The 135,004-nt window shown below is 54.3% G+C and overlaps 10 protein-coding genes across 25 annotated transcripts; 4 read left to right on the top strand and 6 right to left on the bottom strand.

The window, feature by feature from the left end:
* The first annotated feature begins 4,374 nt into the window (after positions 1 to 4,374).
* Positions 4,375 to 36,625, top strand: Lrrc4b (leucine rich repeat containing 4B). Of its 2 annotated transcripts, none has more exons than XM_041657417.1 (3): positions 4,375 to 4,525; positions 19,262 to 19,599; positions 34,304 to 36,625. In XM_041657417.1, the coding sequence occupies exons 2-3, from the start codon at positions 19,297 to 19,299 to the stop codon at positions 36,128 to 36,130; spliced, it is 2,130 nt and encodes a 709-aa protein (XP_041513351.1). In that variant the 5' UTR covers positions 4,375 to 4,525; positions 19,262 to 19,296; the 3' UTR covers positions 36,131 to 36,625. The 2 variants fall into 2 exon arrangements, with proteins under 2 accessions (XP_041513351.1, XP_041513342.1); XM_041657408.1 differs by lacking the exon at positions 4,375 to 4,525 and adding an exon at positions 16,744 to 17,239.
* Positions 36,626 to 38,281: 1,656 nt separating this feature from the next.
* Aspdh (aspartate dehydrogenase domain containing) lies at positions 38,282 to 40,952 on the top strand. Of its 3 annotated transcripts, XM_041659858.1 has the most exons (7): positions 38,290 to 38,824; positions 39,344 to 39,488; positions 39,652 to 39,736; positions 39,834 to 39,983; positions 40,057 to 40,277; positions 40,354 to 40,508; positions 40,804 to 40,947. In XM_041659858.1, the coding sequence occupies exons 1-7, from the start codon at positions 38,749 to 38,751 to the stop codon at positions 40,845 to 40,847; spliced, it is 876 nt and encodes a 291-aa protein (XP_041515792.1). In that variant the 5' UTR covers positions 38,290 to 38,748; the 3' UTR covers positions 40,848 to 40,947. The 3 variants fall into 3 exon arrangements, with proteins under 3 accessions (XP_041515799.1, XP_041515783.1, XP_041515792.1); XM_041659865.1 differs by lacking the exon at positions 40,354 to 40,508 and having other exon boundaries at positions 38,282 to 38,824; positions 40,804 to 40,952; XM_041659849.1 differs by lacking the exon at positions 40,804 to 40,947 and having other exon boundaries at positions 38,286 to 38,824; positions 40,354 to 40,774.
* Positions 40,953 to 41,160: 208 nt separating this feature from the next.
* On the top strand, positions 41,161 to 44,627 carry Josd2 (Josephin domain containing 2). Of its 6 annotated transcripts, none has more exons than XM_041659906.1 (6): positions 41,161 to 41,316; positions 41,461 to 41,569; positions 41,924 to 42,083; positions 43,394 to 43,519; positions 44,093 to 44,287; positions 44,393 to 44,627. In XM_041659906.1, the coding sequence occupies exons 3-6, from the start codon at positions 41,938 to 41,940 to the stop codon at positions 44,490 to 44,492; spliced, it is 567 nt and encodes a 188-aa protein (XP_041515840.1). In that variant the 5' UTR covers positions 41,161 to 41,316; positions 41,461 to 41,569; positions 41,924 to 41,937; the 3' UTR covers positions 44,493 to 44,627. The 6 variants fall into 6 exon arrangements, with proteins under 6 accessions (XP_041515840.1, XP_041515830.1, XP_041515850.1 ...); XM_041659916.1 differs by having other exon boundaries at positions 41,184 to 41,316; positions 41,512 to 41,569; XM_041659878.1 differs by having other exon boundaries at positions 41,200 to 41,348.
* Positions 44,628 to 49,394: 4,767 nt separating this feature from the next.
* LOC121463666 (cilia- and flagella-associated protein 251-like) lies at positions 49,395 to 51,856 on the bottom strand. The gene is given in 6 exon segments (XM_041676039.1): positions 49,395 to 49,448; positions 49,553 to 49,597; positions 49,910 to 50,020; positions 51,168 to 51,191; positions 51,659 to 51,679; positions 51,746 to 51,856. Coding segments are annotated over 6 exon segments (366 nt in total).
* Positions 51,857 to 65,834: 13,978 nt separating this feature from the next.
* Emc10 (ER membrane protein complex subunit 10) lies at positions 65,835 to 73,266 on the bottom strand. Of its 2 annotated transcripts, XM_041648107.1 has the most exons (8): positions 73,067 to 73,266; positions 71,583 to 71,655; positions 69,471 to 69,580; positions 68,791 to 68,895; positions 68,256 to 68,437; positions 68,067 to 68,160; positions 66,769 to 66,855; positions 65,835 to 66,587 (listed from the first exon to the last, which is right to left on the bottom strand). In XM_041648107.1, the coding sequence occupies exons 1-7, from the start codon at positions 73,178 to 73,180 to the stop codon at positions 66,769 to 66,771; spliced, it is 765 nt and encodes a 254-aa protein (XP_041504041.1). In that variant the 5' UTR covers positions 73,181 to 73,266; the 3' UTR covers positions 65,835 to 66,587. The 2 variants fall into 2 exon arrangements, with proteins under 2 accessions (XP_041504041.1, XP_041504035.1); XM_041648101.1 differs by lacking the exon at positions 66,769 to 66,855 and having other exon boundaries at positions 73,067 to 73,260.
* Positions 73,267 to 73,434: 168 nt separating this feature from the next.
* On the top strand, positions 73,435 to 77,582 carry Fam71e1 (family with sequence similarity 71 member E1). Of its 2 annotated transcripts, XM_041648090.1 has the most exons (5): positions 73,481 to 73,523; positions 73,707 to 73,825; positions 74,292 to 74,422; positions 76,686 to 76,974; positions 77,526 to 77,582. In XM_041648090.1, exons 1-5 carry the CDS (start codon positions 73,481 to 73,483, stop codon positions 77,580 to 77,582), a joined length of 639 nt encoding a protein of 212 aa, XP_041504024.1. The 2 variants fall into 2 exon arrangements, with proteins under 2 accessions (XP_041504020.1, XP_041504024.1); XM_041648086.1 differs by having other exon boundaries at positions 73,435 to 73,825.
* A 711-nt stretch (positions 77,583 to 78,293) lies between these two features.
* Positions 78,294 to 102,872, bottom strand: Mybpc2 (myosin binding protein C2). The gene is made up of 28 exons (XM_041648073.1): positions 102,807 to 102,872; positions 101,244 to 101,333; positions 100,494 to 100,583; positions 100,205 to 100,353; positions 99,852 to 99,969; positions 98,930 to 98,978; positions 98,725 to 98,784; positions 94,298 to 94,491; positions 93,477 to 93,609; positions 93,260 to 93,384; positions 93,066 to 93,171; positions 92,127 to 92,299; positions 90,859 to 91,024; positions 89,234 to 89,340; positions 88,884 to 88,913; positions 88,609 to 88,748; positions 86,476 to 86,635; positions 86,280 to 86,384; positions 85,338 to 85,526; positions 84,591 to 84,725; positions 83,508 to 83,675; positions 83,295 to 83,383; positions 82,687 to 82,882; positions 82,167 to 82,306; positions 81,696 to 81,855; positions 81,462 to 81,598; positions 80,049 to 80,235; positions 78,294 to 78,432 (listed from the first exon to the last, which is right to left on the bottom strand). Exons 1-28 carry the CDS (start codon positions 102,823 to 102,825, stop codon positions 78,422 to 78,424), a joined length of 3,426 nt encoding a protein of 1,141 aa, XP_041504007.1. The 5' UTR covers positions 102,826 to 102,872; the 3' UTR covers positions 78,294 to 78,421.
* Positions 102,873 to 105,712: 2,840 nt separating this feature from the next.
* On the bottom strand, positions 105,713 to 109,830 carry Spib (Spi-B transcription factor). 3 transcript variants are annotated; one of them, XM_041657141.1, is made up of 6 exons: positions 109,805 to 109,830; positions 109,046 to 109,073; positions 107,827 to 107,902; positions 107,348 to 107,577; positions 106,917 to 107,049; positions 105,713 to 106,341 (listed from the first exon to the last, which is right to left on the bottom strand). In XM_041657141.1, exons 1-6 carry the CDS (start codon positions 109,825 to 109,827, stop codon positions 106,043 to 106,045), a joined length of 789 nt encoding a protein of 262 aa, XP_041513075.1. In that variant the 5' UTR covers positions 109,828 to 109,830; the 3' UTR covers positions 105,713 to 106,042. The 3 variants fall into 3 exon arrangements, with proteins under 3 accessions (XP_041513075.1, XP_041513093.1, XP_041513083.1); XM_041657159.1 differs by having other exon boundaries at positions 107,827 to 107,899; positions 109,805 to 109,827; XM_041657149.1 differs by lacking the exon at positions 109,805 to 109,830 and having other exon boundaries at positions 107,827 to 107,899; positions 109,046 to 109,126.
* Positions 109,831 to 110,555: 725 nt separating this feature from the next.
* Pold1 (DNA polymerase delta 1, catalytic subunit) lies at positions 110,556 to 127,930 on the bottom strand. 2 transcript variants are annotated; one of them, XM_041650529.1, is made up of 27 exons: positions 127,860 to 127,930; positions 121,574 to 121,752; positions 121,307 to 121,420; positions 120,400 to 120,546; positions 120,196 to 120,321; positions 119,959 to 120,127; positions 119,799 to 119,880; positions 119,590 to 119,719; positions 119,198 to 119,364; positions 118,888 to 118,992; positions 117,580 to 117,720; positions 117,356 to 117,466; positions 117,035 to 117,226; positions 116,846 to 116,934; positions 116,560 to 116,676; positions 116,202 to 116,315; positions 115,814 to 115,961; positions 113,859 to 113,954; positions 113,633 to 113,770; positions 112,707 to 112,882; positions 112,311 to 112,463; positions 112,131 to 112,233; positions 111,676 to 111,808; positions 111,489 to 111,602; positions 111,171 to 111,223; positions 111,001 to 111,098; positions 110,556 to 110,692 (listed from the first exon to the last, which is right to left on the bottom strand). In XM_041650529.1, exons 2-27 carry the CDS (start codon positions 121,749 to 121,751, stop codon positions 110,587 to 110,589), a joined length of 3,300 nt encoding a protein of 1,099 aa, XP_041506463.1. In that variant the 5' UTR covers position 121,752; positions 127,860 to 127,930; the 3' UTR covers positions 110,556 to 110,586. The 2 variants fall into 2 exon arrangements, with proteins under 2 accessions (XP_041506463.1, XP_041506470.1); XM_041650536.1 differs by lacking the exon at positions 127,860 to 127,930 and adding an exon at positions 127,667 to 127,804.
* Positions 127,931 to 128,857: 927 nt separating this feature from the next.
* Nr1h2 (nuclear receptor subfamily 1 group H member 2) lies at positions 128,858 to 134,442 on the bottom strand. Of its 3 annotated transcripts, none has more exons than XM_041649467.1 (10): positions 134,317 to 134,442; positions 134,073 to 134,202; positions 133,003 to 133,060; positions 132,818 to 132,931; positions 132,325 to 132,615; positions 131,976 to 132,232; positions 131,716 to 131,895; positions 130,981 to 131,080; positions 129,598 to 129,806; positions 128,858 to 129,348 (listed from the first exon to the last, which is right to left on the bottom strand). In XM_041649467.1, exons 3-10 carry the CDS (start codon positions 133,040 to 133,042, stop codon positions 129,202 to 129,204), a joined length of 1,338 nt encoding a protein of 445 aa, XP_041505401.1. In that variant the 5' UTR covers positions 133,043 to 133,060; positions 134,073 to 134,202; positions 134,317 to 134,442; the 3' UTR covers positions 128,858 to 129,201. The 3 variants fall into 3 exon arrangements, with proteins under 3 accessions (XP_041505401.1, XP_041505412.1, XP_041505420.1); XM_041649478.1 differs by having other exon boundaries at positions 132,325 to 132,606; XM_041649486.1 differs by lacking the exons at positions 133,003 to 133,060; positions 134,073 to 134,202; positions 134,317 to 134,442 and having other exon boundaries at positions 132,325 to 132,713.
* Positions 134,443 to 135,004: the final 562 nt, after the last annotated feature.

Genomic DNA, 135,004 nt, shown 5'->3' with positions numbered 1-135,004 from the left:
TGAGGGCTGGCATTACGAGCTGACTTGCCCTAGTTGTGTTTTCGTTTGTGTGCATGCACGTATACATGTTTGTGCATGCATATGAGTGTGCACAAATGCATACTTGTATGTTTATGGACAGATGTGTTTATGTGCATATGTGTAGTGCACGTGTATGTGCAGGCACGTATACGGGCAGGTGTTTATGTGCATGTATATGTATGTACACGTGTATTTCAGATGTGTGTGTGCATGTATGTGAAGATAGATATGTGTATGTACAGGTAGGTGTGTGCACAGGCTTGTGTACGTGTATGCATATGCAGGTGCATGTATGTCTATGTAGGTGTGGGTATTTGTACATATATTCACAGGTGTGTATATGTGTGTGTACAGGCTTGTGTATGTATAGTTGTGTGTATGTGCATGTGGAAACCAGAAGTCATTGTCAAATATCTTTCTCAGTTGCTCTTTGTTTTAAATTTTTAAATTTTATATATGAGTGTTTTGCCTGTATGTACATACATGCACCACATAAGTGCCTAGTGCCCTCAGAGGCCAGAGAGAGCATTAAATGTCTTGAGACTGCCGGACAGTGGTGGTGCACACCTTTAATCCCAGTACTCGGGAGGCAGAGGCAGGCGGATCTCTGTGAGTTTGAGGCCAGTCTGGTCTACAGAGCAAGTTCCAGGACAGGCTCCAAAGCTACAGAGAAACCATGTTTCGAGAAACAAACAGAAAAAATCTCTTGAGTCTGAGTTAGAGACAGTTATGAACTGCCATGTGAGTGCTGGGAACGGAGTCCTCTAGCAGAGCGCGGTTACCGCCTCTCCACTTGCTGTGAGCCAGGGTTACTTGCTGAACCGGCTGCCGCCAGCCCTGAGGATCTTCCCCTCATCCTGCTCAGTGCTGGGACTGCTGTGCACCCACTACCACAGTGTCTTTTCCATGGCCTGGGAGCGAATGCAGGAACGCAGGCACTGAGTTCTCTGGAAGCCCCCAGCCTGGTGTTTTGAGATAGTGTATATCTTCAAGCCTTTGTGGTCTGGAGGATCACTGCCACTGTCTCCTACTACACAGCTGTTGTAATGGTTCAGGAACAAAAGTACCTGACAGACAACGAGGGTGTGGGGTTCTCGTGGTTTCCAAGGGTTTCAGTGAGTCCCAGGGGGAGCTGGGGTTGGGGACTTGCACCCTGGAGGGGGGCAGGCTAATGCTGAGGGATTTCAGTGCACCATGGGGGTGCTGATCTTGAGGGTCTTCCACGTTTCCCGAGAGGATACCTACACTGAGGCGGGAGGCTGAAGCTTGAAGCTAGTCACATGGCAGGGACTGAGAAACAGAGAGCCAGACCTTCAAAGGCCAACCCCAGTGACCCACTTCTGCTGGCCATCAAAATAGTTCCACCAGCTGGGGACCCAGTGTTCAAAGCATGAGCCTTGGGGTGGGGGGGGAAACTTCTCAAACCCAACCGTAAGACTCACCTGACATAGGTTCTCTATGTCCGACGCCATCCCGAAGCCATTGGTGAAGGGATGAGGCCATGACTCACCTGACATAGGTTCTCTATGTCCGACGCCATCCCGAAGCCACTGGACTCACCTGACATAGGTTCTCTGTGTCTGACGCCATTGGTGAAGGGCTGAGGCTATGACTCACCTGACACAGGTTTTCTATATCAGACGCCATCCCGAAGACACTGAACTCACCTGACATAGGTTCTCTATGTCCGACGCCATCCCGAAGACACTGGTGAAGGGATGAGGCTATGACTCTCCTGACATAGGCTCTCTATGTCCGACGCCATTGGTGAAGGGATGAGGCTATGACTCACCGGTAGAGCATATGCCCAGAACGCTTGCCACCCTAGGCTCCATGCCCAGCAACAGGCATGGCGACACATGGCTGTCATTCAGCATTCGGAAAGTGGAAGCAGGAGGATCAGAAATTCAAGGCCATCCTCCTTTACTTGTGAGTTTGAGGCTACTGTGGGCTACAGGAGACCATTTCAAGGTTGCCACTAATCAAGACTAGTCTTGGCTGAAGGTTAGCCCAGGCATCAGTGTGGAGCTGAGGTGGGACCGGGTGGCATTGAAGCCGATGTCACATTTGCGAAGTCTAGACTCTGTCCAAGTTGCTCTGCTCGTCCTGCCCTTTCTTGTCTCCAGCCTTTGCCTTTCAGAAAGACACCCCCGCCATTGCTGTCATCTGATGGCCCCTTCCTGCCTGCTCCTACTTCCTCCTCAGCATCCAGGCCTGGATGTGGTCACCTCCTCAGCCTGTGGGTCTCCTCAGCTTTGCTCCCCCACCAACTTCTTCCTCCTTGCTGCTCTCCTCATGGCTTGTGAACCTTCTATAAGAGGCCTTGAGTTGCCTTGTTTCCTAGAGGGTGAGCTGCCCAGGCTCAGGGGCTTGCCCATGCCTCCTCTAGCAATGAGAGCCACTCTCCTCTATCCAGACAGGCAAGCCTGAGATTCCAGAACCTTCCAGAAGCTTCCCTGGGAACTCTGGCTTGGGCCCGGGACCCTCTTGCACTTCAGCCTCCACAAGCCCACATTCCTGGCAGTTGACCTTAAACCAGAAAGCCCTGTTCCCCAGCAGACAGGTGTGAGTCTGTGGAGTCAACGGGAACCCTGGGTCTCACCAAGCATCCCTCATCCAGGCTCCTAACCAGATGTCGGCACTGCCAGGCACCAGGTAGGCTCTGGTTCTGACTGAGCCATTCTCTCTTTGTTTTTTTCGTGTGCCCCCCAGTACCCACCCCAGCTGTTTCTAAGGCATTCACCCATGACCTCCCCCTCTGTGAGCTCTAGGTTTGGGCTCTCAGCAAATGTCTGTGGGGCCCCTTCCTTCCAACTCCAAGGGCTGGCCTTGAGCCCCCTGCTGCTTGCTCCAAAGGCAGCAACAACCTCCTGTTTGCTCAGACTCCCTGAGGGTTTGGAGAAGGACCCTGGCCTGAGAGAAGGGATCTTCATTTTCTCCTGCCTTCCCTGTCCTAAGTTAGTAGCCAGGTTTTTCCCCCACTTGGAGATGAGAATCAAGGATAGGGAAAACCTGCCTACCTTTAACACTGGGGGGAGGGGGGGGAGGTATCTGGTTGGCAATGAAGAAACTATCTCTTCTCAGTCCTCCTGGGTCCCTCTGCCTCAAGCCCCTTCCTCAATGCCCAGCCTTTGGGGAGGGGGCGGGGGAGCAGGGGGCAGGTGAGAACATCACTGACAGTGAAGAGTGGCGTCCTTGTGACCTCTCCCAGGCATCCTGCCCCACCCCCTCTACCCTAGGCTGGCACCAGCTTCACACCTCTCTGTGTGTCCCAGCACCCTCTGCCTGCACCTGGGAGGTGAGAGTGTGGAGGGGGCTGGGCTTCGCCTCTACTCTGCAGGCGCCCTGGCCACTGCGGAGGTCTGGGGCAGGGGCTCAGAACCAGCATTCTCCCTCGTGGTCGCCTGGCCCAATACAGGCCCCCTCCCTCGTCCCTAAAAAAAAAAAAAAAACTCCCTCCAAAGCCCTTCCTAGAATAAAGACTGAGCTGAGTCTCCATCCTTCTCATCAGATGAGGAGTTCAAGAAACGCTCCGCCTTGTCCTGGCTTCCCAATGCCTCGCCAGCTCCAGTGCCTCCTCCAGGCCTCTGCGCCACCCACCCGCTGCTCCTGCCTCAGTTCTCTCCTGGAAACCTTGTCAGGCCACTTCCTTCTGGCTCGGTGACAGCATCAACCCTCAGCCTTCCGACTTCGTCCCGACCCTCTCCCAACACTTCTTTGGCTTTCCTTCTGCCCCCACCCCATTCCTTCCCGGCCTCCCCACCCCCAAACACCGCGTCTCCTCCACTGCTCTCCATATTTCCCGCCTCCCTCTTCCCCACCCCACCCCCGCAGCGCCCATCAGGTCCCCTCCATCCCATCCATTCCTTGGAGGTCTTGGAGTTCTTCAAGTTCGAGCCCCAGCTCCCTTCTCCCTCCACCACACCGCTGCTTCCCTTCCCTCTTCCCCTAGAACCCCTTCTCTTCTCCACTCCCCTTTCTCTCCCTTCTCCTTCCTCCTTCCCTCTCCTCCTCCCTCCCTTCTTCCTTTGCTCCCTCCCCCCCCCCTTCTCGGCTCTGGCTCCCCTTCCCTCCATCCTCCCTCTCCCCTCTCCCTCCCCGTGCCCCCTCCCCCTTCCTCGCCGCCTCTTCTGCCCTCCCTCCCCAGCTTCCCCGGCCACTCTCCCCTCGGCGCCCTCCCTTCTCCTCCCTCCTCCTCCCGCTCCCCACCAGCATCAGTATTCCGCTCGCGTCCACGGGACTCTCTGCTGCTCTCGGCGGCTGCCGCACCGTCCGAGCGGGGGCCGGGCCGGGCCGGGGCCTGGGGGGGTGGGTGGGGGGAGCGGCGGGGCCGCGGCGGAGGCGGGCGGCGGCCAGGCTGGCAGGCGGCGAGCGCGGAGCGCGGGCGGGCTGCGGGCCGGGCGGGGGCGGAGCCGCGACCCCGAGGACGCCCCCGGCCCAGGCCCCGCGCCCCGAGCGGACCCCGCGGGGCATGCCGCCCCTCGCCGGGAGCCCGGAGCCCGCGGTGAGTCGGAGCGCAGCGCGCAGCGCACGGGGTCGAGGCAAGACAGGGGGCCGGGATGGATAGGGACGCGGATCCAGGATGGGGCCGGATGGGATGGAGACGCAGACCCGGGATGCGGGCCGGACCTGGACCGGCGCCCCAGGCTGGGCGACCGCAGCTGGCTGCCCGGCTGCGGCCCGGGGCGGGAGTCTGCTCCCCCACGCCCTCCTCCCCGCCGCCGGGGGGCGTGCGGGCGATGGGGAGGGGGAGAGGCGGGCACGGGGTTTCCTTGGTGACCGTGCCTGGCAGGAGCGGTTGCCGTGGCAACCGGGGAGAACCGGGGAGTTTGGGAAGTGAACATGGGAAAGCCAAGAGGGGGTGATTGGAGAGAGAGGCAGCCTCAGATCCCACTCCCCATCAACGATCCTCCTCTCTCTGACTACACGTCTGCCCCTCCCTCCGCTCAGGAACCCCTTTTCCTTGACCGGCACCGGTCCTCAAATCTGCGGTCCTCGCACACGTCTCCCTGGGACCCTTGCTTGCTCGGCGCTATTCTCTCTCTCGAGGGGACCTCCCCAGTCACTGCTGGCTTCCATCACACCTGTTCTTCCGAGGCCTTCTAACTTCCCCTTATCCGGCCCATCTCCGACCCTCTATCCCCGGCGTCCCTCCACCCTCCTTCCTGGAGACCCAGCTGGGCCTGTGCTCTTCTAGGCCCCATTCTTCTCCTTGCCATAAGCCCCTAACCTTGCTGGCTGGCTCCTCAAACCAGATCTTTTGGAAGCCCCATTCTGTGACCCTTCTTCCCCCAAAAGTCTGTCTTCCGGTCTCCTCACAGGCAGGGTACTCAGATCCCACCCACCGCTAGACCTCATATTCTCTCTCTCCAGAACCCTCTCCTTCCTTCAAGCTGTCAATCCTAGGCCAAAGGCTCAGGCTCGGTCCAGGATCCCTCCCTGGTCTCTGTGCTCAGTTTCCCCGGACTCACCTCTTGGTCCAGGGGACCAACCAGCCTCCCCGCTAGATTCTGAGTCCCTCAACGTTCTTGAGCACCCTTTCCTCTCTAGGAACTCCCACCTCTGGACCTTCCTGGCCCTGCAGCTTCGGGTGACTTTCCCTAGGCTGGGGAATCCTCCCAGGGAGCACCCCAGCTGGGCAGTAGAGGAGCTTGGGTGCCCCTCGCCCCCTCCCCAGCTGGGAGCTGCTGCCGCGCCTCCCTCCACACCACCACCCATTGCTATGCGCCTCACATCCCAAGTCCAGCCGCGCAGCGCCAGACAGGAACTCTGGGCTACAGTGGCAGCTGGTAGTAGCCGATCCAGGCAGCGGTCCGCACCCCTCCCCACGGCTCCTCCCCGCCAAGACCTTGGCCTGCTGGGTCTCCCTCCTTGCTCTCCTTGGAGCATCTATTCCGTGCTCACGGCTGCATTTCTCGGCTTCCTCTTCCCCTTCCCACCTGCCGCCTCCTCTCTCTGGGCCTTCTCTGATTCCTTCTGGTCCTCAGCCACCTGATTATTCAAATACACACAGAAGAGGGAAACCAAAAAGAGACTGTTGGGAGACATTCCAAAGGGAGTATAGAGACAGAGAGTCAGAGTGAGGAATGACTTCCATACAGACACACATACAAGAGTTTATTGCACGGAATCTCTCTCTCTCTCTCTCTCTCTCTCTTTCTCACACACACACACATACACACACACACACACACATGCACACATGCGCTCGCACACACACACACACACACACACACACACCACAAAGGGTTAATTTCCCTTATGGGAAAATTCATTTGGGAGATGGAAAGGGATACAGATTCCCACTGAGCCAGCACAGAGACCCAGAACCACGGACTCAGGGAGACTGAGACCCATGAACCCCTCTGCTAGAACTAGAGAGCATTCTGCCACCCAGAAGCAGAGAGAAGTCCAAATCAGCCCAGAGGAAAGTGTGCAGTCACCACACACACACCAGGAAAGACGTCCCTACATTTGGAAACCTGTTCTCACAGAGCCCTGGAGGGAAGGACAAAGGCAGAGGCCCTCCTGTGCACATGCTCCTCTCAGAGACAGAGAAGGAGGCCCTGAAGCTGGCCCCACCCACAGCAACTGTAGAGATGAGTAACCCCACTGTCCACCACTGTGGCAGTGGGGTGCAATTGAAGGGAGGGTGTCACTGCTAGAGGGACACCAGGGCCAGGGAGCCGGCAGCAGGTGCCCCTCAAAACCCCAGAAGCCAGGAGGGAGCTCTGCCAAGATCTGTCACCCTAGAGGACAGTGGAAGTGAGACCTCAGGCTCCAAGGGCCCTAACAGCTGGCAGGCAGAGCGCAGGCGCAACATCAGAGTCCATGTGGAAGCTGCTCTGTGTGGCCTCTTGCATGGATGCCCTGGCTCAGGCTTGGACTCTGCTTTCCAGCCAGGGCCTCCTCCCTCAGCATCAGTGGCCTCCCCATCTTCTCAGTGACCACCCCGTCTTCTCAGCTAGGTTTTAGGCATCACCTTGCCTCCATCTGTCTGCGCTTTCCAGGGGCTGGCACCTTCCTGGATACCTGCCAGCCTTTTCTGGTGCCAGTTCTGGGAGGTCCAGCCCCCATTTCTGCTTCCTTTCCCGGGGTCTCCCAAGTCCCTGACTTGTCCCTGGGCCTGGCCAGGAGGGTGGTGCACCTATGACAAGCTAGGCAGGACTGTGTAGTGAGACTCTATCCCCAAACAACAGGTGCTTAAAGAGCAAGAGAGGGAAGTGCTGGGGCAGGGAAAGAAGCTGTCACCTCCTGTGCCAAGGACAGGACGAGTCCCTTAACTGGACAAGAGCCCACGTGCAGGTTCCCAAGGTTGGGATCTTCCTGGAGCCTGCAAGAAGCTACCATGTTGTTTATGATCTCCCTTCCTCCACTGACTGTCAATAGGGCACCAGCCGCACACCCAGCGGTCCCGTTCCCTATGTCAGCTCACGCCAGTGGCAAGTGAGGCTTCCCTGGGGCAAAGGATAACTGTATCTTTGAGTGGGATTGGAGAACAGGAGCTCTGGGGACACAGGAAGATTGTCACTTGGTCTCACCACCAGGTCAGGAGGCAGATGCTGGGCCCTTTGCTGGGGTGGCCATGGCCAGCCTGTATTAGTTCACCCATGTTCTCTCTGGAGCCTTATAGGGAACATATGCTTAGGTTGAAGCTTCAGGATTCTCCCTCCCTGCTGAGAAGAACCTTTTTGCCTTCATTTCCTGGTCCTGAGGCTATGGTGGTTTTGCCAGACAGAGGATGGCAAAAGAGTTAACTACAGTGGCAGGATGCCCCTTGTTGCCTGGAAACACACACTAGGCTGTTGTCATGGTAGGTGGGGATGAAAGGGCTGCAAAGACCTAGAGATGGGCAAGGAGGGCTGTGGTATAGAACAGGCAGGAGCCCATCCCAGAGCTGTGAGGAGCTGGAGCAGCGGCAAGGTCCTAGCTTTGTGAGCTTAGTCCCAGAGGGAGTTCTTGTCTAGACTCTGCGGGGAAAGTGGGAAGCTCCATGGGGGCGCTGGGGGAGGAGCAGAAGGAAGCTGGCCTGCTCTTGCCTGACTAGGACATGAGCCTGGTGTAGTCATAGCAGCATTCGGGGGCGCCTCCAGAGCTAGCCCTGTGCCAAGATTCATGGGGATTCCCTCCACTTCTTGTAGTAACCCAAGAAGGGAGACACTGCCATCACGTCAAATCTGACAGGAGAAACTGGAGCCCATACATATGAGGTGCCTTCTCCCAGTGGCCTCCCCTACCTGCAGACTGCCATGTCAGCTGCAACCATTGCTTTACACAGCAGATCGGAGGCCCAGAGTTGGGAAAGTCGTGGACATTTGGAGTTCTAAAAAGACATTAAGAATCTTACCCTATTTAATCCCAGCACTCGGGAGGCAGAGGTAGGCGGATCTCTGTGAGTTCGAGACCAGCCTGGTCTACAGAGCTAGTTCCAGGACAGGCTCCAAAAGCCACAGAGAAACCCTGTCTCGAAAAACCAAAAAAAAAAAAAAAAAAAAAAGAATCTTACCCTGGCCTGGTGGCACTGACCGGTCATCTCAGCCACTTGGGAGGCTGAGGGGGGAGGATGACAAATTCAAAGCTAGTCTAGACCACTTAACAAGACCCTGTCTCAAGATAACAAAAAAGGGGAGGGGCTGAATGGACGGTGCACCCTTTAATCCCAGCACTTGGGAAACAGAGGCAGGCAGATCTCTGAGTTTGAGGACAGCCTGGCTGCATAAGAGAAATTCAGTCTCCAAAACTAAAACAAAAACAAAACAAATATATCCCCATCTTTGAGCTGGAGAGCTGGTTCAGTGGTTAAGAGCATGTCTTGTGTTTGCAAAGGACCTAGATTTGATTCCCAGCACTCACGTTGAGGCTTACCACCTCCTTGGGCACCAAGCATGAGTGTAGTACACAGACATACATGTGGGCAAAACAAAATAGTAAAAATTAATCCAGAAAAAATTAAAAAGAGGACTGGGGCATAGCTCAGTGGTAAAACGTTCTGAGGGCATGGCCTCATGGTAGAGCCCCTGCCTAGAATCCCCCAGTGAGGGGCTGGGGTGTGACTCAGTGGTAAGAGCATCTACCTAGAATCTCCCAGTGGGGGCATGACTCAACAGTGGAATACCTGTCTAGAATCTACCAGTGAGTGAAGCTGGGGGTGTGGCTTAGTGGTAAAATGCTTGCCTATAGGCAAGAAGCCCTGAGGTCAATTCTTAGTGCTTAGTATTTTTTTAAGAGTCACGTGTGTATGTTTTGTCTGCATGTATGTCCACACTCCTATCTGGTGCCTAAGGAGTCAAAAAAGGGCATTAGATCTCAGGAACTGATTTACAGATGGGTGGGAGCTGCCATGGGGGTGCTGGGAACTGAACCTGGGTCCATTTCAAAAGCAGCAATTACTCTTAACCACCGAGCCCATGTCTCCAGCCCCCTTAATACTTTATTATTTTTAACAATTACATATATTTAGCTATTGGGATTGTGCATGCAGAGGTCAGAAGACAGCTGGTGTGTGTCTTTTCTTTCCTTTCACTCCATGGGCTCCAGGATGGAGCTCAGTTCCTCAGGTATGGCTAAGCCTGCTAGGCCACCTCACCAGCCCCAATCCTCAATGCTTAAAACAACAGCAGGAAGGTCCCATAACTTGGGGCTTTCTGTCTCTCTTGCTTGCTCATGCCCATAAACCCCGAGAGGGCTGGATGCTCGGGCTGATTGTGGTGGCAGAGGTTTGAGCTTTGACAGTCTGTGTGTTGGGGGTCTCTTGTAAGAAGGAGACCCAGACTGTGTTCCAGGGGATCCACTCTCCAACAAATGGAGTTCTGCTCATTTGGAAATAATGGAATTACCTACGGGCCAAGGCCCGAGTCGTGGAATGAGGGAAAGCTGTCTTTCTCCCCAGCGAGAGTCTTCACTTTTCCAAGAGTCTAAGGCAGGGAGATTGTCATGAGCTTAAGGTCAGCCTGGGTCACGTAGTAAGACCTAAATAAAGATAGATATGAATGGTGCGTTTGAATGAAGCCATCATCGAGGGTCTGCACTGCACCTGTCGTCTTGAATGTCCACCAAACAGTGTCATCTTTGTAGACTGTCAGGGAGGGATCACTAAGTCTGGGCTCCATCCGGCTCCTACACACCCCCTCTCCCTCCCAGGACACAGTCTAAGAGATGGAGGAAGGTGTTTACTTACAAACAGGTCTTATCAGGAGGCCACTGAAGAAATAGGATGTCCCCTGTGAACAGGTAAGGCCTTGGTCCACCCCTTTCCAAGGATACATGGTGGCAGGTTAAGTTCAAACACAGCCTACACTGAGCCACAGCCTCCCATTGTCCTGGACAGGGGGTGGGGGCTTCATTCTTCCTCTCACAGGCGTGGATAGTAAGGGGTGTGGGATACTGATGGCCTCTGGCTGCCATTTTAGGAAACACAGAACCCTCATCCTTGGAGCCTGCATGGAGGAGCCCCAGGCAGTTGGGATACTCATGTGTGTGTGGAAAAGTCTGCTGTGGCTCTCATGACTTTAGGACTTTCCTGACTGTCACTGGTCTGTCCTTCTCTTTGAGACAAGTTTGACTCAAACCCGGCAGTCCTCTTGCCCCTGTCTGACAAACGTTGATGACAGGATATGGAGCAGCCCAGCAAGCTGCTAGGCACAGCACTCCACAGAAAATACGAGCGCATAACCCAGAAACAGGCCCAGTAGCCTTCTCTAGAGACTGTCCAGGCCACCTGCTCAGGCCTCAGCAATAGCCATGCTTTCAGTGGCCTTTCCTGCCAAGCTTCAGGTGTAATCATTTCCTCTCTATCAAAGGAAGAAGGGTCTGGAAGTCTTGATCCGCTTGTGTGTGGGTGTCCACATACATACTGGCCACACCACCAGGCTTCAGAATGACAGCAAACTGGGCTGTTGTGGCTCTCCCTACAGGAGACCATGTCCCACCATGGTCGGACACATCAAGCCATCTTTCCTGCTACCACATGTGGCCACTGACATTTAAATCCTCCTCAGTTGGATGACAAACTCAGGCCGGGTGTGGTAGCATACGCCCATCATCATGGCACACAGAAGGCTGAGGCAGGAGAATTTCAAACTGAAGCTCAGCCTGCAGTCACAGTGGCCAGCTGTGGTTGGTGGCCCCTGGGTTCCATCATGGAGCTGGGACATTTCTGTTACCCCAGAACTCTGTGGGACAGGGCTGTGATAGGATTTTTATAAAATTTTTATACGTTGCTCTGCTCCGTAGGTGGTAGGTCCCTGCCTTGCTGCTGAGTCCCCATCCCTAACCTCTAGCTCTCTGTCACAGGGAACTGCTCGTTCACGCCCAGGAGAGGCAATAAGGGAGAGACAGCAAGGCCAGATTGATGGCAGCCCAGGGCAAGAGCCTGCCACATTATTTTCTTTTTGCTATTATTTTGAGGCAGGGTCTCAAGCAATCCACACTGGCTTTACACACCCTGTAGAGCTGAGAATGACCTTGAACTCCTGACCCTCGAGCCTCCCCTTCCCAAGCTAGGGTGAGAGGCAGGTGCCACCCTCCCTGTGTGGTTTATTCAGACGGAACAGACTGGCTCCTGACCGCTAGGTAAGCGTCCTCCAACCGAGCCACACCCCCAGTCTGTTTGTTTGTTGTTTCTTATTTACAAAGGGTTGAGACAGGATCTTGCTGTACAACCAAGATTGGCCTGGAACTCAGAGAAATCCTCCTGCCTCCACCTCCTGAGAGCTAAGGTCAGGTTTGAACCAACAAACTCAGGCTTCATCTTCCTTTTCCGAGTCTCTTGCCTCTGCTGGGCTGTGTGTCCCAACTGCGCGGTGCAGCAACGGCTGGGCCTAGGGTTATGTCTCTACCCTTGTGCAGCTGCATGCCCTGTGCATCTCCCTGATGGTTCTCCCATTCCTCGCCTCTACTGCCTCAGCTCTAGACACAGCCCCCTCTTCCCCTTGCCTCAGCTCTGACTTCTAGGCAGAAGAGATGTCCCCCAGGGCTCAGTTACCTGTCCCTTCCTGTAACGGTTCCCAGTAACCTGCTTGGGATGAAGGAAGCCAGCACCCCCACCTCCTTCATTACCTCTGCACCGAGCTGGGCTCCACAGACCAGAGAGTAGTGTGTGAACAACACGCACACACTGTGTCCCTCTGCATGCCTGGGTCCTTCACCTGACATGCCCTCCTTCCATCACTGCCTCCTGGCTTGTGCCCTGGGTCTCCAGGCTTCTGCTGGGACAGCCCTACCTGACTGGAGGAGACTCCTGCACACTCTTGACACCACTGGCTCATACTTTTGTGTGAGTCAGTGTGGTGTACCTCTGCCCTGTGTGCTCAGTGGTGTGAACCCAGATGCCAGCATGAGAGGAGAGGTCAGAGATCTGCTCCCTGTCACCTTCTCATAGGAGTCAGACAGATGCAAGACCAGGAAATTGCTACGTATAGAGGCTTGGCGACATGTCACCAGAATAGACAGCAGAGTTGGAGCAGATCATAGCCCAAGGCTGGGAGAAGGCAGGGCAAAGCCAGGCCCACTGCCATGACTATCTGAGGGGAAGACAGCTCCTGCTGCAGACCAGCCATCACTGTGTGATGGGGACACTAGCTGTGCTGGGGACACCTGAGTGGCCCTGGGCTCCCAGCACCAATGCTCAGGGCTGTGTGGAGAGCCCTGGGGACAGGGACATGCAGTGGCTGAGAGGGACAGGTCTGCGTTTATTTCCTCCTGCCCTGAGCCCATGCCTCTGCCCCGCCCCAGCCTTGCTTATTACTGCTGTCTAGGAAGACTTGTTCCGCTGTCCCAGCTCTGCCACCTCTCCGCCCACCTGTCCTTTAGCTCTGGCTCCACCCCTCTCGCTACCGTGCAGCAGTTTCCTCTCGTCTTCACCTAACTCGGGCACCAGAGTGTGCCTCCCTTTTCTCCTCACCCCGACTCTCCTGGGCCCCCCAGTTCCGATCTGCCATCTGCCTGAATCCTCTCAGGCACTGTGCCCAAGACATGTCCCTGAGCTGGGCTGGGCGGCAGCGGTGTCGAGGGCTTAGCACCTTGTTTGAGCACCTGACTCTAGGAATCTCTAGTCTCTGTCCTCGGCCCCACTCCATCCTGCTCAGCTGTCTGACTTCTCTGTTCCTCAGGATCTGCCCATTCAAGGCCTGGCCAGGGCATGGTCCCTAGTCACAGTCCCGTCTGGCTGTAGCCAGTGTCTCAGACCCTCTGAGATCTGTAAGTGGGACCATGGCTGACCCCCACAGGCTGTGCTGGGCACCCCGGAACTAAAAAGGATGGAGAGGGCTGTAGCTGGCTACTGGTGGACTCCTTGGCTGGCTTACACCCCAGTGACCTCTGGGGGACCTGCCACTGTGGTCTCTGGAGTCCCATGACTCCCCGAGGATCATGGGCTTCTCAGTAAGCCAGCCCAGCCAAGTAGGTGGACTCTGGGACAACCTGGATGCTGTGTGTGTGTGTGTGTGTGTGTGTGTGTGTGTGTGTGTGTGTGTGAGAGAGAGAGAGAGAGAGAGAGCGCCAGAGAGAGAGAGAGAGAGCGCCAGAGAGAGAGAGAGAGAGAGCGCCTGTGAAAGCCAGAGGTCAGCAGCTTTGGTGTTCCTCAGATCCGCACTGTGGATTTAGTTTTTTATAGTTTTGGTTTGGTTTTTGGTTTTCCTTTTTTTTTTTTTTTTTTTTTTTTTAGCATTTGTTTGTCATTGTGTGCGTGTGCACATGCGGTCAGAGGACAGCTTGCGGGAGTCTCCCCCTCCATCAAGCTCAGATCCCCAGGCAGGCTGCAGGCCGCAGGTAGCTTTACCCACTAAGCCACCTCATCAACCCCATGCACCTTGTTTTAAAGCAAGGTCTTCCATTGGCCCGGAGCTCAGCTATTTGGCTAGACTGGCTGACTGCAAGCCCAAGGATCCTGGCTACACCCACTCAGTCCTGGGGTGACAAACACATCACCAAGTCTAACTTCTTTACATGGCTTCTGGAGATGGAACTCAACAAGCACGTTACCCATGGAACTTTCATCCCAGATATATGTGTGTGTGTGTGTGTGTGTGTGTGTGTGTGCGCGCGCGCGCGTGTGTGTGTCCCTGTGTGTGCACGGGCACGCGCATTGGCAGTACTTGAAATGGAACCTTGGACTTTTTGCAGACTAGGCAGGAGCTCTACCACTGAGCCACACCCCCAGCCCATCACTGGTGTATTCTAGACAGGTGCTTTGCTGCTGAGCTACACCCCCAGCCCTCTTTTTTTCCCTTTAAAGCAGAATCTCATTAAGTTGCCCAGGCTGGCCTTGAACTTGCCATTCTCCTACTTGGCCTCTGCAGAGCTAGGATAACAAGCCTGTGTCTCTATGCCTAGCTTCTTTTTTAACTCTACAGTCAACGTTGAGCCAGTGTCTAGATCCATCCGGGCCTCAGTTTCTCTGTTTATGAATGGGGATGCCAGCAGTTCTGAGAGGGCTGCTACCCAGAGAACAGCTTTTTCCTCAAGAAGCACTGCAGAAAGGTGTGGTGTCTGTGCTGGTAATGTATCCTGGGGGTGCTGCTGTGTGTGGTGAGCCTGTGCCTGGAACTAGCTCAGGTACACACTCAGAAAAAGCAGCTGGCCTGTGTTCCAGCTGCTCTAGTGTGGTCAGCAAGGAGCTCCACGGGCAGGCTCTGGTTCCGAGCAAGGACGAGACTCCCCTGTTACAAGTTGTTTGGAGAATAATAATCGCACAGAAATGTAGTGGGATCTAGCAAACCAGGTGGCACTGTGGCAAGGAGGGAAGGAAAAGACATGGGACACAGGTGTTCAGCCAAAGGCAGTGACCTCCTGCGGACAGGTGGAGACCTCAGGTGGGAGCAATCTTACAGTGTACCTGGACTGGTTGGCAGGTGTTATCTGTGACAAGAAGCAGAGATATAACCCAGAAAGTGTGCACAGCCGAATGTCCACAGCAACGTGTCCATCCCTTCTCTCACCTGGCACTTGCTGAGCGTACCAGGCTCCATCACAGGTCTCAAAACCAGAGACCAAAGCAGATGTGGCCACCACTCTCGGTGAATGTGTTTTCCAGTAGGTGTGGTCGGAGAGGTCAGGTGGCAGCTTACAGAGGGAGGAAGAAAAGGTACTGGGCATCGTCTGCTGAGAATGCGACATCACAGAGGGTGCAGGCACGGGGAAGAGCAACCACAGAGCCGCCCCGACCCCCAGGCTGGTGCTCAGCCCTCCTAGCGAGGAGTGGGTGCTTCACCTTTGTCTGTATGAGAGCCCTAAGCAGCACGGGGTGGGATCTGGCTGCTATGTTGACAGGGTCCCTCTGGCCACCTGTGGAGCCAGACACAGTGTAGAGGACAACAGAAGTCCAGGAAGATCGAGGTGGTGGTCAGCTCAGGAGCTAGCTGCGCGTGAGCTCTCTAGTGTGGAGACAGGAGCGCCTATGATCGGTACTCTTCCCACCTCCAGCCACACCTGTATTAGCATCCTCACAGTGGAGGACAGCAGAACTCAGAAACTGAGGCCAGATGGAAGAAAAGGCAGATTCGGGGATCCAACCCAGAGCCCCTGCCCCTTCCCAGAGCTCTAAGTGGCACTACTTCCACTTGCTGAGCCTTGTACCCATGCATAAACATTTGTTGGCATCTGATTCGGTGCCTGGCACATAGTGCGGGCTTCAGAAACAGGTTTAGGATAGAGGGTGGGGAAATGCAGGGGTGATAGACAGGCAGAGAGACAAAGAGATAGATGGGTGGATGGATGGGTGGATGGATGGACGGACGGATGGACAGATGATGGGAAATAGATGAATACGTGCATATAAGGATGGTTAGAGAGATATAAATGCATGGATGAACAAATAAATGGATAAGAATGGAGAGATAGCTAAAGGGATGGATGAATGGATATAGAGATAAGTGAATTTACAGATGGATGATGGATGGACAAAGAGAGGAACAGACAGGTGGATGGAAGGACAGATGAGTAGAGTGTGGGTGTGTGGATTGGATGGATGGATCCACAGATGAGGGAGTGGGTGGGTGGGTGGTACGTGGTTGGGCAGATGAATGTAGTGTGGAGAGTGGAAGGAAGAATGGATAGATGAAGAGATGCATGAAGTGGATAAGCAGTAGCTTCCCAGCCTGTTCTGCAGAGGGCACCCGGAGGTGGCTGTCAGGCTGTAGATGAGGTGGGGTAGATGAGGAGCACCAGGGGTAGCTTTCTTTGTGGCAAGAATGAGTGCTGGCCCCAAGTGAAAGACAGGGTGATGGTAATATGGGCCTAAGTTGACTGGCATAGATTGGGTAATATATTGAAACGGGGTCAAATCAGAGACTGTATGAGGAAGTGGGGGTCCTAGAGCAGACGTATGGGTGCCTAGACCCAGGATGGACCCTGAGGATGCAGGAGTCCATGTGGCCCAGCCTGGTTCTGCAGCTGAGGCTGCTGTGTATGTGTGCCACGAGGCTCTAGCTTGGCACAGTCCAAAGCCCTCTCCCCTGGCAGCACAGCCGCCAACCTTCCTCCCCCCGCTTCCCCCGACCTTCCCTGACTGCCCAGAACCAACGGGTTAATTAGATAACGGAGCCTTTGATTAGTGGGGGAGGGGGAGGCCACCCCCTGGCTGAGCTAGCCGGGAGGGGGGGAGTTGAGTGAGGGTGGAGGGAAAGAGTGAGGGAGCGCCCTCCCCGCTGGAAGGAGAGAAAGAAGGAGGGAGGGGGCGGGGAGAGAGCGAGCTGGGCTCTGCACTGCCGTGTGACTAGAAATCGTAATCGCAGAGAAAGGGAGAGAAGCAGAGCTGGGAGAGGGACAGGACAGACAGACTGTAGGAACCTGACCGAGCCAGGCTCCCCGCAATGACAGGGTGACGGGGCAGTGGAGGAGGAGGATAGATAGACGAGGGGTCTGGTGGTCCTCAGGGAGGCAAGACAGAGTTGGGGAGCTGGGGAGAGGGGCCGAGGCTGGGTCTGCGAGTGGAGAGAAAGGAAGCTGGTGTGGGGAGTGGACTAGGTGGGGGGTACAGGACCGGAGGAGGCAAGGGCTTGCTAGTGTGGTGGTCAAGAGAAGAAGGCCAGGCTCCCCTAGAGGGTGGGAAGGGCGACAGACGAGGGGGGGGTGCAGGGAGACCCAAAAAGCCCCTGCGCCCCCCCCAGCACAAGCTCAACGGGAAGCAATAGGAAGCTGGGGTGGCCTCGGGGTAACTGCAGACATGCGGAGGGGGGGCCTGGGGCACAGAGAGAAGGCCTTCGGAAGCCAAGCCACCAGGGTGAGTGTCCCTCAGTGTGTTTGCTCTAGGAGCAGGGAGACAAGGGCAAGGAGGTGGTGGCAGGAGAGGCGGGAGGAGAAGGAGGGAGCTGCTGCAGAAGTCTCGGTGGGGGAGGAGACCCGGGTGCTGGCCTGGGGGATGGTGGGCTCAGTGAGCACCGCAGCAGCTCCTAGGCTTAGAGGGTAGGGGCTGGTCATAGCAGTCTCAGGAAGTGGGGACAGTAGACCCGGGGTGGACTGAGGAGAAAGCTCACTGACCACACGTGTGGGAACAAAGACCCCACAGCCCCTGCTGAGACAGGCCAGTGCAGGCAGGGCCTGGTAACCGGCCCTGAGGCAGGGGGGCCCTGTGTCTGTACCGGGCTATCTCAGCTTAGTCTCTCTGTCCATCTCTCCATCAGTCTCTCTTTTTGTCTAATTCTGTTTCAGCTCTCTGTCACGGTCTCTCTCTGCCTATCTCTGTCCCGGTTTTTGCCTGTCTTTTTGTCTGTCTCTCTCTATCTCTCGTTGTCTCTCTGTCTCCATCTCTGTCTCCATTTCCTGCCCTCACACACTTGCTCAAACACACAGCGGCACACACATTTCTATCTGGGTTAAAATCTTGGAAGCTGCAGGAATGTGTGTGTGTGTGTGTGTGTGTGTGTGTGTGTGTGTGTACGTGCGCTTGCGCGTGCTCATGCACACCTGCAGCTGGGGGGGGCAGCCCTGTGTCCATGGATTGGAGAGGCCATGTGCGAGGGTGTGTCTGTCCCTGCTGTTTGTGTGAGTGGGTGGATATCGTGTTTATGGGGACCCCCTTCCAGTCTCATGGGACTATGTGTGTGAGCACTCAGGGACACTGTGTGGAGGGGGACATTGGAAGGCAGAGGCAAACCCCCCTCTGCCACCCAGTGGGCCTTGAGATGGCCTGGCACACAACCTAGCAGCTTCCGCCTTCCACAGGCAGGAGTGGCTGATGCATTGAAAGGGCGCCTGCTGTGCTGGCTGCAGGTGCCATCCTTCCTGCGCGCCATTTGGTTAGCCTGCCTCCTTCCCCCCTGAGGCTAGGGAAAGCAGGGGACTGGCTGGATGGGGGCAGTGACAACTGACACACATGGAGGTCCCTACTGCCCCTTCCCACTTGGTCAGCTCCCTCGGCCTCCATCCTGCGACAGTTGCTGGCACAGATCCCGCCATAGGCTGTTCCCTCGGAGCACCTGCAATCTTAAGACTGCCCGTGGTCTCCAACTGTGCTGCCACAGGGTCCACCTCCTCCTAGAACCCAGACACCTCCTGACCTCTCTCTAAGTCTAGGATAGGACAGGGCCCGAAAGGAGTGACGGATGGTCCAGGGTGGGAAGGAGGGAATCTAGCGCTGGGCCCTGGGACTGGTGCTGTCATACCTGGGAGGAGACATTAGGAGAGGGGCAGAGAGGTGGGAGGCTGCCTCCCAGGGGTGTGCCTGGGTGTGATGGGAGTCCGTCAGCTTTGTGCTTCACCCTGGCAGAGCTTTTGCCTCTGTCTGTCTGTCCCTCCATCCCTAGATACTTACCTGTCTAATTTAAATCAATGCAAAGACAATTTAAAAAAAAATAAGCTTTGGGGATGGGGCCAAGGGCTTGGACATTGGGAATGTGCTCTTCCATTCAGCTACATGTCGTCTTTTTGGTTTGAACAAGGTCTTACAGTGGTGCCCAGGCTGGCCTTAGATGTACTCTCTAGCTCAGGCTAGTCTGGAACTTTCAGTGTTCCTGCCTTGCCTCCTGAGCCCCTGAGAAAGCAGCCCTGCACCCCCAGGCTTGGCACCATCTAAGTTTCAGTCTAGCTGACTTTGCCATTTACTGACCAAGTGACCTTGGGTGCAAATGTTCTCTGCCGGCCTCAGTTATTCTGTCTGCAGAATGGCCCAGGAGAAGATGGGCCCAGCACAGACAGACCAGGTCCCTGTATCTTTGGTTCTGGGCAGGGGTGGGGGCTTCTGGCAGAGTTTCGAGCAACCTGAGTCCCTGACACTTAATGGCCAACATCTTCTCTCCTCCCACAGCCCCCCAGCGTGCCCTCGGAGTATGAACATTGAGAATGGCGCAAGCCCACACCCGTGGTTCCCTGTGTCCCCTGCTGCCGCCTGGTAGGATGTCCTGGCCCCACGGGGCTCTCCTGCTCCTGTGGCTCTTTTCCCCACCCCTGGGAGCCGGTGGGGGCGGTGTGGCCGTGACCGCAGCTGCTGGAGGAGGGTCCCCACCAGCCACCTCCTGCCCAGCAGCCTGCTCCTGCAGCAACCAGGCCAGCAGGGTGATCTGCACACGGAGGGAGCTGGCCGAGGTGCCTGCCAGCATCCCTGTCAACACCCGCTACCTGAACCTGCAAGAGAACAGCATCCAGGTGAGTCCGCCTCCATCGCTGGTTGGACCGTGGGTCAGAGTACAAAAGGCATAAGCCTCTGCCTCTCTCTAGCTCCCTCTCAACCTGGAGTTCCTGGCGCCTGCGCACCAGCTCCTCGCGTCGTCGCCCGGCCCACCTTTGCGATGTACTTCCACGCAGGCTGTGTGCATCTTCCTGGGGTGCCTGCCACGCCCTCACTCCACAGGACAGGGTGCCTTGAGGTGGCCGGGAGAGGTCCTGGTGACCCTCGCACTTTTTGGCCTGAGACGGGCACTCCCAGCAAGCCTCAGTGCCTTATCTAGAAAGTGGGGCCTGGGGAGCTAGCTGATTGAATGATGGGGACCAAGGGGCCGAGACTGGCACTGACATAGTAGTTAGTAGGGGCTGCAAGTGACTTTAGCTGTCTTTGTTTGGTGCACAGCCTGCCCCTTGCGGTGGGGCTGGTGCTGTGCTGGTAACCAAGCCGGCTGTTGGGAGCTGCCTCCCACCTCGGGTTGAGGTGGAGCTGTCCTGAGTGCTGCAGGATGCTCAGCAGTGCCCTGGCCACTGTTTCCAAATGTCTGCAGCTGTTATTAGACACCAGGCTCACCCGAGTGAGGACTTTGTTGCTGGTTGTTTCTTGGATTTTGTTTTTCTCTTATTATTGGTTTGTTTGCTTGCTTGCTTGCTTGCTTGCTGAGATAAGGTCGGGGTCTCACTCTGTATCTCCAACTGGTTTGAAACTTTCCATAGCTCAGGCTGACCTTGAGCCCGCTCTGTAGGCCAGAGTGTCCCCAACTTGCAGTGACACTCTTGCTCCAGCCTCCTGTGCGCTAGAAGAGAGGAGGCCCCTCACAGAAGGTCCCAGACAGTCCATCTTCAGCAGAGGGGTCTCCTGGAGAGCCAGACTCTGGGAAGAATGGAAACCCCGGGGGAGGGCTGCTGGGGCCAGGCCCTTTCTGAGTGGCTGGGAAGCAAGGATGGGTGAACCAAAGAAACTTGAGAGCCAGCGCCACCACTGCTCTTGGGGCTGTCACTCTCTTCTCCAAGTCCACCTCACGAGCAGTTAGAGGGATGCAGTTAGACATCAAGGAAGCAAACTGGCAGAAATGATTGACATCTGTGTCTGCATCCCTCTGACTGCTGGGCTGTCTATGCCCCTCACTAGGGCAGACCTCCTGCCACAGAATGGACATCATCAAAGGATGAAACATCGCAATAGAAATCAGAACACTCTCCTCTGTCACCAGTTAGGGGTTCTGCATTCCACTGTCTACTGGTCTGCCTTAAAAGCTGAGATCCAAAGCAGAAAGGCCCATGGGCCTAGCCGCTCTCAGGGGCCAGCCTTCCAGGGCTGAAATGTAAAGCCGGCTGGGCATGGCGCTGTGCACCTATGGTGCCGGGTGAAAGCCAGCCTGAACCACATAGTGAGTTCCAGGCCAGCCTGGCCCACGGAGAGACTGTGTGTCAAATCCAACCAACGAACCAGCATACAACAAAAGAAAAAAGTAACGATTTTAATTATCCATATTTTTAAAAAAATCATCACATCCCACCACCCAGATATAAATAACTCCTGTTTACATTTGTTTTCATACCTTTCTGGGCTTATGTAAATGTGTCTTTTAATTATTTATTACAGAATGAATACAAATTAATTTTCTAGTTTTCCTAATGAGAAAATACACTTAGATAAACATACAGAGACAAAAGCTACTCGCAGTCCCACAGGCTCAGAGAGCTCTCCTTCCTGTCTGGAGTTCCCAAGCCGACATCCCCAGCGCATACTCAGGGTCCTGCCTGTCTAACAGGGGGTCATCTGCTTCCGTGTGTGTGTGTGTGTGTGTGTGTGTGTGTGTGTGTGTGTGTGCCATTGTTTTTCTGAAGCGGGCTCTCTCTGAACTGGAGGGCACAGATCACTCAGCTCAGGGATCCTCCAGCCCTCCTCCAAGCGCTGGGGTGCAGATGTGCACCCGATGCCTGTCTTCTCTGCTGACGCTGGAGCTCCAACAATGGTCCTCCCGCCTGTGCATCTCCAACAATGGTCCTCCCGCCTGTGCATCTCCAATAACGGTCCTTCCGCCTGTGCATCAAGCTCTTTCCCCCCACCGTGGCCTCCACCAGCTTTCTTTTCAGAAGTGAGAGCCACAGTGTTTTACAATGCCTCGAGGTTGGGTTTTTCTCAGACCTGTCATTGCTGGGCTTTTGTTTTGCAGTATTGGTAAGGGACCAGGGTCTCCAACATTCTAGGCAGGTGCTCTACCACTGGGCCACACCCCAGCCCTCTTTTCACTTTTGATTGTGAGACAGGTTTTCACTCAGTTTGCCCAGGCTGGCCTTGAACCTACTCTCTAACCTAGGCACACCGCAAGACTTTCATCCTCCTCTTGCTTATTTGAGAACCTAAGATGTCAGGCCTGTGCCACTAGATTTGGCTTGGTTTACGGTTTTTGAAAATCTCATTATGTATCACAAGCTGGCCTTGAACTCCATCTCCAAGGTGCTGAAACTAAATGCATGGACCAACAGGCCTGGTATCTAGTGTGGTCTGAAAGCATAGCATTCCTGTCATCAAGAAGAGACTAGTAAAGGGCTGTGTTCCCAAGTGCTGGGATTCTGTACACTCACGATAAACACCAGTGGAGGGGCTAGGGAGGTGGGCAGTATGGCTCCATCTGAGGCTTGCTTGCCTTGCTCCTGGATACCAGCATGGTGACAGCAAGTGCTAAAGAAAAAAGACTATGCATCTCTCAGTTGTAAGTGGAGATGTCCATGCCACATCTGCCCGCTGCCCCAGACTCTGTATGTGCCTGCTGGGTCACAGTGCAGGATCAGAGAAGCACTGCCCAGAGGTGCTATCTGATCACATACCTGGCCCTGTGCACACAGGCATGCACACACACACACACACACACACACACACTCACCATCCGCAAGGACCGCACACACAGTTGCCTGGTGACCGGCTTGTCACCTGCCGTCACCACTCCCAGGCACACTCCGCCATTCCCTGCCGCATCTCCAGCACCTAGAGCAGAGCAGCAGGCACTCAGCAGATATGAGGCAGATGGGGCCCCGACCCAGAGCACTGCCCTCCACTAAATAGGGCCCCTGTCCCCCCACAGCATCCTCCTGTGAAAACAAACCCCACTGGGCACTGGAGGGACTCCAAGGGTACTGACAGCATTCTCTAAAATCTGAACTCCGTGGTTGTATGTAGGTGGCGGGGAAAGCCTCTGCCACAGGGCAGAGACAGTGAGTGGCTCTTCTCACTTGATTTGATTTGATTTACGTTGGTTGGTTTGCGGTGCTGAGGGTGGAATCCAGAGCATTTTATTTTTCTTAAATCAGCAGTTTCTCACTGGTATCCAGTTGTCCAGTTGGGCTGGACTTCACCACCTAACAGAACTCTCAGTCCCAGAGTTACTCTGGCCCAGTGACAGATCACCAGGCCCTGGAACAGTTGGAGTGTGGGAAGCAGAGGTTGGACAGCCACCCCTCCATCCCCTCCTCTTCTCTGGAAGCTGCTCCACCAGGCTGGGCTGCTCCACCGGGCTGGGCTGCTCCACTTGGATGGGCTGCTCCACCGGGCTGGGCTGCTCCACCTGGATGGGCTGCTCCACCTGGATGGGCTGCTCCACCTGGATGGGCTGGGCTGCTCCACCTGGATGGGCTGCTCCACCGGTCTGGGCTGCTCCATCTGGCTGGGCTGCTCCTCTGGGCTGGGCTGCAGCATTCTTCCTCCCTTCCCCCATCCCCATCTCCCTCCTGCCCCACAACCACCCTCATATAATCATGGTAGTCTCTGCCTTTCTACTGATACATGTGTCTGTGCGTCTGCATACATGTGTGTCTCTGTGTATGCATGCACGTGTGTCTTTGTGTATGCATGCATGTGTGTCTCTATGTATGCATGCATATGTCTATATGTATGCATGTACGTGTGTCTGTGTGTCTGCATGCGTCTGTGTGTCTGCATGCACATGTGTCTGTGTATGCATGCGTCTGTGTCTGCATGCGTCTTGTGTCTGCATGCACATGTGTCTGTGTATGCATGCATGTGTCTGTGTGTATGCATGCATGTGTCTGTGTGTCTGCATGCGTGTCTCTGTGTATGCATGTGTGTCTCTGTGTATGCATGCATGTGTCTGTGTGTATGCATGCACATGTGTCTCTGTGTATGCATGCATGCATCTGTGTGTCTTCATGTGCCTCTGTGTATGTGTGTATGTGTTTAATTTATGCAAACACAACTACTGTGGAACTGGTTCTTTGTCCCCATGTCCCCTCAGCCATGTGTGTCTCCTTCATCACCCTAATGCTTCAGAACTGCCCTTGGTGGCCCACGTACCCACTCCTGTGCTACAAAAATCACACTTGGGGAAGGGGACTTTTGTGGAAGTTGTAGGTCTTTTTCTTCTTTTCTCATTTTGTGTGTGTGTGTGTGTGTGTGTGCATGTTGGTGTGTGTATGTTCAGAATTCCACCCTGGCTGTTATCCACTGGGAGCTGTCCACCTCATTTTTGACACAGGATCTCTCATGGGCCTGGAACTCATCAAATTAGCTAGGTTAGCTACCCAGCTAGCCCCAGGGATGCGCCTGTCTCCATCTCTCTATCCTGGGATCACAAGCATGAGCCACACACCCAGTTCTTCCTGTGAGTGCTGGGCTTTGAGCATAGTCCCCGTGTATGCATGCACTGTCCCCAGGCTCTGCAGAGAGAGCGCCATGGAGAGGGAATTGCTGGTCTTAGGCCCTGTGCAGCTGTCCCTCCCCCAGCCACCACGGGAGGGCAGAGAAGGTTCAAAGACTTCCCCTTTGAACATGGCCTAGCAAAAACCCGGGGAGGGAGTTACCCCATGATCCCACCTTGGCTATTGTGTGGCTTCAACTGGGGGGATTTCACACACTCTCTGTAGATTCTGCATAGGTGTTTTTAATGAGGTCTTAAAGACGTTTGTGAGACACTTCCAAATGCCCCATATATGACACCAAATGTTTAGCAAGGTATGGGGCTACACAGCTGACAGCCCAGCATTCAGAAGGCTGAGGCAGGAGGATTGCCAGGCTAATGTGGGCTACATAGCGAGACTCCATCTCAAGCAATACTACTGAGTTTTCGAAAAATACAAGGAGGAATTCCAAATGATCCCCTAGGGTTAACATTTTTTTTTTCGAGACAGGGTTTCTCCATAGCTTTTGGGTCCTGTCCTGGAACTAGCTCTTGTAGACCAAGCTGGCCACAAACTCACAGAGATCCGCCTGCCTCTGCCTCCCGAGTGCTGGGATTAAAGGAGTGCGCCACCACCCCCTGGAGGCTAGAGTTAACATTTTAAAACTTCACAGGGCATGGGACTGGAGACATGGTCCAGCTGTCAGGAGCACTTGTTGCTCTTGCAGTGGACCCGGGTTCAGTTCCTAGCACCCACATAGTGTCTGACAACCTCTCAACTTTGATGTCCTTTTCTGACCTCTGAGGGCATCAGGCATACACATGGTACAAATACATATATGCAAGCAAAATACACACATGCATACAAATTTTTATAGTTTATTTCATTTATTTTATGTCCATTGGTGTTTTGCCTACATTCACATCTGTGTGAGGGTGTTGGACCCCCTAGAACTGAAATTATAGATAGTTGTGAGCTGCTATGTAGGTGCCAGGAATTAAACTCAGGTCCAGAAGAACAGCCTGGGCTTTTAACTGCTGAGTCATCTCTCCAGCACCCATAAAAAAAGTTTTAATTAAAATTTTTTGTTTGTTTGTTTTTGTTTTTTGTTTTTATGAGACAGGGTTTCTCTGTAGATTTGGAGCCTGTCCTGGAACTAGCTCTTGTAGACCAGACTGGCCTCGAACTCACAGAGATCCGCCTGCCTCTGCCTCCTGAGTGCTGGGATTAAAGTTGTGCACCACCACCGCTTGACTTTTAGTTAAAAATTTTTAAAGGATTGTTCTTACAGAGTACCCAGGTTCAAGACCCAGCACCCACAGAGTAGTTCACAACCACATGAAACTCCAGTTCCAGGGGGATTTGATGTCATCTCCTTGCCTTTGTGGGCACTGGACATGTGGTATACATACATACATGCAGGCAAAACACCATACACCTAAAAATAAATAAATCTTTTGTTTTTTTCAAGACAGGGTTTCTCTGTATAGCACTGGCTGTCCTGGAACTCCCTTGTAGACCAGGCTGGACTCGAACTCACAATATGCCTGTGTCTGCCTCCCAAGTGCTGGGATTAAAGGCGTGTGCCATCACCGCCCAGCTATACATAAATCTTTTAGAGAAACATTTCACAAGGAACACACAAAAACACTACCCATGCCTCTCTCTCGAGGTTGCTCTTTGTGAGAATTTAACTTCTCCAATGGTGTTTTCTAAATATTTGTTCATGGAAAGCCTTCAATACTTTCTGCAACCAGAAAGTACGTGGAAGGAGCAGATGCCGAGCCCAGCGTCACTCAAGAGGCTGGGCAGGGGAACTAGGTGTAGATAAGGGAGGCAGAGGCTACATCTGCGGCTGGGTGGGTACCCCTTCCCATAGCTGCCTGAGGAGCCTGGGGAAGGGCCACACACCTGTCCCTTCATTGAGCTATTTGCTGGGTTAGGAGTTTTCTTCTCCTCCATCTTCTTTTTCTTACTTGAGGTGAGATGTCACTTATCTCAGGCTGGATTGCAGAAGATAGCCTTGAACTCCTGATCCTCCTGCCTCCACCTCCCAAAGACTGGATGACGGGAAAGTGTACCACACCTGATTTATGTGGTGCTGAGGATGGACTCGGGGTTTGTGCATGCTCTGGCTCTGTGAACACTCCACCAATCAACTGAGCTACCCTGATGAGTGTGTGTGTGTGTGTGTGTGTGTGAGAGAGAGAGAGAGAGAGAGAGAGAGAGAGAGAGAGAGAGATCCTGTTCCTATGTGTGCTCAAGCATGTGTGGAGGACAGAGGACAGCTTCAGATACCATTTCTCAGGTAGCAACCATGCCCTGTGAGGAGGTCTCTCGCTGGCTTGGTGCTCAGCTGTCAGGGTGAGCTCCTGGGATCCCCAGCCTGTCATGACAGACAGCTGCCACTGGTGACACCTGGCTTTTGATGTGGGTTCTGGGAGTGCGACTCTGGACTCCTGCTAACTGGGCAAATGCTCTATTAACTGTGTCTTCCCCAGGCCGAGGTTTGTGTGTATGCTTTGTTTGTTGGTGTGTGTGTGTGTGTGTGTGAGGGTGGGTGGAGAGAGAGAGAGAGAGAGAGAGGAGAGAGAGAGGGGCTTATTTACCATTTTTGTACATGCAATGAGGATATTAACAATTCGTTGGCAATTTGGAAACACATTTTCGAGAGGGGTTGCATCGTGTGTGTGTGTGTGTGTGTGTGTGTGTGTGTGTGTGTGTGTGTTCAAGCATATGACTCTGCAGTGCACAGTGGAGGTGGAGGTCAGAGGACACACTGGAGCTGGAGCTCCCTTCCACTCTGTCTGGGGCTGGTCTCTGTCGCTAACCACTGAGTGTGTGGTGGTCTGAGCTCTTCTTTGTTCAGCTTTTTGTGGGTTCTGGGAGTCTGAACTTGGGTCCTCAAACTTGCACCGTGTGTATTGCTGGAGGGAAGGGATGAGACAGTCCTTTTATAGCCAAGGCTGAACTGCAACTTTCCATAATCCTTTTGCATTCTGGGACTACAACCAGGAGACAGCATGCCCTGACCCTCTAAACACTGTGACTGAGAGGTCCAGACATGGGCACCTTCTTCCTCCTGAGGTACTCTTCCTCCCACAGCTCCTCCGCCCCTCAGTTCCCATGTGCTCTGTGTCCAGGGACATACAGGGGCCACTCACAGCCTTGGGCACAGTATGGAAACTGCCAGACCTCAAAGTGAGGATAACAGGTCCCTTTGTCAGAGCTACTGAGAAGTTTGGGGGCTTGGCTCAGTTGGTAGAACATTCGCCTAGAACGTGGCACTGCTCATCACCCGCATGGCGCAACACAAGGCCATGGTGGCCCACACCTCTGTCCCATCACCCTCCTGCAGCTGTCACGCTGAACATGTAGAATTGTGTCCTGAGCACCCGAAGGCCTCTGCGCCTCAGGGTCACCTCCTCCTCACTTGGGTGGATTTAGGCTCCACCTCCATGGGTGAAGTACAGGCTGGGAGTCATCTGTGCCAGCATGCTTCCTCATGACCCTGGAGAGGAAGGGAGGAGGGACACACCCCCTGCAGGTCCTTCCTTAGGTCAGCCAGAGCACACTGAGACATCGAGGTGATCGGGAAGGAGAATCAGGGCTCAGCTTTCTCAGCATGTTCCCCCGCACTCAAGAGTCCATGGCAGGAGGGAAGGAGCCTGTTCTGGCCTGGGGGGACTTAGTGGCCAATCATGTACCAACACATGGCCTCAGCCATGTAATAGCCTCCAAAGAAGTCCCTGAGGAAAAAGAAGGCACCTTATCAAAGGACAAGGATAAACACAGAAGCCGCCATCAAAACACCTGGGGTGTTTTGTCTTTTTGATGCATGTATGTATTGTGGGGGTGTTTGTGTATGTATAGGTGTGGGTTTGTGATGTGGGTATATGTGTGTGCGTGCACGCTGTTGTGTATGTGTGTGTCTGCTGTGTGTGTGGTGTGGTATGTGTACATGTGTGTGTGCTGTGTGTGTCGTGTATGTATATGTGTGGTGTGTATGTGGCATTGTGCATGTATGTGTGTGTGCTATATGTGTATGTGTGGGTATATGGTGTGTGTGTGTGGTGTGTATGTATGTGTATGGTGTGGTATGTTGTATGTGGGAGGATGTGGTATTTTGTATGTGTGTGTAATATGTTGTGTATGTGTGGTATGTTTGTGGTTTGTGTGTATGTGTGTGTTCTATGTGGTATGTTCTATTGTGGTGTGCGTTTGTGTTGTATTATATGTGTGTTGTAGCATATGTGTGTGTGTATGTATGGAGGCAGAGGTTGGCATCAAGTGTCTTCCTTGTCCCTCTCACCTTTTTACCTGAAGTTCACCTGTTTGGCTACACTGACTGGCCATTCCGCCTCATTCGGCCTGCTAAAGAAGTGTACCAATGCATCCATATTCTTAGGTGGGGTCTGGAGATCAAACTCAGGACAGCAAGCTTGCAAGGCCAACACTTACCTGAGTATCTCCAATCCAGTATTTTTTAAGAGTTTAAAACAAAAAATTGTGTAAAAAAAAAAAAACAAAACAAAACCAACCATAACCCTCATACGCTTGCTCAACGTTTCCCCGCTTCATTACATTCAGGACGTATGAAAACAATTTATCATAATAGCATTAGGATGAGCGTCCACTTAATCATTTTCCTACCACAGTTAAATTTTTAATAAAGGATCTCCTGACAGTTTGTTTCCTTAAAAGCCCCAGCAGAACACAGTGCGATTCACTCAGCTCCAGTACTGGTTACAGACTGCCAGACATGCGCAGTGCCCTAAGGTGGCCAGGCTGCAGGGCGGGCTGGAGCCAGACTCCCTAGCTTGAGTGCCCACTCAGTCCTCAGCCCTGGCAAGGAGCCAGGCAAGGATCACACGTGTTGCTAAAGGACTGTGAATGGCTGTGGCTAGCTGGGGTCTGTCAGGAATTGTCACACAGCTGATCGGGTGATGAAGGTGTCATGAGGCTACTGTCATGGCCATTCTTTGTCAACTTGACAGCGCCTGTAATGAACTAAAACCCAAATGGCTGGGCACAGCATGAGGAATTTTTTTTTTTTCAAAATAAATCATTTGAGCCAGGCATGGTAGGTAGCTCACACCTTTAACCCCAGCACTCAGGAGTCAGAGGCAGGCGGATCTCTCCACAGTTCCAGCATAACGGGTGATTAGATACCACAGGCTCTGCAAGGTCAGGACTGTGTCTGTCCTGTTTACATCCATCCCCAGGGAAGGCCCAGAGTGACACAAACCTCTCAGACATCCATAAGTCAGTCAGCATGGTGCTGCTTGCCTGGTTTCCGAGGCAGCAAGAGCTGTATGGCAACCCCATCTTAAGATGAAAGTGTGGCAGGCAGAGGGAGGCTGGTGCTGCGGTTCAGTTGGTAGAGTGCTGGCCTACCATACGTGAGGTTTGCTTTTCCTGGGGCAATTCTGGTTCCCAGAGGAAGCAAGACAACTGACTCCACTCTTTAGACCCTTGCTTCCCTTCCTGCGACAGCATCAAGCATGGGAGGGGCTGGGATACGGCCGACCAGACCTATGTGACAGCCGGAAATCTGCAGCCTGAGAGCCATCACACACAGTAAACACGCATGCGCGTGCGCACACAGAGACTAAGGCAGAGGCCTTTGAAGCCAGCCTGGACTACATGATGAGACGCTGTCTGCCTCAGAAAAAAAAAGAAAGAAAAAAAAGAAAAAGAGGGTCTTAGTCAGTGTTCTGTTGCTATGAGAGACACCACAGCCGCAGCAGCTCTTACAACGGAAAGCATTTAATTGGGGCTGGCTTACAGTTTAGAGGTTTCATCCCTTATCATCATGGCAGGGAGCATGGTGACATGCAGGAGAAGTGGTTGAAAGTTCTACATCACAATCAGCAGGAAGAGAGGAGACAACACTGGCCCTGATCTGAGCATTTGAAACCCCAAAGCCCCCCCAAAGTGACACACTTCCTCCAACAAGACCACAAGTGGCACTCCCTGTGGCCTACGGACCCAGTCCTGTTCAACCACCTGAGTGTTTTAGGTAACCATGGAGAGGAGAGGCAGCCTGAATTCTAAAGGTAAATGGGATGAGAAGCCATCCACCTGCAGGAGGTGGGGAAAGGATGGGTGCAGACATCAGATAGCATCGTACGAGGGATTCCTGTGAGCTCATGGTTATGAGAGAACAAATAAGCTGAGCTTTCTACCGAGGCAGGGACTGCAGGGTGGGACTGGGACTGAGTGAAGCCCTGAGTTCAGTCCCCAGCCCTGTGTCAACGAGGTGTGGCAGCACTCTGTTAGAATCCCAGCACGTGGAAGGTGGAGACAGGAGGATCAGGAGCTCGAGGTCTTTCTTTGCTACCCAGTAACTCACACTCCTGCCTCAGCCTCCCAAGTGCTGGGATGGCAGGCATCAGCACACTCGAATTTGGTCCCAGGGGACTTCACACACCTCGGTGCTGCCTAGCCAGGGTCCGTATTGATGACATTTCTTATTTTTAATCTCAGAATATCTGAAAAATGCAACTTAAGGGAAGAAGGGCTTATTCTGGCTCACAGTTCTCGGTGGTGCTGTCCAGCATGTCAATGAAGGCATGGCGGCAGGAGTGTTACCTCTTCACACTGCAGCCAGTCCACAGGTGCTCAGCTCAGTTTCTCCACTGTATTCAGTCAAGAGCCCCTAGCCCATAGGATGGTGTCCCCCACTTTCATGAACCCAGTCTAGAAACCCCTCATGGGTGTACCCAGAGTCTTGTCTCCTGGGTGACCCTAGCTAGATTTTATTAAACTGACTATGGTACCCATCATGGGGGCCTTACTCCCCGGGTCCATCTGCCCTCAGACCCAGCTCAGCAACCCAGGCATTGCACCGAATGCTCTAAGTGCAGAACTCATGGTCCAGACAGGGTCGTAGCATATCAAACCAGAGGCAGCCAATATAATGGAGCTAGTAAAAACTCCTTGGGATGAGTGGAACCATCTGGGGTAGGTGAGCAAGTGGATACGAAATGGTTTTCCTGGGAATTACACAAAGCAGAGAGAGAGAGCATCTCAGGAGGGATACAGAAACCCAGACAGAGTATGACCAGCAGATGGCAGTGTGTGTGTGTGTGTGTGTGTGTGTGTGTGTGTGTGTATGTGTGCGCGCACACATGCATGCATACTTTATGCACACCGAAGTCACTAAGGTCAGAACTGCACCTTGGATAATTCTGGCCACTTATTTGAAGGGAAGGTGCTAGGGAAGAAGCAGAGGCTGAAACACAGGACAAGCATCCATCATGATTTGCTGAGTCGAAAACTCAGAACCAAGTATTCCTGTGGCTGCAGTCGCTGTTTTATCTGGCCACTGAACATGGAACTCCACATATGACAGGCAAGGGCTCTACCACTGAACCACACGCCCAGCCCCACTGGGGGACCCTGAGGAGGCTCACCAACACTGGGCCACACCTGCAGCCCCTCACTGAACTAAACATGTATTATTGGGTCCAAGCTTTCTCATTTCCTGGTCTTTGGACCCACACTGTCTGGAACACCCAGATGTGGCCTTTACACGTCTCCCAACATTTCTCAGTCCCATCAATGGGGACTGGTGATCCCAGCACACACCTGTATTTCTAATCATCTACAATTTTGTACACATAGAAAAGGAGATTGAGGGTTGGAGAGATGGCTTCACACTCACACGCACTTGCCGCTCCTGCAGAGAGCCGGGTTCAGTCCCAGCATCTAGTTCCAAAGGACCCGATGCCCTCTTCTGGCCTCTGTGGGTACCACACACATGGTGCACATACACACATACAGATAAACACCCCTACACACAAAATAAATATCTCTCAAAGAAAGAAGAAGGGGATGAATGGATGTGTGTTGAATGGCTAACATGACTGTTCTCAGACTTTCCTTTCCTTGCTGTTTCTCCTCAAGAGGAGTACAGGTGACTCTCATCAATAAGAAAGAAAGGCTTGTGAATGCTTGTTCTGTTTGTGGTTCTGACTTGGTACCAGCCAGGCTTGGTTCCAGGGAGCATTCCCTGAGGAGCCTCTTCCCTCCACAGCCCCTCTCTCTGTCCCTCACACTTGAGGTCTCAGTCCAGGTTCTGACCACTGAACCTACTGCAGTGAGTGGGGGTTCCTGGGTTTCCTTCTTAAGGGCTACAGTGCAGGCGGGGTTAAGACTTAGTCTCACTGCATAGCTCAGGGTGACTTAAACTCACAATAACCCTCCTGCCTCAGACTCCTGTGTGCTAGAATTAATTATATGCATGAGTCACCAAGCTCAGCTCTTTCCCCTTTCGTCTCTCCCCTAAAACCACAGCATTTCTATGAACTGTGCTCAGGAAATGCAGTGTGGCATAGTGGCAGAGCACCTCCTTAACACAGTGAGGAGATGGAGGTGTGGCTCTGTGATCAGATGAACTGGAGAGCCCTCCAGGCCCTGGGTTCCCCAGCACCGCGAAAGAGAGGGTGCCCCAGACAGGAGTTCTCAGAAGGGATGATTTCAGACTCATTCTGCTGCAGAGGGAAGCTCTGCTCTCATAAGCCAGAGCCACACAGCCACGTGGGCACCTTCCACCCATGGAGGATACAGCCAGGACATCCTCCAGAGCAGGCAACCCTAATCTGGGCATGGAAGGGTTGGGGAACTGACCAGGAGAGGAACCGGGCTAGCACTTGGAGGCCAAGGAGGAGTGAGTAGTTCTGGGGAGCTAGAACGTGTGATAAAGAGAACATAGAGGGGAAGGAAGGTGATGGCAATGGAGGATGCTGTGCTTGAAGCCAGCACCATGGCTCTTACAGGGATCCTGTTAGGCTAGGATGCAGGGTGCCTGCCTAGCATGCAGTAAGCCCAGGGTTCCAGCCCCAGCACTGCATAATGCAAATGCTGGTGAATGCCTGTAATCTCTACATGAGGTAAGGGAAGGCAGGAGGATTTGGAATTCATGTTATCACACCCCGTGATATCTTGATATCAAGGCCAACCTAGGCTACATGAGACCGTCTCATTTTTTTTTTTAAGTTTGAGACATCAGTGTCCCTGTCCTCTATGTGTGCAGCTTGTATGATGTAGAATAGTGTAGTAAGCTGAGCAGGGCGGGGACAGGTCTGTGGGTCTAAACACCCTTGCAGGGTTTGGTGGGGGGATGATGGGGGAGAGGAACTGGGATGGGAATGGAGAGGACGAGATACATAAAGTGCAGACGCTGAGGGTGGGCCTCCATGGCTGAAGCCCTTGAGCTGCGAGCTGCAGGGGGCACTTCAGTGAAGGCTTTGGGGTAGTAGCCAGGGCTCCGCTCCCTGGGGTGGACTGCCCTCCAAGCCCATGTGAGCAACAGTGGGGACCCTGAGGTGAGGAGAAGCCAGTGCTCAAGGGATTCCAACAGCCTGAGGCTGTGCACGGTCTCATGTGGCTAACAGCCTCTGCCTCCTCCCTTCTTGGGGGAACTGACCTTGGACAATGGTCAGGTGACAGGTCCCGTAGCCAAGAAGAGGAGGCAGGTCTGGGAGAGAGGACCAGACGGGGCTGTTCATTACCTCCACAGCCTCCATTTCCGTATCTGTTCATACAAACACACAAGAGGGAGGGAGGCCCGCCTAGCTCAGCACCCAGCAAGCCTCCTCCATGTGGAAGCAGAGGAATTACAGCACTGTTGAAGGGTGAAAAACAGGCATGGAGGCACAGGCCTGTCTTCCCAGTTAGTCAGAAGCCCGGAGTACCAAGATCAAGTTTAAGGCCAGTCTCAGGAACTTAATGAAACCCTGTCTCCAAAGAAAAAGTAAAAAGACAGCTGGGGAATGAAGGTTAATGGTAGAGCCCCTGCCAAGAACCCCCCAGTGAGGGGCTGGGGCGTGGCTCAGTGTAGATCACCCGATTACAGGTCCGTGTCCCCCCGCCCCCCCTGAGGACTATGCAGCTCAGTCACAGAGCTCCTGTCCAGCATCTTGGAGGCCCTGGGTCTTGTCATTAGCAACACATACTGACTGCTGAGTCTCATTCTCCTGCTGTGAACTGGAGAGGTCTGCTGCTCCCAAGCTTGTCAGCCGCACTGACACTAGTCTCCCCGCAGGTGATCCGCACAGACACATTCAAGCACCTCCGGCACCTGGAGATCCTGCAGCTGAGCAAGAACCTGGTGCGCAAGATCGAGGTGGGCGCCTTCAATGGGCTGCCTAGTCTCAACACACTGGAGCTCTTCGACAATCGGCTGACCACGGTGCCCACACAGGCCTTCGAGTACCTGTCCAAGCTCCGGGAGCTGTGGCTGCGCAACAACCCCATCGAAAGCATCCCTTCCTATGCCTTCAACCGCGTGCCCTCACTGCGCCGCCTGGACCTGGGCGAGCTCAAGCGGCTGGAGTACATATCAGAGGCGGCCTTCGAGGGGCTGGTGAACCTGCGCTACCTCAATCTGGGCATGTGCAACCTCAAGGACATCCCCAACCTCACAGCGCTTGTGCGCCTGGAGGAGTTGGAGCTGTCGGGGAACCGGCTGGACCTAATTCGCCCCGGCTCCTTCCAGGGCCTCACCAGCCTGCGCAAGCTGTGGCTGATGCACGCCCAAGTGGCCACCATCGAGCGAAACGCCTTTGACGACCTCAAGTCGCTGGAGGAGCTAAACCTGTCCCACAACAACCTGATGTCGCTGCCACACGACCTTTTCACGCCCCTGCACCGCCTGGAGCGCGTCCACCTCAACCACAACCCTTGGCACTGCAACTGTGATGTGCTGTGGCTCAGCTGGTGGCTGAAGGAGACGGTACCCAGCAACACCACATGCTGCGCACGCTGCCACGCGCCCGCTGGCCTCAAGGGCCGCTACATCGGTGAGCTGGACCAGTCACACTTCACCTGCTACGCCCCAGTCATCGTGGAGCCACCCACAGACCTCAATGTCACCGAGGGTATGGCGGCTGAACTCAAGTGCCGTACAGGCACATCCATGACCTCCGTCAACTGGCTGACACCTAACGGCACGCTCATGACGCATGGTTCCTACCGCGTGCGCATCTCGGTCCTGCACGACGGCACGCTCAACTTCACCAATGTCACCGTGCAGGACACGGGCCAGTACACATGCATGGTCACAAACTCGGCCGGAAACACCACTGCCTCAGCCACGCTTAATGTATCGGCTGTGGACCCAGTGGCTGCAGGGGGGGCTGGGGGCGGGGGTCCCGGGGGTGGGGCCGGTGCCGGGGGCGCGGGTGGCTACACTTACTTCACCACGGTGACCGTGGAGACGCTGGAGACACAGCCGGGTGAGGAGTCCCAGCAGCCCCGCGGTACAGAAAAGGAACCTCCGGGGCCCACGACTGACGGAGCGTGGGGCGGTGGCCGGCCTGATGCCGCAGCCCCGGCCTCGGCGTCCACCACAGCGCCGGCCCCACGTTCCTCGCGGCCCACGGAGAAGGCGTTCACGGTGCCCATCACGGACGTAACGGAGAACGCGCTTAAGGATCTAGACGACGTCATGAAGACCACCAAAATAATCATTGGCTGCTTCGTGGCCATCACCTTCATGGCCGCTGTGATGCTGGTGGCCTTCTACAAGCTGCGCAAGCAGCATCAGCTGCACAAGCACCACGGTCCCACGCGCACTGTGGAGATCATCAATGTGGAGGACGAGCTTCCTGCCGCCTCCGCCGTGTCGGTGGCCGCGGCCGCTGCGGTAGCCGGAGGCGCGGGCGTGGGCGGGGACAGCCACCTGGCCCTTCCGGCGCTGGAGCGAGACCACCTCAACCACCACCACTACGTGGCCGCCGCCTTCAAGGCACACTACGGCGGCAACCCAGGAGGCGGGTGCGGGGCCAAGGGCCCCGGCCTCAACTCCATCCACGAACCTCTGCTCTTCAAGAGTGGCTCCAAGGAGAATGTGCAAGAGACACAAATCTAAACCTAGGCAGGCAGGGACGCGGGACGCCTGCCGGGGATGCTCCTGCTTGCCGCGCAGCCCGGCGGCACCCGCCATCCAGCAACAGGAAAGGACCTGGAGATCTGGAGAGGTGGCCCCGCCCTCCGCCTTGCCGCGTCCTCTGCCCACCTGCCCTGCCCGCCACCTTCCAGGGGAGAGGAGCTTCTTCGAGGGGTACCCTTTCCCCTCATCCCAACCCTCCTTTTATGGCTCTTTCTTTTTTCTTTCTTTTTTGCAGTTTGACGCCTGTCCTTCCCTCCTACTCCTCCACACTCAAAACACAAGAGACAGACAACTTCACCAGAGCCCAGGGGGCAACTCCGACAGTGTCCCCAACAGCGAGCTCCACTCGCGGCCCTGGTCGGCCCCACCCGCCCCACAGACTCTTTTGATACTGAAGGGAGGTTTGCGTCAATCACTACCTGCTCTGTAATTACTTTAAAAAAAAAAAAACATGGAAAAAGTAAAAAAAAAAATAATTTTTTTTTTGGTCATGAAAGTATTGAAAACAAACAGAGCACAAAGCCACGGTGGGTGGGACCAGCGATGTTGTGCTCTCAGAAGGGGGAGTGGGCACCCCAAAATTAGAGATCTGGGACTCTCCATTCCCAAGATCCCAGAGAGGAACGGCTCACCCAGCACACAGCAGTGCTGTTCCATCTTCCTGGCTGCCCTTCCCGGAATGTGCTGGGGACTTGGCCTCCGCCCTTCTTGTATGTGTCTCTGTCTCCATCTCTGGCTGTCTTTCTGTTCTCACTCTGGTGCCTGCCACCACCACCACCATCACCACACACACACACACACACACACACAGAGAGAGAGAGAGAGAGAGAGAGAAACCCCGAAGGGACCCTAGAACTGCAAAACTCCACAGATGCCTGGGACAACAGAACTGTGGGATATTGGGGTTCTGAGGACTGCAAGGCCAAGGTCATGGTGCTGGCAGGGTTGGGCTCCGTCCCAGCCTCCCCCAGTTACTGGGGCCATGCATGTGTGACCCCCCAGAGCAGGAATGCATCACAGTTTATGGGTTTGCTCCACAGCAGAGCCTCCCCAAGGGGACCATCTGCAGACAGCTGTTCAGGAAGGCCACAACTGATGATCTGAAAGTCAGGGCCGCCACAGAACTTTCTGGGTGACATTCTTGAGCAAGTGGTTGTGTCCCCATAGGAGAGGCTCCTCCATTTCACACATATCCCTGGCTAGTCAGGAGACAGTTTGTACAAGGGAAGCGCACACAAAATAAGCAGGCCTGGGCCACATGTAAACACATTGTAAGCAGACCAGGGCGCATGGAGGGCAGTCCCCTGCAGGGTCTGCAATCACCAAGGAGGAAACTATGCAGCTAGGCCAGGTCTGGGTGCTGCTGGAGTAGGACATCAGTGACCCCTCAGAATGGCCCACGTGTCCAAGGTTCAGCCTCCAGAGAGCTAGGGTTGCCCAGGAAGGCAGAGAGGTAGCCAGAGCCACCATACAGCACACGGACACCTGGCCTGTGGGCACTGAAGGCCCCAGGGTGCACACCTTCACCAGAGATGGGAGAGCAGGAGCCCCCAACTCCTTTCACCCTGTGTGCCTGCCCCCTTCTCCTTGTCCCCACCTCTTCCCAATGATTCTACCACCACTGTATCTTGTCCTCTCCTCTACCCCACCCCAGCGCTAAGTGGCTTCTTTATCTGACAACCGTCAGGCATCTGGCCCTATCTCCCTGTCCAGCTCTGTGCTGATGAAGGCCGGGACAGGACTGTTGCGCATGCACTTTGGGTTCTCTCTCCATTTTCCTGCCTTCTCCGCAGCCATCTCGGCTAGGATCCTGGTTGCCATGACAACACTGCGGCTGTACCAGGTGGCAATGGGGGCAGGGAGCTGGCCTGCTGCAGCCTGCTATGTCCCATGCCAAGCCTGCCAGGCAGTGGCTGGACTCATCCTGGGAGCACTTAGGAACTCCCCCAGCTATGCAGACCCCTTCTTCATGGATGGGACATGGGGAGGGAAGGGGGAGGCAGAGGACCAGGAATACAAAGAGGCAGGAGACTGGAGGGGGGGGCAGATGAGTGGTGAACAGCACAGTTAAGGTGAGCTCAAGGGCAATCAGACACTGGGGTGGGGGCAGGACTCTGACCAGCCCTGAGGGCATGGAGGACCACAGGACACTCCAGCCAGACTTTTCCACTTGGGCCTTAGGTCAAAAAAGAGATCAAGAGATCTGCAAGGGGCCTGGTGGTTCCTGCCCCCAGTTCTTCCCCTATCCCAAGCAAAATGCAGTTTCCATGACAACCTGCTGGCCAGCCTGAGGAGGGGGGACTGAACATGAGGGATGAAGAGTGTGGGCTGCACAGGAGGCCGTGGAGTGGGTAGTGGGCACACAGGGCCACACAGGCCTAACTCCCAAGCCACCATGCCAGCCAGCACAGGAGAGTAGAAGGCTCACAGAGAAGCACCCCACCCCCACCATCCTGCTCCCTCCCTCTGGCTCCAGTGGAAAGGGTCAAGGGTCAAACTCCAAAGATCATTCACTGCCTCTGCCTGGTAGAGGCAGCCTAGCACTGAAGAATCTCCCACAGCAGGACATCACCATCACTGTCACCGTCACCGTCACCATGCTCAAGGCCAGAGCCACCAGGATGGTCCCTGGAGGCCCTCTGAGGGTGGGGGTGGTAGGTTATGGCCGCCTAGGTGAGTCAGAACTAGCCTGGGGCCTCCTTTTATGGCCCCATCCCTAAAGTCCAGAAACATCTCTGTTCCTACATCTTTCACTGCAATCTGCCAGCCCAGCCTGCCTTCTGCCCTGCCCGCTCACTGGGCGTTCCTCTCTCCAGTCCTGTCCATCGTGTGTGTGTGTGTGTGTGTGTGTGTGTGTGTGTGTGTGTGTGTGAGACGGTATCTGCCTCTCTCTAGGTTCCTGTCTTCTCTTGGGTCTCTGAGGTATCTCTCTCTCCTATCTCTCCTCTTGATCTCATCTCTATATGCCTCTTTCTGGGTCTCTGTCTTGTCTCTGTGTGTCTCTCTAGGTCTCTGTCCCCCTTCCCTTTCTTTGGTTCTCTCTCTCAGGCTCTCTTTCTCTCTCTGGGATTCTGTCTGTCTCCCCACCCCATATCTGTCTTCCCTTCTCTCTCCCCATCCCTCTATCCAGCTCCCTGAGTGGGAGAGGAATCTCTACTTTCCTTGGATCTCTAGCCTTCTCCTTCTCCGCAGGACAATCCCTTGTGTCCCGCCTTCTGGCTCAGGGATCCGAACTGGGCCTAGAACTTGTTTTTGTATGGAACCGTGACCCTGGACGAATGGCAGGGAGCGTGCCCCCTGCCCTGCAGCTCCAAGACCTTACTGCTCTTGAGGAAAGGTCAGTGGCCCACAGCACAGTAGGAGCCTTCCCAAAGTTTCTATCTGCCTCCCATCTCTGCGGCTCAGAGCACATAAACTCCAACACACCCACCATCCCATTTTCCTCCAAACCCTGAGGAGACCTGATTCTTCTCCAAGGCCCTCCATGCCTCCTCTTCCAGGCACCCTGACCTTGTGGTAGAAGTGGCTCATCCAAATATAATCCACGAATCAGGGGTACAGATCCTGCGCCACGCTAACCTCCTGGTGAGCCTCCTCACGCCTCAGCAAGTCCTTTTCTGTGTCTGCTGTATCCTGCCCTACTGCAGTGTTCTGTCTTGGCCTTCCCTCTCTACCATCCAAGGTGGGGTCTCCCTCAGCTCTGGCTGACCAGACCACAGAGCAGCGGCTCATGGAGGCTTCAAACCACTGGGGTCACACTGTGTTTGTGGCCCGAGGAGCCCTGTGGGGGTCTGAAGACATTAGGAGATTGGATGAAGCTGGAGGCCTCCAGGTGAGAACCATCTTGGCTGCAACCGAGGGAACATGTAAGAGTCTCAGACTCCTGACCCTACCATTGCTTCCAGAGCCTTCGAGTCACCATGGCCACACATCCTGACGGCTTCCGGCTGGAGGGATCCCTGGCTGCAGCACACAGCAGTGGACCCCGCACAGTGCTCTACGAGGGTCCTGTGCGTGGACTCTGCCCCTTGGCCCCCCGAAACTCTAACACCATGGCAGCCGCTGCCCTGGCTGCCCCCAGTCTAGGCTTCGACGGTGTCATTGGGGTGCTTGTGGCTGACCTTAGGTGAGCAAAGGAAGTAGGTGGCCCAGCTGTGTCAGGCCAGATGGACTAACTGCCCTTCCTTCTCTGCCGGTCGCAGCCTCACAGACATGCACGTGGTGGACGTGGAGCTGAACGGCCCCCCAGGCCCCCCAGGCCACAGCTTCACCGTGCACACCCACAGGGAGAACCCAGCCCAGCCTGGAGCTGTCACCGGCTCTGCTACTGTCACAGCCTTCTGGCACAGCCTACTGGGTGCGGTCAGGCCCCTCCAAGGGTCCCCTGGCCTTTGTATTCTGCAGAACTAACATGTTGGTGTCCCACCCGTTTTCTGTCTTTGCCCACCGTTAGTTTTCACCCCCAGGCTTTCTGGGTCTCTCCCCAGCTCAACTTCTCTGAGTCTCAGAGACTCTTGTCTCTCCACTCACACCTCACGCCTCTTTCTGGGTATCCTCTTTGGGTTATACCACACTACCATTTCCAAAGCCCACGGTCGCCATGGCCGCCTGGGTGTCTGTGTCGTCATTCTAGTCTTTCATTCTCCCCACAGGCTGCTGCCAGCTCCCCTCCAGACCTGGGATCCACCTCTGCTGACAAGTCTTCTCCCCCACTGCCCTTGCTGTCACCTCGACCACTATGTGTCTCAGTAAACATCAGAATTCTGCCCGCTGTTCTCTCTGGCCTCTTTGGTTCCTTTCCCCTAAATTACATCACTCAACACATCGTATATGACGGCATAGCTGCGAGTTCATGAACAAACACACACAAACCAACTTCCTGGAAGCTATCGCGAGAGCCATAGTTACTACATTTCCCAGAAACCTCTAGGCAGCAGTGGCTTTGGGGGCTACACGAAAACTGGCTGCGTTCTCCGACGGGAATTGTAGTTCCGCGCTGGAGCGCGTCCCCGGTGGACTTCCGGTCTGTGCGTCCGATTTAGGCGCCCTGTGGAGAACTTCGGGAATCGCAGTCCGGTGCGCACAGGTCTCCGGGAGCTGTAGTCCGTCCCGTCTGCCCAGTCAGCGTGGTACCACCCGACGGCTGCCCAGGGAATGCGAAAACGGTCGGTCCCAGGGAGCAAGAGAGGCTGACGGGGTGAGGGCCGGGAGAGTCCCATACGGAGGCGGGTGGGAACAGGCCTGGTTGCCAGGTGACAGGAAGGGGGAGCTCCTGTTGCTTAGTGACTGGGACAGGGCCTTGTTGCCAGGTGACGGGAGAGAGCACTGGTTATTGACGAGGGGAAGTCTTCCGTTGCCAGGCGACCAGAAGAGACCCTGTTACCCAGAGACGAGAAAGGAGGGGTCCTCCATTACTAGGTGATCAGAAAAATGGACCGGGTTACCAAGAGGGTGGGGTGTCCTCTGTTGCTTGGGAACCAAAAAGTATTGTTTCCTAGGGATAGAAGGGGCGATACTCCGTTGCTAGGTTACGGTGATTCGTACCTTTTTGCTTAGAGACATGTAGTGGGGATGGGTCTCTATTACCAAGTGAGTAGGAAAGATTCTTTTCCCCCTAGGACTGGGGCATGAAGATGCCTCTAGTTCTGGAGACATGTTGGGTAGCAGGGTCAGGGACCTCGTGTGCTCCCAAGCTGGCCCCAGTGCCCATCTCAGTGGCCGTTGATCCAGCTCCTGGGTCCCTAACACCTTCTCCTTGTTCCACCCCTGCAGGAGCCGAGGAGGGTATGTCTCAGGCCCCGGAAGCGCGGCCGAGCCCACCCTCAGTGTACCACGAACGGCAGCGACTAGAGCTGTGCGCCGTCCACGCTCTCAACAACGTCCTCCAACAGCGGCTTTTTAGCCAGGAGGCTGCAGACGAGATCTGCAAGAGGTGACAACCACAGGTCCTGGCCCTGGAAAAGCAGGACTGAGAGGCAGGAGAGCCTGCTTGGGGCACTAGCAGGGCCAGGGCTCAGATCCCAGAGCTGTTGCCTGCTCCTCCACCTGCCGCTTCCCACAGCCTGCCCCCAGCTGTCTGTGTTTCTCCTCCTGTCCATCCTATACACAGCCCCTCCTCTGCTTCTGTCCCTCTGTGGGTCCCCCGCACTCCTAGAGAATAGCCCAGACCCTTCAGCCTGAACCCCAAGACTTTGGGTGCTCTAGCCCTTGCCTTCCTCTCTGCAGCTTCATCCTTCATGGCTCTCTTTGGCCCCAAATGGCCCCGCTGTGGTGTCTCTGAACTTTTACACAGGCTGCTCCCCCGTTACCACACGGTATTCTCTTTCTTAGTCACCTAGGTGCCCCTCAGAATTTCTACCATCACTTTAAGAAACTCTCTTCCTATTCCCACTTATACACCTCACGGTCCTTCTGCGGACACACAGACACCCCAGCCTGCTACACATGCCCACATGCAGAGGCAGCCCTTCTGTCTTCTCACTGCCGCTCACCCAGCATCCTAAACTGTAGATTTGTGTTAGAAGACACCCATCTGTAGATTACTCTGTAAGACCCTGCTCTCCCCTGCAGCCAACTCTTTGATGCCGAGGGCCTGCTGAACAGCTAGAGCTGAGGCAGATGTGATGAAGAGAGGGGCTGGGGATACAGTTCTTCCATGTCACTGCTCTCCAGAACAACATGGCACATCTGGAAAGAGCTAGAGGGGAGGCTTGGGCACAAGGGACAGCTGGGGATAGGTAGCTGGCCATGCAAGCCCACTTGGGCACCCTGAGAGCCGTGAACGAGCAGAGAAGTGCATTACCAAATGAAAGGCGCACTGGTCAGATCTGGTGACAGGAACGGCATTGTCATTCGGGGGCTCTGATGACTCCTCTCCCAGAAGAAAGGACATCTGAAGCCAGTCTGGAAAGAGGCCATGATGAGAAGGGTGGATGGGAGGGCAGGGACTTTGTCATGAGAGGTGGGAGGAGGAGAGGGGCAAGGCAGCCCAAGGCTCCTGGAGGTGGGCTCTGGGGAGACTAGACACTTGGAAGCCTTCTGAGTGAAAAAAGACAAAAGATCTATCCAGGCTGAGAGTACAGGTATTAGGGATGAGAGGGAAAACAGGACTTGGGGTCCGATAAATTGTGCAGGGCTTGAAGAGAGAAGAGTCAGCGGTCAGGTTCTGGGTTTCTGCTGTGTGGGAAGGTGGAGGCCTTTCCAGAATTTCCAACTTTGGCTCTGCTCCCCCTTCCCCCCCAGGCTAGCCCCAGACTCCCGGCTGAACCCCCATCGCAGCCTCCTGGGCACCGGCAACTATGATGTCAACGTGATCATGGCTGCCCTGCAGGGCCTGGGCCTGGCCGCTGTGTGGTGGGACAGGAGGAGGTAGGGCCTATACTGTGGGCTGCACTGGCCCTGCGTGTGGGGGATGAAGCAGGGGGTGGCTTAATAGTAGATGGGGGAGGTTCTTTCCAGGGGAAAACTGGTGGCTGTGGCAGACGGGACTAACTGAATGACGGGCTAAACCGATAAACTTGGTGCCAGTCAAAAGGGTGGTGTGAGGTCCACATGAGGGGCTCGTGGCTGAGGTGGGGAAAGACGGAAATTAGGTTACAAATAGTGAGACCAGCCTGTTGACCCGAGGCAAACCCAATGGAAGCCGCCCTGGGCTGTGCATGGAGACCCTGACTCAAAGGGGCAAACAACAAACAGTTGAGGGCTGGGGCTTCACTGACAGAGGCTTACCCAGCATGTACGAGGCTGGGGTTCCATCCCCAGCACCCCATGAACTGCTGTAGTGGGCACACCTGGGATGCCGAGACCCTGTCTAAACAAGACCAAGGCTGGGCTCGGCAGGTAGGAAGTAACGGGTGGGTGGGTGGATGGGTGGCCATTCTGGGAGAGGAAGCAGGATCCAAGGGCCTCTGGGGCTCCATGCTGTGTCCCTCCCCTCCCCAGACCACTGTGCCAGCTGGCCCTCCCCAAAGTGCTAGGCCTGATCCTGAACCTGCCCTCTCCTGTGTCACTGGGGCTGCTGTCCCTGCCTCTGCGCCGCCGGCACTGGGTGGCCCTGCGCCAGGTGAATGGCATCTACTATAACCTGGACTCCAAGCTTCGGGCACCTGAAGCCCTGGGGAACGAGGATGGTGTCAGGTGAGCGGTGAAGGAAGTGGCCGGTTGAGACCAGTGCTGGAACTCCCCCGCAAGGAGATGGGCCTGCCTGCACTGTCCAGATCTGTCTCCCCTGTCTCCCTTCAGGGCCTTCCTGGCAGCTGCCCTGGCCCAGGGCCTGTGCGAGGTGCTACTGGTGGTGACCAAGGAGGTGGAGGAGGCCGGCTGCTGGCTGAACACAAGCTGACCCAGTGCCTGTGACCAGCTGCCTGCTACCACGGTCCTGAGTGTCCAGTGCCTAGGAGGGGCCTGTACCCTGACCAAAGTCCCCACTCCCCCCACCATTGCTGCTGCCTCAATAAATCTGCTTTTTTGTTATCTATGCTTGAGCTACAGGGGATTGCTCTCGTCACAGTGCCCAGAGGGAGACAGAAACCAAAAACCAACATGTCGCCTCCCAAAATCAGTAGGGAGACATATGATGGAGTAGGGATCACTCCTCTTTAAGGTTTAGAACATCGGTGAGGAAGTAGTTCCCAAAGATGACCCTGGACCCTGACTTCCCAGGTGGCGGGGGAGGGAGAGGACGCTGGGCATTAGATAGGACTGGTTATAACCAGCCTCTATCAAGAACAACTGGACTTGAAGGGTGACCGAGTGAAGTCACATGGCCCTAAAAAGCAGGAGGTCAGCCCAGTGGAGCCCATTTAGAATTTCTGACCCCCTCCCCCCACAGGGGGAGCCAGCATGAAGCTGTGACTAGGGCTTGGGGAAGGGGGCTCCTCACTGCAACCTCAGGAAAGTGCCACGGCAGCTGCCATTTTCCCACAGTGTGCTGGGCGGCCTGAAAAGGTCTGGTTGGCTCAGCCCTGAAGGAGGTGGGGGACAGACTGAAGCAGAAGAGGGGTGTCTCCATCGCAGTCACCCAAGCCGACCTTCTCAAGAGGCCGCCACACTTGGAGGGCCCCAGATGGCCCAGAGTGCCGCGGCCTGCTGTGGGCACCAGTTATTTGGGGAGGTGTTGACAGACAGGCCTATCTGGGACAGAGGGGAAGAGGGCTGGAGCCAGCAGGAGGGCCCAGATAGGAGCACCCAGAAAAAGCAGTGGAGGTGATGGCATGAGCCCCGGGGGTGGGGGGGGGGTGGGGGAGGGCAGGACCTGGCCCTGAGCCCTGGGGCGTGCAGGAAACAAAGGGGGAGATTGTCCTCCACTGATGGGACAGGGACCTAGGATATTGATTACTGGTGAGGAAGGGCCCACACTGGGGTATGACAGCCATTCTTGGTAATGAATTCATCTGGGGATGAAGGCCACATCCTGGCACCATGCTAGTAAAAGGCAGAGGCTCAAGCTGCTGCTATCTGGTCCCCAAGATTTCTGAGGTCAAAGGACAGGTTGTAAAGTAAAAACCAAGGCAGCATGTGAAAGACACATACTGGGTTGCTGGAGTACCCCACCCTGGAGCCCAGCACCCTTGGCCCCTGGCCTCTGTCATCTCCAACCTCCTATCCCCTCCCTGGGTCTCCTCTCTGTCTGTCCTTCTCCATGTGTCCAAGTTAACATTTCCACCCCCCCATGTGTGTGTGTGTGTGCATGCGTGTGTGTGCTCCCTTTCCCCATTTTTGAGACACTTGCCATGATCCTCCTGTCTCAGCCACCAAGTGCTGGAATTAAAAGTGTGTGCCAGCACACCGCACTTCCCCATCTCTTTCCATGGCTCTGAAGTCTCTCTGGATCTCTGGGCCTCTTAACCTTCTCTCTGCCTCTATCTCCCTCTTTCCTGTCCACCCCCACCCCCGCCCCACCTGTCGCCTGTCCAGTCCCGGTTAGGGGACAGCTGCCAGGACTCCCTGGGTGTTTCTATTCTCGGCCTGAGTGGTGCAGCCTGTGACATCCCAGGTGCCCCCTCAGCTGTGACCAAATAAGGTATTAAATGAGGAGCCTGTGGAGGAAAAGGATGCAGGCCTGCACACCGATTCAATGCCTCCTGTTTGCCCTTAGTGCTGACTTGGTGCCCCACTGACACCCCACTTCTGAGGAGAGCACCCTTGGCCCTAACATGCCTCATCAGGCCTGTTCTGAAGCTAGTGGTTCCCTGATACCCATGGACATGGGGTTCCATGCTGACCTCCAGGGGCCTGAGGAACAGGCTATAGAAAGGGGAGGGTTGGTACTCCAGCTGCCCGTACAGCTGCTCCTGGCTGTGCTGACAGCTGAGGCTCAATTTAGCTGCAAGGCCAGGATCTGGCCAGATAAGGTGTGGATAAGGACAGGACACGCCCCTATGGTGCCCCTTAAATTGCAGGGCTTGGGCTGGGGTTGGGGGCGCAGACACCAAGGCCAGGTGAGAGGGTCCTGCTGCCGTGGTGGCCCACAAGGCACCCGGTGTCTCTCCACCTGTCCGCTTGCCTCTCCTGACTCTGTTCCTTCTACCTTCCACAGCCTCCATCCTCTCTCTCCTTCTGTGCCTCTCTCCGCCTGTTTCTTCATCTCTGCCCCCCAACATTTCATCTGTCTCTGTCTCTGTTTTTCTCTGCCTCCATTTCTGTATCTGATTTCCCTGTGTTCTCCTTGTGCCTGTGTTTCTCCATCTGTCTCTCTGATTTTCTCTCCTTTCATCTCTGCCTCTCAGCCCAATATTCCATCTTTCACATTTCCTCAATGTGTCTGTTTCTCTCTTGACCTGATTCCCTTCTCTATCTCTTCCCATAACTGTCTCTGTCTCTCAGCTTTCCCTTTCTCTGCCTCTCTCCATCTCTCCGTCTCTCTGCCCCTCTCTAATTCTCTGTCTCTCTGCCTCCATTTCTGTATCTGACTTTCCCTGTGTTCTTCTGCCTGTGTTTCTCCGTCTCTCTGCCTCTCTCTCTCCGTCTCTCTGCCTCTCTCCATCTCTCCGTCTCCCTGCCTCTCTCTCTCCGTCTCTCTGCCTCTCTCCATCTCTCTGCCTCTCTCTCCGTCTCTCTGCCTCTCTCCATCTCTCCGTCTCCCTGCCTCTCTCTCTCCGTCTCCCTGCCTCTCTCCATCTCTCTCCGTCTGTCTCTCTCCATCTCTCCGTCTCTGTCTCTCTCCATCTCTCCGTCTCTCTGCCTCTCTCCATCTCTCCATCTCTCTGCCTCTCTCCATCTCTCCGTCTCTCTGTCTCTCTCCATCTCTCCGTCTCTCTGTCTCTCTCCATCTCTCCGTCTCTCTGTCTCTCTCCATCTCTCCGTCTCTCTGTCTCTCCCCATCTCTCCGTCTCTCTGCCTCTCCCCATCTCTCTGTCTCTCTGCCTCTCTCTAATTCTCCATCTCTGTCTCTGCCTACTTGTTCCCCAAGCCCTTCCTTCCCATCTTCTATTTTCAGGTCTCTTCCCCCCTCTCCACTGGGGCCGAAGCCCTGTGTTCTCTCCTGAATAAAGCTGGCTCTGTCCTGGCTCCCCCTTCTCTGCCTCCGTCTGTCCTTCCCCTTCTGCCCCCACCCACGCCCAGCCCAGATCCTGAGTGAGGATCACAGTACCGGCAGTAGGGTCATCCCTCCTGCCCACACAACAGGAGAGAAGGGTGGAGAGCAGGGACTCAAGACCAGAGAGGCAGGGAGGATGGTCAGCACAGATGGGGGACAGTGGGTCATGGGACGCAGAGGCCAGGCAGCACCCCACACCCAGCAGACCGGTCTCCCCTCCCCCTCAGACCAGGCTGTGCCAGCGCCAGGACAATGCACCCTTGTCTCCTGTCCTGACAGCTGGGGGTTCCTGCCTCCAGCTCCTTCAGAGAAGTCAGCGGCTTTCAGCTCCGCCCTGGGCGGGGGAGTGGCCCTGAGGACCAGGCTTGTGGGGGCAGCGGCTGTCTCCAGCCTCCTGTCTCTGCCTGAGCTCCAGAGTCCTTCTGGTCACCCTGGTGTTTGTTCACCCTTTCCACCCTCTGCTGTCCCCTCCACTGTCTCCTTTCTCACCATCCAGTTTGCCTGGCCCCTCCCCACTAGGAATCTTGTGAGCTCCTGCTGGGTATGAGGCCCCAGACTCTGGTCTCCCTCCCTCCCACCCTTTGTTGTCTCTCGTCGGCCTCCTCCATTTCTGCGTTCCTGGGAGAAGGAATGAACACACTTTGAAACCCTATTGTCACTAGCCCTCTCTTATCTCGGCACTCTCCCCTCCCCCACCCCCTCCTCTCTGTTTTCTCTACTGTTCAAGACAAAGAATACATTTATTGAATACTACTATATCCTTCTCTCCTGTCCTTCACTCCCCACTGACAACGGTGTCTGCCAGCCTCTGCTTCCTGCTTCTCTCCGCCTGGGGAATGCAGACATTTACTGGGCACCAGCAGTGTGCTAAGCTTTTAATAAACACTTCCTTCCTTTTCCCTTCCTCTCGCCTGTCATTTGCTGCCTGCTGACTCCCCTATTCCGGGAAAGGGCGCTAATTGAGCACGTGTGACAAGCCGTCCACACCTATGGCTCTCTTGGCTCTCTCTCCTCTGCAGAGAAAGCTGCAACTACTCCAGGCAGAGGGGTGGGGTGCCCTTTGAGAGTACAGCTAGGGTAGAAGGGGCCAGCATGCTTCAGGTGCTAAGGCAGGGACCAGCACTCACGTTCAGGAACAAATGAGGAAACTAAGGCTGTTGGAAAGAGGGTGCGCCCCCTACAGCTGGCCTGGGTCCCTGCCCAATGTGATTCTCATTCTGTCTCTATCATGGTCACATACCATCTTCCTTTGACCTCTTGCCATCTTTGCCCACATGGTATGGCTGCACACACAATACAGTACCTGAGGCTGGGGTTCTCCTGTCTCACCCAACTCTGGCACTGAAGCCTCCTCCCAGGCCAGCCATCTGTTTCTTTCTCTCCTCCCCTTCCTCCATGCCTTCCTTCTCTTTCTCCTTCTTTTCCTCCTCCAACTTCTTCCTCTCTTCTCCGTCTCCAGCTTTCTTCTTCCTCTCCATTTCTTCTCCACCTGTACCTCCATCTCCTTTCCTTCCTCCTCCTCTTCCATATCCTCTGCCGCCTTTTCTCCTCCATTTCCTCCTTCCCCTGTCCTGTCTTTCTCCATATTCTTCTGCTTCTCCTTTTTCTCCTACATCTTCTCTTCCTGCATCTCTCCTCCATCTCATCTCTCTCTCCCTCCATTTTCTCATGCCCCTTCCTTTCTACTTCCCTGATGCTTCTCCTACTCTACCCCTTCTCCTCCTTTTTCTCCTTTATCTCTTCTTCCTCTGCCTCCAGCACCTACTCCTTCATCTACCTTCCTCCTACTCCTCTTCTTGCTCCAGTCTTCTGATGTTCCTCACCCCTTTGTCTCCCCCTCCTCTTCCTGCTATTCCATCTTTCACTTCCTCCTTCTCCACTTCTTCTGTCTCTTCCTCTATCTTCTCCTCCTCTTCCTCTTTCCCTTTTTGTTTGTTGTTGTTGTTTTTCGAGACAGGGTTTCTCTGTGGTTTTGGAGCCTGTCCTAGAACTAGCTCTTGTAGACCAGGCTGGTCTCGAACTCACAGAGATCTGCCTGCCTCTGCCTCCCGAGTGCTGGGATTAAAGGTGTGCGCCACCACCACCTTTTATCTCCTCCTCATCTTCCCTGATTCCTTCTCCATTTCCTTCTTCTATTCATCCCAATCTTCCATATCCTCTTCTTCCATCTCTTCCACTATCTCTTCTTCCTTCTCCATCTCCTCCTCTTCCTAGTCTTCCACCTGTATCTCTTCTGATGCCTCCCTTATTCCTCTCCCTCCTCCATCTCCTCCTCTCTGCTTCCTCACTTTATCCTCCTCTTCCTACAGCTACTCCTCATTTTTCCTTTTCTCCTACATATTTTCTTATCTATCTCATCTTCTCCTTCACCACCTCCTCATCTTCACCTACTCCCTTCTTCTTTTTCCTCATCCTCATCTCTCTCTCTGCTCCTATTACATCTCTTAATCCTCTGCTTCCCATTCTCCCACCCCTCTTCCCTTACTCCCTCTTCCATATTCTCCTCTTCCTCCATCATTTCTTTTGTTTCCTCTTCCCTCTCTTCCTTCTCTTATTCCAATACCTCCTCCTCTTCCTTTTTTCCTCCTCTGCTTCCTTTTTCCACCTCATTTCCCTATATCTGCTATTTCTCTTCTTCCTATTTCCCCCTCATCTCTTTATATTCCTCCATTTTCTCCTCCTCTATTCCTCTACTTCTTCTTCCTCTGTCTTTTTCTTTTTCTTCTTTATCCTTTCCTCCTCCATATTCCCCTCTTCCTTCTCTGCTTCTAATCCTTTCTCTTCAACTCTTTCTCTTTATCATCTATTATTTCCTCCCAATCCTTCCTTTCTCTTCTTCCATCCTCTCCTCTCCCTATTCTTACTCTTTGTCTGCCTTCTATTCTTTCTGTTTCTACTCCTCTGTTTCCTTCTCTTCCTCCTTCTCCATGTCCTCTTCTTCTATCCTTTCCCTTTCCTGTCTTCTTGTGTCATCTCTTCTTACTCTTCTCTCATTTCCTCCTTCTACCTCCTTTCTTTTTCTAATTCTCTCCTTGCCCTGACCCCCTTTCTCTTTTATTTCTTCCTCAACATTCTTTCGCCTTCCTCCTTCTCTTCCATCTCCTCCCCCTCTTCCTGCCCCTCATCTTCCTCCATTTTATAATCCTTGTTCTTCTCTTCCTTCATCTCTTCCTTCTCCGTCCGTCCCTCTATCACTTTCTCTTCTTTCTCCCATCTCCTCCCTTTCCCTTTTCTATCTCTTCCTCCTCTCCCTTTTCCTCTTCTCCTTCTGCTCCATCTCCTCTCTAGTTCCATGTCCTCCTCTTCTTCCTCTCCTGTTCCTCTTTCTTTCCCTCATTTCTTCCTCCTTCTCCTTCCTATATCTTCCTGCTCCTCTTCTATCTCCCTCATCTTCCTCATTCTTCTCCATCTCATCCCTTTCCTCCTACTTCCTTCTTCTTCATCTTTTCTTCCTCCTCCCTTTTGTCCATTTCCTTTTTCCTCCTCTTTCTCTATCTTCTCTTCCTCCCTTTCACTACCGTCATCTACTCCTCTTCCTGTTTATCTTCCTCTTCTATCCCTTCCTCCATTTTCTCTTCTAGCACCTTATCCTCTTTATCTCCTCCTCCTTGTCTTCCTCCGTCTCTATGTCCTCCTCTTCCTTCTCTCTCCTGTCTCCTTTCTCCTCTATCTTCCCCCTTACCATTGTCCTATTTCTTCATCTCCTCCTCTTTCATCTCTTCCTTCTCATCCTTCATATCTTTATCTCCTGCTCTTCCTTCTCCTACATCTCTTCTTCCTATCCACCTCTTCCTCCTCCGAAGTCTCCTACCTATACTCATCTCCTTTTCCTCTCTCTCCTCCTTTTACATTTCTTTATTTCTCCATCTCCTCTACTTTCTTCTCCTCCATTTCTTTTCTCCTATCTTTCTCAATTTCCATCTCCTATCTCTTCCTCCTCCTCCATTACCTACTCCTCTCACTTCTCTTGCTTCCTTCTCTATCTTTTCTTTCTCCGGCTCCTTCTCCATCTTCATCTCTGCCATTTCCTTCTCCTCCTCCATTTCCACTTCCTCTACCCCCTCCTCATGACTCCCTTTCTTCCCCATCTCCATCCCTTCCTTCTCCACCTCTTCTTCTTCCACTTTCTGTACTCTGTCCTCTATCTTTACTGTTTCTTCCTCTTCCATGTCTTTTTTAAAATATTTATTTATTTATTATGTATACAATATTCTGTCTGTGTGTATGCCTGCAGGCCAGGAGAGGACACCAGACCTTATTACAGATGGTTGTGAGCCACCATGTGGTTGCTGGGGATTGAACTCAGGACCTTTGGAAGAGCAGGCAATGCTCTTAACTGCTGAGCCATCTCTCCAGCCCCCTCTTCCATGTCCTTTTAACTTCATCTTCTACTGCTCCTCCACCTCCATCTTCTGTCTGCCTCCCTCACACCTTCCATCTCCTTTCTCTCCTTTGTTCACTTTTCTCCTGTCTCTTCTTTTTCGTCCATCTCCTTCTCCTCCACCCCTTTCCTCTTCTCTAATTCCATCATCTCCTCATGCTTGTCCTCCATCTACTTCTCCATTTTCATCTCCATCTTTTCGAATATCCCCTTTCATGCCTTCTTACTCCTACCCCTCATCATCCTACTCTTCAATATGCTCCAGCCTTTCTTCTTTCATCTAATCACCCTGCTCCTCCAACATATCTATCTCCTTTCCTTCCATCACCTTCTCTGTCTACTTCCCCATCTTGCCCTTCTTGACTTCTTCCTTCATATCTTCCTTGCCTTGCTTATCTTCATCTCCTTCATTTCTTTCTTCTCTTCTGACTTCTTTTTCCACCTTCTCTTTCATATCCCATTCCTCTACCTCATCCTGTCCTTTCTTTATCATCCTGTCCTTTCCTTATCTTCACCTCTTCCATCTTTCCCTTGTCTCTTCTTCTCCTCTACCTTCTCTTCCTCCTTCATTTCCTTCTTTCCTCCTGCTCCATCTTCTCCTTCTCCATTTTGTCATCTTTATCATCAACTATCTCTTACTGTTCTCTTCATCTCTTCTTGCTACCCCTTCATCTCTTCCTCTTTCATCTCTCTCTTCAATTTCTTCTCCTTCATATCCTGATCCTCCATATCTTCCTCTTGTATCTCCTCTTTGCTCACCTCCTCCATCTTCCCTATCCTCTATTCCCTCCTCCATATCTTCCTTATTCTCTATTCCCTCCTCCATATCTTCCCTGTCCTCTATTCCCTCCTCCATCTTCCCTATCCTCTATTCCCTCCTCCATATCTTCCCTATTCTCTATTCCCTCCTCCATATCTTCCCTATTCTCTATTCCCTTCTCCATATCTTCCCTATCCTCTTCCCTCCTCCATATCTTCCCCATTCTCTATTTCCTCCTCCATATCTTCCCCATTCTCTATTCCCTCCTCCATATCTTCCCTATCCTCTATTCCTTCCTCCATATCTTCCCTATTCTCTATTCCCTCCTCCATATCTTCCCTATTCTCTATTCCCTCCTCCATCTCCCCTATCCTCTATTCCTTCCTCCATATCTTCCCTATTCTCTATTCCCTCCTCCATATCTTCCTATTCTCTATTTCCCCCTCCATATCTTCCTATTCCTTCTTCTTCTTTTCTCCCATCTTCTTACTTCCTGTTCCTTTACTCTCATTTTCTCTTCCCTCTCATCTATATTCTACTCCTTTTCCTCCTCATCCATCTGTGCATCCACCCACTCCTCCTTCCCCATCCTCTTCCACCTCTTTCCCATCTGCCCTCCACCTTTATTTTTCTCCTCCTTTATTTCCTCTTCTCCCTTCTTTTCCATTTCACTTTTCTCTCTTGTTCTTCTTCCCCCTCTTCTTCATCTTGTCTTCTTTTCTCCTCCCTACTTCTCTTCTTTGCTTCCCCTTTCTCCTTCTACTCTTTTTTCACTTACCCATCCTTCTCCTATCCTTCTTCTTCAGCTTTCTTTCTCCTTTTATGAATTCTCCTCCACTTCCCCTTCATTTTCTTCCCCTTCTATCCTTCTTCCTCCATTGTCTCCCCATTCCTCTTCCACTTTCTGCTCTACCACTTCCACCTTACCTTACTGCTCCCTCTAGTTTTTCCTCTTGCACCCTACTCTTCCTTCTCTTCATCCTGTCTTCCCTTCACTTTCTCCTTTTCCGGCTTTTTCCTCATTCTTCTCCTGTGGTTCCTTCTCCTTTTCTCTGCCCTCTTTCTCCTTTGTCTCTTTCCCCTATATCCTCTCATTCCTTTCCTTTCTTTCCTCTGCCTCTTCAGTTTCCTTTCCTTCTCACCATCTGCATTTCCTAAAGTCTTCCTCTTCCTCCTTCCTCAGCTCTCCTTTCCAGTCCTTCCCCCCCCCCATGATCTACCTCACCTCCCTTCGCCTACTTGTTTTTCCTCCCCTTCTCCTTTCTCCTCATCTCACACTCTTACTCTATCTCCTTTCTCCTCTGCTCTTCTTCTATCTTTTTCTTAAATTATTTATTTATTTATTATGTATACAATATTCTGTCTGTGTGTTTGCCTGTAGGTCAGAAGAGGGCACCAGACCTCATTACAGATGGTTGTGAGCCACCATGTGGTTGCTGGAAATTGAACTCAGGACCTTTGGAAGAGCAAGCAACGCTCTTAACCACTGAGCCATCTCTCCAGCCCCTTCTTCTATCTTTTAATCTTCATTAATCTTCCTCTCACTTCCTATTCTAGTCTTTCTCATCCTAGTAACTCACCATTCCAAATAATTCATCTTCCCCTTTCCTCCTTAACTCCCATCACCTTTCTCGCTCATTCCCCTATTCCTAATCCTTCTTTCTCTACAACCCCTTCCCCATCCTATTTCTATTTCTCTCTCTTATTCCTTGCCCTCATCTTCTTCTGCAAACTCCAATTCTTCCTTGCCATTCTGTTTCTCATGTTCTCCCTTCTACATTCATCACTTTCCCATCTTTCCTGTTCTCTAATGCTCTTCCCCTCTTCCTTATTCCTATCCTTCCCTTCCCTCTTCCTCCTTGTCCCCCCTCCTTTTTATTTTCCTTGTGCTCTTGCCTCACTTCTCCCAGTCTGTCTTCTCTTCAACATTCTCCCTTTTATCTTCTCTTGTCCTGTTCAACTCATCTGTATCATTTCTTAATATTTTCCCTTCCCTCTTTCTTTTTCCTTCATCTAACCCTCTCCTGTCCTACTATTCCCCTATTCTTCCTCTTCCTCTTTATCCTTAATTCAACTTTTTCCTTCTCTTCACCCTCATTTCCTCCTTTCTGCTCCTCCCTACTTCTAATACCCTCTTTTACCCTTTCTTTTATTCCTATATGTATTTCCCTATGGTCTTCCCACATCCTCTACCTCCTCCTCTTTCCTCCCTCGTCCTTCGGTTCCCTTTACAGGGTCTCATTCAGTATCTCCTCCTGCTCTTCCTTCTCTCCGGCATCTCCTATTGTTCATGCTTCTGTTTCTCCTAATTATTTCTACTACATCTCTATCCATTCCTATTTTTCTTCCCCTTCCTCTGTCTACTCAGTCCCCTCTTCTTCCTCCCCCTCCTCTTTCCTCTATCCCATCCTCTTCCCCTCCTCTTTCCTCTATCCCATCCTCTTCCCCTCCTCTTTCCTCTATCCCATCCTCTTCCCCTCCTCTTTCCTCTATCCCATCCTCTTCCCCTCCTCTTTCCTCTATCCCATCCTCTTCCCCTCCTCTTTCCTCTATCCCATCCTCTTCCCCTCCTCTTTCCTCTATCCCATCCTCTTCCCCTCCTCTTTCCTCTATCCCATCCTCTTCCCCTCCTCTTTCCTCTATCCCATCCTCTTCCCCTCCTCTTTCCTCTATCCCATCCTCTTCCCCTCCTCTTTCCTCTATCCCATCCTCTTCCCCTCCTCTTTCCTCTATCCCATCCTCTTCCCCTCCTTTCCTCTATCCCATCCTCTCCCCTCCTCTTTCCTCTATCCCATCCTCTTCCCCTCCTCTTTCCTCTACCCCATCCTCTCCCCCTCCTCTTTCCTCTATCCCATCCTCTTCCCCTCCTCTTTCCTCTATCCCATCCTCTTCCCCTCCTCTTTCCTCTACCCCATCCTCTCCCCCTCCCCTTCTTTCATACCCCTCTCCTTTCTTTCCCACTTCCATCTACTCAACCTCTTCTATCCCCTTCTCTTACATTTCCTCTCCTCCTTCCCCCCTGCAACTACTTTATCCCTTCCTTCTGCTCCTCCCCACTTCCATCCACTCTACTCCCTACTCTTCATCCAACCCCTCCTCTATCTGCTCTATTCCCTCGCCTTCCTATTTCCCATCTCCTCTACCCCTTCACCTAGTATATCACCTCTATAGCCCCTTCTTCCTTTCCTCTAACTCCTCTAATCCCTCTTCTGCTCTGCCTTTGTTCTCCATCCCTTTTTACTTCCTCCCCCTTTATCTCAACTATCCCTTTTGTCTCCCTCCTCCAACTGCTCTATCCTCCTGTCTACCTTCTTTATCTCCTCCATCTGTATCCCTCCTCTTCCTTTGTTCCATTTCCTCCTATGCTTCCTCTCCTTTTCTGCTTCCCCCTTTATCTTCTCCATCCTCTCTTCCTTCCTCCATCTCATCTATTCCTCTCCATTTTCCCTCAATTTCTGCTATCCCTTTGACTATCTTCTTTCCTCAATCTCATGTCTCATTCTCTTCCTCCTTTCCCTCCTCTCTCTTCTGTCATCCTCCCTCCATCTTCCCCTCCTCTACCTCCCTCCTGTCCCCTTCTCCTTCCTCTCCTCCAGCTCCTGCATCCTCTCTCTTCTTCCTTCCCCTCCTTTATCTTCTCTATTCCTCTCTCTTCCTCCCTCCCTTCTCTACCTCCTCCTTCTATGGCACCCTCCTCCATTTCCTGTTTCCTTCTCTTCCTCCTCCCTGTTCCCACCCAACATTTTCCTCCTTAGCCTTGTCCTCATTTTCTTTCTCCTGTTCCTCATCCCTAGCCTTCCTCCACGCTCTCCTCTTCCTCCACACTCTCCTCTTCTTCCATGCTCTCTTCTTCCTCCACACTCCCCTCTTCCTCCACTCTCTCCTCTTCCTCCAGCTCCTTTGTGACTCTAGTCCTCCCTCCTGTTGGCTCCTTCCTCCTCCTCTCACACTTCATCCTCTTCATTCTGCCTTTCCCTTTCCCCCTCCTCTTCCTCCCTGCTCTTTTGTTTCTAATGTCTCCTATTTCCTATTAGCTTCCTTTCATGTCGTCCTGTGCCACTTGCTCCTTCTCCTATCCTATTTCCTCAGTGATATTTCCCCTACCCATCCAAGTTCCTGTTTTCTTCTTTCATCTCCTTTTCTTCTCCCCTCTTCCTGCCATACTTCCTTCTCCCTCATCTTCCCTTTCTCTTTTCTCCTTAATCTTGTTCTTCACTGGAGTCCTCCTCCTTCCCACCTCTCTCCTTGTTTGAATCCACTCTGTCCTGTTCCTTGTCCCTTTCCTCCTGTGTCTCCTTTTGTCTTCCTTCCTTCTTCCTCCATTTCTACAATCTCTTCTTCCCCTTGTCCTCGCCTTTCCTCATCCTCTTTTCAACTCATGCTACTCTACAACCTTCCCCTCCACCATCACCTCCTAGTCCTGTGCTTCACTCTTCCACCCCCTCTCATTTCCTATGGCACCTGCGCACTCTTCTTCATCCCTCTACCTCCCTCTGCTCTGGACCTTACACACACTCTAATTTCGCTCCTCTCCCCGCTTTTTGTTTTTTTGAGACATGTTTTTTTTTGTGTAACAGCTCTGACTGTCCTGGAACTCACTCTGTAGACCAAGCTGGCTTCGAACTCAGAACCCTCCCTGCCTCTGCCTCCTAAGTGCTGGGATTAAAAGCTTGCGCCACCACCCCCCTGCTCATTTTTCCACCATAATATTCCTATTTCACAGCACCTCCCTGCCTTGTCCTGACTCTCCCTCTGGACCCTTCCCTCTAACCTGTGTTGGGTCCCTAGCCCAATCCTAGTCTCAGAAGATGTGGGGACAGGATATCCAGGCTTGATGTCCTGCTGGGTCCCTTCACACAGTCCCATGTGGCTCTGGGTCCCATAAGGAATGTGATCAAGGGTGTTTGGCACACCCAGCTCCCCCTCACCTCCTCTGCCCACCTCCGTTTTCTCTACAGCTCAGGCTCTCCCACAAACACTATAACATCCTGGCATCTCTTCCCTCCTCACTTAAAATTATATAAGTTGCATGTCTCCCTTGGCATCCCTCCCTTTATTGCCTTTGCTTTTCAGTATCTCCTACTCTCCCCATCTATCCTGTTTCGTGGTACTAATTGCTTCTCCCATAAGGCTCACCTCTGCCCCTCACATTCCTGGGGTCCTCCTGGTTTTCTCTCTTTCTTGCACTCTTCCTATCCCTCGTGTGGATGTGTGGGATGTGTAAGACAGAGATCAACCTTGGTTTCCCCCATTTAATTTTTTTTTTAGTTTGTATGTGCATGTGTGTTTATGGTGTGCTGTGAGAACACGTGTGTGGAGCTAAGAAGGCAACATCTGCTGTCTCCAGTTGTTCTCCACCTTAATTTTATTTACTTATGTGTTTTTTTGTTTTGTTTTGTTTTGGGTTTTTTGGTGATGGTGGTTTGTTAGTTCTTCGAGGCAGGTTTTTCTCTGTAGCCTGACTGTCGTGGAACTCACTCTGTAGACCAGGCTGGTCTGAACTCAGAGATCCCCCTGCCTCTGCCTCCCGAATGCTGAGATTAAAGGTGTGTGGCATCAGGGCTGGAGAGATGGCTCAGAGGTTAAGAGCACTGCCTGCTCTTCTAAAGGTCCTGAGTTCAATTCCCAGCAACTACATGGTGGCTCACAACCATTTGTAATGGGGTCTGGTATCCTCTTCTGGCCTGTAGGCATACACACAGACAGAATATTGTATACATAATAAATAAATAAATAAATATTTTTTTTTAAGAAAAAGGTGTGTGGCATCACCACCAGGTTTTTCACCTTGGTTTTTGAGATGTCACTCACTGAACTTAGAACTTGCTGCTTTGCTGAGGCTAACCGGCCAGCAAACCCCAGGAGCCCGCTGGTCTCGACCTCCCCAGCACCAGGGCTACAGACACAGGCCAGGTCACTGTGTGGGTGCTGGGACTCAAGCTCGGGTCTCCCTGCTGCCCAGCAAGCACTCTGCCAACAGCCCTGTGCCCAGCCCTATCCACGTTTCCTCCTCCTTTCCCTTCATTCTTTACTCCTCTGCGCTCACTCCCCCACACACTTTTTTCCCCAGCTCTCAACCCCAAGGGCCTCTAAGTGAGCTGTTCCCAGCCCCCACCCTGGTGCTGTGAGGGTTCTCAGGTCCTGGGAGGGAAGTGGGCCACCAGTGGCCACCAAAGGCCATGGCAGGAGGCTGGTTACCTGGAGAATGGCTACCAAGCCAGAGCCCAGGTGTGGGGCAGGGTCTTTGTGACACTCCTTTCTTTCTCTATTTGTCCTGGATGCCGGACACTTCCTGGAGGAATCAGACCTTGAAGGCAGGAAGCAAAGAATCAGCTGAGAGAGCATAGAGAGCTGCCCACAGACACAGCGTGTAAGTGGCAGGGCCAGAACTTGGGATCCGGGGTTGGCCAGGGACAGGCACTGAGGTTGGTGAAGGCTGATGAGAATTCTCTGTCCCCTGCCAGGCCATCCGCCCTCTTCAGGTATCAGCAATGAAGGCCTCAGCTGACTTCAATTTTCCTGGTGAAAACATCGGTCTAACACCTGCAGGACACTGAAGACCAGCAGTTGCGAGGGCAGAGGCTTCTTAGACTCACCTACCCGAAGGACCAACACTTCCCAGCACAGATCGTGTGTGTGTGTGTGTGTGTGTGTGTGCGCCCACGCACGCGTGTAAAAGGACTGTCACCACCTGCTGGCACACAGTGGAACTGCAACCCAGCTGTATCAAGCACTGAAATTTGTCCCCAATAAAGGACAGTTGGGGTGAGGGAAGCTGTGGATGGAGGGATATGGAAAATTCTGTTAAAATGAACATTTTTACTCCTAATACAGAAACATTCACGGCAAGTGTTTGCTTGCTTATCTGAGACAGGGACTCAGGCCGCTCAGGTAGGCCTTTAACTCCCTGTGTAGTCAAGGGTAACCTTGAACCTGAACCTCCTGCTTCTGTGCTAGAATTACAAGTCTGTGCCACACCTGGCTTCAACCAGATCCTGACATGGAGTCCCACACTGAGAGTGACTGTTTTCCAGGGGGATGGGGGACCCAGGCATACTAGGGGGTTGCGATTGCAAACCTGCTGGTCTATGCACAACCCATCACCTTGCTAAATGGAAGGCGGGCGCAACCACAATGGGTTACCTCTAGGGTTCCCGCTGCTGTGAGGAATCACCACAGCCAAAAGGAAGTTGGGGAGGAAGGGTTTGTTTGGTTTACACTTCCACATTGTAGTCCCTCATTGGAGGAACTCAGGAAAATGCAGCCAGCTGGTGGTGGCGTACATATTTAACAGAGGCAGGCAGATCTCTGAGCTCAAGGCCAGACTGTTCTACAGAGTGAGTTCCAGGACAACCAGGAATACACACAGAAACCCTGTCTCAAAAAAAGTAAATAAAAATAAAAAGCCTACAGCTGGAGCATTTTTTGTTGAGGTTTTTTTCCTTCCAGATGACTCTAGCTTGTGTCAAGTTGACATAAAAACTGGCCAGGATCGTGGGGAACAGAAAGAAGCCCAAGAATGGCCCCTGCTTTGGTCAGAGTATTTCCCTGGAGGATGAGAAGCCTCCAAAATTCCAGGTGCTACAATGGAGAAGCAGAATCACACACGACATTAAAGAAGACAAGGACAGGTTAAGAACCAGCCTGAGGCTAGAAGCCAGAAAGGGGGAGCTTTCTAGGAAACAGAGAAGGATATCCCAGGATGGGGCAGGGAAAGGAGAGTTCCCCCAAGCTACCTTCATCTTATGCCTGAGTCAACAAGTTGGAGAGGGTCTAGAAGAGGATCAGGGCTGAGATGGGAGCATAAGTGGACACAGGGACTGTGGCAGGAGGCAGCAGAGGGATGAAGCTGCAGTTTAAGAAGCATGGCCAGATGCACTAATTACAGGCATCAGATGCCAGGCCAGAAGAGGGCTGTTTGTCCTGTGGATGCTGGAAGCCATGAGAGGGCAGCAATGGGGCCAGCTCTGGTGTTAGAGCCCAAGATGGAATGGACAGTGTGTGGAAAGGCCAGGGTGAAGGCTAAACTGAAGCTCCAGATGGGTGTCCTGCCACAGGGCTACCTCTAGAGCAGCCTAGAGGGGTAGGAATGGTGGGGTGGGAGCTGATGCAGAGCAGGACCATCCTGAGCCTGGACCAGTGACAGCATTTCTAGAACAATCCAGAAGCCGCCGTGCTGGGACAGAGGCACAGGGAGCTGGGTGGCAGATGAGGCTGCAGTCTGGAGGATCTAGGGGCTGTCAGGGAAGCAAAACTGTTGGTGCCACTGGTGGGAATGTAGCTGAGGCAGAGTAGCAATGGGCTCAAAGCACAAGAGAAAATGTGTATGAATACATGCAAACACAGGGGAGCAGGGATGGGGGAATCAGAAAGCTTTGTGTGGACCTACCACACCCAAATAACTGGACAGTGAGCTCTCTGAGGACCCACAAGAACTGAGGGTTTACCAGGATGGAGCCCAGGGAGCCTAATGGACTCAGCAGTGAGAACACAGGAGCCAGTGGTTCACAACCGGCAGTGAAGGGAAAGCCACCAGCTACAGACACAGCTCCATCCTCTAAAGTATACAGATGGCTCTGCAGGTGCTCCTCAGACAGTCATCTGGTACACACAGGTGCTCCTCAGACAGTTATCTGGTACACCAGGCGCTCCTCAGTCATCCGGTACACGCAGGTGCTCCTCAGTCATCTGGTACACACAGGTGCTCCTCAGACAGTCATCTGGTACACCAGGCGCTCCTCAGACAGTCATCTGGTACACCAGGCGCTCCTCAGTCATCTGGTACATGCAGGTGCTCCTCAGACAGTCATCTGGTACACCAGGCGCTCCTCAGTCATCCAGTACAAACAGGTGCTCCTCAGACAGTCATCTGGTACACACAGGTGCTCCTCAGTCATCTGGTACACACAGGTGCTCCTCAGACAGTCATCTGGTACACCAGGCGCTCCTCGGTCATCTGGTACATGCAGGTGCTCCTCGGTCATCCGGTACACCAGGTGCTCCTCAGTCATCCGGTACACACAGGTGCTCCTCAGACATCCGGGACACAGGCGCTCCTCAGTCATCCGGTACACACAGGTGCTCCTCAGACAGTCATCCGGTACACACAGGTGCTCCTCAGTCATCTGGTACACACAGGCGCTCCTCAGTCATCTGGTACACACAGGTGCTCCTCAGTCAGTCATCTGGTACACACAGGTGCTCCTCAGTCAGTCATCTGGTACACACAGGTGCTCCTCAGTCAGTCATCTGGTACAAGCAGGTGCTCCTCAGACAGTCATCTGCTACACGCAGGCGCTCCTCAGACAGTCATCTGGTACACACAGGCGCTCCTCAGTCATCCGGTACACACAGGCGCTCCTCAGTCATCCGGTACACACAGGTGCTCCTCAGTCATCCGGTACACACAGGCGCTCCTCAGTCATCTGGTACACACAGGTGCTCCTCAGACAGTCATCTGGTACACGCAGGTGCTCCTCAGACAGTCATCCGGTACACACAGGCACTCCTCAGTCATCTGGTACACACAGGCGCTCCTCAGACAGTCATCCGGTACACACAGGCGCTCCTCAGACAGTCATCCGGTACACACAGGCGCTCCTCAGTCATCCGGTACACACAGGCGCTCCTCAGACAGTCATCTGGTACACGCAGGCACTCCTCAGTCATCTGGTACACACAGGCGCTCCTCAGACAGTCATCTGGTACACGCAGGCGCTCCTCAGTCAGTCATCCGGTACACACAGGCGCTCCTCAGACAGTCATCCGGTACACACAGGTGCTCCTCAGACAGTCATCCGGTACACACAGGTGCTCCTCAGACAGTCATCTGGTACACACAGGCGCTCCTCAGACAGTCATCTGGTACACACAGGCGCTCCTCAGTCATCTGGTACACACAGGCGCTCCTCAGTCATCTGGTACACACAGGCGCTCCTCAGTCATCTGGTACACACAGGCGCTCCTCAGTCATCTGGTACACACAGGCGCTCCTCAGTCATCTGGTACACACAGGCGCTCCTCAGTCATCTGGTACACACAGGCGCTCCTCAGTCATCTGGTACACACAGGTGCTCCTCAGACAGTCATCTGGTACACGCAAGTGCTCCTCAGACAGTCATCCGGTACACACAGGCACTCCTCAGTCATCTGGTACACACAGGCGCTCCTCAGACAGTCATCTGGTACACACAGGTGCTCCTCAGACAGTCATCTGGTACACACAGGCGCTCCTCAGTCATCCGGTACACACAGGTGCTCCTCAGACAGTCATCTGGTACACGCAGGCGCTCCTCAGTCATCTGGTACACACAGGTGCTCCTCAGACAGTCATCTGGTACACGCAGGCGCTCCTCAGTCAGTCATCTGGTACACGCAGGTGCTCCTCAGTCAGTCATCTGGTACACACAGGTGCTCCTCAGTCAGTCATCTGGTACACGCAGGTGCTCCTCAGTCAGTCATCTGGTACACGCAGGTGCTCCTCAGACAGTCATCTGGTACACGCAGGTGCTCCTCAGTCAGTCATCTGGTACACGCAGGTGCTCCTCAGACAGTCATCTGGTACACGCAGATGCTCCTCAGTCAGTCATCTGGTACACACAGGTGCTCCTCAGACAGTCATCAGGTACACCAGGTGCTCCTCAGTCATCCGGTACACACAGGTACTCCTCAGTCAGTCATCCGGTACACGCAGGTGCTCTTCAGTCATCTGGTACACGCACACATTTTAAAATTCATTATTCTCTCTCACACACACACACACACACACACCTTGCTGTGGAGGTCAGCAAACACCACACCCTGAGAGCCATTAATCTACTTCCACCACACGGATCTCAGACTGAACTCAGGCTTTCAGGTTCAGTGGTACCGCTAGCTGCGGAGCCATTCCACTGAGGCAAACCCAAGGACACTGTAAGAGAGCACATCTCCCATCCATCCTGTTTTCTGTCTTTCGTAGTTCCACTCCCGACCACCTCTATAAATTTTAGAAACTGCAAATAAGAAGCTACATTTCTGTGTTTCTCGGCCAAGCTGTTGCATCCATTCTCCTGTAAACACGGCTTCATTCTGTATGTCTGAAGACAACTCCACTGTGTCTGTTTTCCTCACCCACCCTGCTGTCACTGGACACCAAGGATAGTCCTGTGCTCCACAACTGTGTGGGAGTTCCTTTGTGAGTTCCAGGGCCATGCCCATGAGGCAGAGCTGGGTCAGCCCTGTCTAGTGTGGAAGACAGAACACCAGTTTCTCAAGAACCTTCTGTGCCCACATCCACTGTGGCTGAGATGGTTTCCATCCCCACAAGCCATAAGTGTTCAGCATCATACACACCCTTACCAGTACTTGTTTTAACTGGCTAGGGTGAGCCAGAATCTCAACAGAAGCTTTTGCTGTTTGAACCCAGGGCCTCGTGGGTAATGGGCAAGCACTCTAAGCCACACCCCAGCCTTCACTTCCGACCTGTGAACAGTCTCCATCCTTACCGTCCTCACCCTGAGGGCAGGCTGTGCATCCCAGTAGCTCCTTTACCCCTTAAGCTGTTTTAATTTCTTTTTTTTTAATTTTTTATTTATTTATTTTTTTTAGTTCTTTATATAGTCTGGATCGTTTGGCAGTAATGGAAATGGAATGCAGAGTCTTCCTTAGACATGCTGGGCAAGCATCTAACCACCAAGCTACACCCCAGCCCAGAAAGCAGCACCTGAATTTAGACAAAGGGTTGAGATTTGCATAGCAAACATTCCAGAAAAAAAAAAATCAGTCTGCACTCTGAAGTAATCAGGAAAGAGGTCAGCACAGAAGGAGACAGGGAGCACAGCCTCTGCTGCGGTCATCCTCCTGGTCACCATGTTGGTGACAAGATGTGAGGCCACCATTCCACGCACAGCAGTAAGGGGATGTGAACTGGACAAAGCCCTGGGACCAAGGCCACCCATCACACCACGGCGTGCAGGGGTCTGCGTAGTCACACTGGCCAGAGAGAAGAGGCTGCGGGCACGGAGGCCCAGGAAGGAAACACACCACTGCGAGCTGATGTTGAGATGGCAGGTGTAACAGGTGGCACTGCAGCCTTTCCTAAGCCCACCCCTGAGGATGGCCTGTTGGGGAGGAGCACTGTGTCATGGTATGATGTCCCAGCTAGCACTGTTCCGAGAGGCTACCGAACCTTCCGGGGGGGGGGGGGGGGGGGGGGGGGATCCAGCTGGAGGGGGTAGCCCTGAGGGCTGGGCCTGCAAAGGTGCTGCCTGGCCCAGACCGCTGCTTCCTGTCTACCCTGGTATCAGCAGTATCACAACCTGGCCTGCATGAACTGAGCAGCAGCCCTAGCAGGCCAACCCCACAAACCCTCTGCACCCACAAGCCCGATCAGCCTTTCCTGCTGTCAGCTGTTCCCGTCAGGTGGCGTACTGCCACAGCACAAATGCAACTCCAACTCCAGGTCAGACCTGCAGTCACTGGACACAGAGAACTGCCCTCACAGGGCAGGTTCAAAGTGCAGACAATGGCCTTGGTTTTGTGATTTGTATTGTGAGGGAAGAGTGTCTAGTAGCCCACGCTGGTCTCAAACCTGCTAAATAGTCAAGCAACACCTTGAACTTCTGATCCTCCTGGCTCAGTCTGAGCGCTGCTCCTGAGTATGTGCCACCATGCACAGCTGGTGTTTGCACTGCTGGGACTGAACCCACAGCTTCTTCATGCAGGAGCTTGCTATGTAGCCCAGGCTAGCCTTAAAGTCACTATGTAGCTAAAGCAGCCTTAGCCTACTGAATGCTGGGATTCTAACTGATTCCCATGTACCAACACACAAACCCTGAACACGTGCAGCTGCTGGGCCAGCAAGTGTGCATGTGCTGGGAAGGGAAGGAACAAATGCACCAGGGGGTCAGGAACCAGCCTCCTCCTGCAGTTCGGAAGGTGTCCCTGCTCACAGGAACTCACTCTGTGCGTCCTAAGGAAGCCATTCAAACATAAATCAGGCAAAGGCAGGAAGCGAGCTGAATGGTGGCCGTTCAAGGGACAGTTTAATCAACAGCCACACAACACAGCTGAAGTCAGCAGCAGCCGCGCTCAAGTCTGGCTCTCCAAACACGCATACAAATGGCGAAAATAACAGACTAACGGGGAGACCCCAAATCCTCTCCTGCTGCTGTCCTCAGACAGGAAGGACGGTGCTAGAAGTCACCATGGTGTTCTGGGGCAGAGAGCAAAGCATGCCACATGGAAAGTGGCTGGAAGCTTCAACACATTGGCAGGCAGACCCGGCCAGCAGCAGCAGGAGCCTAAGTGTGACAGTGAGGAGTGCATGGGCATGTGGACAAAGGCTCAGAGGCTGGAGAGAACCCGGCATGTTCCCAAACTGCATGGTGGAGTGGGGTTGGGCCCTAGTGCACGTTTAGCAAGGGAACAGTGCCACATGGCAGGACACAGTAGCACAGCACCCAGGAAAGCCGGTGGGTCTGAGGTGGCTACAGGGAGGTGCACCCTGGCTCTCAAAAGAGAGGTTCAGAGAGAGAATGAAGGACCTGCAAGAAGGCTGCGGGCTCCTGAGAAGGGAGAGCCTTCCACGTCCATGCAATAGGGAGACAGAGGGACAGGAACTCCTTCTTGGACTGGCCAAGGGCAGGAAGCTCTGGAGGACTCTAGGTGGTACAGCTTCTCACCGGCCGCTGCCCCCACCCCCACCGCCGCCCTGGCCCCCGGCGTCCGGTGCTCCAGACATCATGAGGAACAGCACAACTGGAATGATGTACATCCACTGCAGGTGGGACAGGTGGACAAAGAGACAGAGAAGGGATGTAAGTGGTGAGGCTGGTCCAAGATGGGGGCCGTGGAAAGGAGGGGCTGGGTCCCCTAGTCACTACAGGCAGGGCCAGGGCAGGGGCAGGAGCAGGAGGGTGTGGGCAGAGGGCAAGGTGGGCAGGGGTCTGGGTCCTCACTTAGGCCTCCGTTGGCGCTGGCGCAGGCCCTGGGGCAGCAGGACGCAGGGCTGTGAGCAACACGGCCCCCCCCAGGATGAGGTGCCACTGAGGGAGGGAGGGAGGGAGGGAGGCAGGTCAGCGGCCTGGCTGTGAGAAGGGCCAGCCCTGAAGTAAGTGCAGAGACACAGGGCTGAGGTTTGCCAGGACTTGGTTCCTGACATGGGAGCTTCTGAGGCCCCTACGGGGTAGTGGCTTAGCTCGTGTGGCTGGTCTCAGCGCCCTCCCACCTCTCCCTTGATCCATGCTGGCCCCTTACCTTGTTGGGCCTGGCACAAGTCTCCAACCTCAAGGGATGGAAGACTTGGTACAGTTGGCCTCCTCAGGAGGGTTGGCCCTTCACACTCCCCCAACTCCAGGGCCTGGGCATTACAGACTCAGGCCAGCAGGTGCCCGTGCTCCTCTGCAGCTCCTCCTGTGCCTCTTACACCTACTCCAGGGCCACCTGCCTTCTGGCCCTGCCTCACATGGGTCCGACCTATTCAAGCTCCCTCACTGCCCACTGGGCTGCCCCTTCCCTCCTGGCCCTCCACGCATGCCTGCAAATCCCCAGCCCAGCCCAGGCTATGAGGCTTCGAGAGCCACTCAGCCCTTGACAACTCAGATAGGGTCCACAGCCCTCAGCCTCCCACCAGAGTAACACACACATCATCTGCTGGGGGCAGGGGGTGTGGAAGGAGCCGCACTCAGAGGACCACACACACACACATCACCTGCTGGGGTGGGGATGTGGAAGGAGCCGCACTCAGAGGACCACACACACATCACCTGCTGGGGTGGGGGTGTGGAAGGAGCCGCACTCAGAGGACCACACACACACACATCACCTGCTGGGGTGGGGATGTGGAAGGAGCCGCACTCAGAGGACCACACACACATCACCTGCTGGGGTGGGGTGTGGAAGGAGCCGCACTCAGAGGAACACACACACACATCACCTGCTGGGGTGGGGATGTGGAAGGAGCCGCACTCAGAGGACCACACACACACACATCACCTGCTGGGGCGGGGGTGTGGAAGGAGCCGCACTCAGAGGACCACACATACACATCACCTGCTGGGGTGGGGGTGTGGAAGGAGCCGCACTCAGAGGGACACACACACATCACCTGCTGGGGCGGGGGTGTGGAAGGAGCCGCACTCAGAGGACCACACACACACACATCACCTGCTGGGGTGGGGGTGTGGAAGGAGCCGCACTCAGAGGACCACACACACATCACCTGCTGGGGCGGGGATGTGGAAGGAGCCGCACTCACATATTTGGCAAAGAAGGACTTCTGCTCCTGAGGGTTCTTGGCCTTCTGGGCCTGCTCCATCTCCAGGCGCTCAATGAAGGCTGCAGTCTCAGGGCTAAACACGGGAGGGAAGAGGCAAGGTAAGGGTTAGAGCCCCAGTACCAGGGTGCCTGGGGCAGCCAGTGGTCCTGGCCCCTCTCCAGCACTCACCCTGGTGCGGTGCCTGGAGGCCGCAACTGCACAGTTGTATTAAAAAGCTCCAGGTCCTCATCTTCCACCTCAGAGCCCCGACAGCCCCCAGAGTAAGCAACCACTGACAGTCCCACCACGTTGCCAGCCACGTCCACGTGCAAGGTCAGCTGGTCTGAGAGGTGAGACTCCACCAGGGAGCACTGCAGAAGATGGGGAGGGTGGGAATGGTCACGGAGAGCTGCCCAGCTCTGCTGCACTGCCCCACAGATGCACAGTGCTCCACCAGGGAGCACCGCGGAAGATGGGGAGGGTGGGAACAGTCAGGGAGAGCTGCCCAGCTCCGCTGCACTGCCCCAAAGATGCGCAGTGCTCCACCAGGGAGCACTGCAGACGATGGGGAGGGTGGGAACAGTCAGGGAGAACTGCCCAGCTCTGCTGCACTACCCCACAGATGCACAGGCATCCTCCAGAGACCCCACCCCCATGCCCAGGTCCTTCGGACCAACACTGACTGCAGGAGTTCAAGCTGAACAGTTCCTCATCAGTGACTTACCGCTGGGACAAAGGAAGACACATAGCCGCCAGCTTCTGAACCATCAAATACCCCAGGCCGCCTGGGGACCCGGACCCTGTAGAGGCCATTGACGGTAGCCACATCCTGCAGGGTACGCAGACACCCATGAGGGGACAGTGTCAGCCCAGCAGGCTGGTCAAGAGGGGGCTTCCCCAACCTTGCTCTCAAAGCACGTTACACGCCGTGGCTGACAAGTCTGCTCAGAATCTTCCTCCTGGCTACCAAGTGAGGCTCAAACAGCTGGGGCTTCCCACACACCCATACTCCCAGGTGGAGAAGTCACATCAGCTCAAGTGAGCATCCCAGCACTGTTAAGACTGGATCCAGACAAACATGATCCTCCACCCGTACACACCTAAACTCAGGTACCACAAATGGTGGCCTGTAGGAGTGGCTAGGACAGAGAATCCCATGGAGACCAGGCAGGGAGGCAACAGCAGGCCTCTCGCTGCCTTCCTGCACAGAAGACACCGAGGCACACGGCCACTGCAACAAAGCAAGTTCCCCTGCCTCCCTCACGCTGGGAGCAAGGACAGAGCCCAGCCCAGACAAGGCTGAAGCTTGAAAGGAGCCTCTTGTTCTGGGCTCTTTTTCAGGATGGTAAGAAGGTACCCCATAGGGAGAGGTGGCTGAGTTAGGCATCAGGGCCCCAACCTCACCCGGAGCCGGCCCCGCTCCTCCTCACTGAGTTGTCGTTGTGTTACCGACAAGGTACCGTCCTGCTGGTTCCAGAGCAATGAGCCACGCTTCTGGAAGTTGGCTCCATCACCTGTGGGGAACTGGGCTCAGTACCAATCCCCCCAAGTGTGACCTGCCCCACCTCAGTGACAGTAGCTTCCTCCCCCACTTGTCTGCTGTCAGGTACTGCACTGCCTTCTAGTGACTCTGGGGTGGTTACAACAACTCTCTGGGACAACCACAGCAAAGAATACACTCTGAGTCGACTGGTAAGACCCTTTAGTCAGGCAGATACAGAGGCTGGCCCAGTTCTGCCTTCCCTGAAAAAGGGGACCCTGTGGTGCTGCCCCAGACTTGTTTCCTTTGCTGTAAAATGGGCCAATGCTCAGACCCTCTGCCTCACAAGACTAGGAGCAAAGGAAGACACAAGTCAGGGTTAGAGAAGTCTGCTCTGACATTCCTCCTTCAGTTGACTAGGTCTGGGGTTGCTCCTACAGGTCGGGGGCAAGAAAGAAATTATATATATATTTTATGTATGTCACATATATACACACAGACTCATATATACACTGTGTGCCTATGTATGTATGCATGCATGTGTACACCCAGATGTGCACATGTGATGTTGTGTATGTATGCATGTGTATGTATGCATGTGTGTTATGTATGTATACATGCATGTGTACACCCAGATGTGCACATGTGATGTTGTGTATGTATGTATGCATGTGTATGTATGCATGTGTGTTATGTATGCATGTGTATGTATGCATGTGTTATGTATGCCTGCATGCATGTGTACACCCAGATGTGCACATGTGATGTTGTGTATGTATGTATGCATGTATATGTGTGCATGTGTGTTGTGTATGTATGCATGTGTATGTATGCATGTGTGTTATGTATGCATGCATGTGTACACCCAGATGTGCACATGTGATGTTAACTTGTATTTAATTTCTGCAAATGACAATTTTATTAGCGCAAAGCAACAGGACATTTTAAGAGGGCGATGCTGACATCTGGACACACAAGCGGAGGCCCTGACGGCTAGTTTCAATTGTAACCTGACACAATCTAGAACCACAGGGGAAGAGTCTCAGTGAGGGACTGTCTAGGTCAGGCTGGGTCGCGGGTGTCATCTGTGGGCGAATGTCTTGACTGCATTCATTGAAGCAGGAAGGCCCAGAAAGCCCACCACTGCAGGCGAGACCAGTCCCTAGGTTTTTATCGTGAGTTGTGGTTAAGCGTAGAGAGGGAGCTGAGCACAGTGAGCAAGTGTGCACTCGTTCTCTCTGCTCTGGACTGTGGGTGACGTGACCAGCTGTCTAAAGTCCCCGATTTGACTACTAGGAAGGGCAGGAACTGGAACACTGAGAGAAAGGCAGAAAAAAGACGCGCATGCGCTATGGAGTTTGTGGCCCTGGGAAGAGACCAGAGACTCAATCCAATTATAATTAAAAGGGTTATTGATTAGCGGCTAGGAGGATGATAGCCTTAAAGCTGAATCTCAGGCGTGTCATGGAGAAGGGGTATGGGGAACAGTTTTTAACAGCGAAAGCCACAAGAAGACCTTCAATATCTATGCAAACAAATCAATACGGGCCTGTTCTGCCACGTGGGAAAGGCAACCCAAAACAACCTCTGAGTCTCTGTGGAAGCAAGTTACAGAAGCCAAAAACCAATTAGCCATATAACAAGATGGTCACAGCTATACATTTTTGGGTGGGGGTCACTGAGTCAGGCTGAGAACTTCCCTTCCAGGTGTTGTAGTCGGGGACAGTTAGTGGGTATCAGGTAGATGCCTGGCTTAAAACGCAGCTTCTTTAGTCATCACACGTACAAGTATGCACACGTACCTACACCATGTGTACACATGTGCATGAATATGCATCTATGCATGTGTGCTGTATGTGTGTGTGTAATTTCTATTAAGAGAAATTTAACCCAGACCCTAAGACATGCCGGACAAGCACTCAATCCCTTGAAGCCAGGAAGAGCCATCTAAAAGTAGCTTCTCTCCACCCTCTCTCCACCAGACAGGCTGTTAGGTCCCACTGGATACGTACAAGGCTCAAACACACTGAACTCACCAATCTCAAATGAATGCTCCAGCAGCAATCCCACAGTACCACAGCCCTCACCTTCACGACCATCAGCCCCAGCCTGGAGGAGAGACAGGAGCCCCAGGTAAAGACCACTCAAATTCTGGGCAGGGCAGAACCAACTGGCCCCAGGACAGAATGGCAGATTGAAGGCCATGTTCACACACAATTACAGGTACGTTCCCCAGAACTGTCCTGCTCATGAATATTCTGAGATTTTTACAGCTCAAAAGAAAGCCCTATAAACATGTTTAAATGTTACTCTTGTGTCCAAGACCCAGGCCATTATCTTTTGTTTGGTTGGTTGGTTAGCTAGGGGTTTTATACTTCCTTTTTTGGTTTTTGTGTTTGTTTTATTTTGAGACAGCTCACTGTATCGCCCAAGCTAATCTCTAACTCATTCCTTCTGCCTCCAGGGCCTGGTGCTGGTATTACAGGCCGCACGCACCACCAGGCTCTGCTCTCCAGCTTACTGTCAGCTTTTCCTTCCTGAACTCACAGACACTGGCTTTTCCTTTGCATAGATGTTAATACCCTAACCATTCACTGTCAAGAATTCCACCCCCTCTTCAGTACATCCTTGATCCTACACTTTTTTTTTCCCATTTTCTGTAACAGTCTCACTAAACCACTCCCAGGCTGCTCTAGACGCAAGACGATCCTCCTGCCTCAATCAGCTGAGTGCTGGATGTACAGATAAATCGTCACCGCCAGCGGCTTCATTTTTTTGGTTTGGTTTTGAATTTTGTGTATGCGTGTTTGCTACATGTACATCTGTGCTCATGTACATGCCTGGCAGGCCAGAAGAGGATGTTATAGACAGTTGTGAGCAGCCAGGTGGGTGCTAGGAATCGAACCCGGGTACTCTGGAAGAGCGGTCAGCACCGTTTTTGTTTGGGGTGGGGGGGGGGAGTCTTGTTTTTGTTTTTTTTGAAACAGGGTCTTAGGAAGCCCAGGACCTTGAACTCCTAGGATGTCAGGACTGCACCCTCACGCCAACCAAAACCTTTTATGTCTTAACTTCAAGCTTTTCCTACTCAGGTATCTACAACACTCAATGACTCCTGTAGAACCTGGCTTCCTCGTGCATACTCAGAAATACGACTCCATCCCTAGCGCTCAGGCGCTAGCGCTATATCTATATTGTTTACTGAGTCAGGGTCTCACTATGTAGCCCTACCTGACCTCGAACTCACCTGTCTCTGCCTCCCGAATACTGCAATTGAAAGCGTGCACCATCACACCCACTTTTTTGTATTTTTGAGACAATGTCATGCAGCCCAAGCTGGCCTCAAACTCCTTCCTTGATCCTCCAGTCTCAGCCTCCTGAGCACTGGGATGAAAGGTGTGCACAACCACGTCAAGCCAAGTTCTTAGCTTCGGTTACAGACCGCATCCTCTCAAGAATATTCACGATGCGAGTCCATCTAGAGCCTGCAGGAGGCTGCCCCGCCCCGGCCGCCAGCACTCACCCCGCGCGCGGCGGACCCGACCCGGCAGCCGCTGCCTCGGGCCCTACTTGGAGCCGCGGCGGCTATCAGCAAGAGCACGAGCAGCCGGGCAGCCCCAGCACCAGCAGCCACCATAACGAGGATCTGAGAAGAGCCGAGCGCCGTAAAGCACGCTGGGAACCCGAGTGCATCCTGAGGCTCATGCGCCTGCGCCGCGTGCCGCCCATGCGCACTAGCCCTCGTTCACCTGCCTCCTCTTAGAGCGGCCTTTTCTTCATCCGGGCCTCTAGGGCTCACCCTCCCGGCTCCACTTCCTAGGCGTGACGTCACCGAACGCACGGTGCTCATTGTGATAGAACAGGCTCTAGGACCCCGCCCCTTACCTTTCTGGCCTTGACTCCACTCCGCGTCCCCACCCAGGGCCGGGGCGTGGCGATGAAGGGCGGCCGCAATCCTAAGCGGGCCCCCGGCGGACCTGGTGAGGCCGGGTCAGATGGACGGCAGGGCAGGGGAGGAGCCAGCCGGGCCCGGAGGGTTTGGCCCTGGTTAGGGAGCCTGGGGAGCATGGGGCCCGCAATGCGGAGGCCGCTGCCTCGCGTGCGCCCCCTGCCGGGGGACTCGTACCTGTCCTGGGGTGGATGCCAGCCCTTCGCCCCAGCAGACCGCCCCCTGGTTCCAGCTTACGCCCCGTGCCGCCCTGGGCGCCTCCAGCGCCACCTCCTGAGCGGCGAGTTCGACCAGCTGCGCGACTTCCCCATCTTTGAGAGCAACTTCGTGCAGGTGTGGAGCCCCGGACCTCCGCCCCTTTGTTTACGGAGCCCCAGCTCTGCGAACTGTGGCTGCCCCTCCATGATCCTTCGCCTTGTCGATCTCCCAAGTGTTCCACATAACCCCCGAACCCTCTCATATCGCCAAGCCTTTGTCTCAGTTTCATTGACTGCGCACACATGTGGTTCTTATCCTTTAATCCTAAAGTATCTGGTCCACACCCTTCGTTTTTCTCTTGTGGTGCTGTGGATGGTACCCAGGCCTTGCTCACGTTAGGCAGGAGCTCCACCGCTTCGCTACACCCACAGCCCCGCACTAGGGGATTCTAGGCAGGTGCTATATACTGAGACACATTCCCAGCCCCTGACCAGCTTTCAACTCCCCTAGTTCTTGACCCTGTCAAGATTCCCAGCACCCCCCAGATCCTGTTCAGTTCTGTTCTCCATCTATCCATCCTGCCTCTAACCTCTGGCCCCAGGTGACCCGGTTTGGAGAAGTCGCCAACAAGGTCACCATGGGGGTGGCAGCCTCTAGTCCAGCCCTGGAGCTGCCAGACCTGCTGCTGCTGGCTGGCCCTGACAAGGAGAACGGACGCCTACAGCTCCTCGGGTGACTGCCCTTCCTGGTCCCAGACTCCTCCCACCTTACAGCCACCATTCTGCTATCCAGGTTTGGGGGACCAAGAGCACCAATATGTGCCAGGCCTGTCTTCTCAGAAAGATGACAGGAAGTTCACAAAGGTCAGAAGTTAGGCAAGATGAGGGAGGACAGTCCTCGGTGACACCACAGGGTCAGGATGGTGACAGTTTATTACAATGCTTTCAGCTTTCCAGATGCTCCTCAGTCCCCGAGAGATAAAGTCAGGATCAGAGCCCAGGCCTATGGCCCAGAGTACCACAGAGCAGGCCAGGAGCTGGGACTAGAACCTGAGGCCCCTCACAATCCTGGTCTCAAAGTACTGCGTTCAAGTCCACTGTTAAGCTCTGCTCCTCTCACTGAAAACTTCACATGCGGAAATCAAGTACCACCAAGTACAAACCTCACACTCAGAACATCCCTTTTCCTAGCCTAGGCCCTACCCTGCTTGAGCCACAAACATTCCATGCTTGGAGTACATGTGCACACTCTGGTGTTCTTGTGGGACCTGCATCCTCTCCCATCATATCTCATTCGTGGAAGACAGCGAGGAAACAGAAAAAGCATGCCTAATGGCACAAGCCTGACATCCCAGCTACTTGGGAGGTTGAGGCACAAGTTCAAGGCCAGCTTGAGATATAAGAGTGGCTTCTAGGCCAGCCTGGATAACTTAGTGAGACCTATGTCTCAAGATAAAAAGCAAAAAGGGATCACTAGGGGGTGACTCAGTAAAGGATTTTCAGGACAAGCATGAGGATCAGAGTTTAAATCCCCCACGGCCATGTAAAGAGCCTGGTACTAGCTAGTTATAGTGGCACACACCTCTAATCCCAGCACTCAGGAGGCAGAGGCAGGTGAGTCTCTTGAGTTTAAGGCCAACCTGGTCTACAAGTTCCAGTCAGCCAGGGCCATATGAGACCTTCTCTCAAAAAAAGGCAGAAGGGGGAGGGTGTGTGCCTGAATACACCCAATTATCTCCTTACCCAGTGGAGAATATTACTCAAAGCAGTTTTCTGCCCTGGTAAACTACACTGTTTCCAACAACAATGTTTGAATATTAAATGCAAGCTTGGGGTCACCTGCTTGCAGCCAACAAAGTATGTGAGACTGTCAGTAATCCCAGCCCTCAGGAGGTGGAGGCAGGAGGAACAAATGTTCAGAGCCAGGATGGATAGTACAGCCAGTTCCACACCAACCTGGGCTACTGATAGCTTCCTCGTCAACAAAACAAAACAAACCCTGTTGGCAATTAGCCCCACCCCTACTCCAGGCTACTCCTGGAGCCAGGCTGAGCCAACTGGACTCGTCCAACTGTCCAACTCGTCCGTGTGGCTGGGTTTTTCTTGAACATGTCAGCAACCCCAGAGCATGGGATCAAACCTCATTGTCTCCTCTGTGCTGTGCCTCAGTCTCCTCATCTGGAAGGTGGGGGTGGGGGGGGACAGTCCTTCCTATTTGTGTTTCGTGAAGCACCTGGCACAGTGTGAACAGTGTGTAAGTGTCATCGGCTGCTGTGACATTGAGGGGACATCCATTGTCCACTGAAGGACACAGGCTTTGTCCCATGACTTGGGGTCACCATGTAACAGGAAACGTGTTCTGTGTATCTGTGTGCATAGAAAGGAGGAGGTTGGACACATCAGGTGGCCCACCACTAGCTCACAACCTTATTTGCACCCACCGCTGCGTGGCCTGGGTCACATTACTCAGTCTCTTGGGACAGTATCTTCCTTTTCTTTGGACCTTAAATCTAGCTGAAAACCTGAGCAATTTGTTTATTCAAATACTCGACAAGCATTCTTTCAGCCGTTCACCATATTAGGAAAAACAGGACTGGGCAAAATCAGGTCAGAGTTCAGAATCCAAGGAGCTCCCGTTGTAGGGACCGGGGAAGAAACAGCATAGATAGAGAACATGGGGTGATGGAAACTATACCCCAAGCAGGGGCTTCTGGTCCCCTGGGAGGACCCAGCCTTGACTTTGGCTGGGCCAAACTAAGATGCTAAACATAGCCCTCTGGTGGCCTGATGGGACTCAGGTGAAGGTGCAGTTGCGAGGATTTGGCAGTAGGACAGGCCCAGGATGAGAGAGAGACAGAGACAGAGGAGAGAGAGAGAGAGGGCCACCTTAGGCATTCCAGGGACATCAAGAAGTGGGAGTCCCCGAAGGATCGCGACAGGGCTAGAAACACAAGGAGGTGTAAGAGGCCGCAACTGAGCCGCCCCTCTCCCGTCAGGCTGTTCCCCTTGCAATTCGTGCAGCTGTTTGTCCACGACGAGAGCCGCCAGCAGCTCAAGGTCAAGTTCCGCACTGGTCGTGCCTTCTACCTGCAACTGCGCGCACCGGCAGAGACCCGCGACCGCGAGTTCGGCCGCTGGGTGCGTCTGCTCTACCGTCTGCGCTTCCACTCGCCCGCCTGCGCAGTGCCCTTCACGCACGAGGACACCGCGCCTGAGGAGGATGAGGAGGAGGAGGAGGTGGAAGAGGAGGAGGAGGAGGGCGAGGAGGGACAGCGGCCCCCGGAGGTGAGAGTGGGGCCGCGAGCCCAGGGATGTTGGGCCAGGAAGGATGGAGAGGGACCAGGTAGGCCTGCTGGGGCCTGGACTCTTGGGTTGGAGGGAGGAAGGCTGGACCCTGGATGCATGGGTTGAGGGAGGAGGGCTGAGGCCTGGACTCTTGGGTCTGAGGGAGAACAACTAGGCCTGGATCCCTGGGCCTGAAAAAAGGTTACCATTTTCCTGCTTCTTAGGGGTTCTAAGGAGAAGGCGGCAGGGTCTGGCAGTAGAGTGGGAACTGTGTGGCTGGTGTTCCTAGCCCAACTGCCTGTAGGCTCCTAAGAAAGAGCACACAACCCTCCCCCAGCCTCCTCTTGACACCAAGTGGGGTCTAGGGAGGAAGGCCTACTCATTGAAGGGGTGGGCTCAGACTGGCCGCACAAGCCTAGTTCCCTGAAAGGGGAACAGGAGAGGCCAGTTCTGGAAGGTGAGGCCTCTTCCCAAGACATCCACAGACCTGCCTATCCCAATCTCAGACCCCCGTGCTGGTCCAGCTCTTAGATGGACGCTCTTCTCCTTAGCTCCAAGCCATAGAGGCAAGACTGGACCCGCAGGTCTCAGAACTCTGGGGACTCTGATTCACACCAGATCGCCAAAGAACCGGAGATGAAGCCAGCTCAGCTCAGAGCCAGACAGATGAAATTTTAAAGTTAATAAATGTCAGGCTCTTAAGAACGAACACCTAGGTCCTGGCTCTTTAATGCCACAATCACCAAGGCCACAGGCTGCCCCAGGTCTTCCTCTAGCATGCTGTGTGCACATTGTGTCCTTGGTGCCCGGTACCCACTTTCCCCAAGGCTTTTCCAGTTGCCTCCTTTTCCCTCTGGTGGAGATGAAACCCAGAGCCTCCCACATTCTAAGGAAGCACTCCACCAGTGAGCCGCCCCTAAATCCCTCACTGGAGGGTTCTATGTAGGGGCTCTATTGCTGAGCCCCACCCCAAGCCCTCCTCTTTATTTTTATTTTAACGCAGGTGTTATTTCATTGCCCAGGACGACTCTGGCCTTCCAGATAGCTAAGATGGCAGGTGTTCCCAAGCCTGTCTCGGATGTTCTGTCCTTTAGGGACGGTGACCAGCCTGACTCGTCCCTCTGGTGATGTTCAAAAGAGTTCAGGCCACGGAGTTTCACCTTTGACTACTGTAAACGCCATGGCAAAGCAGTTCCCTCAGGAAACGCCATTTTCCAAGATGGCAACCAGTGGTATCTGATCTTTAAGGCTGCTTTGAGGTGGCCATCCCATACCCCAGAGTGACTAACCCCACCCACAAGCAGACAAGAACTGCAGATTCTGGAAGGATGGACACATGATAATTTGAGTAATAGTATTTTATCATCACGACCATTCTAGAAAGCTGACTGTCATTCCAAGGGTTGCAGAGCTGATGTCTGGGCTCTGTTGACTGTCCTGACAGCTGTCACTGTGGTACTGCGGGAGAAAGAAGAGATGGTTGGTGAGGCAGCGGGAGGTGGCTGCACCTTCCTACCCGCTCCCCGGACTCTATACTGCATGTATCCATGTGACCAGCAGAGGGGGCAAGAGAGTGCCCATCCAACAACTGTCCCTGAACACCAGTTTCTTTCTCTCTCTCTCTCTCTCTCTCTCTCTCTCCCTCTCTCTCTCTCTCTCCCCCCCCCCCCCAGGGCTACACGTAGCCCCAGCTGGTCTCGAACTCAAATGTGTGACTGAGAGTGTCCTTGAACTCCTATCCTGCTTCCTTCTCCCAGGCACCACTGTGTGTGGGGGTGGAACCCATGGCTTTACGCTGAAGCCACATCTTCAGCCCCACACCTTTTTCTTTTCTTCTTTCTGAGAAGGGGCCTCATGGCATCTAACTTCCTACAGATGAGGCTGGCCTCAAGTTCTTGATGACCCTGCCTCCAGCACCTACAACTAGGGCTACAGTTGTACTTTGCCGTGCCTGGCCATTTTATTTTGTATTTTGCGTTCTAAAATTTATTCACTTATTTTATGTCTGTGTTTGCCTGCTTGAGTTTATGTGATCCATGTGCATGCCCATGGAGGTCAGAAGAGGGCTTTGGAGCCCCAGGAATTTGGAACTACAGATGGTTGTGAGCTCCCATGTGAGACCAAATTCAGGTCCTTTGGGAGAGGAGCCGGTGATCTTAGCCCCCAGCCACCTCTCCAGCCCTTGTTTTTATATTTTATAGTATTTTGATAAGATCGTACTATGTAATTCAGGCTGATTTTGAGTTTGCTCTGTAGCACAGGCTGCTGGTAAACTCTTAAAATTCTCCTATCTCAGCTTCCTAAGTACTGGGTGACAGATGTGTACCACACCCCTGACAGTTTAATGTTGTTTTAAATCCCGCATGGGGACGTTCCGAGAAATTACCGGCTATCAGAAGTCAGAGGGAGCCTACAATGGGGGTACACCTGAGATGACTTAGTCACCCACAAAGAAGACTGCAATCCAGATCAGCCTGAATCCAGAACGAGGCCACTGGGCCTGGGGAGTGATCTTTGAGGGGCTGGAGCCCCTGTCCCTGCTTCTTGGGGCCAGGCAGATCAGCGTGGTTGTGTCTCCAATCAAGCAGGGCCGGACTATGCTAATGGATACTCTGGGAGACGGGGCTGCTTCCAGCAGTGTGTGTGGACTGAAGCCTCAGGGGGACAGTTCTCTCAGGGGATGGTTCAGTGTTCAGAGGCCCAGAGTAGGAATAAAATGTGACCACTGTGGCCCTACCATGGTAGAGGATGTCTGGGACACAATGTGGATGAAAATGTAAGCCTCAGGCTGGAGTTAGGGACAGGGCTGAGATACAAGACAATAAATCCACACTGAAGAGACTGGGGTGTGTTGGGGAGTTGGAGAGGGTCACTCAGCTCTGACTCCAGGGGCAAAGGGCAGGAGGCTGGGTGGGATTTGAGAGGTAGAAGGGGAAGCGTGGGCTGAGATTGGGGCTTCCCAACCCCAGGGCCTTTGCAGGACCCCCCCCCTTCCTCTTCCTGCGGGGCATTCAGGTAGGTTTGTCAAGGGCCCTGGATGAGGGTCAGCCAGTGTGGGACCACTTCCTCCTCACCTCGGACATCCAGCCTGCACTCAGCCAGGGCCTCCCCCAGTTCATTAACGGCACGGCAGGAATAGGTCCCTGCATCGAAGGGCGAAGGTCGGCGGATATTCAGTGTCAGGATGCCCTGGTAGTTGGTTATGAGGAATTTGGGATCCTCGTGGATTTCCATCTTGTTCTTCATCCACACCACCTTCGGCTAAGGAAGGGAACCAGAGAGGAAACTGATTTACAGGGATCCCCTGAACAGAAGCCATGTCGCTACCTGGTTGGGGGGACTTGAACCAGTCATTTACTCTCTGACCCCCACTTTCTTCTGTACAAACAAGTACATGACGCCTAGAGACCTTAGGGACCCCAGTTTGGCCACCATGATCACCTACCTTTCCTTCCCTGTGCTCCAGCATCCCGTACCCTGGAACTGTCTGTCCTGCCCTTCCCCTGCCAGTCACCTCCTGGACAGTCTCAGGACCACCCGTGTTTCTCTGCCATGCCTATCGCCATTACAGTCTTAGATCACCAGTGTCGTCCTCGCCCCCCCCCCCCCCCCCCCAGTGCAAACACAACTTCTTTGTTCCATTTGCAAAGTACATACAAAATCCAGGAAATTATTTGTGGAATTAATGATGTACATCAGCAAATGGAATGAATGAATGAGCTGAGATAAATGAATCGACGCATGGTTAAATGAGACGGTGGGTGGATTTATGAATGAATGAATATTCCCAGACTTGGTGGTGCACACCTAGAATGCCAGACTCAGAAAGTGGGGGATCTAGGCTACATGAATCCTTGTCTGAAAAGGGAAAAATTATGAGGTCTGGAGAAATAGTTCAGCAGTTAGCGCTTGCTACTTTTCCAGAAGATCTGGGTTCAGTCCCAGCACCCATGCCGGGCAGCTCACAACTGCCTATAATTCCAGCTCCAGGGACTCTAATGCCCTCTCTGGCCTACAGGAGTACCACACACACAAGGTGCTCATACGTACACACACATATTTTAAGATTTTTTTTTTAGAGACAAGAGCTTCTCCTTGAAGCCTGTCCTGGAACTCCCTCTGTAGACCAAACTGACCTCAAACTCACAGAGATCCGCCTGCCTCTGCCTCCTGAGTGCTAGGATTAAAGGCGTGGGTCACTACAGTCCTGCTAAATTTTAAGGTGTTTTTAAAGAAGAGTGAACTTGAGAGTAGGTGACTGAGAAGAACCCCAGGAAGCTATGCAGGTGTAAGTGCCCCCCAGGGTTTCTAGGGAGTGGCACTGTTTTCAAACTGAACAGAGTTGGGCTGAATGGATGAGGTGTCCCTGGCAATCACGAGGCAGGAAGCTCAGACCTGCCTGACACTTGGCCTCCACCTGAGGAGCTGCTAATGGAGTATTCGGGGGGCATTGCTGCTAACGGTTTCCCCGGACCCCACCCTGGCACCTTTGGGTGGCCTCTGACGGCACAGTTGAGAGCTGCGGTATATCCCGCTACCACTACCCGGTCAGTCAGCGGTGTCAGGAACTTGGGGGCTGTTCGGAAATCATGCTCCTTGTATTCCAGTGGTTTTAAGGTGATTCCTAGGGAAGATGAGACACCCATAACGTGAGTCCCACCCCAAACCTAGCCAGCGGCCAACAGCCAGGAGTTACAGCTCAGTGCCAGGCAGCCCTGCACCTGTCTTGAGGATTCGCGCTGTGTTCTTGGAGACACCAGGTGAGTCACTGAGACCGCAGATGTTCTCGCTGAAGATTCGGAAATAGTACTCATTGCCCACGATGAGATCCGACACTGTACAGCTGGTGTGGCGATTGTGTTCGTAGACATTGAACCACTCCTGGAATGGGGACAAGGAGGGACCAGGAAAGGCCGGCACGTGGGCCACACGTGAGTAGAGACGCAGGAGAGGCGGGGCAGAAGCAGCAGTCTGTCTTCTGAACCCAGCCCACTCCCACTCGACACACGTGAGTAGAGACTTAGGAGAGGCGGGGCAGAAGCAGCAGTCTGTCTTCTGAACCCAGCCCACTCCCACTCGCAGCCACCGGGTCTCCTAGCCTCAGTTTCCCAGCTGTGACACAGAAAGCTCAGCTCCGCTCTACCAAGGCCACCAGCATTTCCCCAGCCTCCGAGGCCCCTCTGTCCCCTCACCATGGTTTTTTTGTCAGCCTTCTGGACAAAGTAGCCTGTGACCTCACTGTTCCCGTCGTCCTTTGGCGGCTGCCACTCCACCAGCGCATTTGTGCCCCACACCTCCTTCACCATCACGTTCTCCGGTGGCCCTGCCTTTTCTAGAAGGAGGGTTGGGTGTCACACACCATCCGAGGGGCCCTGGTGCCTGGCACTGCTCCTTCCTTCCCCTCCTGACTTTTTTTTTCTTTTTTCTTTTTGACTTGTTGTAGCCCAGGCTGATCTCACTGTATATCTCAAGATTGGTTTGATCTTCCCGCTGCCACCCCGTGAGTGCTAAGATCATGGGCACACACCACTACACTTCGTTTGCCCAGCGCTGCGGATGGAACCCTTCCTTACCCCACCTTCCACCCTTCCTGTTTCAAACCTCCCTTCCTTGCCTTTGGCCATGTTCCTCCAACCCCCCCAGTCCCACCCAGCCTCTCCCCTACTCTGATTTCCCTCTTCTCCCATTCCTCCCCAGGCTCCAGCCTCGCACCCACGACCCGGATGCGGATGGTAGCAGTGTCCTTCATGTTCTCAATCTGCACATTCAGCTCATATTCTCCAGAGTCAGAGCGGGCCGCCTGGCGCACGAAGAACACCGTGTCGAAGTCACTGGTGCGCACATTCACACGGGAGGTATCCAAGGGAGCCCCACCCTTGGTCCACACCACCTGAGGCCGGGGCTTGCCCTGTAGGACAGAATAAATGTCAGGTGAGTGGGCTCTTCAGGCCGAAGAGCATGGTTAGGAGACAGATACATCACTGCATCCGGGACCTGATAGCATCCTGGGCTTGTACTCAATCCTACTCCAGGCTCTGACCCCTGCCAGCTCTGGCCCTGACTCTGCTTGACCCCAACCCTATCTCTGACTTCCACCCTGACCCCAGCCCTATCCTTGACCCCCAGCTCTGACCCTGGCTCTGACTTAAACACAAACAATGGTATTGGCCCTGAACCTGACCCTGTTCATAGCCTGGTCCCCAACCCCAACCCTGGCCCTGACCCTGATTCCAGTTCTGACCCTGACCCTGATCTCAACTCCAACCCTGGCCCTGTTCATAACCTCACCCCAGCACCCACACTGACCCCAACTTAAGTACCTGGAAGGGGATAACAAGGTTGATGGCTTCCCCCACTTTGCGGATATAGGTCTGCCGCAGGTGGCGGGGGAGGCGGATCTTGGGTTGCTCTGAGGGTGTGAACAGAGGGGGTTGGTGTTGGGCTGGAAATCGCTTCAGGGGGATGATGACATCATCTGGGGGACCCTGAGTAGAGCCTCAGGGGTGCTGAGTCAGGGACTGGGTGTCACTCACCCACAATCTCCCTAATGGTGACTGGCTGAAGGAGGGTGGCTGGTTCACTGCGCCCCGCAATGTTGATCCCGACAACCCGGAAGAGGATCCTGGCTCCAGTTGGAAGATCCTTGACAGTGAAGCCACACCGTTCCACGGGTTCCTTGTTAGCAGGGACCCATTCCTCAGCTGGGGAGAGGAGTCACATGTGGACCTGGGCCTTCTGCACTGCTTTCCTCACTGTCCCCCACAAACCCCATCACAACGAGGACTCAGTGAACCCCGGCATAAGTGGCAGCCCTGGTCAAGCCTTCCTGACGACAGCACGGAGGACCACACCCATTCCATCTTGGACATTGTGACCCACATTTCAAGATCAAGGAAACCGGGGGTCCCAGCTATTTGAAATCACACAGCTCGAGCCTGATGCCGGGGTAGGAGGGTGGAGTGGTGGCCGGCTGGAAAATGGAGCAGAGAATGCTGGGAAGAAGCTGATATGAACAACATCACTTTCCTGTGTGACCTGATGCGGTGGTCACAGTTCCAGGTCAAGATGAAGGTTCTGAGTCATAGAGACCAAAACCACACAGGCAGCCGTAAGTGGGTAGGGCTGCGGCTGCTTGATTATTGATATGGGCAGACAGAGTCAGCGTGGAATCCTGACTGCCGGATGAGCAATGCATACAAGACATTCTGTAGCCAGGACTGTGAACGGCACGGCGGGCTGTGTGTGTGTGTGTGTGTGTGTGTGTGTGTGTGTGCCAGTGTGCATATACATGGGCGGGTAAATGAACATTTGAGTGTGAGTACATGGCTTTAAGGAGTGTGTGTGCACTAGTGTGAATGTGCATGCCAATGTGGGTGTACGCAAGCGTTTGAGTGTGACTGTGAGTGTGGGGTACGCAGCAGAGGTGGGGATGGGGACGGCAGAGATGACAGTTACACAGCTGGTGAGCGGGAAGGAGGTAGAGGAAAATACTAGAGAGGGAGGAGTCATTGCTTCACAGAGGTAGCAGAGGAAGGGAAGGCCTGAGGGGTCCAGACTGTCCCAGGCACTATGCGAACCCCCATGCAACTCCCAACACAGGGCCAAGTGCCACTTACAGCCCTCCAGGCAGTACTCCACCAGGTAGCCATCGATGCCACCAGCGCCAATCCTGTCTGGGGGCCTCCACTTGAGTGTGGTGGTGGTGTCTGTCACATCCTCCACTATGAGGTGCTGGGGTGCACTTGTGGGGGCTGCAGGGATCCAAAGAGAGGGGACCAGGAGCCAGTGAAGAAGCAGAAGTCAGGAAGAGAGGGCAGGGGTCAGAGGCTAGTATCACTGCGATGGGTCAAACATCAGTCATCAGGAAAGGGCACGAGGGAGATAAAATTAAAAACAGAAGCCAGCGTGGTGGTGTACACTTTCAGTCCTAGCCTGGGGAGGAGGCAGCAGGAGGATCTCTGGGGGTTCAAGGCCAGCCTGACCTACAGAGCGAGTTCCAGACCAGCTAGTACTACAGAGAGAACCTGCTTCAAAAAGACCAAAAAAAAAAAAAAAAAAGCAGGGGTACTAGGGCTGTAACTCAGAGGTAAAATGCCTACCTAGAATCTGCCAGTGAGAGGCTGGGGGTGTGGCTCAGTAGTAGAGCCGATGTCTAGAATACCTCAGTGAGAGGCTGAAGTTTTGTACATGGTCCTAGATTCTGTCTCCAGCACCATACACACACACACACACACACACACACACACACACACACACACACACACGAGTTTCAAGCTCTGTGGGTCAAAGGTCAGGTATGAGATTGGAGGTGGGTGTGGGGCAGAGTCGGTGGGAGGGGCAGGGGGAGGGACAAGCCATTGTACCAATGGGCATGAAGGGCTTGGTGTTCATGCTGGGCTGTGAGACACCGATGGCATTGACAGCGAAGACCCGCATCTCATAGAGGACACCCTCTATCATCTTTGTGGACTCATAGGTGGTTTCAGTGAAGACTTCAAAGTTGAGCTTCATCCAGCGCTGGGAGCCTTTCTTCTTCCGCTCCATCAAGTACCCTGTGGCTCCCCAAGCAGAAGGGTTTGGGGGTTGTAATGAGATCTAGTGTCACATAGAAAGGATCAAACAACCCACATCAAACTGACTCTTGGCTTCCCAGAGCCTTCGGGGGGGGGGGGGGGCAAGGTCACAGAAATCCCCAGGCTGTGAGACTTATTTCCAGGTCGTTAGGGAACAATGAACCCTGGGAAAGGTTAATGGGGTCAAAGTAAGAAAGATGGAAATCTGGCTGGGCATGGTGGCATACACCTTTAACCCCAACACTCAGGAGGCAGAGTCAAGCTGATACCTCTGAGTTTGAGGCCAGCCTGGGATCTCAAAGACAGATCTCAAAAGGGGGTCAGGATGGGGCTGCAGATGAGACTCGGTCAATAGTGCTTGCACTAGTATGAGGGCCTGAGTTTGGATCCATGGCACCCACATAAAAGCTGGCTGTAGTATGCGCTCGTGATCTCACGGCTGGAGACAGAAAGTTCCTTTAGCCAGTCAGTCTAGCCTAACAGGTGAGCTCTAGGTTCAGTGAGAGAACCAATCTCAAAAAATAAGGTGGAGAGTGGTGGAGGAGGGCGCTCAAGGTGGACCCGACCTCCGCATGCACGGGTGCACACACGTCAGAAGAAATCATGGAAACCCAGGTCCCGAGAACTTAGTTCTTGCAGGAGACCCACAAGGAAGCTATGGGCTCGGGTGAAAGAAGAATCAAAGGTTAGGGAGCACGGAAGTCACAGGGACACTGGTACATGGATGCTGACCAGTCACGGGCTGTCCTCCATCATACTTGGGTGGCTCCCAGACCAGAATGGCCCAGTCTTCTCCAACTGAGGTGACACGAACGGCCTCTGGAGGGTCAGGAACATCTGGGTGGGAGTGAGGGACAGTAAGAGTCTGGGGTACTTTAGAAGCTTCAGTGAGCCACCCCGTGCATCATTCGCCTTGGCCCCTGCTTACCCACAACCCGCAGGAAAATGGAGGCCACATCTTCACCCGCAGGGTTGGTGACTTTGATGGTATATCGGCCCTCATCTGCCCGTTCTGCGCTCTCGATCACAAAGCTGCTGCAGTCTGGCCTCTGCTCAATGTGTATCCTGCCCTCCGTCGCTGTGAATACCTGGACAGGGCCACCCAGCAACCAGGCATGCCTCAGGACGTCACTATGGCCACGCATGAGTTCTGACTCGGAGAGCTCACCCTGACTTTCCTCATTCATCCTTCCTGTCCCCACACACCCACCTTCACTAAGCAAGGTCTTGTTTCCAAGACACACAACCTGACACTGCTTTTTCTTTCTAAAACAGATTTCTCTTGTAATGTAGATGGCCATTAAACTTTCTCTGTAGTCAAGGATGGTCTGGAGCTCCTGTTCTTCCTGCCTCTACCTCCCAAGTGCAGAGATGGCAGCTGTGAACCGCCATGTCTGATCCGTGCAGTACTGGGGTAAAATCTAGGGGGAGAGCCCTGCCTGGAATCCCAACCACTCCAGCTGTGTCTCAAGTCTCCTTGTACTCTTTTTTTTTTTAATTTTTATACATTGATGTAAGAGAGTCAGATCCCCTGGAAATAGAGTTACAGACAGTTGTGAGTTGCCATGTGGGCGCTGGGAATTGAACCCAGGTCCTCTGAAAGAGCAGCCAGTGCTCTTAACGGCTGAGCCATCTCACCAGCCTACCTCCTCTTACTCTTAAGACCACCTGAAAGTCATCCACTTCTTCCAGGAAACGTTTTGTATGCTCCTAGCTCAAAGTGACTTCACATTCCTACAGCTCCTGCTCTCTGACCCCCATATCTCAGTCTTGGCCATCTTGAGAAGCTTGCATCACCTCCCCCAAAGGACTGCATCTGGTGAGGGTGGCACCTTTAGTGGTTAGCTGCGGGGAAAAGTGGATAAACATGGGGCCATGCTGTCCATGTTCCAGAAGAGAGGACCTCGGTGCTGCTACAGTTTGGATGCTACAGTTTGGTTACCCAAAGACCCATGTCCTGAAGGCTTGTCCCAGTTCATCACATTACTGGGAAGAAGTGGAGCCTTTAAGTGATGGGACCTAAAGCCCGAAGGTGATGGTGAATGCCTTTGATCCCAGGAGAGGCAGGCAGATCTCTATGAGGCCATCCTGGTCTACAGAGCAAGTTCTGGGATAGCCAGGGCCACACAGAGAAACCCTGTCTTGAAAAAAAGTGATGGGGCCTATCAATAGGACACCTGGTCATTGGTAAGGGGGGGTGCCATTGAAGAGGATATTGGGGCCCTGGACCCTTCCTCTCTGTGTGTTCCCACCATTATGAGGTGAGCATCTTGCCACCACAGTGTTTAACCTGGCCACAGATCCAAGGGAGAGGAACACTGAACCAGGAACCACATATGTAGTGTGTATATACATACATAGATAGATGGATGGATGGATGGATGGAAGGAACAGATGGATGGATGCACAGACAAGCAGACAGACAGAGATAGCTCTGGTATTGATTACATTAATTGAAAGCTAACACAGAAGAACTGAAAATCCCGCTTCCCCGGGACCAGGACAGAAAAGTCAAAGCAGTTTTTTGATGAAAGGATGAATCAGTGATGGTAGTTGGATAGGTGGGTGGACTTTTTGGGGGAGTGAGTGGTGCAGGTTGGGTAGGTGAGTGATGGATAGATGGATGGATGAATAGGTGGTGGGTGGATGGATTGTATAGTGATAGATGCAATTGGATAATGAGTGAGTGGGTTGTGGGTGGAGGGATGGGTAGATGTGTGGATGAATGGGTGGATGGATGGATAAATGATGAGTGGGTGGGTGGGTGAGTGGTGGGTGGGTGGTGGGTAGAAGAGTTACTGAAGAGATGGATGAACCGGTCAGTCTTGACTAACTAACTAGCCAGCTGTGGGAGGAAAAGATCAATGAATGGGGTATGCACCGTGTGTTGGATTCATCCATGCCTGTGTAGACAATACATCCTGCAGTATTCAGAACTGCTCCACACAGAAAGACGACATCCTCATTCCATAGTGAATGAAACTGAAGCTCGGAGAGGAAAAGCCACTTGCCTGAAGCCACTTAGCAGAGCTGGGGGAGAAGGACCAGGGCAGAAACCTACCTCATCTCCCTTTAGCCAGGTGGCAACGGGAGGAGGCTCCCCAGTGATAGCCACATCCAGCCGCAGCTTGTTTCCAGCCACGACAACAATGGAGTTATCTGAGGTCTTCCCTGAGCAGTCCAGGTGGATCTTTGGGGGCTCTGGAGGCACAAAACAGGTGTTGGGTACCTGGCTTCCCAATACCACCATAGGGCACCCAGAGAAGCAACATTCCAAGTCCAGACGCAGCCCTGCTCCCTCAGACATGAGTCACACTGTGGCCGCGCGGCTCTTACCTTGCTTGGGTACATACTCCACTTTGATTTCTGAAAGGACAAGGAGTTGGAATGGTTAGGGCTAAACTCTCATGTCCCTCCCTCATCTTCCCTTCATAATCGAGAGGCAGAGGGCAGAATCTGCAAGAAACCCTGAGTGTGTGGTCCCAGGGGAGGGACAGATTCCCAAACCGCCCCTATCCCCATGGATACTCATCATCATGTACCATGCCCTGAACATCTCACTGACTGTATCCATGGATCCCATCATAAAACTAGACATCTTAATCCTGCAGGGAGAAATGCTGGGATCTTGGAGGCCTGGGAGGGTGGGTTCTCTGTCCCTAGTAGAAAAGGAAGGCTGTCTCTACCCAGGAAGTTGAGCTTGGCTGAGAGGGACAGGGCATAACCATCAGGCACGAATGTGTAGTCTCCCTCATCCTCAGGGCGGACATCATCAATCACCAGCTTGTGGAATCTAGAATGCAGAAAGGGGGTGGGTGGGGTCAGGCCAGATCACTGCAGACTCATCTGTGAATGCCAACACGAGAGATGCGGATCCCGGGGTCCACCTCAGGTGTCATCCCTCGGTGTGGTGCCAACACTAGAGATGCAGACCCCAGGGGTCCACTTCAGGTGTCATCCCTCGGTGTGAATGCCAACACGAGAGATGTGGATCCCAGGGTCCACCTCAGGTGTCATCCCTCGGTGTGGTGCCAACATGAAAGATGCAGATCCCGGGGTCTACCTCAGATGTCATCCCTCGGTGTGAATGCCAACACAAGAGATGTGGATCCCGGGGTCTACCTCAGGTGTCATCCCTCGGTGTGAATGCCAACACAAGAGATGTGGATCCCGGGGTCCACCTCAGGTGTCATCCCTCTGGCACCATGTGCATTTTATCCTTAAGATTTATTTTGTAAGCCGGGCGGTGGTGGCACACGCCTTTAATCCCAGCACTCGGCAGGCAGAGGAGGCGGATCTCTGTGAGTTCGAGACCAGCCTGGTCTACAAGAGCTAGTTCCAGGACAGGCTCCAAAGCCACAGAGAAATCCTGTCTCGAAAAAAAAAAGATTTATTTTATATATGTATGCATGTTTGCCTTCGTGTTTATATGTGCACCGTGTGTGCAGTACCTACAGAAGAAGGCACTGGATTCCCTGGAACTGGATTTACAGATGGTTGTGAGCCACCATGTGGGTGCTGGGAATTGAACCTGGGTCCTCTGCAAGAGCAGTCAGTGCTTCTCTCCAGCCCTTCTCCACTTTGAGACAGGGCCTCTCACTGGAACCAGGGTCCCATCAATTAAGCTAGGCTATCTGCCAGCAAACTCCAAGGATCCTCCTGTCTCCCTCCGCTGGGATTATGGGCACACACCACCATGCCCAGATTGTAAATGAGTGTTGGGAATTGAACTTGTGTCCTCATGTTTGTACAGCTACTCTTTTTACTGGAGGTTTTGTGATGTTCTGGCCTGAGCTTAAATCCCACTTCCTAGCTGTGTGACTTTGGGTGAGCTACTGGGCCTTTCTGCCTCTCTTTCTTCATCCATAAACAGAGAAATGATGGCACCATCTCAAGAGCTGTGAAACATCTGGGGTGGACCTGGCTCCCAGGAAGGTCCCCGTCAGCAGCAAGACTGGCTGCCGTCATTATCAAGGCTACCAATAGCTATGGTTCCTTACGAAACACAGAGCCAAACAGCTGGCATGAAGATACCTAGGGGGATGCAGCGCTGGGCTGGAGTCGTGGCTCTCAGGCACTGAGCAGATGAGCAGGTATTTATCTCAGGTGTTCACATCCTGCCTGCTGACTTCTGACCGCTTGCTTTCCTATACGTCTCAAATACGGTCCTAGCTGTCCCCTGCCTTCACCAGATGTCTCAGCCTGCTCCTAACCAACACGCAGACTCAGATTACAATTCTTCTTCTAACAAACCAGTGCGTGTGTTACACGGCCATGCAGCTGATACATGGCTCCTTGCCCTGAGCCTCACCTGCCCACATGGGAGATGGTGATCCTCTTGCTGGGCCGCACCTCCACCCCATTCTTGTACCACTTGCCCGTCACCTTCTCATCAGACACTTCGCACTTGAACACAGCCTGTTCTGCGGCCTTCACTGTCAGGTCTGCGATGTCCTGCAGGACCTCCAGTTGCTTCTCTGCATAGAAACAAAGAGGGTGGGAACTGGCGGCTCTAATCGGGTCACAAACACTAGAGAGCACCCACTGCATGTGAACGCTGTTCTAGGATAGAGCTATGAGTGAGCCCCCAACTACTTGCTGGACATGGAGGATCCTGCTCTAGTGGGGATGGGGAACAAAGAGATTCCAGGATTAGGAGGCAAGTGCTGCAGAGAACTCTGGGAGCCTCCCAGAAAGAGTGTAAGGTAGGCAGGGCCATGCTCAGGGTTGGAGCCCCTGCCTAGGATCCCCCCGTGAGAGATTAGGGTACAGTTCAGTGGTGCAGTTCCTGGTTAGTGTGCCCTGATAAGATGAAATTTATCTTCCCAATATTTTACTCAAAAGGTGTTTACACACAGAATCCCTGGGTAAGGAGAGCTAATTGTCTATGTGAATGTGTGAGTGTGTGTGAATGTGTTGTGAGTGTGTGAGTATATATGTATGTGTGTGTATGTGTGAGTGCGTGAGTATGTGAGTGTGTGAGTTTGTGTGAGTGTGTATGTGAGTGTGTGCATGTATGTATGTGTGTGTGAGTGTGCTAAGTATGTGAGTGTATATGTGTGTGAGAATGTGTGAATGTGTGTGAGTGTACATGTGTGTGTGTGCGTGCGTGATCATGCTTGTCATCCCCTCTCCCTCTCTCCTTTTCTCTTCCCTTCCCTGTGTGACAGCATCATCTGAGGACTGACCTCAGCAGTCTGTCCCTGTGAGTCAGCGCAGCGTGCACGTTCCCTTGTTTAATTGGCCACATAGAGAAAAGCTTATTTATTTCACTGTAAATGACAGATTTTTGTTTTTCTTTGTTTTACGTTTCTTTCTTACACAAGGTCCTATGACCCTTCTCTGGCCCACTTTCTCCCAGGGGTGGCATTTTATGTAACAAGGAGCTGATATACAAACTCGGACATTCACAGGGTCCTCTCATGCCTACCAAAACACACCTCGTTTGCAGCAGGACACACTGTGTGTCACGTGTGGGGAGTGGGGGCAGATGTTACCAGCCTGAGCACAAGCTGGGGAATCTGGCCAGATGGGGTGGGAGAGGAGCCGCAGCTCTTCCAGGACTCCGAGAAGTCGTACCTTCCACAATGAGTTCAGCCTCACATTGGCCGCCGTTGGTGATGACTTGATAGCGGCCCCCATCCTCCTGAGTCACATCAGAGTAGATGAGGATGTGACGTTTCCCATCCTTCTTGAAGCGGTAGCGTGCCTTGTAGGAGTCCTCCCGTGTCAACTCCACACCATCCTTCATCCTGGGTGGGTGGAAGGCAGGTCAATGAGGTGGGAGAATAGATCATAGACAGACCAGGGATGGGCGGGCATGCAGTTGGTTTAGATGGAGAATGAATGGGTGGAGGGGTAAGGAATGGGTGGGTGAAGGAAGGAAGGATGGGTTAAAGGTGATAGGTGAATGGCTGAATGAATCAATGGAAAGGAGGCTGGGTTGGGGGATGGATGAAGAAATGAACAGAAGAAGTTATAAATAGGTAAAAAGATTGATGGTAGATGGGCAATATGGACAAGTGATGGAATGGGGGAAGGAATAGAGGGATGATGGATGGATGGGTGGATGATGGATGGGTGGATGGGTGGATGGGTGGATGGATGATGGATGGGTGGGTGGAGGGATGATGGGTGGATGGATGGATGGATGAATAGGTGGATGGATGGGTGGGTGGGTGGATGTATGAGTAGGTGGGTGGATGGGTGGGTGGATGGGTGGGTGGGTGGGTGGAGGGATGATGGATGGATAGGTGGAATGGAATGAAGGGCTGGTAATGATTGGGTGGAAGGATGATGGTGAATGGATTATAGAAGGATACATGGATAAAATGCATGGATAGAGGTATGGTAGACAGAATGATGGTGGGTGGATGAGAGAAGATGAGTAAAGGGGGATTTGAAGACATTAACTGAGGTCTCAGGTGCCCCCTGAACAAAAATCAGAACCTCCTAGGAAGTTTTGGGTCTGCTAGAGACCAGGGCTGAGGTGAAGAACCTGAAGGCAGCTGTGCTCACCACATGACCTGTGCACCCTCTTCAGACACCTCTACCGACATTTCCACTCGGTCACCCACAAACACCTGCTGGTCTTCCAGTGGGGTGACGATCAGGACTGGAGGCTCTATGGAGTGAGAGAGAGGAAGCCAGCAGTCTCAGGACCCACTCGATCCCCTCCCTCCGTCCCCAGACTCAGGTGGAGCCAGCCCCACCTTTGACAAAGAGTTCGGTGAAGCACTTCTCATCCTTGACTGCCACCTCGTACGCAGCATCGTCTGCCAGCGTGCATTTGTTGATGGTGAGAATTCGTTTCTTCCCCACATTCTCAAACACATACCTGGTGTGAGAGCCAACAGGGAAGGTGGGAACCCACGCTTACTTCTGGACATTCACGGCAGACCGCCCGTGCAGCAGTTCCCCTGATCATACTTGAGGCTTGGCTTTATCTCCTGGCCATTCTTGAACCACTTGAGAGGAAGGTCTGGATCACTGATCTCCACCACCAGCTTGATCTTGTTGCCTCTGTCTACTTGGTAGGCTGGGTCCAACTTCTTAGTAAAGGCTAGGGATGGAGGGATGACCACAGGGTAGAGGGAGGACCAGGGGATACAGAGATGACCAGTGTCAAAGACAGAAGACCAGGGAGTAGAGAAAAGTGATGTGGGAGTCTTCTGTTTTGTGATGACTTCATCGGTTAAATAAAGAAACTGCCTTGGCCCTTTAATAGGACAGAAAATTAGGTAGGCAGAGTAAACAGAACAGAATGCTGGGAGAAAGAAGCCGAGTCAGTCAGTTGCCATGATTCTCCTCTCCGAGGCAGACACAGGTTAGGATCTTACCGGTAAGCTACCACCTCGTGGCGGTACACAGATTATTAGAAATGGGTTAAAGCAAGATGTGAGAGTTAGCCAGTAAGAGGCTAAAACTAATGGGCCAAGCAGTGTTTAAAAGAATACAGTTTCCGTGTAATTATTTCGGGGCATAAGCTAGCCAGGCAGCTGGGAGCTGGGCAGAATGCAGCCCGCCATTCCTCCTACTACAGAAAAGAGTTTCTTTTTGCCCTGATCATCTCCAGAGGAGCCAGGTCTTCCTCCCAGACCTTGGTCTCTCCCAGGTCAAGTCTGGAGGCCTCCTGTGGACTTAGAGACCTTTGAGAGTGAGGCCCACCACTTGTCCTGGATCCGGGATACAGATGTCCCCAGTGTTGGGGGACTCCAGGACAATCCCATCTCCCTCGGGTCAATGCTGACCTGCACTCTTCTTGACCTCCACCTTGGCCTTCTTGAGGCGCTTCAGCATGCCCCGGAGATCAGTGATGCCATACTGGAAGGCGATCTTCTCATACTCGCTCTTCTTGGCCCCTTTCAGGAGCTCCCAAATCTCTGGGGGAATGCCCAGATCATCATCATCTTTCTTCTTCTTCTTCTCCTCCTCAACTACTTCCCTGGGAGAGCAGGGACACAGTAATGAGGTGGCTAAGGTGCCCCACCCCCACAGTCAGTTACCTGTAACTCTGAGCCTTGTTCTTTCCCACTTGGATTATTGGCCAAGCATCTTCTTTCCCCCTTTTATCCACTCATCTAGCCACACCTCAATTATCCAGCCCTCACCCACACATCAATCATCTATCCCCACATCTATCCATCCATACACCCTCTAATTTATTCACTTATACATCCCTGAATTCTGCACATTCACCTGGATACCCATCCACTATCCATCTCTCCTTCCACCTTCCCTTCCCTCAATAAATCCATCTCTCCATTTAGTTATCCACTACCCACATATCTATTCATTATCAGTTCATCCACCTATCCAGTTGTCCAGGTATCCTACCGTCCATCTGAACACTCACTCACTCATCCTTCCCTCCCTACCTCCCCCATCATCTGTCCATTCATCTAACCATAAAGCACCCGTTCATTTATCATCCCGTCATCCTTCCCTCTCTTCCCCACTTCTCTCCCCACTCATCCATCTTCTATTCATCCAATCCCCACTACCCTTCTGTCCACATATCTTCATCAACCCACCCATTCACCTAACCAAGTAAACAGCTACCCTTAATCCACTCTCTATCCCTTCCCCCGCTCACCCGTCCACCCATCCTTCCATCCATTTCCATATCAATTTCATTATTGTTTCATTCATCCAAGTAGTCATCTAAACCTTCTTACCCATCTACCCACACACTTACCCATCCATCCCTTCACCTTCCTACCCATCTACCCACACACTCATCCATCTATCCATCCCTCCATCCCTCCACCCAATCATCCATCCATCCCTCCATCCCTCCACCCAATCAATCATCCATCCATCCCTTCACCTTCCTACCCATCTACCCACACACTCATCCATCCCTCCATCCATCCCTTCACCTTCCTACCCATCTACCCACACTCATCCATCCATCCCTCCATCCATCTCTTCACCTTCCTACCCATCTACCCACACTCATCCATCTATCCATCCCTCCATCCCTCCACCCAATCATCCATCCATCCCTCCATCCCTCCACCCAATCAATCATCCATCCATCCCTTCACCTTCCTACCCATCTACCCACACACTCATCCATCCCTCCATCCATCCCTTCACCTTCCTACCCATCTACCCACACTCATCCATCCATCCCTCCATCCATCCCTTCACCTTCCTACCCATCTACCCACACTCATCCATCCATCCCTCCCTCCCTCCATCCACTCATCCATCCCTTCACCTTCCTACCCATCTACCCACACACTCATCCATCTATCCATCCCTCCATCCACTCATCCATCCCTTCACCTTCCTACCCATCTACCCATTCACTTATCCATCAAATATTTATCCAGCAAATATTTATCAGCCACCTTCCTTTCTAGGTTTTTCTACCCATGGTCTGCACAGAACATTTCCAACATGCACACCAGAAACCATGTCCTCCCTGTTCTAAGCATTGCTGTGACTCCCCACTGCCTCCAGGAGGGAACCCCAGCTCCTCATCCTGGCCGTCACCAACCAACCCATCTTTCCACCCTCACCCCCCAGCATCCAAACCAGATGTATGCCCTGCCATTAGCACTCCAGGCTCTTCTCTGCCTCTCAAAGCTCTTTGCCGCTTCCAGCCTCTGATGTCCCTGCCTTGTGCCCCTCTCCATCCTACAGACCCTAATGCCAGTGCTTTCTTCTCTACGAGGCATCTATGGTTCTCCAAGGCAGTGATCTGCTCTTGCCGTGACACACTTCCTCCAACCACACCAAACTGCCTTGTGTGTGTTCCTGTCTTTGGCTCTGTCATGTCTTCCCATGGTATTGAAGGAGTCAGCCCAGGATCAAGTGGGGCTTCTCTGTGTCTCCATCTCAGCCCAGCACCTAGAGGACAGCTGGCCTCACAAGATGTGCAGTGCATGGAGGAAGAAATGCAAGCAAGAATCTTCAGGAAGGAAGAAGGAAGGGACAGAGTAGGTACATGGCTGAACTTGGGACATGAATATTATGTTGATATTGAGAGCAGAAGGTGAGAGGACAGGTAAACAGAAGGATGAATAGAGCATAGCAGGGTACACGCATGTCCGGCTAGGATGACAGAAATGGCTGAGTGAGCATTGATCAGAGGAACGGATCAGTAGAGGAGCTGTCAGTGGGGAAACTGGAGCCATGAAGGGTGGGCACATGGCCGACACTCTAGTGGATCCAGGAGAGACTAAGTGTGCTGAAAAACAAGAGTAAATTGTCATACTACCCGCTCCTGTGTGTGTGTGCACATGTGCATCGGTGTGCAGAGCCTGAAGTCTCAGGTCTTTTCTCAGTCATTCCTCTACCTCACTTCTTAAAATGTTTTTAACTCTTTCTAGTGTGTGTGTGTGTGTGGGGTGTGTGTGTGTGTGTGTGTGCGCGCGCGCATGCATGCGCCCACATGTATACTCACATATCACAGCATGTGTGCAAAAGTCAGAGAACAACTTTCAGGAGTCCATTCTCTCCCCATCATGTGGTTTCCAAGGACTGCATGCAGGCCATGAGGCATGGCAACAGGCACCCTTGCCCACTCACTGAGCCATCTCCCTAGCCCAGCTTATATTTTGAGATGTGGTTGTTCTCTCACTGAACCTGGAGCTCACTGATTGTCTAGGCTGACTGGCCAATAAACTCCAGGAACCTATTCCATTTCGCCTGCTGGGATGACAGAAGTGTAGCTCTACACATAGCTTTTACAGGGGCTGGGGATTTGAACTCGGGTCTTCTCGGGTACACGACAACCACTTTACTGACTGAGTTGTCTTCACAGCCCCAGTCCAGTTATTTTTTACCCACAGAGTCCCAACCTCTCATTGTTCAATTTGACAGAAAGCTGCAAGGGGTTGGGTGTGTCAGTGACGGGGTGAAAGGAAAGTGCTGGCTGGATGTGTGGGAGCAGAAGTCTGGATAGAATGCTCGGTGCTGTTGGGGGAAAGGTGCAAGTTCAGTTGAATAGACAAGGAGGGAGGGAGTTGATATATAAGTGCCTTGTTTTATTGGTGCAGGGCGTGAGTGTGGAGTGGACGGGTGGACGGTGCAGGGCGTGAGTGTGGAGTGGATGGACGGACGGTGCAGGGCATGAGTGTGGAGTGGACGGGTGGACGGTGGAGGACGTGACTGTGGAGCAGACAGACACACTGACAAATGGATATCTGAGTATAATGGCAGATGAGATAGAGAACTGGGAAGCTGGTGGGGAGAAGAGTGTGGAGAGGACAGATAGGCTGGAAGATGGACAGGTAGTTAGCTATGTGGATGGATTCGTGATGGGTGGGTGATAGGTTGGAAGCTTGTCTGAGCAGGGTGCAGGGCTGGTGGCTTCAGGGGTGAAAATGTTGAGGCTTGCTGAGCAGATGGCTGACTGGATGGCATTATAGGAAGGGGTAGGTGTGGATGGGCTGGTGAGATGAGGAGGAGGAGATCGTTTTGGAGTAAAGAGAAAACCTAGGGGTGGAGGCTGAAGGAATGGCTCTGGGCTAAGTGCTTGCTGCATTAGGACCCAAGTCTGTGAAAGCCGGGTGTGGACTGGAGGGGATGATTTGCAGTTAAGAACACACACAGCTTTTCTGGAGAACCTAGCTTCAGTGCCCAGCGCTCACACCAGGCAACTCACAACCACCTGTAGCTCCAGTTCTAAGGGGTCCAACACCCTCTTCTGGCCTCCACAGGTACTGCACTCATGTGGACAAACACATTGGACTTTGTTAGCTTTCTCTAGTCAGCTTATTGAATTCTAAGTTCAGTGAGAGACTCCATCGCAAAAAAAAAAAAAAAAAAAAAAACAAGTGAAAGGCCAGGTGTGGTGGCGCACACCTTTGGTCCCAGCAACTGAATGCCCAAGGCAGACGGACCTCTATGAATCTGAGTCCAGACGGATCTACATAGCAAACTCCAGTCGAAGCTATATCGGGAGACTTTGTCTCAAAACACAGCAAAGAAAGAAAGACAGAGACGGTGGGGAGTGATAGAAGACACGAACTCAACCCCTCCCCCAACCCACACACACTCATACACCACACAGAGAAGAAAAGAAAAAGAGGAGAAAGAAGGGAAGGTGGACAGAATAGGAGAAAACCCAGGGAGGTTGATAAGAAAAGAGATGTTGGCTGTCTGGCCATCGTCCCTCTCCCAAGACCCTACCTGTCCCTATCTGCCAGCTAGGCCAACTCACCTCTTCTTCAACAAGCCGCTGAAATCCAGTTCACCCGCGTCTTCTGACTTCCCATCACCCCTGTAATCATTAAGAGGGTTGTGAATCCCACGAAGATCCATCCAAGCATCCCCACTCCTTGCCCTCTATCTCCACCTCCCAAGGAAAAGTGTCCCTTGATTCTGAGTGCCAATGGGCACCTCTTCCCGGGACCGGAGGCACTCACGAGCGTTTGAAGTTCTCAAGGTTCTGACCAGATGAGTCCTGCCTGGGGGCTGGGAACAGGTGAGGAGGAGGAGTAAGGTAAAGGCAGGACATCCTGTCCAGACATTCACAAGTCCCAGCCTCTTGGGTACCCTTTCCTCCACCTTCTGGGCCAGTGCACTATCTCTGAAGGCCTAGACAGTGCTTTCTCTCCCTTCCTTCCCCGTGTGTGTGTGTGTGTGTGTGTGTGTGTGTGTGTGTGTGTGTTTGAAATAGAGTCTCACTATGTAGCCCTGGCTGACCTAGAACAAAAAACACTGCACCCACCCCCCCTCCCTAGTATTTTGGATCTTGAGACAAGATCTCACTGTGAACCCCAGGCTCATGTGGGGCTGGCATCAGTCACCCTGCCTCAGCCTTGGGCTGGGTGAAAGGCATGTACCAGGCATAACTTCTCTACCCTTTGGAGTTCCACTTCCCTGGGTACCATGTCCCACCCTCCTGGCCAGCTGGTCCTTGCTCCTCAGGCCAGGGGAGTCTCATTCCTTCAGCCCCTCACTTTCAAACCCCACACACTGAGCTGTATGTAAAACCCCAGAGGCTGCAGGACTCCTGCTTTCTCCTAACCTGCCTGGTCTATGCACCTTGTGCTGAACCCATGCACCCAGATTCTATGAGGCAGGGGGCCCTAATTACCCAAGCCCTCAGCTCACAAACCTGGAAGCTTCCTAAACTTTTTCATGTGTACCCCAAGTTGCTAAACACCTGTAAGTCTAGTACCTCCTTCTACACAAAGCCTGGAGACATTGTCCCCCACCATTACGAAGTCTTGACCCTTTCCTCCAAGAGAGTGGGACCGCGCCACCTCCATGCCTGCATCCACGCCAGCTCAGTGGAGAACCCCCCACCCGCCAGCGTCCCCGTCTCCCTGCCCCCCAGCATACCCTCCACATCCACATTGAAAGAGCAGCTGTCGCAGACGTCCTTGGCTTTGACCTCTAGACGGTAATCCCCGCGGTCCCCTAGGACCACTTTCCCGATGTGGAGTTCCACGGTGTACACCTGGGGGGGGGGGGGGGGGGACAGGGTCATGGCGCTTTGACTCACAGTCCCCAAATCTCCACCTGGCCCCAAAGCAGAGCTCTCTGGGACAGGATCTTGACTCCTAAGGCCTCTAAAGAGGTGAGAAGTATGTGGTTATGCCCTCTACACTGCTCTAGCCGGGCCTCAACCACCACCTGAGGCACTGGCTCCCTCGAGGGGGTGCTGCACCCGTCTGGTCCCACCGGGGTCTCACATTGCTGTCAGAGTCATGGGATTCCTTGAAGGCGAATCGGGCTCCACTCTTGGTGCTCAGCTCCTGCCACTTCCCCTTGAACCACTTGACGGCAGGCTTGCCCGGGAGCTCCTTCCCGTTCACCTTGGCCAGAATCACCGTGTCTGTCCCTGGAGGAAGGAGGCACTGAGGAACCAGCTCTCCAGAGACCCAGCCCTTCTCTCTCAGACCCAGGGGCTCTGATCCAGGAGTCCTCCCCAGCTCTCCTCCCTCACACTCGGGTTCTAGGCTGTTCAACTCCAGGGCTCACCAGTCTCCACTGACACAGAGTCTGGCTTTTTCAGGAAAATGCCTGTTGCGGGCTCCTCTGCAGTTGGGGATTGGTCCTCAGGTGGGGCCTCTGCTCAGGAGAAAGGATTAGGGATTAGGGTGTCAGCAGTGGTTTAGGGGGAAGCAGAGGACCTCTTTGGGAAGAGTTCTGGGATTAATAAGAACCCCTATGATCACTGGGTGGTGGTGGTGGTGGCTTATGCCTTTAATCCCAGCACTCAGGAGGCAGAAGCAGGAGGATCTCTGTGAGTCTGAGGCCAGTCTGGTTTACAGAGTGAGTTCTGGGACAGCTACAGCTATAAGGATTCTCTCTCTCTCTCTCTCTCTCTCTCTCTCTCTCTCACACACACACACACACACACACACACACACACACACACAGGAACGCCTCTGCTCAGAAGGCAGAGATTATGGTATAGCTTACATTTATCCAGAAGCATAAGCTTTGCTAGGCTCTGTCAGCCCCTTGGGCCTCAGTTTCCCCATCTGTGGACCAGCAGGTTATAGCCAGAATGGAAAGGACTTTCGGGTAAAGGACATGTAAATACGAACATAGCTTTTGGGGGCTCAGGGTGCGGTGCCAGCCTGGGTGGGGTGCTGGGAAGCCACGCAGGACTGTGGCTCTGTCACTGTGTGGAGACAGTTACCAGAAAGAGATCAGGAAAGGCTGGGGCCAGTGTGCAGAAGGGCCAGGAGGAGACAGTTGGCAGAGCCCCAGGGGGCACCTCACCTTTGGGGGGCTCTGCAGGATCTGGCTTAGCAGGAGCTTCCTTTGGCGCTTCCTTTGGCGCATCCTTGCCTTTGGGGGCCTTTTTGGCTGCTGTAACACAGATGTTGAGACTTCAGCACCCATGGTGCTCTCCTCCTCCTGCCCAGAGTCTAGACCCAGACCTCCTTCCTCAGAACCGGGGTCCAGACCCAGGGTCCAGACCCCCATTCCAGGCATAAGTTGATCCTCACCCTGACTGTGGAATCAGGTTCCCCCTCCCCTCATAGTCTCACCCCAGACTCTGGCCACCAGTCTGACCTTTCAGGTTTGGGGTATAATTAGCCCTTCCCCTGGGATAGAAACTGGACACTGGTGCTGACCACAGCAGTCTCCTATGGTACAGGTCACTGACCCATGGGTCAGTCTCTGCAAGGAGCTGGTGGCGACCTCAACCTGGTTGGGGAAGGTGATGCCAGGGTTTGGGTGCAATGCCCATTTCCACAAAAAGAGAAAGCCCCAGCCACCTTACAGACTGCCTTTGCCCCCCAAGGAGTACTGCTAACTGCCCTGGAGAGAGACTGGGGTGCCGGGACAGAGCTGGTGGGTGCCCAGCAGGCAAGAGGCTCTGGACTCCGTCCCCATCATAGCAGGAGAAAAGGGTTCCACACACGGGAGAGACCCATATTCCCTGCGACAAGTCCGACTTTCACACCAAAGGGGGTCTCGTCTTTACACAGAAAATTCTCACTCCATGTACATGAAGCCCCACTGTGTCATAGACGCACCTCATGATCTAGAAAGTACCCAATCTTTGCTCAGTGAACTCGATGCAACTCCCTCGAGGGTGCTCTCCCACCTGGAGAGGACCCTAGCCCTAAACTGAGCCCCAGCAGTGTACAAGCAAGACCCCTAGAGCCTCAAGAAAAGGAGCCCCCTAGCTGGGAATGGGGGTGCATGCCTCCCACCCAGTTCTTGTGAGACTGAGGCAGTAAAAATGGGACTTCTGGCCGGGCGGTGGTGGCGCACGCCTTTAATTCCAGCATTCCGGAGGCAGAGGCAGTGGCTCTCTGAGTTTGAGGCCAGCCTGGTCTACAGAGTGAGTTCCAGGACTGCCAGCGCTACACAGAGAAACCCTATCTTGAAACACCCTCTCCCCCAAAACAGACTGGGACTTCCAAGTCAGCCTGGGCTGGAGAGTGAGTTTGAGACCAGCCTGGAGAACTGGAGGAGAGAGGAGAGGGGAGAAGAGAAAAGAAGGGATGAAAATAAGGAGAGAGGGAGGGAGGGAGAGAGAGAAAACCGAACCCAATTTATAATTAGCTGAGATTTCTACCCAAGATGGGTTTCCCGGTGCCTGAAGAGGAAGAGTGACTGCTACCCAGAGACACAAGACCCCATCACCCTGCATCAGGGAGGAACCCATCCGCGCACCGAGAAGGGGCCTCTCTTCCCCAAGCAGGCAAGGAACCCACACTCTACCTAGAGGTAAGAGAAGGCAAAGGACCCCTTCCTCCCACGGAAGAGACATCCCCTGTCTGCAGGCCATCTCCCACCCAACTCCCAGGAAGGTTTCTGGCCAGCCACCTGGTTTAGCCTCAGGCATGTCGGCGACCTCCTCGGGCTCCCAGGATTGGGACCGCAGTGGCTCTAGCCAGGCCCTAGCAGGGACAGGTGGGTTCCTAGGAGGGGCCCTTTATGGAGGCTCAAGATTCCCAGGAGGCAGCCCTGGGCCGCCCCACATTCCTCCCGCATGCTCTAAAGGGCGAGAAATAGCTAGTAGACAGAGAGGGGTGGCCGGATGCCAACGCCCCAGTGGGGATGGGCTGGGGGAACTTGGACACATGAGTCTGTGGGAGGTACAAAGGTGGAGACTGCGTGACCTCAGAAGGAGGGGGTCTGGGCCTCCAGAGGCTGGGGGCGCAGGGGCCCAGATCCTTAGGTTCTGGAGAAATGAGGGTGGGGGAGGAGAAGGGAGCAGACAGCACAAGATGGGGAGCGGGGACAGAGAGGGCACTTGTGTCCCGGGGGGGGGGGGGGGGGCAAAGAAAGAGAAAAAAGAAGGAGGTGAAGGAAGAGGGGAATACTGGATCCTGGGAAGGACCGGAGGAGTAGTGTGAGGAGGGGCCAACTAGTCCTGGGGGAGGACCAGAAGAAGGCTAGGGGGTCTCAGGTGCACAGGGTGAGGGAGGGGTAGGTCCTGGAAGCCTTTCTTAGCCATCCCGAGTCAGGAGTTTTCTAGAAACCAGAGCCGCGAGAGAGAGTCCGGTTTCCCCGCGTAGGCAGGACGGGTGCCTGCCGGGGGAAGGAGGTCTTGGTGTTCCTCCCGCCCTGCCCTGGTGCGGGCCCCCTGGGAGTGGCCTGGCCGACTGCCGGTCACCGGCCGGGTGCAGAGAGGCCGGGAAGGCCTTGGAGGGCTGCCCGGGCCGACTCCTTCCCAGCACCAGAGAGTGGAGGAAGTAAAGACAAGGAGAGAGGCTTAGGGTAGTACCACAGGTGTGACCGGCCCAGAAGGGATCAGAGGAAAGGATTGGGTCAGGGTCCAGGGGAACCAAGACAAGCTGCCTCCCTTTTTCTCTTCCTGCGCCCCTCCCTCTCCTCCATTGTACAAAATCCCCGAAGCTGGAAACTTGCCCGCCTCTGGGGGCACTAAGCCAACCAGTAGGCAGCCTTCCTTTGACGCCTTTGGCTGCCCCGCAAACTTCCATCTCACTCTCGAAGGAGCAGGCAAGTTGCACAGTGACCCAGGATCGTGGCACGCCCCATACCCCGGAATTCCAGAGGCTGAACAAAAAGAGAGGGGGATTGGTGTGACTTTGAGGTCAGCCTGAACTACAGTGTAAGAACGCTCCTATCTTAAAAAAAAAAAAAAAAACGAACACACCAAAGCCAAAAGCCTGAAATGGAGGAGTGGACGGAAAGAAGAGCTGGGAAGCCCAGTGATTTCACCATTCAAGACCTAGCCTGGCCTACTGCCATGGTACCTCCGCCTTCTCTCATCTACCCCCTCACTGCAGCTACCCTCAGCCTCAGTACCAGCCAGGTCCTGTAGTGAGGCAGCCCAGAGCCTGATGAAGGGTCCCAGCACAGCTGTAAACTTTATTTAGGATTTTATTTATTATCCATGTATAGTGATGTTGTCTTTTGAAGAAAGAATTCTATTTGGTGCCAGCTTGTCCTTGGTCACATGAATATCTTCCATGATTCTTCTTTCCCGTCCTGGTGACCCAGAGGTGAGTTAAGGTGTGTCCCAGGTTCATCAGGGTTGTAAGGAGGCCCTCTTCCTCCTCTTTCTCAGAGGGACCTAGGCCTGGGTGGCCCAGCCTGCTCAGGCTCAAAGCCTTGGGTTCTGATTCTGCTTTGGGGCCCAATGAGAACCTCACAATTGGAGCCAGGTTGGCCTACAGCTGGCTGTATCCAGCACTTCAAAAGACTGGGCCGGAACAGGCAGCTGAGCGTGGTCACGGGGTGAGACAGCAGGCACTGGGAAGGGACTGGTCCCGGCCTCTGCACACAGAACATCTGGCCAGAGGTCTAGACTGTGGGAGAGCTCCCTAGTCTGAAAGCTCACTGTAGAGTGCTTTTCTCTGCAGACAACACCTGCAGGGACTTAATTTGCCTGCCTTGTGGGTGGGGGGTGGCCAGCTTTAGAAGCCTGGCTAGTGATGGCGTGGGGTAAGCGGGGTGTGGTGGAACATGTTCAGAACCCTAGCGCGCTGGACACCGAGGCAGGAAGACTGTTATGAGTTTAAAGCCAGCCTGGCCCACACAGACTTATGAAAAAGAAAAGAAACAGGCTCGTGATGGTGCCAGGATCTGAGCACTCTGGCGGAGGCAGGAGCTCGAGGGAGGAGCTCAAGGCCATCCTCAGCTTCGTGGCACGTTCAAGGCCAGCCTGAGCTACCTGCCACCCAGTCTCAAAAATAACAGGCGCTGGCCTTGCCACACCCCCCAGACTGGCCAGGGGCTAGAATGATCCTGACATACAACACAGGTGGCCCCTCAAACAAGAGAGTCAGTATGTGACCTCAGGGCAGCCAGGAGCCTAGGATGTTGGAGAGCTTCCCATATGACAAAGGACCCCAGAAGGCTTCAGTCCCACCCCCACCCTCTCCAACAAGTCATCTCAGATCCCAGAGGGTCCCAAGGGATGGCTGAGGCAAGAGGATCACCACAAGCTTGAAGACAGCATGGACTACACAGTAAAACCTTGTCTCAAAAAAAGAAAAGGCCTGGTATGGTGTTGTGCCCCTGTAATACCAGCACTTAGGAGACTGAGGCAGGAGGATTGTCGCAAGTTGGGGGCCACCCTGAGCTAAATAGTGAGACCCTGTTTCAAACAAAGTCATGGATGGACACAGAGAAAAGTCATAGATGGCACAGGGTTCTCAGAAGGCTCCAGACATAAAGACATAACTAGATCTCAGATCTGAGCAGGGCCTCAGGGCAGCACAGAGGGACCCGCACCCACCCACCCAACACACACACACAAACAAGGTTTGGGGGCTGTAGACAGCGCCACCTGCTGGTGCAATGACGTGTGTGATCACAGGGCTCGCAGCAAGTACCAATGTGGATTCCGGAACTGCAAACACCACCAGGAGACCCCGCAGAGAAACCTGCCATTCTAGGAGCAAGTAGAATGACCAGTGGGTCGTGAGACACTCCCCTTTAACACGACCATCCTGGGGAATCCCATACATGGCACGGGGGACGCTGGGGAGGCCCTGGTGAGACCTGAGGACCCTGGCAGCCTACTGCCCCCATACGGGGCTCCATGGACACTAGGGCCTGGGGGCTAGAAAGGGGTCGTAGCGGGGCGCTCAGGCGCGCCGGGTAGTTGGCAGCAGCGCGCTGTCGAACTGGTAGGTGAGCTTGCGTTTGACCTTGCGGATTTCGCCTGTCTTGGCATAGTTGCGCAGTGCACGCGCCAGCTTCTGGTACGTCATGCGCTTGCGGTTGCCCTTCTGCTGGCCCCAGCGGCGAGCCAGCAGCTCCTTGTGCTTGGAGGAGAACTGGAAGACTCCGGCACCCGGCTCCACCCACCACACGCACTCGCGCATGTCCCCGCGCAGCAGCAGTCCCAGCAGGAACTGGTAGAGGCGCAGTTTCTTGCGGGCACCTGTAGGGTATTAGGTATCCACGTTACGAGGGGAAGTCCGTTGATGGGACCCCCCCCCCAAGTCTACAGTCCCCTACAATTGAGTCAGGCCTGGTTGATTCGAACCTAGTTATTCTAACTATTCCAGAGACTGAGAAAGGGCATCACAAGTTCAAGGCCAGCCTGGGCAACTTAGTTGAGACTGTCTTTTAAAAGTAAAAAGAGGGCTGGGGTATGGCTTGGTGATCGAGCGCCTTGCCTAGAATCCCCAAAGTGAGGAATTAGGGTGTGAGGATGTATAAAATAGTAGGTTTTATACAGGAAACTGTTGTCCAATAGAAAATAACTTGACAGAGGTACGAGGAGAGGGTAACTGATTGGGAGTAGCTCTCTCTTGCTGTTACTGTGGTTTGGTGCACAATGGAAACCAGGGCACAGAGAGGATGGTGCCCTTGGCCAAGGTCATATAGCCAACAAGTAGCAAGGATCTGGGAACTTCCTTGGGAGCCGTTAGTACGTACTTAGGGAACCTTGGTTCCTTCAGGCCCTCCCCTGACCCACAGTCAGCGTCCCCACCAATTTACCACCCCACATACCTGCCTCCGTGCCAGCCAAGAGGGCCTCATCTGACTCGCTGTCTGAGACCTCCAGGGCAGGGCTGTCCAGCAGAATGTCTTCTTCCTCTGACAGCACAGGGCTGGGGTACGGGGTAGCCAAGGGGCCCAGAGTCTGTGGGAGACCAGGGTCACCTCTACATCACTCCCTCATTCTCCGACCCCCCCCCCACCTCTGCAGCCCTTACTATCTTCCTGTACAGTGTGGACACTGGCCTTGGTTATCTCAATACACAGAGAAGTTAAGGCAGTTGCCCAAAACTACACAGTCAGAAGATGACATGGGTCCAGGAACTACCTCAGAAGGGCGTCCTTGTATCCCCCACCCAGGTACAGTCCAGAAGTTCATTTCAGAGAGTTGCATAAGAAATACGAGGTGGGAAGTCTTCCTCCAAGCAATTCCTGCCCCTCACCTGGCTGACAAAGTCCTCTGAGGGGTACACCTGGAGGCCAGGCCCTGGAGCCTCCAAGCTCGAGGCTGGGTCAAGGGTCCCCACGGGGCCGTAGGCAGAGGGGCCGAGACCATGACCGTAACAGAGCTGCACAGCCTGAGAGTGGGCAAAGGCAGTCGTAGCGGGGTCGAAGACTTCATAGGGGGTGATGGCGGAGGCAGGTGGGGCCTCTGTCCAGCCCCATGTGGAGTCTGAAAGAAGGGTCGGAGCCAGTAATCGAAGGTGGTCAGAAGACAGGCACCCTCAAGATCCCACACAGAGGGGCCTTTGTAAGCTGTGCAAATCTCCGACCCCAGAATTTGCATGGGGGAGCAGATGGACTGGGACGGGTAGGGAGGTGGCTTGTGGAGGGGCTGCCATGATGAGGGAGCGCTCCTGTAGACCTCACCCCCTCCCCCGCGTGAAGGGAGCCCAGGGTGCTAGGAAGCTGGGTCACTCACCAGGACCCCCATCTGAATCTGGGTAACTGAAGGGCTTGCAGCTGTCCAGGTCATAGAAGACACCTTCTGGGTACTGCTGGGGTGAAGACAGAGTCATCCCAGACCTCAGAGACTCCCCACTCCCCAGCCTTTGGGACACTGACAGCTGAGAGGAAGGACAGAAACAAACAGAGACAGACTCCGAATCCCTGAAGAAGGGACACCCAGAAGCTAGCGTCTGCCATGGCTGTGACCCTCAAGGAACCCTAGTAGTTCCCAGTGTACAACTGGTACCTAGGAACTCGCTCTGTAGCCCAGGCTGGCCCAGAACTTGAAGCGGTGTTCACCCTGGGGTGACAGGCATGCACACCTTCTCTAGCCCAGGACACCAGTTCATCTCAAGAAGCGTGTGTTGTTACAGCCACAGCCACTGTAAGAGCAGTGCAAATGAACTCTGAAGTTCCTGCAGATGACTCCCGCACACCCTCCTGCTCACGCAGGCAGATGGAGCAGCCCAAGGCTGTAGGGTTTACTGGTGGGTGGCCAACCATGCAGCAAAAAGGACAGGTACCTAACACGCTGTGGGTGGGAAGAGGGCAGGCGCCCAGAAGACCTATGCACAAATCATTTACAACTTCAAATGAATCAGTGTAACATACTGGATGAGATCACGTAGGGATACCAGCGAATGTTCTAGAATGATGGGATTTTTCTAATCTGGGTCTATTAATGGCTACAACAGTGTACACAATGAGGACACTCCCTGATACACACACGATACATCAGTTTTAAACAACCAACAGCAGGTATCTTACAGGTATAATCCTCAGCACTCTGAAGACTGAGGCAGGAGGATCACGAGTTTGAAAACAGAGCTACGTTGAGAGATCCTGTCTCAAAGCGAAACAAAAAAGTCCAACAAAACTCAAAGAAGTGGGGACTTCTTTCTACCACAGAAAAGGTCTCGTTGTGTTGAGAGTCAAGTGTTGAGGAACATAGTTGGTGTCCTCGATCCTACAGTTAAAAGATGTAAGATCCGTAACCCCAACACGGGACTGTACACAGAGAACATGAACTAGACAGGTACACAAGGTCAACGAAGTAGCCTCAAGTCACAGATGAGGTGGGGACGGGGGTCTGGGGAGACAGAGACTGGAAACTGAGGCAGAAGTAGATCTTAGTGAGGTCCGCCCTGCAGGCCACACAGGCACCCCCCACCCTCCCCAGGGCTCAAACTCACCAAACAGCTCAAATGTGGGCCGTCCAGCCTGGTTGGGGAGAGACACAGGGGCATGTCAGGGCTGCCCTCAGCCACCTGAGCCTCAAAGTGGTTGTGGGGCCCACAGGGGAGGTGGTGGCAGCTGTGATCACCACAGCTCTGCAGTCTGCTGGCTGTCCTTGTGTGCGCCCAGCCTTCCCACAGTCACCCCCACAGCCCCATTAGGACAGGAAGTAGGGGGCGGGTGCCAGGCAAATGTCCCCCACTACCCTTGGGATTTGCATGCACACTGTGGGGGAGACAAGGAAAGTAAGAGGGAGAAAGTCCCCAGCTGCCTGGGGACAGGGTGGCCAGAGAGCTTGGTTTGAGTGTCTTCGCAAGTCCTGCTGAGACCAGAGGAAGCAACGCACTGAAGAGCAGGGCTAGAAACAGACTGAGGGAGAGAGCAAAGGCATGGCCGCCAGGGTAGCGCCAGGAGCCGGGCGGAACAGTTAGACAGGAGGAAATAGAAACAGACAAAACTCAAGGGGCAGAGAGCGCCAGAAATAAAGCGATAGAGAGGACAGATGGCACACCTGGGGAGACCGGGGCAGGATGGGGGTGATAGTCTCCAGAACATGCCATCTTTGGAAACCTGTCTAGGAAGACAGAGTTGATGGGAGAACTGTCCTCTGCAGACGGTGAGGCCACCCCTTACCACCTGCCTTGGGGGGGGGGGCACAGCTGAGGGTGCTGATGGGGTGGGGGTCCCAAGTACAGGTTTGGGGATTACCCACTTACTGTGCAGCCTCCAGAGCAAGCATGGTGGTTCAGGGCAGGCTGGGCTGGCTCTGGCCACTACTCCTATATATACTTTGGCCCAGCCCCCACCCCCCCCAGGGGCGGGCCACGGGGGCCCTCCTCAAAAATCCCCTCGGGGAGGGGTCTGGATTGCACAACCCTCTGGTCACGTGGCAGGGAGGGTGGGCCTAGGAGCCATCTGGATTTGGGGTTCCCCACCATTGGGGATGGAGGGCTGACACAAGGGTGGAGAGAGAAGTTGCTGAGAAAGGGCAAAGACATGAGGGGCTGCAGGCCCTGGGAACAGGATGCCACAGGAAGGAGCCAAGGGTGACCAGGGCGAGATGACACGGGGCAGTGAGGCCCAGGAACAGCTGTGAGGACAGGGGATCTCCCAAGAGCCGTGGGGAAGCCCAGGCAGACCGACCACCAGGACCCCATGGTGGAAGTACCAGCGTCAGGGAGGGTCCCCTTGCTGCCCTGAGGTGTGGATGTCTATGTGCCAAGAACTACCCCAGGCCTGAAGGAAACAGGGTAGGTAGCACCCAGTGCCAGCTGGGCGACCACCAGCCCCATGGGGAGGAGTAAAGCAGAGCGCTGGGATCTTACTCGGGTTTTCAGAAGGGAAACAGAGATGCCAGCCCTGTGTGGGCACAGGTAGAGGTACTGAGGCCCCAGGGAATTGTACTGCACCTGAACCATGAAACCCAACCTGTTCCCCGAGACCACAACACACAGCCAGTAGCAAAAAGTCTGAACTTTATTCTCTGTCCCTTATCAGGTCACCAGGCCTCAGGACCTGGAGGTCCAAAACGCTGCAGCAGCCGCTCCTGGTCCTCCAGGTCCTTGCGTACTTTCTTGCGCATGTAGAAAATGGGACAGTCGCGGCTGCAAAGGGTGGTGGTCAGGGGCCGTTCCCAGGACTTTGGCCCCTACCTGCTGCCCACCCAGGGGAGGGGGCTGTTTGCTTAGCGGGCACAGGGAAGCCGATAACAGCAGTGCCCCGAGAGGTAGCCAGCCGTATATCAGCTGTCACCTGGCGTGGGAACGCGCCCCACCCGCCCGTTCCCTGGGGAAAGCCCGGCCCCACCCTTGGGGAGGCTGTGCGGGCGCCTAGCCTAGGCAGACCCTGCCCACTTTTCAGTGAGGTCTCCCCGCTGGGTCAGGAGTCTGGCAGCAAGTGGGGGAAGGTGCACCTGGTACAGATCACATCCTCATGCAAGCTGCCCTGGCAACGCTGGCACTGTGTCCAGAGGCGTGAGAAGCGCTCCTCCAGGGCATTCAGGTGTGACACCTAAGGACACAGCAGGTTGAGCAGGGCTGTGGGGGTCAGGCTTGCCCCAGCTCCAGCCCCTACCTCACTCACCTCCTTCTGGTAGAGCTCTGACTCCCGTGGCTGACAGAACTCACACACAGCTCCTGGGGGAGGGGCGGGTATCGGCACAGGGTGCTGGGACTGAGCCAGGCCCTAGCCTCCATCCCTGCATCTCTGCTCTTCTCCACCCGCTGCCCATCCCGGCTTCTGAAAGTCCCCAGGGCTAGAGAACAAGGGCCTGAGTGTGTGGGGAAAACTCCCCTGGGGAAACCCGGAGCGGGCGAGGACCCTTCGCGGGAGCGCAGGCAGAATGGATCCTGTGGCAGAGCCCCACCAGTGGGTGTAGAAGCGCTGTGTCCTGGGTCTCACCTTGATGGTTGATCACGGAGCGGCAGCCAATGCAACAGTTGCGACGCTTGGTAAAGGCCAGGAGGCCACCAACCTTGCTGGTAAGCACAGTTTTGCAGCGTGTGTGGTCACCACCTACAAGAGAGGAGCTGATAGTCTCGCCCCTACCCCTTTCTTGCCCACACTCCCTCCATGGGGTCACACTTACGGAGCAACACAGATTCTGCACGGCCCTCGCCCAGAATGGGCTCAAAGATGCGCAGCAGTGGCTTGGCCAGCTGTTGCTCCAGGTAGTACTGGGTGTCGATGGGCAGGCTGTGCTCCAGCACAAACAGGGGGTCCTGGGGGCGGGTCGCGGTTACCAGGGGGCCAGGGAGGAGCCATGGACAATACCCTAGGGGTGTGACAAAGGGGTGCACCCAGGGGCAGGAAGGGCCATGGAGGGGGCGCAGGGGTCAGAAGTCACAGGCTAAGAACCAGTTCACTGGGTGGCTTGAGAAGATAAAACAAATGGAGGTACAGGCACGCAGGGCGGGGAGGGGCGGAGATGGCACAGCAGCCAACTCTGTACAAGGAGGCACTATGGTCAGGCCCAGGGGCTCGACCGCCCAGAGGAAAGCAGAAGTGAGATTCTGGGAGGGGCACAGCCCAGGTGGGCCTGACCTCCGATTTCATGTAGGCAGCCACGCCTTTGGCAGCACCAATGATCACATAGGGGACTCGGTCTCCCAAGCTGGGCGCGCTGCCGGGGTCACGCTTCCTCATCCTGCGGACAGGGGAGGTGGGTGAGGTTTGGGGAGGGCTGAATGGTCCCAGCTGCAGGAGGCGGTGTGACTGCCCCACCTCTCAGCCAGTTCCACGTGGGCCTGTTTGCCCGCGTAGTCGGCCGCTGCACGGGTCAGCTCCTTGGTGATGACCAGCTGGGAGATGTCTATGCGGTTGCACAGCAGGTCCGAGATGACATCTTTGGCATGGGCCACGGCACCATCAGGGTCCCTGAGATAATGGACAGAGTCACCAGGGGCTGCTGACGATGGGCTGCAGCTTTCATCACTGAGGGCGGGCACTATAGGCTGAGTCGGGGTTTGCAGTAGTGCAGAAGCAGGAGGCCAGAGGCCATCACCTAAGGCAGCCAGTCTAATTCACCACTGCCTCACTGTCACAGCAAGACCCATGGGTCTGAGGGAGGCTGGCTTCTGGGTCTAGGAGGGACGGGGACACACACACACACACACACACCGGTCCACGAGGATTCGGCGTAGCGAGGATGTAACAAGGTTGGCCACCAAGGGACAGTTGTCCCTGCGCACAGCCTCCAGGCCCTTGCAGTCCATTCTGTCATGGGTATCAGGCTGAGAGGAGAAGAGCAGGCCAGCATAGCGCTTCTTGCTGATGAGCAGGTATGGAAAGTAAACCTAGAAGGGACCCAAGGGTGGTGACCCTGTGCACTATCCCCCACCTCCAATCCCAAGACCCATCAGAAGCAGGACAGGCAAGGAAGGCCCTTGCCCTTGGGAGAATGAACCCTAGGAGGCCTGATACCCTCCAGCACCCTAGGAACCCCACTTGACATCATAGCATAGGCCTAGAGCTGGGCCCTAAATCATGAAGTCCAGGTAGGAGACACAGTGAAGTCTCAAAGCCATGAGAGGAGACAGCCCAGTGAGTCTAGAGCCAAGCACTGGGGTCGCCAGGGGCACATATTTGAGCAGCAGGAAGAAACCGGTTAACACTGCAGGACCCATGCACACCACAGGTTTGTGCAAGGGAGGCCTCAGTCTCAGAACCCAGAACACTGGGCTTCTGCGTCCTAAAAAGCTCATGGAGCTGGGAGCAGGCCCAGAGCACTGCAAGACCCCCACGCCTGCAGCGTCAGCTCTGTAGCACACAGTGAAAAAAGGCTACCACTAACTGCAGAGACCCCACTGTCTGCACTGAGCTGAGGCAGGGCACACACGCACCTTCTCAAACTCCACTAACTGCAAAGACCCCACTGTCTGCACTGAGCTGAGGCAGGGCACACACGCACCTTCTCAAACTCCACTAACTGCAGAGACCCCACTGTCTGCACTGAGCTGAGGCAGGGCACACACGCACCTTCTCAAACTCCACTAACTGCCGAGACCCCGCTGTCTGCACTGAGCTGAGGCAGGGCACACACGCACCTTCTCAAACTCCAGCTGGATAGGCGATGGGAAGTGACTCGATACCCAGCCGGCAGCCTCCCGACCCAGAGACATCGCCTCAGCCACAGAGGAGACACCAAATCGGCACATCACAGAGTCAGTGTCGCCGTAGACCACCTGCCGGGGTACATGTGAGAGGCTTGTTTCTGTCACGGTAGGCAGTCCAAGGACCCTGGGGAGCAGCCGGCTGCGCCCAGACCCTGACCTTGGCATCGGCATCGTAGCCATTTTCTACAGTGTACTTGGACTCCACCAGTTGCTTGGTTTTCTCAATCATCTGCCGCCCGAATCCAGTGACGCTCTGTTAGGAGCAGAACCAGAAAGAGTGAAGACCCAGCTCGGTCCGGACACATCTCTGCCACTTATGAGCTTCGCGGACCATATGTCCAAGTCCAGGAGACAGGAGGCTGTTTCTCCAAAGTATGTGCATCCTCAGAGGACAAGGAGCCATCCCCACCGCTGGTCTGGGAATGGAGAGTAAGCAGAGGCTCTGGGCCACACCCAGCTCCTCACTGGAGCATTTTAGGCAGGGGCTCTCCCACTGAATACAAGCCCACAGCACCACATCCTGATCTGTCTCTCCTCACAAACGAGGACGAGGCTGGTGGGTACTGGCGTGTGGACAGAATGCTCCGACTGTCTGGGTTCCACGTGGTCATGGGGACATCTCAGAAATTCACAGCTGGCTTGTCTTGTCCACCTGCTCGATGCTCCTTTTTCCTTATTTTGTTCTGGATGGCTCAGTAGTTTGTTATCCCACCATAAGAGGCCAGGAGAGAAGACCTAAGGTGCCAATGCCCACCCCACCCCTGTAGGAAGCTAGGAACAGCCACACTGGAATGAGAACAGCAAGCAGACAGGGGGTGACTCCAGCAGAGGCAGGTCTGGCCAAAGCGCAGCTCCTGGGAGACACCGTCCTTCCAGGCAATCAGCTTCCCTGAGCCCTGGAGCCACACCAGAGGTCTATGCTCACAAGGGGAGTTAACAGGGACCCTGGTTTGGGCCTGGGATCAGAGAGCTGGAGCTGGAGTAAACAGCAGCTTCTGTCAGTCACGGCCTCTGTGACCTCTGAACCCATTCCGTGAAAATTCTGTCACCTGCTCTGGACATTCCCTACCTAAATATTCCTGAGGTGTCACTGCTCACTGCTGAGAGAGCAAAGTACTGGGCTTGTGACCCGACTGAGTAGCAGCACTGCAGGCCTGCAGCAGGGTCAATCAGACCACGCACGGCAGCACCGCAGGCCTACAGCAGGGTCAATCAGACCACGCACGGCAGCACCGCAGGCCTACAGCAGGGTCAGTGAGACCACACACAGCAGCACCGCAGGCCTGCAGCAGGGTCAGTCAGACCGCAGGCCTGCAGCAGGGTCAGTCAGACCATGCACAGCAGCACCGCAGGCCTGCAGCAGGGTCAGTCAGACCGCACACAGCAGCACCGCAGGCCTGCAGCAGGGTCAGTCAGACCGCACACAGTAGCACCGCAGGCCTGCAGCAGGGTCAGTCAGACCGCACACAGCAGCACCGCAGGCCTGCAGCAGGGTCAGTCAGACCGCACACAGCAGCACCGCAGGCCTGCAGCAGGGTCAGTCAGACCATGCACAGCAGCACCACAGGCCTGCAGCAGGGTTAGTCAGACCGCAGGCCTGCGCAGGGTCAGTCAGACCGCGGGCCTACAGCAGGGTCAGTCACAGACCACGCACAGTGGTCATCAAGTAACCCAACACATCCAGCCTGGTTGTGCCACTGGGTGGCTCTCCCCCTTTCTCTTTCTAGGGTTGTGGAAGGGATGAACAGAGGTGTTGCCGCTGGGGTAGGGGTGTCCAGCAACCCTGTATCCCAAGTACCCATCTCAGCTGACCCATTGGCAGAGGCCCGGGAGTCACTTGTACTACAAACATTACCTGAGACTAGGGTCCCTGTCCCACTAGGCCATGTGCGAGGAGGGCCAAGGACAGGTGCTCTGGTCTCTGAGGACCCCACATTAGGATGCAGAGGATGCCTGACACTGCGGCTCCTGCCATACTGGGACACCCTCTGTCCCAGCTGACCTCGAAATGCAGGCCAACAGCTGCCTACTGGGACACCCCCTCTGCCCCAGCTGACCTCGAAATGCAGGCCAACAGTAACCTCGTCACCCATGAGCACCCCAAAGGCTCACCTGGGAGATCTCCAAACATGGCAGCTTGCCCACCTGGGCACCAGTGAAGCCATATACAGAGTTGGCGCTCACTTTCAGTGCCAGCTGCCGTCCATCCAAGACCTGGCGCCGCAAGGGGTCCGTCTCCTGAGCCAGCTCAGCCTTGGCCCTGGGTGAAGGCAGGATAAAGGCTGTTTAAGGGACCATGGGTCTCAGGGAGGCACCAGGCATGGACACTGGTTAGGGCCCAAACAGAGCTGGGTGTGCTGTGCCCTGCTCAGAATGGAGACCCAGCCAGCAGAGGGTACTGCCTGGAAAGGGGCCTCATTTCCTGGAGACACAGCTACAGAAGATCTGCACAGGTCACCCGGGGATCTAAGCACAGCCAGGCAGTGGCTCCAGAGCCCACCTCTTGCGGGCACTCAGCAGATTCTCCAGGATCTGGGGCAGGAGGCCCTTCCGCACAGAGGACTTCACAAACTCATCCCCAGTGGGTGTCCTGATGAATTCATCTGCTTTGAGGCTGGAAAAGAGAGAGGCACAGAGACTGGGCTTCAGGCCTGTTCGCTCCAGCATCCCCCAGACCCCAGCATTCCCTTGAGCCTCCCCCAGGTCAGCCTCTCCGTTAGCCCACATCCACGGCCTATCTCAAGTCCTGGACTCCCAGGTCTCCTTTTCCCTGGACCATTACTTCTGGGCCTGATGTATCAAGATGTGAAACAGGGCTCAGGGTGGGTTGGGGGACATCCTGGATGAAGGCAGCATACCCCAACTTCTGGGCAGCCCCGGGCCGTAGCAGTGTGGTGTAGCACAGATTATGGGCCATCATGATGGATGGGTATAGAGAGGAGAAGTCCAGCGTGGCAATGGGGACGTCATAGTACCTGAGAAGGATTTGGGGGAAGTCAGCCCCCATCCTGCCCCTACCCTTGGGCCCTTACCTTTTAAAATTTTTATATACAGAGTCTCAAGGAGCCCAGGCTGGCCTTGAACCCTTCCAGAGTGCTAGGATGTCATACGTGAGTGTCCCACCACGCCCAGCAGCAACCTCACCCTTTAAGGGGCTCAATGACAGTGGCTCCTGTGTAGTCCTCACCGCCCTCAGTCTTCACCACAGGCATCAGGAGCCCCTGGCGCATGGCCTGGAGAAGGGGCAGGGGCGGGGCGGTGAGTATCCAGGTACCAGGACCAGTGTGTGCATGTGTGTATGGTGGATGTGGCCAACCAGGCACAGCCACCCACCTGGCGCAACAGTTGAGACACGACCTTGACCTGTTGGCCTCGGCTGAGCAGGTACCCAAGGGGCACACCTGTGACACGTGCCATTTCCACATTGTTCACCAGAACCATAAGGCGCTCGAGCAGCCGAAGCGGCAGGTAGGCATCCTTCAGGCAGTACACCGCCAGGCGGCGGCGCGTCTGCTCATTCCCATTCTGCGGATAAGCATGTGGGGCGGGGCTCAGGGGGGGGGGGTAAGGAGGGACCCAGGCCGGCTTGGGCGGGGCTCAGGCAGGGGTAGGGAGGGACCACCGACCGGGAGGATCTGGGGGGGGGGGTGGCACCTGCAGGTCAGTGATGATACTGTGTTGCACATCCTCCTTCTGCTCACCCAGGAAGTGGAAGCTCACAGCATTCAATGTATAGGAACGGAGCTTGTATTCCCGCAGCAGCACCTGGGCGGGTTGGGGTGGGGCAGGGCCTCAGAGCTGTGGGGTGGGGCCTGGAGACTGAGGCACATAGGAGGTGGGCGTAGCTTGGGTTTGAGACTGAGTGGTTTCCTGCATACCTGTAGCATGTCCATCTGAACTCGGCCCACCATGCTGACCACCTTACTCTCCCGCCGGCCCACCTGCCTTGATTGGAAGGAGGAGTCGCGAATGTTGGAGCGGAGACCAATCACACGGCCCAGGAAGGCGAAGCGGTCCACCTGGGGAGGGACAGTGGGCAGAGCTGGTCACCCTCACTCTGAACCTGGCCACACGACCACAGAACAGGGACAGGAACCACCAGGGCACTCCTGGGGCTGGACGATGGCGGCTGAGGGCAGAGTTAGCCAGTGACAGGGCTGAGAGGCTGGTGACACTGGTGACAGGTACTGACAGGAGCTGGGGGACAAACTGACAGAGGGAGTCAGGGGGAAGAGGGCCGAGGGCCAGGCACCCAGGACATGAAGGCTAGTGTCTGTCTCCATCAGGGGGAAGAGGGGCCGAGGGCCAGACACCCAGGACATGAAGGCTAATGTCTCCATGCAGCTGGGCAGTAAGGTCTGCTCAGCCTGTTCATCACCGAACTTGCTACAGAAAGCAGGAAAATAACCCAGATAGCCTATCTGGGGCTGAACTGAAGCCCCAAAAGACGCTGACTTCTCCTGTGCATCACCTGTGACCCCACTTGCAACAGAGCTGGTCCTTAAAGGATCAAACCGCACTGCGTCAGGCAGCGGGCCCAAGCAGATGCAGCAGGCCTGCGGTGAGGCAGAGGGCCCAAGCAGATGCAGCAGGCCTGCGGTGAGGCAGAGGGCCCAAGCAGATGCAGGCCTGCGGTGAGGCAGAGGCCCAAAGCAGATGCAGGCCTGCGGTGAGGCAGAGGCCCAAGCAGATGCAGGTCTGCAGTGAGGCAGAGGGCCCAAGCGGATGCAGACCAGGAAGCCTACACTAGAAGCCAGGCTTGGGAGGGTCTGCCCTTGAACTCACAAAACACCATGATCCCACGCCTTGACACCCAGAGGGTCACCTCTGCAGCCTCCAGTGTGCAGCTGATCAGTGGCTGGCATGAACAAAGCCCTTTCTAAAGCACCCAGCCTTTGCCACCCACCAAGACAAACACCCGCTTTCCTCTTCCAAGCCTTCATCTTCCCCCATGCCTTGCCAGTGAATTCTAAAGCAAGCGGCCATTGCGGTGTGGAGGGCTGACTTCTCAGGGAGGCTCCTGTCAACAGACTTCCGCCTCCAGCTGGAGCAGAGTAGGTTACATCTGGGACTCCAGAACAAAGGCCAGCCCAGGATGCCTGAGTGGCTGGTGACAGCCATGGGCAGAGGTGTCCAGCGCAAGGACAGCCCCAGGGAAAGATCTGGGAGGCTCCTAGCTTCCTCACCTTCAGGGTTTGCGCCCTAGAGATGAGGTATGGGAGGTCAAAGTTCTGAATGTTGTAGCCGGTGATCACGTCGGGGTCCATGGCAAGGATGAAGTTGGCCCAGGCCTGTGGGGGAGCACAGAGGGTCAACCAGGCTGTCTACTGCCTCAGATACCCTCATTTCCAGAATGTTCACGACAACCTTGGCACTTGTGAAAGTGTCACGGAACTCAGGAAAAGATTTAGCAGAAAGTCCACAGCCCCCAAGCCCAAGGACACGGTGTCAGCTGGGGACAGAGGCTGAATGGGTATCTGAGGAGGGAGGAGCCACCTGGAGCAGATCTTCTTCCCGCTCATAGCTCTGCACTTTGGCACCCAGGATGGGGGCACAGGGCCGCAGCGTGAGTGCCAGGCGCAAGAATGGTTCTGGCTCACCCCAGCGCAGCCCCAGGGAACAGATCTGGATCACAGGGTCACGCTCTGGCTCAGGGAAGATGCCTGCAGAGATGAGGTGTATAGGGCCTCAGTCCTCCCCTGCCCTGCCCCGTGGGCAGCCCCACTGAGTGGCCGATGCTCCACTCACGCTGCTCCTGTGCAGTCAGATGGGTGGGACACCCACCTGGGCCAACTAGCACTCGAAGACATCCCTGGAGGGAGCGTTCCTTCCACCCACTCATCCCTCCACAGGCCCAGAGGGGAGGAGCCCAGGCTCTGGGGACAGACCTTTGCGGCCAGCACACTCGATGTCAAAGCTAAGCACACGCAGGGGGGCAATACGCTGCCACTGCCCTTCTGGTGGGTGACTGATCACATCCGACCACAGCACATCCACCTCCAGCTGACACAGGGTGGCCTGGGGAAAAGCACACGGTGGGCAGCAACAGTGGCAGGGAGCCCGGGGCTCTCCGCCCCTGCACCAGGAAGCCCCTTACCTTCTTCTCTGCCCTCGGAACATACTTCCCAGCTGGGAGCTCCAACCAGTTGCAGCCCACAATGTCAGCATCCACCATGAACCTGGAGAGGTGGTGGGGTCAGCAGGCAAGGCCACCCGGGTGCTTGGGGAGAAGCAGGGTAGGGGAAGACAGAACACACCGGATCTCAAAGTCCACGTTGGCCTCATAGGGTGCGAAGCTTGGGGTCCCCAGGCCCGGCACACGGATACCCTGTTCCAGGAGGCGGCGGGCCGGTGCCACAAGGCGGGGCAGTGCCAGGGTGATGCGGAGAAACGGAGAGGGGCCCTGACCATGGTATCCAAACATGCCTGCAGAGAAAGGCGGTTGGCACCCACCTGGGCTCCGCCCACCCCACTGGTCTCCAAGCCACACTTACTCTCACGGGAGCACAGCTCTACGGCCAGCACGGCTGGCCCCGAGAGCTCCTTCCCACCACGCTGGTCCCGGCTGATGGCTGTATTCAGCTCTCGCTGCAAGTCACTCAGGTGCTCGGCCCCGAAACCTGGTGTGGAAGGCCAGTCAGAAGAGCAAGAGGGTTTCTGGGGTCCAGGAACAAGCCCCACAGGTCAGGGACACTCACCAGGAGGTGCAGGGGTGTAGAAGTAGGGTGCAAAGCCGTGGATATGGCAGCAGACAGAGAAGCCCTCATCGGTGACTCCAAAGGCCCGCAGTATGGGCACGGAATTATGAGATTTTGGGGGCCCTCCTGGAAGTGGCACCGCTGAACCTGGGAGAATGGTCACAGAATACCTCTCAGGTCCTGAGGCCCAACACCCTTCAAAGCCCTTCCTAGTGCCCTCCACACACAGTGAAAGCCAACTGTGTGTCCCCACCCCCACCCCGTGGTGCTGGAGATAGAACCAGGCCCTCTACTGGGTATTGGGACTAATGAGTCCCGGCCTTCAGCTGCTCTTCCCTCCTAGAACCTTATAATTAAAGATACTAGAAGCTGTGCCTAGCTTAGAGGATCAGAGGATGGGATTTTCACCTGTTGTCCATTGACTGCAGTGTATTTAAGCCTTACATGGTGCTAATAAAGAGGGGCTTTTGGTATCAGTGTTGAAGGTCTGTGTGTCAGTCTGTCTCTGCATGAGTGTTCTCAACCTCCAGCCCCTTGCCCAAAGCTCGAGAACTGAGGTCTAGCGCAGACCTGGGCCACACCCTAGCCCCCTCACTGGGGGACTCTAAACAGGGGATCTAACAGTGAGCCACACCCCAGCCCCTCACTGGGGGATTCTAGGCAGGGCTCCACCACTGAGCAGCGTTGTTTATGAGTAGGGAGGACATGCATGAGCCACACCGGGTGTGGAAATCAGAAGACACCTTTGGGAGCTGGTTCTCTCCTTTCACCACGTGGGTTCTGAGGACTGAAGTCAGGCTTGGTGACAAGTGCCTTCACCTGCTGAACCCACTTTACAGTGCTCTGAGCCTGGCTCCCACACCACAGGGAGGAGGTGGACCATGTCCCGCCTCCCCTGCCAGCTCACCCACATAGTGGTCAATCTCTAGCTGCTGGAAGATGAGCGGCTCCGTGCTGGGGTCCAGGGCACGTAGGGTAGGCCGCAGCCAGCGCGGGTCAATGTCTCCAATGGAAAACTGCCCTGGGAAGAGAGAGGCTCGTGGGTGGGTCTCCCCCCAGAGGTAGCCACTCTCTGCTCAGAGGAAAGTGGGCAGAGGTGGTGGGCGACAGCTGGAACCCCACTGAAAACAGATGCCGGCATCTCACATCTCCACCTCAGGAGGTGGGGACCTACCGCCCACAGTGCCCTCTGGGGGCAGCTGCAGCTCCTCCTCTGCCTCCTGCAGATTCTCATCCTCCTCCAGCATGGCCAAGTTCTCAAACTGCGATGGTTCATCCTCATCCCAGAGGCCCCCACGAGCCCGCTTTGGGGGCACCCCAGGGCCTGGTCCTTGTTTCCGCTTAAAATCCATCCTGTGGGCAAGTTGGGGTTCGATGAGGACCTAAGTAGAACGTCGTTTCCCACTCCTGCTGTGCACCCACCATGGTCCCAAACCTTTTCATGTACGCCTTCCACCCACAAGCCTAGGAATTCCCCACACTCGATGGACCTTCACTAACAGCTGGCACCGTGATGTCCACTCCTCTCACCTTGTGAGCATAGCCCCTCCCCACATCCCCAAACCCCTTAGCCCATGCCCTCACCATGACCAAACCCAAACATGGTACATTCTGCAGTGACTTCACCCTCACAGAACCCCGACCCTTCTCCAGATTCCACAGTGGTCAAATATAGTGCCCCCAAACATACAGCCCTGCCAGCTCCGCCCCCCCCCCACATGGTGCAGGACACACTAGAATGAAAGCCATGCCACTCCGTTCCTCAGTTACAGCCTGGGTACGTGGTATCCTAAGAGACCTGTGTTGAGAGCTTGGTCCCTAACTGGCGACACTGGGAAATGAGTAGCCGCACAAGCGGCTCCCCACTGACGAGTCCACTGATGGTTCATGTTCATATGCGGATGCCATCCTGCAGGAACTGCCCACCTCGTTTTTATGAGAAGGGTCTTTCTCTGACTTGGAGTTTGCAAGTAGCCTAGGTGGGCTGTCACTGAGCCCCAGGGAGCTGCCTGTCTCTGCCTCCTCAGTGCGAGGGTCACAGACAGGCCACTACTGGTTTCTCACCTGCCTGCTTGCCCGGCAGGCATCTTACACACTCAGCCGTCCCCCAGTACCAAATGTGACTAGGAGGTGGTGGGCACCCAAGGAGTAGGTCTCTGCCTTTGAAAGGGCAGTCAGTGCCGAGCCTGCAAAGCGAGCCGTTCGGCTCCAACCATGCTCTCACCACAGTGAGAACCAGCTCAGCGCAGTAACACAAACCGAAGCTCTAAGTCCAATCAAACCTGGCTGCTGCTTTCAGGTCCGAGGAGGCAAGGGGAAGTCGAACACCACCAGCACCAGGAAGCAAGTAGTGTGGACATTCAAAACACCCAGGAGCAAGGATCAAAGAATCCAGGGGTCCCGTCACGCCCCCCAGTCCAGGAGCATGTATAACAAACAAACAAAGCCCACAGCAGCGAGGGGCTGTGTACATCTCCTGACTGCGGCCCAAGTCTAGAGGTCTCCCAGCCAGCACAGCTATTCTGAAGGTGTGAGGCCTGGCTGGTACCTGCCATCACGGGCTGAAACCCAGCGGCATCCACGGCATCTGTAGGTAAGCAGACTGCAGATATAGATGGGACGGGGTGTTAGCCATGCGCTGAAGAGGACCACTGCGACTCAGTAAACGGTGCGCAAGGCTCTGGGGTGCAGTGGACATGACCTTGGCAGGCTTCAAGCTCATTTGGGGAGTGAGTGTGGGTCTGCTGAGGAGGCAGAGAGCACCCTACATGAATGCCAGAGTGTACAGGAAAGTGCCAGTGCAGGGGCACTGGGGGGCAGCGTGACAGCAGTCACCTCCCTCTACTCTGGAAACTGTTACAGAGGAAAGACACCACACACACACACACACACACACACACACACACACACACACACAGAGCAGGGAGGCCAGACAGCTGCCCCAGGTTCAAGCAAACCCTTGTCCACTTCTGAAGATCACCCCACATCTAGACCGAAGACTCCACTACTGAGGGCCTGCAAGGTATGTGCCCAGGCCCACCAGACAGGAGGGTTGTCCCAGGCTGCTCAGGACCTTTGGAGAGCAAGGGGTGAATCAGCTTGGGTCTTTCTTGTTCTAGTTTTGGGCGCTTAGCTGAGCCACCACAAGCAACTTAGGACACTAAAAAAAGAGGGTGACAAGTTCAAAGCCAGCATGGGCAACTTAATATGACTGTATATCAAAATAAATAGCAAAGGGGCCAGGTGTGGTGGCGCTCACTTTTAATCCCAAAGCTTGGGATGCAGAGGCAAGCGAACCTCGTGAGCTCAGTTCCAACCACGTCAACATAGTGAGTTCCACACAAATCGGGCTACATGGTCAGACCTTATCTCAAAAAGAAGCAAGCAGGGGCTGGAGAGATGGCTCAGTGGTTAAGAGCACTGGCTGCTGTTGCAGAGGATCAAGGCTCAATTCCCAGCACCCACAGCAGCTTATAACTATATATAACAGTTCCAGGGGATCCGATGCCCTCTTCTGACCTCCACAGGTACCAGATCTACAGGCAGACAAATATTCATACACAAAAAAAATTAAAAATATTGTAAAATCAAGGGAGCAAACACATACACCCAACAAAAACCAGAGGGCTAGGAACAGGGCTCAGTGGTAGAACACCTGCCTAGAAGCCCCAGTGAGGGGACGCTTGACCACTTACACAACAGGGCAGAACACACACACTCACCTACAGCAAGACTGTGCAGTGTGGGCCACAACCCCAAGCAGATGTGGGGAGTGAGAAACTTGTCAACAGTTAACAATCCAAAGCTAACTCAGAATCAAACAGGCGATGAACCCAGTGTTTCTGGCCATGGCTGCCTTTGCCGTGAGCACACAAGCTTCCGGCTTTACAACACCACCACAGCGCGTTCGGAGTCAACAGTTTTACTACAGTCTTTGCTCTTTGTTCAACCAAGACCGTACCCCCGCTGTCCCTCACGATGAATCAACTAAGCATAGCTCTGGTTTGCAGGGTTAGCAAACTTGAGCATATAAATGACTTCCAGGGGGCAGCCGCCCCCGCCTGTGAGAAGCCCCTCCTGAATGAGGCAAAACCAAGGGGGGGGGTGCTTAGAGGCACCAAACATGGCCCACACCTGGCACACCGCTGCCGGCTCTCCTACTGTTGTAATAAAACAAGGCTGGCCTTAATCCCTAGTGATAGGATGGCTGGCATACCTGCATTCCAAGGTCGGAAAAACAAAACTGGCCCAGGCCAACTTCAAGGAGAACTGTGTAGAGATCTGAAGGTCTTTTGCTTTGTTTTTTAAAGTCAGGATTTCCCTGTGAAGCCCTGGTTGTCTTGGAACTCGCTCTGTGGACCAGGCTGGCCTCGAACTTGGAGATCTGCCTGTCTCTGCTTTCTGAAAGCTGGGATTAAAGGAGTTTGCTGCCACCACCACCTGGCAGGAGACCTAAAGTTCTTATGAGACTGAACAAAACAAACACGTCAGCAGGACCTGCAAGCCTTCCATGTGCGCCGTGTCTGTGAAAAGACCAGGATGCTCTCCTTCCGGAGGAACAGAAAGGCTCATCCACAGTCAGAGAGAAGAACAGAAAACGTTCTGTAAGTAATAAAAAATCAAGGTTTGCTCTGTGTGTGGGAGGGGATGGCATGACAATAGAAGGGAGACCTGGTGGGACAAGGGAGGGGAGAGTGATTGCAATACAATAAAAAACTTCTTGTTCTGTTCCCAGCACCACCAACTGTCTCTAATACCAGCTCCAGGGCTCTGCCACCCTCTTTTGGCCTCAAGGGGAACTGCACACACACATACATACAAACACACACACACACACACACACCTAAAAATAAAATAAACCTTAAAAGTAAACCCTTGAGAGCTGGAGATACGGCTCAGCAGCCAAGAGCACTGGCTGCTCTTGCAGAGGACCTGGACTCAGTTCCCAGCTCACAGCCGTCAGTAACTCCAGTGCCAGAGGATTTGGCAGCAAGGGCCTCTGCAGGCACTGCATACACGCTGTGCACATACGTACACACAAGCAAACACTTCAAGTATAAATAAAATCAACCTTAAAGGTTCTTGGGCAAAATATGTCCTGAGAACCTGTCATAAGATTGCCGGCTTCCAGAGTCAGGAGACTGATGGGGTCTGAGGATGTATTAAGGAACGTTCTGGAAGATGTGTGTCTCCCCACAGCTATGCAGTTTGACACCTCAGTCAAAATAAACAAACAAAACAAAACAAAAAACCAAAAGTGTTAAAGGCAGCAAGCAATTCTGTATGTGAGAGCTGACCCTAACAGGTTGGGGCAAATGAAGAACCTGCTTTTACAAGGTTATTTCCGGTACCATTGTTTAAAATCCCTAAGGACTGGAAACCACCTAAATATCCTCCCCAGGGGGACAGTTTCAATAGAACCCTAGTAGCATTCAATGGAGTACTATGCAGCTGTATAAAGGAATGAGGAAGCCACATGGTGATAGGAGATTCCTCAAAGAGGCTTTGTCTTTAGTAGGTAAACCAAGGTGTGGGATGGCATGCTTCCACTTTTGTTTTATATTTAAAAAGGACAAAGACAGCTAAGGAAATGATTATCCTACAGCTACCTGAGAAGTTGAGGCAGGAGGATCATGGGTTCAAGTTTAGTACCATGATGGATTCCAAGATCAGATTCTTAAAAGGTGGGGAGTAAGGATCTGGATCTGGGAAAGGGGCTGAAGATGCTATGTCAGGCCCCAAAGTATAGAAGAAAAAGATGTCCCTGACAGGGTCCCAGGAGAAGCAGGCAGGTGTGGCCTGCACTGTCCCAAGTCCAGCTGACAGATGAGGTCACCGCAGTGGCTGCTGATGGTGGAGCAGCAGCCGTCTGTGAGGGAAAGACAGGCACAGAGCTGGCTCAGACGAAGCCACTGGGCACTGCTGAGGACCACTGACTCCAAGCAAGGGGCATGGCTCTGCGTGGCACAGATAAGGAGTGCACCTTCTCACCAGGAGCGAAGTGCAGATACACTTCCTTGAAGGGGAAGGGGAAGCTGCTGCCATAAGGAACTGCTTTCTCCTGTCGCTCACTACCACACCTCCCTGACAGAGGCTCTGGTGGCACCCACGACCCAAGCCTGGGGAAATGTAACTCAGCGGAGTTCCACCACCGGGTGTGTGTGTGTGTGTGCGCGTAGGCTGTAACACTGAACTTCATCCCCAACTGTCTTTTTCAGTTTGAGACAAGGTCTAAGTTACCCTAGCAGCCCCAGAACGTGCCATACTCCTGTTACCAGAAGCTGAACAATTGTTTATGTTTCAAATCGGCTCTCCCAGGTCTGCCGGATCCAAGTACTCCTGGACCTCCCCTGGAGGGCTGGCACTCAACAATCTCCTGGACCTCCCCTGGAGGGCTGGCACTCAACAATCTCCTGGACCTCCCCTGGAAGGCTGGCACTCAACAATCTCCCACTCCCACAAACTGTTGTCACCCTAGTTTCCCCTTATTCTGGACAGGGATGCTCCCATGACAGTCACCTTGGAGGCACAGCTTTCGCCTTCCCCTCAGGACACAACCCCACTGCAAAACCCACCCGCTCACGGGATGCTCTCCAGATCTGCACCAGCCTGCAGCGCAGGTGTGTCCTGGCTCCCACTTATGCGGTGATGAGGGCCGCTATCACCCACCCAACTCCTCATTTCCCCCAGGACACCTCACACACTGAGTTTCTTGCCTTTCTCCTCCTCGGACCCTCCAGTGCCGCTGCTCTGGGACTGTGTCTCACCTCCTCCACCAAACACCAGGCCGGGTAAGCAGGCTGCCCCCACCCAGTATCACTGGCTTATTTTATTATATAAAGCATCACATGGGGCCCGGCGAGACAGCGGAGTGAATAATGGCGCTAGCTGGCCAGCCTGAGTTTGATCGTGGGGAACCCATATAGTGGAATAAGAGAGCAATCCACAAAGCTGTCCTCAGATGGCGCGCGCACACGCACTAAGTAAAAGAAAGGCATTCTAGTTCCGAGTCATTGCTTCTTCTCCCATTCCTTTTTTTTTTTTTTTTAATTTGGTTTTTCGAGACAGGCTTTCTCTGTGTAGCCCTGGCTATCCTGGAACTCACTGACCTTAAACTCAAGATCTGCCTGCCTCTGCCTCTGCCTCCCTAGTGCGGGGATAAAAGGCATAGGCTACCACGCCCTGCCCATTCCTACTTATTGGACTTCCTGATACTCTCGCCTTGCTTCTCGTTCAAGTGCCCCGCAGCTCCCCGTAGCTTCCGCACCTCTACGCCAGGCTCACGGCACGCCGGAGCCCACACCGAGATAGTCCCACGCGCCCCGGCTCCTCAGCTCCACGGATCCGTCCCTTGAGCTAGCCCTGCCTGCCCTGCTCTGCCCGAGGCTGCAGATACTTAGCGAACCCTTAGCTCGAGCCCTCCGCTGACCTCCGAGCGCCCCACTGCCCTTCTTCCTTACCCGCATCAAACAGCTTTTCCCGCCACAAAATACGCCGCCGTGACCCCTGACCCCTATGCGCGCAGGCCCAGAGCAGCAGTGCGTCCGCTGGTCCCGCCCCTGGCCGGCAAGAGCGGGCAAATCACACCCCTGCCCCTAGTTGATCGCAGAGCCACGCCCTCCGGCGAACGGCCCCGCCCCTCATGATTCTACAGCCCGAGGACACGCCCCCAGACACCTGAAGCAGTTCCCGAACGCCCCCTGCGGGAACGCAAGAGGATTGCGACGGTGGATGCTGCCCTGGGGCCTACCTTTGCCAGAAAAGGCTCCCTTTTTCAGTTTCCCTAAGTGTTCCCACATAACTTCTGTTGCTCCACAAATCCCTTCCTGGCTTGTTTATGACATTCACGGCCAGATGCTCAGCTCCAACTTTGGAAACCTGCCCCCATAAAGCTACTCTCCCCTTGCCGATGGGCCTCTGTCCACCTTGCCCTCTGGCCCTCCAGTGCCTCAAATTATGCTGTGCAAGGCCACCTCTCTTCAGCTGGGCACCCAGTCCACTCCCAAGTCCCCCAGACTAAGAGTCAACTGGGAAAGTAGGTGACCCACCCCTTCCACTTCTCACACCTGGGAAAGGAGGTGACCCACCCCTTCCACTTCTCACACCTGGGCAAGGAGGTGACCCATTCCTTCACTCCTCACACCTGGGAAAGGAGGTGACCCACCCTTCCACTCCTCACACCTGGGAAAGGAGGTGACCCACCTCTTCCACTTCTCACACCTGGGAAAGGAGGTGACCCACCTCTTCCACTTCTCACACCTGGGAAAGGAGGTGACCCACCCTTCCACTCCTCACACGGAGGTGACCCACCTCTTCCACTCCTCACACCTGGGAAAGGAGGTGACCCACCCCTTCCACTCCTCACACCTGGGAAAGGAGGTGACCCACCCCTTCCACTCCTCACACGGAGGTGACCCACCCCTTCCACTCCTCACACGGAGCTAAGGGCTGACTTGTACTCAGGCTTTATTTCTTGTTTTTGTTTTTATTAAATAAAAAGGGGAGAAGAGGGGACCTGTGGTCTCCCACTGTGGAGAGACACCAGCCTCTCCCCGCTCAAGGTGCATGGCATGGGAGGCTGAGGTGTAAGCTGGGTGGGAGGGAGCTGGAGAAGGCCAGAGGCTAGGACCTGTGACCCTCATCCCTCCTGGAAGACTCGGTGGGTCAGGAGGGGCCTCCTGGTGCAAGTGCCAGTGTCGAGCCCCTCAAGGATGGGCCATGACTATGTCCTCCCACCCCAGGAGGAAAGGCGAAGCGTCCATCTGCAAGAAGATGCCACCAAGACGGGCACTCATGGCGACCCTATTCATGCACATCCCAGATCTCAGACAGCAAAGGCGGCAGCTTCTTGTCCTGGAGTCGCAATGCAAAGACCTGCTCCGAGTGCACAGAACTGAGGGTGCGCAGGCTCACCAGCTTCATGAGCATTCGCGGGAAGCGGAGCTGGTCCTGCAGGGGGAAGAGGAGGGAGGTATGTGCTGCTGGGGGCACTGCCCTGACAGACCAGCTAAGTCTTGAGAGTGCTCGGGTAACTTAGAATCCAACCCAGAAGTTGGAACGTCTCTACTGACCCTGTAACAGATGCAGCTGAGACTAGGATCCAAGAAGAAAGGAAGACCCCAGGCTCAGCATGCCCCAACGTGCACAACCTAGTGCCAGCACCAAGCCTGCCCTGCTAGGGAATGGCAGCTCCCGTACCTGTGGCCGCTTGATGCGTGTATAGGAGAGGAGAGCCTCCACGTAGGGCTGCTGTAGCGCCTCCACACGGCTGGGCTCCTGCACATTGGGTCGGTCCGCTGAGAAGATGTTGATGGCAATGAGCAGGGCGTACTCTGCATCGTCCAGGCCCAGCCGACGCATGGCCCGAGAAAACTCGAAGATGGGATTGATGAACTCCACCTGCAAGCCTGAAAGCATGGTCCCAGATCAGCTTCACACCCTGACCATAGTCCCAGGGTCCTCGGATGGTGAGGAGGAACAGCCAGTAACAGGCATTTCTGCTCCTCCCACGGCAGACCTATGAGTGTCTATTACATAGCAGCCAAGACAGCACCCACACCCTTCCTCCCTACATACGCCGGAAGGTCACATCCTCTCAGGTCCCAAATCTACCCTCATGGAGGCAGAGGGAAAGGGGGCAGGCCAAGCCACACACAAAAACCCCTAGTGGCTCCCACTGCGCAGGGGCAGACATGCTATGGCTCACTCATGAACTATTATTTCAGTGTGCCTATTGTGTGCCAGGTTTTGGAAGAGTGATTTAAAACCCAACCCAATCCACCCCCTTCTGTTGAGGGTAACAAATTCTAGGTTGCCCTAACCTACACAGTGAGACACCGAGAACAAAACAAAACCGTCTGGGCAGGTTCCAGGGAAACTGGAGTTGTCCCCCAGCTCCAAGCAGGAGACAGTGAATGCTAATCCCTAATGCTGGACTGTGCTGATGGGTGCACATTCAGATCCTGGGAGAGGCTGGACCAAGGAGGAGGATGGAGGTCGGTCAGATCCTCCTAGCAGAGGAAACATGGCCTGCTCTAAGGACAGACACATTGGGAATGCAGTATCAGAGAACCACCGGTCCTTGTGAGGCTCTGAGCACGAGTGGCTGAGCCTGTGGCAGAGTGGGGTGGGATGGACGCCTAATAGTCTTTGCAGTCCCGTCTTCCTAGGCTTGGCTGCCTGGGGCTCCATGTGGTTCCTTCAAGGCTGGCTACAGGGCCTTTACCCTTGGGGCAAATGCTCTTCTCCCCAACACCTGGCCTGCCAAGCCCACACCAGAAGAATCCTAGGATGCTGTTGTATAGTGGAAGGGCTGGAGTCATTCTTGAGAGACATGACGGGAAGCCCAAACTGGAGCTTGCTGCTCCATCCTCAGCCCGAATGTCTTACACCGAGGCAGACAGCCAGGTGAGTTCCCAGGACAGAGCGCATGAGTCAGCCTCAGCAGTGGGTGCTTCTTCCTAATTTCTGCCAGAGTACCAGGTGAGAGCAAAGGCCTCCCCATGCACCTGGCCTTGATAAACATGGTCTTGCCAGTGCCCGACCTGGAGGTGCAACCCTGAGCCAGTGTCCTCCACAGACCTGCACGGTGGAAGTCATCCTTGCTGTAGGTGAAGTCCTTCAGGAACGTGATGCACTCTGTCTCGTGGTTGTAGCGTCTGGCTGTCTCCAGCAACATAATCTAGTGGTGACAAGATACAGGCTCTCAGCTGGCCCAAAGTCAATGTGCTAAGACCAACTACCTGCCCGCCCTCTGCCAGGCCACATTCCTAGCCTTCCTTCCTCCCCATCTGCCGCCCACTCATGGCCCATCCAAGGACACTTGCCCCACATAATCAAGAGGTGGAGGCTAGCGTTTGGACTCTTAGCACTTAGACCAAAGCTTTGCATACAGCTGACATCCAATACTTCCTCACTATCCTTGATTTGGCTCAAATATCCATTCCTTGGAAAAGTCCTGTGGAAGCTGGACGGTGGTGGCGCACACCTTTAATTCCAGCACTCAGGAGACAGAGGCAGGTGGATCTCTGTGAGTTTGAGGCCAGCCTGGTCTAGGACAGGGGCCAAAGCTATAGTGAAACTCTGTCTTGAAAACCCCAAAAGGAAAAGTCCTGGAGGAATATTTCCTCTTTACCAGCCCATCATTATTTTCTACCTCAGCCCATTTTCCCTTTGTCCCCAGCTGGCTCACTGGAGGCTCCAGCTATCTTGTTAGGACTGAACACTCCTGCTGACCACATCCCGCAAGGGTTAAGTAGGACCCATTGGCACTCACTACATTCAGCTCTGGGCTCTGTTCTAAAGCCTGGCCATTACCTCGATGGTAGATGCCTTCAGGAGGGCGATCTGGTCCTCCCGGCCCAGCTGCAAGAACCCTGGCACCTGCTTGGCAAAGTCCACAATCTCCTGGACCGAGATGATGGCCAGCTCCGTGAAGTGGGCGAAGCGCTGCTGACGAGCATCTCGGGACTGAGGGTCTGCACCCAAGGGCCAGGGCTGGGACACAGGAGACCAGGGTCACATGGGGACTCTCCTGCCCTATAAGTCCCTGCCCACAGGGCTGAGCAAGACAATACCGTGACTTTGGGCTGGTCGGAGAAAGAGCGCTTGTTGCACTGCAGCTGCGCAGCAACCAACTGCTGGATCATCAGCTCTTGGGCCGCTGTCAGCTGGATGCCCTCCCCTTCCCCGGAGCCCTGGCCGCCTGCTTCGGATGTGCCAGGGGAGGCTATAGGCCGGGCTGAGCTGCTTGATGCTGGCTCAGTCGCGGGTGGCTGCTGTTGCTGCTGCTTCTGAATCTTTTTCTTTCGAATCTGCTCCTCAGAAAGCACGCCTGCATGCCGGAGAGTGAACCTCAGTGGCGGAGTGCACCCGCACTGACTCCCCCTCTCAGAACGCCCCCGTCTTTCCCTTCCCCGCACTCACACTGCTCCCGCATGCCAGCCTCCTTGCACTTGCGCAGCCTGCAGAGCTGGCACTTGCGCCGCATAAAGGCGTCCATCTGGCAGGTTCCACTGCCCCGACAGGCATAGCGCCCAGCTCCACCATGAACTACGCTGCGCCGGAAGAAGCCTTTGCAGCCTTCGCAACTGAGCACATTGTAGTGGAAGCCGGAGGCCTTGTCCCCACACACGCGGCACAGCTCGTGACCCAGCATCTTCGGGGCCGGACCCTTCTTTCGCTTGCGCTCGGGCTCATCCTCTGGCTCTAAGATGACTTGGGGTGAGCAGAGCCCATGAGAGAGAGAGTGACAAAGACAGAAAGCAGTCTAGCGACAGGCCATGGGAGGTCCCGAAGTGAGGGTGAGGACAGGGCTGCAACAGCAAGGGAAAGATCTGCAGGTCGGTAGCCCCCCGAGAATGAGTCAGAGAAGTCAAAGGGAAACAGAAGGAAAAGCCCACCTGTCTCCCTGTCTCACCTACAATGTAGGCAGAGCTGGCCCCTTCAGAGCCTGGAGGGGCGTCAGTCTCCTGCCCCTCCTCCTTGATGGTGGGCGAAGCCGAGGAGGTACTGGGCTGAGGAGAACCATTCCCTAGATGGGAGAGGGGACAGTGAGTTTCTCCAGCACTGTGGGGGGCCCTGTAGGGGAAGTGGGTCACTCACCAGGCGCCGGGGTATCCAGAGAACTTGTGGGGGAAGACATGGTGGGTCACGAAGCAGCCTGGTGAACACAGGGGACCCAGCCAATTACAGGTCATGATAGGGGCGCTTCTCCTTCCAAGGCTCGAGGTCTCTTTTGTGATAAGATCTCATGCTGAAGGCTGAACCTCTCAAACATCTCCTGCCTCGACCTCCCAGGCCCTGGAACTCATGATTCTAGGTTGTCTTGGGATATCCAGCACTCCTGCCTCGACCTTTCAAGGGCTGGCATCACAGGGCTGTGCCACTACACCTCAGTGTTTATACTTCTATACTGAGCTGCCACTGCCAGCCCTAGTCCCATACAAACATCCGACCGACATTAACAATGCCCACCCACTTCTCCTGCCAGGCCACTGTTCCCTCCTCCTATGAATCATGACCCGCCTTGACAGTTTCCACTGCTTTAACACCAAGAGAGCCCAACAATTCTCAAGTTCTTCTTTTGTGTGCACCCACTGCGCTCCTGTCATAAGCCATCCTTACTTGGACCCGCCCTTCCCATCAGGCCACAACCCATACCCTCCTACTACAGGTTTCGTCAGGGTTTTGCTCCACCCCAATACAGACCCCTGATCTTACCCTATCAGGACTCTTGGTACTCCATCCCCCCCCCACAACTGGGCATATACACACGTTTTGCCCGCTCCAGCCTAGGTCCCACCCATACCAATCCCTAGAAGCCAATCATAAGCTTTTATATGTCACGCCCTCCATGCGAATGCCTCCAAGCTCCACCCACTTAACTTTAGGCCCCGCCTACCAGGAACCAATCAAGATTTCCCAATGCTATGCCCCACCCATTAGCCTCGCCCCCTACTCACCAATCATACTTTCCCCTGTCCATTTCTTCTCTATACCCCCGGGTTCAAGCCCCCACCAATGAGCCAGGCCCCGCCCCAAGGAGCAACATCCACGGCTCAGGAACCTCCAATCACAGACTTTATCTACACCATGCCCCGCCCCATCTGCTTCCCACCCACCAATCATAGGCTTCGCCTACACGACACCACGCCCCGCAGAGCCACGCCCACCTCACTCCAGACCCCGCCCCTCTCCGAGCACCAGGGGGAGGCGGGGCTCATGACTGCACCGGCGGTCTTGAAGTGGTGGGGCTCGGGGCTCCTACTCCGTTGCCCTGGAAACGGCCGCGGGAGGCGGGAGCTGCGGCAGAGGGAGGGAAGAGGGCGCGCGCTGAGCGGGACCGCGGCCGCCCGCGGACCCTGCCCAGCCCCACCTGCTCCGCCGCCCCCTGCGCATTTGCCTCCGTGTCCGCACCCGTAGTTGCTCCCCCTCAGCACTTCCGAAGTAACTTCTGAAGCCGGGGAATAGCTCGGAGCAACAGCGCTGGCTGAGCGCAAAGCAAAAGTAACTTCGCCACTTCTTCCGGCAACCCCGCTTTACGTCACTTCCGGATATAGGCGGGCTGGGAAAGGTGACAGACTTCCGGTCTACACGCCCGCCACCGAACCAGTGTCCTGTCCGGAAGTGGCACGCTTACGGGAAGTTTATTTATTTATTTTTTTTTGGTAGTTCCCCTCTCGGATTCTCAGAAAAATGTTCCGGAAAGTTCTTTTGTTTGTTTTCACGCTTGGCTAATGAAGCATGCTTTTACCCTTTGAGTAGTTTAAAGTTCTCTCCTTCTGTAACAGTGCTGCACGGTTTTGATTTTATTTTTGTTTTGATCTGTGAGACAGGGTCTCTTGAATTTCTGATTTTCCTGCCTCTACCTCCCTCTGGTTGTGACAGCAGATCCACTTCCAGCCCTGCATATTGGTTCTAAATAAGTTAAATTTGGAGATGACAAGATGGTTTAGCAGGTAAAGGCACTTGCCCCAAGTCTGAGGACCTGAGTTCGATTCCCTGATTCCTCACTTGGAAGAACCAGCTATCCAAAATTGTAAGCACCTCACCACACGTGCTTACACAAACACACACACAATGCATAATTAAATGTCATAAAGAT

This window comes from Microtus oregoni, unplaced genomic scaffold, assembly GCF_018167655.1.
Source record: "Microtus oregoni isolate MIOR12 unplaced genomic scaffold, Mior012 000000F_ref0000247, whole genome shotgun sequence".
Classification (NCBI taxonomy): domain Eukaryota; kingdom Metazoa; phylum Chordata; class Mammalia; order Rodentia; family Cricetidae; genus Microtus; species Microtus oregoni.
This window is presented reverse-complemented; position numbering and strand designations above follow the sequence as displayed.

Bases quoted from the DNA above. Each gene is read 5' to 3' on its own strand.
- Nr1h2 (XM_041649467.1), bottom strand. From the start codon at position 133,042: ATGTCTTCCCCCACAAGTTCTCTGGATACCCCGGCGCCTG. The intron at 132,932-133,002 runs GTGAGTGACCCA...TCTCCCATCTAG, and splicing joins TCTGGATACCCCGGCGCCTG to GGAATGGTTCTCCTCAGCCC. The intron at 132,233-132,324 runs GTGAGTGCGGGG...TCCGGCATGCAG, and splicing joins GGCTGGCATGCGGGAGCAGT to GCGTGCTTTCTGAGGAGCAG.
- Pold1 (XM_041650529.1), bottom strand. From the start codon at position 121,751: ATGGATTTTAAGCGGAAACAAGGACCAGGCCCTGGGGTGCCCCCAAAG. The intron at 117,467-117,579 runs GTATGCAGGAAA...CAACCCGCCCAG, and splicing joins TTCAGATGGACATGCTACAG to GTGCTGCTGCGGGAATACAA. The intron at 112,464-112,706 runs GTGTGTGTGTGT...CCATTATCTCAG, and splicing joins CGCCGAATCCTCGTGGACCG to GGACCCTGATGGTGCCGTGG.
- Mybpc2 (XM_041648073.1), bottom strand. The intron at 86,385-86,475 runs GTAAGCAGGGGC...ACTCCCACCCAG, and splicing joins CATTTTCCTGCGGGTTGTGG to ATGTTCCTGACCCTCCAGAG. The intron at 82,883-83,294 runs GTACTTAAGTTG...TCTGTCCTACAG, and splicing joins ACCTTGTTATCCCCTTCCAG to GGCAAGCCCCGGCCTCAGGT.
- Spib (XM_041657141.1), bottom strand. From the start codon at position 109,827: ATGCTTGCTCTGGAGGCTGCACA. The intron at 107,903-109,045 runs GTGAGTTTGAGC...TCTTCACCCCAG, and splicing joins GCCCACATTTGAGCTGTTTG to CAGTACCCAGAAGGTGTCTT. The intron at 107,050-107,347 runs GTGAGGGGCAGG...GGTCTCCCACAG, and splicing joins CAGAGGACTTTGTCAGCCAG to ACTCTGGGCCCCTTGGCTAC.
- Josd2 (XM_041659906.1), top strand. From the start codon at position 41,938: ATGTCTCAGGCCCCGGAAGCGCGGCCGAGCCCACCCTCAGTGTACCAC. The intron at 42,084-43,393 runs GTGACAACCACA...CTTCCCCCCCAG, and splicing joins GCAGACGAGATCTGCAAGAG to GCTAGCCCCAGACTCCCGGC. The intron at 44,288-44,392 runs GTGAGCGGTGAA...GTCTCCCTTCAG, and splicing joins GGGAACGAGGATGGTGTCAG to GGCCTTCCTGGCAGCTGCCC.
- Lrrc4b (XM_041657417.1), top strand. From the start codon at position 19,297: ATGGCGCAAGCCCACACCCGTGGTTCCCTGTGTCCCCTGCTGCCGCCT. The intron at 19,600-34,303 runs GTGAGTCCGCCT...GTCTCCCCGCAG, and splicing joins TGCAAGAGAACAGCATCCAG to GTGATCCGCACAGACACATT.
- Fam71e1 (XM_041648086.1), top strand. From the start codon at position 73,481: ATGAAGGGCGGCCGCAATCCTAAGCGGGCCCCCGGCGGACCTGGTGAG. The intron at 73,826-74,291 runs GTGTGGAGCCCC...CTCTGGCCCCAG, and splicing joins TTGAGAGCAACTTCGTGCAG to GTGACCCGGTTTGGAGAAGT. The intron at 76,975-77,525 runs GTGAGAGTGGGG...TCTTCTCCTTAG, and splicing joins AGGGACAGCGGCCCCCGGAG to CTCCAAGCCATAGAGGCAAG.
- Aspdh (XM_041659849.1), top strand. From the start codon at position 38,749: ATGCTCAAGGCCAGAGCCACCAGGATGGTCCCTGGAGGCCCTCTGAGG. The intron at 39,737-39,833 runs GTGAGCCTCCTC...CTACCATCCAAG, and splicing joins TGCGCCACGCTAACCTCCTG to GTGGGGTCTCCCTCAGCTCT. The intron at 39,984-40,056 runs GTGAGAACCATC...CATTGCTTCCAG, and splicing joins ATGAAGCTGGAGGCCTCCAG to AGCCTTCGAGTCACCATGGC.
- Emc10 (XM_041648101.1), bottom strand. From the start codon at position 73,180: ATGGTGGCTGCTGGTGCTGGGGCTGCCCGGCTGCTCGTGCTCTTGCTG. The intron at 71,656-73,066 runs GTGAGTGCTGGC...TCTCTCCTCCAG, and splicing joins TCGGGTCCGCCGCGCGCGGG to GCTGGGGCTGATGGTCGTGA. The intron at 69,581-71,582 runs GTGAGTTCAGTG...AGTTCCCCACAG, and splicing joins GGAGCATTCATTTGAGATTG to GTGATGGAGCCAACTTCCAG.